General features: G+C 39.7%; 3 protein-coding genes across 7 annotated transcripts; 2 read left to right on the forward strand and 1 right to left on the reverse strand.

The window, feature by feature from the left end:
• The first annotated feature begins 20,294 nt into the window (after positions 1–20,294).
• Positions 20,295–66,682, forward strand: HEXB (hexosaminidase subunit beta). Of its 3 annotated transcripts, none has more exons than XM_082651617.1 (14): positions 20,295–20,614; positions 24,273–24,418; positions 29,274–29,339; positions 34,941–34,987; positions 35,263–35,373; positions 54,215–54,316; positions 56,494–56,623; positions 58,008–58,188; positions 58,876–58,962; positions 60,233–60,305; positions 61,093–61,267; positions 62,158–62,248; positions 62,401–62,505; positions 65,533–66,682. In XM_082651617.1, exons 1-14 carry the CDS (start codon positions 20,364–20,366, stop codon positions 65,555–65,557), a joined length of 1,590 nt encoding a protein of 529 aa, XP_082507743.1. In that variant the 5' UTR covers positions 20,295–20,363; the 3' UTR covers positions 65,558–66,682. The 3 variants fall into 3 exon arrangements, with proteins under 3 accessions (XP_082507743.1, XP_082507742.1, XP_082507744.1); XM_082651616.1 differs by lacking the exon at positions 65,533–66,682 and adding an exon at positions 62,807–62,975; XM_082651618.1 differs by lacking the exons at positions 54,215–54,316; positions 65,533–66,682 and adding an exon at positions 62,807–62,975.
• Positions 62,980–109,584, reverse strand: GFM2 (GTP dependent ribosome recycling factor mitochondrial 2). 3 transcript variants are annotated; one of them, XM_082651613.1, is made up of 21 exons: positions 109,454–109,584; positions 103,159–103,242; positions 101,853–101,937; positions 99,785–99,842; positions 99,233–99,330; positions 94,995–95,120; positions 94,129–94,217; positions 89,467–89,555; positions 87,881–87,941; positions 87,427–87,606; positions 85,776–85,856; positions 84,314–84,462; positions 82,729–82,869; positions 82,546–82,645; positions 81,646–81,835; positions 79,665–79,741; positions 77,071–77,209; positions 69,696–69,875; positions 68,171–68,286; positions 63,857–64,039; positions 62,980–63,423 (listed from the first exon to the last, which is right to left on the reverse strand). In XM_082651613.1, the coding sequence occupies exons 2-21, from the start codon at positions 103,216–103,218 to the stop codon at positions 63,295–63,297; spliced, it is 2,331 nt and encodes a 776-aa protein (XP_082507739.1). In that variant the 5' UTR covers positions 103,219–103,242; positions 109,454–109,584; the 3' UTR covers positions 62,980–63,294. The 3 variants fall into 3 exon arrangements, with proteins under 3 accessions (XP_082507739.1, XP_082507741.1, XP_082507740.1); XM_082651615.1 differs by lacking the exons at positions 99,233–99,330; positions 99,785–99,842; positions 101,853–101,937; positions 103,159–103,242; positions 109,454–109,584 and adding an exon at positions 99,092–99,216; XM_082651614.1 differs by lacking the exons at positions 99,233–99,330; positions 99,785–99,842; positions 101,853–101,937; positions 103,159–103,242; positions 109,454–109,584 and adding an exon at positions 97,285–97,319.
• A 140-nt stretch (positions 109,585–109,724) lies between these two features.
• Positions 109,725–117,479, forward strand: NSA2 (NSA2 ribosome biogenesis factor). Its single transcript, XM_082650943.1, has 6 exons — positions 109,725–109,874; positions 111,644–111,831; positions 111,922–112,072; positions 113,847–114,026; positions 115,843–116,035; positions 117,235–117,479. The coding sequence occupies exons 1-6, from the start codon at positions 109,872–109,874 to the stop codon at positions 117,300–117,302; spliced, it is 783 nt and encodes a 260-aa protein (XP_082507069.1). The 5' UTR covers positions 109,725–109,871; the 3' UTR covers positions 117,303–117,479.
• Positions 117,480–120,798: the final 3,319 nt, after the last annotated feature.

Genomic DNA, 120,798 nt, shown 5'->3' on the forward strand with positions numbered 1-120,798 from the left:
CCGCCTGGGCGGCTCCAGGGTGTAGGCGGCGAGCCCGCCCAGCTCTCTCCTGGTGAAGCGGCCTTTGCTCCCTGTGCCCCACTCAGACACGTGCCTCTGGAGCCAGGTGTGGCCAGCCATGCTAGTGCCCGGTGTGAAGAGCCAACACATCTTTGGAATCTGGCCAACTTGAAACATCCGCGCCCAGGAATTAGCAGGTATCGTGCACCTTCTATTTAATCCTCACACCAGCGCTTCTCAAACTTTAATGTGTGTACAAATCACTCATGGATCTTGTTCAACGGCAGATTCTGATTCAGAAGGTCTGGGGTAGGTGCAGAGATTCTGCTTTTCTAACAAGCTCCCAGGTGATGCCCATGATGCTGGGCTGCAGGCCACACCTGAGTAGCGAGGTCTCACATGATACAGAATCATGGAAGCCATCTGTAACCACAGAATCACGCAAAGACATTCCCGTGAGTTTTACAGACAGCTCTTCAATCCCCTGGGACTATGACTCCTTGGAGATGAGGTTAGCCTTCATTCCTTAGTTAAGGGGATCCGACACATAAATAAATACATTACATAGAATGTAAGGAGAATGACGGACTCTCTGGGGAGGTGAGGGAAGGCTTCTGGGAGGAGGTGATTTCTGAGCTGGGTGTGTAAAGATAGGAGCTCAGCGGGTGGAGAGGAGGGACAGCCATGGAGGGGTGAGTGCCTGCAAGGCACGCACAGCCACACTGAAAGGTTAAACTGGAAAGACTCCATGGATCATGTATTTCAGAGACAGCACACTGACTTCTGTGTAGGGAACCAGCTAGAGAGGAAGCAGACCAGGGAGATAGCTCTGCCCAATGCAAGAGACAGCACAAGTCTGGACTAAGTAGAGAGAGCAGGGAAGCAGGAAGCGGGATCTTCATAACCTGTGGATGGGTGCCTGGTGCCTTTTACTGGGACAGTTGTGGATGTGGAAGGTAGGGGCACAGCTGTGCAGGTGCTGAGGCTGGGTGGGGTAGAATGTCCAGGAGATGGACACCAGCTATCTGACCTTGATCCCATGAGCACAGGAGCAGTGGTGGAGTCAGGGCACTAGTCCTCCCAGGGAAGGCGCAGGTGTGGTGAGGCGCTGGGAAAGCTGCACAAAGTGGTTCTTTGGCTCAGGGTGACCTTTCCCATTTCAACAATACCGAGTATCTATTAACATGAGGATATAAAATATGTTTGCTTCTGCCGGGCACTAATAGGGGCTGTGATGGGAATATCAATGTTATTTTAAGAATGTTCTAACCAATATCCAGGTAAGCATGGTGATACTAACCCTTAAAGTGTTGAGCCTTTTTTAAAAAATTTTTGCATAGAATTTTAGACTACTGACTGTTGATCTCTCAGCATCTATAAGAATAATCATTCATTATCGTGTGGCAAAGCCAGTTAGTTAGAACCAGTCGGCAATCAGTCTCTATGCTAATTCACACAATTAGGTATTGCACTATTATTAAATGCAAATGACTTGCAGCAATGAAAAAAATCAGTTTATTTTTAAGGGAGTCAAATCCAATTTTCACAGCAAAGCCAGTCGTCTACCAATGATTATTCTTGCTACTTTATGTGTTATTTGTCAGAACTTCTACATAATAGGTTCGCCCCCCCCGCAATGGATATGCATATCTTACTGGTGTTTATTTTTTTAAGTTATACTTTCAATAATCTATTATGCAACTTGAGATATACAAGTTATAGTTTGGAAGAATTTATTTTGATTATTAGTAAAGAAAATTTATTCACAGGATTGCATACTCTGAAATATGAGAGAAGCAACGTTTTCTATGTCTTTCTTGACTTATGGAGGATAAAAAAGAGATTCCAGCAATTTGATAAAATTTACTGTACTCTGATACACACATTTTTCTCTCTTCTGACCAAATCAGTCTACTACTGACATTTATGCACAGCTAAGCTGACAGTGTACAGAATCATTCATTTTAATTATTTCTTAAATTTATTTCACATATATTTAGTGAGCACACAGTAGTATCCAAATTGGTAATTAAAGGAAAAGTGATCAGTTAAAATGATGACTGTCATTTGCATTATTTTTTACATGCACAGTAGCATTTAATTCTCAAGACTCTGGGTAGAAATTTTTAAAAATTATCTTCCTTTATGGATAAGACTACTGGCACTCAGAAAGATCAGTTGACTCATCTGAGATAACATGGCCTCCCCCAATAAAGCCTTGCCTGAAACAAAAACAAAAACGAAACAAAACAAAAAACATGGCCTCAATAGCAAATTTGAGACTCCAACTGAAGTTACTTGTTGCGTGATGACAATTGCATAAATATTCTAAAGTGACACAGAGTGTTTTTTTCAATTGTTCAAGGAAAAAGACAATATTTAGAGTTGACTAGAAAAGGCTGTTGAACAGCTAGGTCATTGATCTCGTCATGGACACTGTAAATAGAAATGAAACCTGAATAAAGCTGGGCCACTTTGGGGCTGGTCTTGGCACAGTGTCGTGTCCAAAAGAAACACCAATCCAGCTGCAAAAAGCCTTGCAACGTAATGTAAGGAGTCTCTTGGAGAAGCAGCATGACACTGGGGAGTTTCCCTCATCTCGGTAGCTGCTCCCCCTAAAATGGCTCTTCCCCAAAAGACCAACCTCCATACCCCCTCTCTGCCGCTGTGCTGCCCCTTTGCCGGCCACCCTTACCTCTCATGCCTTCCGGAGTTCATTTCTTTTCATGGTCATTCCACAGCCTTTCTAATATAAATCAGTGTAACACTTCAGCTCCCTCTAAGGCTCTTCTGCAGTTACCTCTGGTCAAGATGATGACCATGGGACCAGAAGACAACACAGAACTCAGGCTGAGGATGGAGACGCAGAGATGGCCGTGTGTGTGTGTGTGTGTGTGTGTGTGTTACGTGAACCTTTGTTGTCCCTGTCACACAAACTTACAGTTGACATCCTTCAGTGGTTCCCATCTCCTTTCTACAGCCACGAGGCCCAGTTTATCTGGCTTCATCTCCGCTCCAGCCACACTGCTGCTTCATGTTCACACTGCTACTTCATAGTTCATCACCAGCCACTCTCCAGCCTCAGGACCTTTGCACTTTACTGTCCTGCCGAGAACACTTTTCCACAGATACCCACATGACCAGGTACCTCCCTTTACTCAAATCTCTGCTCAGATCTCTCCTGATCAGTGGGGCTGTCCATAGGCTCCTGATCAAAGATAACAAGCTCTTGTCTCTCCATCTCTTCGCCCTGCTTATTTTTCTTCAGCACACTTATCACCACTTCAGGGTATATATTTATTTATTATTTGTATCTCCCACTAGAAAGCAAGCTCCGTGAGGGAAGGGACTTTGTTTTGTTCTCTGCCGAATCCTCAGCACCTAGAATGTTGCATGGAAATAGTAAATGCTCAATAAATATTTGTTAAATGACTATAGAATGTTGCATGGAAATAGTAAATGCTCAATAAACATTTGTTAAATGAATATAGAACGTTGCATGGAAATAGTAAATGCTCAATAAATATTTGTTAAATGAATAGATGGCAATTATTCATCAAGATCTTATGAGAAGGCTAATAAATCCTTCACTTAAGGAAGAATATATTTTCCTTCTGAAACTTGACACTAATTGTGTAGTCACAAGTTTCCTAACGAATCTCTGTGTTCTATTTGCCCCCTTTGGCTTCTTTAGTTCCTGACTCTGTGCCTCACGTGTTGTGTGGTGCCTTCCACCCCCAGCCTGCCCCTCCCACCTGTTGTATATAAGGTCCAAGTTTTCCTGTCCAGTTTCCAAGTCAAGCTGCTTGGTCTCGTTGAATCCCCGAAGACTTCGTGCCCCCAGATCTCCAGTTCAGGTGTTCACAGACTCTGAACTAGTTAGAGCTGGTCATTTGCCTCCAGAAGCGTCAACTATCTGTGAGTCCCCAGGGCACTGGTGTCTTGAAACACAGAAGACTCAGGAGCCCTGGCTTCTCAGCATCTCTGATGTCTGTGAGCTAGCCGCGGGGCGTGGTAGCTGGGGGCTCTGGTATGTGTGGCCCCCAGCGTCGTTAGGGCGTTTCTGGTGAGAAAGAAAATGGTTCAAAGCAACTGTGTGTGATCACCAGCACCGCTAACAAATTGCTGCTTCCAGGATGGCCCCATGCCTCTCTCACTTCACACTTTCCTGGAGACAGCACCATGATGTCAAGACCAGCAAGAAGCAAAGCATCCTGCTAGTAAAGAATTTGGCTTTGCCCAAAGAGAGGTCTGGCCCTTGCCCCCTGCTTCTGGAAGGCAGTCTGTGTCATTCCTGATAGAAGTGTCTTTGTTTAGGGCAGAGCCTGGACACAGCAGATCTTGTGGGGTGGGGGTGGGGCAGCCACACCCCATAGTTTTAGGGTGGGAGCTGGCCAGGCCGGAAAGACCAACCTTGTGACTTAGGATAGGAGCTTTAGGTCACACGGTATCAGTGGACCTGGAAGCTGGGATCAACTCATGGGCAGTTGGTCAGTCAACCATGCCTACAGAATAGGGCCTCCATAAAACCTCCAAACATCGAGGCTCAGGGGAGCTTCCCTGGTTGGTAATATTCCTTGTGTTTTGTTGCACATCGATGTCAGGGTGGTAAGGTGTCCTAAAGACAGAAACTTTGCTCTCAGCACCCTCTCAGACTCTGCTTTCTGTGTCTCTTCCTTCAGCTAATTTTAATCTGTATCCTTTTCCTGTGGTGTTCCGTAACTGTGAGTATAATAGCTTTCAGTGGAGTCTGTAAGTCCTTCCTTCTAGTGAATTACCAAAACTAAGGGTGGTTTGGGGAACCTCCTCCCACAAACTGCAGTTGGTGTCAGAAGTGAGGGCAGGGCTTCCCTGGTGGCGCAGTGGTTGAGAGTCCGCCTGCCGATGCAGGGGACGCGGGTTCGTGCCCCGGTCTGGGAAGATCCCACAGGCCGCGGAGCGGCTGGGCCCGTGAGCCATGGCCACTGAGCCTGCGCGTCCAGAGCCTGTGCTCCGCAGCGGGAGAGGCCACAGCAGTGAGAGGCCCGCATACCGCAAAAAAAAAAAAAAAAAAAAAAAAAAAAAAAAAAAAGTGAGGGCAGTCTTGAGGACTGTGCCTCCAAACCTTGCAATTAGGCTAACTCTGGGTCCGTCTCCGTGCCATAAGGAGACTGACGCTTCTGCTGCAAGGTGTTTCAATTCAATACAACATGCATCCTCTCTTTTTCCATTTAGCTGTAACTTTTATATTTCTTTATATCATGTTTCAAAGCTTTCATAGAGGAAAGGGACTTCTAAAACAGGAGAGAAACATGTCTGTTCTTTATGTAATATTCGCATCAGTAAGTCCCAAGATACTCTAAAAATATAAAATTTCAAAATGATTTCCCAGCACAGTATTACTTTTTCAGCATAATTCAATCACCCGCCTAAGGCCTCATAACACTCAGAGCAAAACTGAGAAAGGAACGTGAAATGCCTGATTTCCCTCTGCCCAGCAGACCATGGTCAAGACCAGGGACACACTAACCTTAGAACACACTGGAAAGGACACGAGCCCCAGTGCAGCGCAGGTGAAGGGGCCGAGCCAGCAAGAGAGGAGGGAAAAGTACAGAAATGCTGAAGTGGGAGCCACAGGCAGTTCTGAACTCAAAGAGATCACAAGGTGATACATGAAGTTCCCACCAGCAGGCGATAAGAAAGCAGAAGGAAAAAAGGAGGGGGTGAAGAAAGACCCAGAGACACTTAGTAGATGTGAACACAGAGAGAAAGTGGGGAGGAGATCACAGAGCTGAGGAATAAGCCCAGCTCATCCCTGTTCTAGGAAAAAGCAAGGATTGCGCTCAATGCTTTCTCCCTTTATCTTTTCAGTCAGCCAACATGTAACACTAGGGGCTTTTAGCAGAACCTAGCATTGCCTTATTGTCAGCTGAACATGAGTGTTCTTCCTCAACCCAGGAAATTGCATTTTGATGAGAATAAATGGAATTCAAACCTTAAAATCCTGACAAATAGCTGGAATTTAGCACCATACCTCAGAAGTCAAAGAAGGCGCTTGCCTTAGAAATCACGTGCTTTTCCACCCTGAGGGTGAAGGGCGAGAGGGGAATAACCCTCTCTACACCCTGTCTATAACTGATGGAGTGGAGAAGAAGGGGAAGAGCCCAAAGGCGGAGAGGCAGTCGCCACATTACCTGAACAAGAAGCAAAGGGAGAAGGAGGCTCTGACCTTCGTCGAGGAACAAAGGGTCATTTGGGAAAGAAGCAAGAGGATAGGGCATGTGTGGTACAGAGACCTCAGCCTGGCAGAGCCCACTATCAGGCCCGACTGCAACCCCAAACACGAATGTTATGCCACTCAGTGTGCCCAGCCGTAAGTAATGAATGCTGATTGGTCTAAGCCAATCATAGCAACCCTCTTCCTCTTACCAAGTGCTGGTTGCCCAGCCTCCCTCTTCAGCTAGGGTAGCTGTGTGACTTAGTTGGTGCCAATAAAATATAAAAGGAAGCCTGCTACGAAGTTTCTGGGAAATGTTTTGCTTTTTTGTTAGAACAAATCAATATGGCTGGTTGGATATGCAATATGGAAACTGCAGCGGCCAACATGCAGCCGCAACGGACGGGACAGGAGAGTCACAGAGACTCCAGCCCTGACGACATTAAGTCACTGAATTGAGCCAGCAGCTGCCCACCTGCGGACGTCATGGGAGGTAAGAAAAACCAGAACTTGTCTGCTTAAGCTACCCTCGCTTGTGTCTGCTCTTCCCAGCAGCCGCTGAGTGCAGCCTCAATACAAAAGTCTTATTCCAAGAAAACATCTTTCAATCTTGATAGCCTTTATAACTGGTAAAACCACAGTTTAGGGCTTCCCTGGTGGCGCAGTGGTTGAGAGTCCGCCTGCCGATGCAGGGGACACGGGTTCGTGCCCTGGTCCGGGAGGATCCCACATGCCGCGGAGCGGCTGGGCCCATGAGCCATGGCCGCTGAGCCTGCGCGTCCGGAGCCTGTGCTCCGCAACGGGAGAGGCCACAACAGTGAGAGGCCCGCGTACCGCAAAAAAAACACACCACAGTTTAGATGATCACAGGCGAAATCCTGCAAAAGAAAAAAAAGGAAAAAAGAAATTTGTCTTGGAGCTCATGGAATCCACCAAAGAGGCCTCTGATTCTCAGGGCTTCACACACTCCAGTTTGAGAACTGAACTAGGCCAGAGACGCCATTACAGCGAGGGTAAGAAAGACAGGGCATTGACTGGAAGAAAAGGGTCAGCTCAGGAAAGTGAGAACATGGGCACTGGAACATGGGCCGGCCCAGCATCTCTCCGGCAGAAGGAAAATGACCGTAAGAAATCCCTTTTGTCTCGGCCTCTACCCTTCAGGCCAAACAGCAGTGGACTGAACCGCCAGGAGCCAGGGAGCCTTGTCTGTTGGTGTTGACTGGAGGTCGAGGAGCAATCAGCCTGCCTCTGGCTCCCAGCACAACAAGCCCAGAGCTGGAGCAGAGGCCAATTGCGTTTGTACTGAGCATTCATTAGATCCCCAGAGCATTCTGGAAACTGAACATAAATTGAAGTTTACAGTCCTTGACCCCCAAGAGTTATCCTCTGAAGGAGCATGAGAATAAGGGAAAACCAACAGGGAGACAGAGGGGTGGAAAAGAAAAGCCAGAAAAGGAGCAGATGCTAGAAAAACCAGCTGAGGGCTCATGTCTTCCTCTAGTTTAAGAAGGCTTTTCTTTTTTTTTTTTTTTTTTTTTGTGGTACGCGGGCCTCTCACTGTTGTGGCCCCTCCCGTTGCGGAGCACAGGCTCTGGACGCGCAGGCTCAGTGGCCACGGCTCACGGGCCCAGCCGCTCCGCGGCATGTGGGATCTTCCCAGACCGGGGCACGAACCCGTGTCCCCTGCATCGGCAGGTGGGCTCGCAACCAGGGAAGCCCAAGGCGGCTTTTCTTTTTCAGTTCTGACTATATTTTGAAACTGACATATTTTAAAACTGAGTTCTACTTAAAGGAAATTCAATACATAAAAAAATGTTGAAACGAGATCATTCACATTGTGGATGGAGAGTTCATTTTACATACTGCAGAGGTTGTTCATAAAATGCACTCTCATAATACCTTTACTGCAAGATCTGAATTCAGCAGAATTCTTCAGTATCGTCTCCATGTACAATCATAACATCTTACCTGTGTGTAAAGCACTTCATACTTTACAGAACGTGTCCACAACTTGTTTGCCCTCATGACAATTCCATTTAAAACTTATGATAACCCTATGATTATGAAAGGAACATATTTTTCCTTTCATAATTATGTTTTAGTTCAAAGAGGACATATTCATTTTAAAAGTGGGTTTACTTTTAGCTGAGTATAAAACTTATATGTGTTCATTGCACGAAATTGGAAAATACAGAAAAGTAGAAGGGGAAAAATTTACCATACCCCAAAGAAAACCTCCATGATTTTAAACTTTTCTTTCTTTTTAAATAATTTTTTAATTAAAATATTATTGACAGATAACATCATATGAGTTTCAGGTGTACAACATAATGATTCAGTACTTGTATGTATTGCAAAATGATCGCCACACTAAGTCTAGTTAAACTCCATCGCCATACATTGTTACAATTTTTTTCCTTGTGATGCCAACTTTTAAGGTCTACTCTCTTAGCAACTTTCAAATATACAATACAGTATTGTAAACCACTGTCACCATGCTGCACATTATATCCCCATAAGTTTTTCTTTTAGTCTTTGTGCTGTGTGTGGTATTTTTCCATAGGCATAATAATATTGATTAGACCATTTTATTTTCCACTTTTCTTTCACCTAACATTATAACATGAACATTTTCTCAGGATATTGTTACTCTTACTAAATATCATTTTTTAATGATTGCACACTATAATTTACTTACGTATTTCTGATAGTGAAATACTTTACTAAAATAAATACTTGCTTTGTTTTGAATTACCCTATCAGTGTCATTTAAGCAAAAATCTAAATGAATTATGTCATTATAAGATCTTCCAAGCTAATCGTTCTCCCTACTATTGAGATTTTCCTGGTTTCACTCGCTCTCCGACGAACATCATTATGTGCAAATCTTTTTTTTTTTTTTTTTTTTTTTTTTTTGCGGTACGCAGGCCTCTCACTGTTGTGGCCTCTCCCGTTGCGGAGCACAGGCTCCGGACGCGCAGGCTCCGGACGCGCAGGCTCAGCGGCCATGGCTCACGGGCCTAGCCGCTCCGCGGCATGTGGGATCCTCCCGGACCAGGGCACGAACCCGTGTCCCCTGCATCGGCAGGCGGACTCTCAACCACTGCGCCTCCAGGGAAGCCCTGTGCAAATCTTTTTATATACTTAGATGAATTTCTTTTAGGCTAAATTACTAGAGATGGAACTACTGGTCCCAAAGGAAAAAAATGTCTTAAGGTGCTTGATTGTAAAAATTGCTTCCCAAAAGTACAATAGCCATCTATATGCCGAAGTTTCCATTTAACCACACCCTCACAGCACTAAGCAGGTGTTTAAAAAAAAATTTATCAGTAAAAAATCATATCTCATTATTATATTAATTTACCTCATCTTTGATTACCACCGAAGTTGGTACATCTTTCCAGAAATTTATTAACTAGCTCTATTTTCTCTTTTGTGAAGGATTTGGTCCTAGGTCAGAAACAGGGAAAGAATGCTAGCAGAAGTTAAACCATTCCCCCAAGACTACACAGTTATTAAAATGATTAAGTGAGGGATCCAGTTCAAGCATTTAGAGGCCTACTTAAGTAATTGCCCCTCCCACCACCACCAGGGTTTTTTTTTAATACCTCAAACCTAGTTGCAAATATTAGCAAGATAAGCACATTTTAAAGCACACACTTCGGGACTTCCCTGGTGGCGCAGTGGTTAAGAATCTGCCTGTCAGTGCAGGGGACACGGGTTCAAGCCCTGGTCCGGGAAGATCCCACATGCCGCGGAGCAACTACGCCCATGCGCCACAACTACTGAGCCTATGCTCTAGAGCCCACGAGCACAACTACTGAGCCCACGTGCCGCAACTACTGAAGCCCACGCGCCTAGAGCCCGTGCTCCACAACAAGAGAAGCCACTGCAATGAGAAGCCCATGCACCGCAACGAAGAGTAGCCCCTGCTGGCCACAACTAGAGAAAAGCCCACGCGCAGCAACGAAGACCTAACGCAGCCAAAAATAAATAAATATATTTTAAAAAATTAGTTCCTTTAAAGCACACACTTCAAGCTCGTAGCGTCTCTGCAGGTTTATCATTGAGTAAACCGAAGCCCACAGACTCACGTGGGCATCTGTTGCAGACCTAGAGTCGGCTCTTCAACTGGAAAGAGGACCTGTTTCTAGTTGTGTGCTGTGTGACTTCTCTTAGGCTTAAGGCTTTAGGTGCTTACACAACAGAGATGTATATATTATGGTGAAATGTAATGGGCAAGCTAGGAGCAAACTGAGAAGAATTCATTTCTAAACAAAACTCTTAGGAGTCAAGGATTTCAGAGTCAGGCAGAGAGTTGTGGTTTGCCATCAGTGAAAATAGGTAAATCCTATTTTCAGGCAGAACGATTGCCTAAGGGAAAAATTAAATATTGGTGAATTATCTGTGAGAGTAAATACATTTAAGAAAGACCCAGATAGAGAAATAACACAACTTCTGCTTTTAATTTTTTAAAAATAGATTGTTTTTAAATGGAATATTGAATCAGTGGTGCTGATACAATCCGTTAACCACTTAGAAAAGAATAAATTATTCCCTACTTCATGTAATATGCCCATTAGTTCTGGATAGATTGGTGTTACATATGAAAATGAAGCCATTAAAGAACTAGAAAAGCACAAATTTAAGAAAAGCCTAAATCTAGGTTCTGATTTCAAGGTGGGAAAGCTTAAAAGCCAAGGAAGCCTCCAGAAAGGAAGAGACAGAGGAAAGAAGTTTCAAACTTCTAAACAAGGGAGAGGAAGGGAAGAAGACTTGGCAAAACAAATAAAAATTTTCCAGCTCACCATCCAAGTTAAAAGGCAAATATCAAACTAGGGAAACAGTAGCAACTTAAACAGCAATCACAGGGTTAATGTCTTTACTATGGAACTGTTACTAATGGGAGGACCCAGAGAGCATGGAAAGTAGAACACCCTTATTCTCTTAGTGGGCGTGTATGACATACATCATTACACCCTTTCTGAAGAACACTTGGGACAGTATGTCTCAAATAAAGTCTTAAAAATAAAAGCTCATATCCTTTGATCCAGCAATTCTACTTCTAGGAAAGAATCAGAGATCTGTGAAAAGATTTTTATATAAAGATATTTATCATAGACTTTTTTTAAAATTGAAGTCGAGTTGATTTACAATGCCGTGGCAATCTCTGCTGTACAGAAAAGTGACTCAGTTACACACAGAGACTTTCTTTTTTCATATTCTTTTCCATGATGGCTTATCACAGGATACTGAATATAGTTCCCTGTGCTGTACATTAGGACCTTGTTTATCCATTTTACATGTAATAGTTTGCATCTACCAACCCCAGACTCCCAGTCCATCCCTCTCCCTCCCCCGCTCCTCCTTGGCAACCACAATATCATAGACTGTTTATAGTAGTGAACATTTCTAAAAATTCTAAATGTCCCCAAGTAAACTAGTTCAATAAGAATGGTCTGGGCTTCCCTGGTGGCACAGTGGTTGAGAGTCTGCCTGCCGATGCAGGGGACACAGGTTCGTGCCCCAGTCCGGGAGGATCCCACATGCCATGGAGCGGCTGGGCCCGTGAGCTATGGCCGCTGGGCCTGTGCGTCCGGAGCCTGTGCTCCGCAACGGGAGAGGCCACAGTGGTGAGAGGCCCGCGTACCACAAAAAAAAAAAAAAAAAAAGAATGGTCTTTCCATCAAGATTCATATTTTAAAAGAACATTTAATACAAGGAAAAATGTTTGTGGTATTTGAAGTGACAAAACTATATAGAGCATCATTGTAATTTTATAAAATGAAAAATACTACCTATACACACTGTGGTGATAACTGGATACGGTTACAGACGATTTTTTAGTTTTCTTCTTGTACTTTTTAAAAATTTTAATTTTTTTAAATTGAGGTGTAGTTTATTTACAATGTTGTGTTAGTTTCAGGTGTGCAGCAAAATGTCTTCTCGTACTTTTCTGTGTTTTCCAAACTGTCTAAAATAAGTCTGTGTGTGTGTTTCTGTCTGTGTGTGTCTTTGGTGGTGTGGTGTACAGTAGATCTTTGGAATAGTAGCCCGGTGGACAGTGCTCTAAATATCTTCGTTTCCCTCCCCCCATACACACACACATGTTAAAAACATCTTGTTGGAACCCCACAAAGGCCTATAAAATGGAGACTACACAGGTGGGTTACCAGATAAGCTTTCTTAATGAGAAACTGGAAAGAAGTGAACAGCAGGTTTGATGAAATCATTTTTTTCATAAAGCTGTAAATATTCCAGAATACAGATAAGAACATAAACGACGGCAAGATCAAAGACCCTCTGGAACAGATCCACTAGGAGAGAAGGTAAACTTTATAGACTGAATTCTTCTTCTTAAGCCAGTTCCCCGTGAGTGTCCAGTTTAATGACGGTTTAAATGATATCTGCAATTTTCTTAGCGATTGGCTTACTTTTCAAGTTTGTAAACCAACACATCAACAATTCCCAATCAATGGGATAGCATTTCTCCAGGGAGCTATGAAAATATGCCTTGCATTTAAAGGTAATAAAAAGCATGACTAAACATGCCTCTGTTCTTCATAACACAAAAGTACCACATCTGGTCATTAAAAAAAAAAAACCATGCATTATACAGAGTTGCAAGGATGCCAGATACTTATTACAGAGAACTGTTTTATCCATTTAGCCCAATTTTCCAGATGTTTTATTACTTGGACACAGGACAATTGTTGAAACTGGTTATTGAAGCCCATTTATTTCAAGGGGTTCATCTGCAAGCCGTAGGAAGTGTTTGAGGGACAAGTAATTTATGACAGGCCACAAGGCAATGCTTGAGGAGGGCTGCTGTCTCACTGGGTCACAAATAATCACAACAAAGGACAAACTACCCTATTTTGTTAACAACCAGCTTCATTTGCAAAATTTGCCTCTTAGGCCAGCACTTAGTTGTCATTTCACATGTAAACGTGATGCACATAATTGGAGCAATTGCCATAATAGTAGGTCAAGTTGACTGTGACAGTTTAGCTGTGATTGGAGGCCTGGTTCTCATTGTCTACCAGCAACAAAATACTCACTTGGACCAGTTGGAAGTCTTGTCCTCATAAAGACAACAGGATCAGGTTCCACCGGAGCAGGTGTGGCTTCCCCCAGCCCTTCAGCAGCCGGGTGTCCCTACTCCCGCCTCCCCCATCCCTTCCCAACACCCCACACAATCAGAACCTGCAGAGTACTAGCCTTGGGACATCCGTGGAGCTGGTCCTGGCAGCCACAGTCATTGCAGCTAATTAGAAGGCATCTCACTGTGGTCAATTCTCTCCACATGTCCATCAGCGTAGGGATTTGAGCAGGGAGCAAAATCTTTTTTAGCTTTGCATCTCTGAAATCACAGCCAGACACAGTCACTCTGTGTCTTTGCTTCACATACAGATGTAGGAGATCTCAGGGCATCTTGTAGGTATGTTTTCAGGCTAAAAGGGCCGTGTTGCAAATTACCTTAAGCCAAAGCATTCACGAGCAAGTAAGTACTGGGCAATTTATTTGTTGTTGTTTTTGGTATTCTTGTAAATGCTGGTCACCTCTGGCATTTGAGAGAGTGGAGACTACGTCTTCTTGACAATTTTGCTGCCAGGTTGTTTATTGCAATGAAATGGAATCTGAGACCAAATTCTGCTAAGTATGTCAGTGTTTATTAACAAGCAGGTATAAAAATGATCATATAGTGCTCTCTTGTGAGTGGGGGAAATGTCCCCTCTCTCTTCAGGCATTCCAACTAGCTCTTTGCTTGAGAAGATTCAGTCCAAGGAGGAACAATATTTTTTAGAGCAGGATTAGCCAACTTACTGGTTGGGTCAGGGGATGTGGTCACAGGGATGAGGAAAAGCGCAGAGTCAAGCAAACGTCTGAGGGTCAAGTACTGCTCCAAAGGCTTGGGCTGGGCTGGCCAGATCCTCATGTTACCCAGTCCAAGCTCACTCTGCTTGCCGCATGACAGGCCAATAAATTGGGAGACAAGGTGTTGAGGCAAAAAATACGACTTTATTTGGCTTTAAGCCAGCAGACTGAGAAGATGGCATACTAATGTCTCCAAAAGAACATCTTATGGGGTCTGGATGCCAGTTTCTTTTCTAGAACAGAGAGGGGGAGGAGGTGAGGAAGTAAAGTGAAAAGGCCATTTATCTTGGAAAACATCTCACAGGGCCTGCATCAGGGAGGGGATGTGTTAATTTCTTCTTTTCTGCAGCCATTCACAGGTGGGCAGGGTCCCTGAGGCAGGCCATTATGTATGATTATAATAACAAAAGCAACAAAAGCAAAGGTTAAAGTCAAAGAAACAGATCCAGTGTGGAGTCAAATTGGCTCTTCCCTGTTACACTCATACTTGCTCAGGTGAGCGCAGTAGGGCCCAGGACAGTTTTTCTAGCCAGCCACAGATTTCAACTCTGCGTTTCAATGGGGAATCATTCCAGTCATTACTTCCACTAGTTAACCAACCCTCTACTGTTAGATTTCAAAAGCAATATTCAAATCCATAATTCTGCAGTGTATCTTCTTGATTAGGGTGCTTTAGATGCTCACTAATCATCCCCGAAGTGTGGATTCCTGATTAGGGGGCTTCAAATGCTAACTGGCCCCTCATGCATCACACTGTTTACAGGGGATAATATTAAACTAAATGATCTCAGGTTATATGACATCCACAATCCATAAGGAGTGGGTTGGGAAGGGACGAAGTCTCCCAGAGAATGGACAACTTGTTCTGTTGCTCCACAAAGGGACGGAGCCTGGCTCTTTGATATTCAGCCATAAAATGCCTTGATTGTGATCTATTAGGAGGCTGGACCCAGCCCAGGCAGGGTTACCTGATGGAGATAGGGAACAGGTGCAGGGGTGGGGGAAGGGAAATCCCAAGAGCTGTAGCAGTGTGCCTCATCCAGCAGCTTTTCTTTTTGGTTTGTTTGTTTTTTGTTGTTGTTTTTGTTTTGTTTTTACTTTTTACGTGGTGTATCTTTTTTTTTTTAAATTGGGGTATTGCTGTTTTACAATGTTGTGTTAGTTTCTACTGTACAGCTAAGTGGAGTTCCCTGTGCTATACAGCAGGTTCTCATTAGTTATCTATTTGATACATATTAGTGTATATACGTTAATCCCAATCTCCCAGTTCATCCCACTCCCCCTTCCTCCCTTGGTGTCCATACATTTGTTCTCTACATCTGTGTCTCTATTTCTGCATTGCAAACCGGTTCAGCTCTACCATTTTTCTAGATTCCACAAATATGTGTTAATATACGATATTTGGTTTTCTGTTTCTGACTCATTTCACTCTGTATAACAGTCTCTAGGTCCATCCACGTCTCTACAAATGACCCAATTTCATTCCTTTTTATGGCTGAGTAATATTCCATTGTATATATGTATCACATCTTCTTTATCCATTCATCTGCTGATGGACATTTAGGTTGCTTCCACACCCTGGCTATTGTAAATAGTGCTGCAATGAACATTGGGGTGCATGTGTCTTTTTGAATTATGGCTTTCTCTGGGTATATGCACAGTAGTGGGATTGCTGGGTCATAGGGTAGTTCTATTTTTAGTTTTTTAAGGAACCTCCATACTGTTCTCCATAGTGGCTGTATCAGTTTACATTCCCACCAACAGTGCAAGAGGATTCCCTTTTCTCCACACCCTCTCCAGCATTTATTGTTTGTAGATTTTCTGATGATGCCCATTCTAACCAGTGTGAGGGATACCTCATTGTAGTTTTGATTTGCATTTCTCTAATAATTAGTGATGTCGAGCATTTTTTTCATGTGCCTCTTGGCCATCTGTATGTCTTCTTTGGAGAAATGTCTATTTAGGTCTTATGCCCATTTTTGGATTGGGTTGTTTGTTTTTTTGATATTGAGCTGCATGGGCTGTTTGTATATTTTGGAGATTAATCCTTTGTCCATTGATTCGTTTGCAAATATTTTCTCCCATTCTGAGGTTTGTCTTGTTTATGGTTTCCTTTGCTGTGCAAAAGCTTTTAAGCTTCATTAGGTCCCATTTGTTTATTTTTGGTTTTATTTCCATTACTCTAGGAGGTGGGTCAGAAAGGATCTTGCTGTGATTTATGTCCAAGAGTGTTCTTCCTATGTTTTCCTCTAAGAGTTTTATAGTGTCCAGTCTTACATTTAGGTCTTTAATCCATTTTTGTTTTTTTTAAACATCCATGCCCATGAGCTTTTTTTTTTTTTAATTAATTAATTTATGTTTATTTTTGGCTGCATTAAGTCTTCATTGCTGCGTGCAGGCTTTTCTCTGGTTGTGTCGAGCAGGGGCTACTCTTCGTTGTGGTGCACGGGCTTCTCATTGTGGTGGCTTCTATTGTCACAGAGCACAGGCTCTAGGCGCGTGTGCTTCAGTAATTGTTGCTTGCGGGCTCTAGAGTACAGGCTCAGTAGTTGTGGCACATGGGCTTAGTTGCTCCGCAGCATGTGGGATCTTCCTGGACCAGGGCTTGAACCTGTGTCCCCTGCATTGGCAGGTGGATTCTTAACCATTGTGCCACCAGGGAAGCCCAAGAAGGGCTTTTAAAATGATAGCTTCTCTGAGCCCCCAGGAGCCTCCTGCTGTGAGAAATACTGAAATGAAGCAGGACCCTATAAGGCCTTCCCGGGACAGACACTTCCCCCTCATATCCTCTGCTTTAGCTCCTCTCTGAATTACTTAGATAATAGTATCTGATGTACATTTCCTGAGTTGTTTTACAGATACAAAACCTCCCACCAAATGGAAGATGTTAACTATTTAATGACCGTGAGCACATAGCCCCTAGACCTACTGGAGCCTGAGGATTCATAATATTAACCCCTGTGACATTGCTCTGTTACCTCACCATCATCCAATCAAAGAACTGTGCAAGAGCTGATAACATACCCTGCGACCCTCCCTCAGCTTGCCTTTAAAAATGCTTTGCTGAGGGCTTCCCTGGTGGCGCAGTGGTTGAGAGTCCGCCTGCTGATGCAGGGAACACGGGTTCGGGCCCTGGTCCGGGAAGATCCCACATGCCGCGGAGCGGCTAGGCCCGTGAGCCATGGCTGCTGAGTCTGTGCGTCCGGAGCCTGTGCTCTGCAATGGGAGAGGCCACAACAGTGAGAGGCCCGCGTACCACATAAAATAAATAAAATAATAAAATAAAAATGCTTTGCTGAAACCCTTTGGGGAGCTCAGGTTTTTTGAGCACTAGCTGTCCTGGACTCTTTGCTTGGTGCCCTGCAATAAATGCTGCACTTTCCTTCACCACAGTCGTGTCAGTAGATTGGCTTTACTGTGTGAGGGCGAGTGAACCCACATTTGGTTTGGTAACAATACTATAACATGTATGAATCTTAAAAAATTATGCTGAGTAAAAAAACAGCACCAAAGAAGAGAACATACTGTATGGTTCTATTTCTTTAAAATTTTAGAGAACACAAACTAATTTTTGTTTACAAAAGCAGATCAGCAGTTGTGTGGACAGGAGGTGAGGTGGGAGTGGGGTGAGGGTAGAGAGGGCAGGGGCAGGGGGCAGGGACTGCGGAAGGCAGGAAGAAAGTTTCGGGGGTGATGGATATGTCCATTATCTTGATTGGGGCGGCGGCTCCACTGTGACATACCTAAAACTTAACCAAACTGTACACTTTGAATATATGCAGTCTATTGGATGTCAGTTATACACAAGAAAGTTGTAGAAGAAAAAAAAAGAAAAAGAATCGCCCTCATCTTCTACCTGCTGATTCTTAATGAATAGATCTGGGCCTGAACTCCAGCATCAGTGTTTTTCCTAAGCTCCTAGGTGAGCCTGAGGCAGAGTGAGGTTCAGGACCGCTGGATATCTGAGCCGCTTCCTGGTTCTCAGATTCTGTCTCTTTGGAAAGGGAGAACTCCTTGGTGGATACTAGGAAAGTATTTTCTTGCCCGTGTGGAGTCTGGCACCTTGGTAAAACCAGGAAGGAACCCCTCCTTTGCTGTTGGTTACTCCTGCCTCTCTTCTCATGCTGGGACTCGGGGCTGATGAGGTCTATGTGGTTTGTTCTCCTGGAGGTCCCTGTCTGAGTTTCTTCTGCTGTCCTAACGTACGTGATGCTTATTCTCAGGCCGTATACTCTACCCCAACCCACTCTGGTCCCATGACACGATGAAGTGTCAAAAGGGGTCACCATGTGTCCCCTCATCCCCATGTCTGTGCAGGCCATTTCAGGTACATGCCCCCTTGCTCAGATGGGGCAGTTCTCCAGGGGAGCCCATGGTTCCTTCTTCTAACCAGCACATTTTCAACAAAAGGAAGCAGTTCCTGTTTAGCGCTCTTCTGAAGGCTTCTAGCTGAATTTTCTGGTCTTCCACACACCACACCACACTTCCCAGAGCATTTCCATGAGCGCCAGCTGCCTGCAAGTCCTAGTGAGAAGTGAAGCCTCACTCAGTGTCAGCTTCACATCTCGTGTGTGGTTCTCTTGCAATCTCTCAGCCTCCGGAGCTGCAGACCAGACTGGATGACTCTGGCAGGGAACAAACCAAATGCTAGTCCGTAACTCCCAAGAACTTGGCTCTTCCCTAGAAAACAAACTCCTCACCTCTCTCTAGACCTCTTCCTGTGGCGAGCAGGGCAGGTTAACATTCAGGTCTGGCGGCAGTGCCCTCCTAGTAAACCCTGCCCTGGGTAGCTAGTGCCATCTCTTCTCATGTAAGAGATGTTCTCTGACAGGCCCTGGTTCATCTCCATACATCAAATCAAGTCCTTCGATCATTACATTTCTCATTTCCCCCCAGTTCAGATTCCTCCATCATAACATCTCACATTCCATGACAAATTGGGGATGGTGGGAGGAGGGTAAGAAGGAGGGGTAGGTGGGCTTCCCTGGTGGCGCGGTGGTTGAGAGTCCACCTGCCGATGCAGGGGACACGGGTTTGCGCCCCTGTCCGGGAAGATCCCAGATGCCGCGGAGCAGCTGGGCCCGTGAGCCATGGCCGCTGAGCCTGCGCGTCCGGAGCCTGTGCTCCGCAACGGGAGAGGCCACAACAGTGAGAGTCCCGCGTACCGCAAAAAAAAAAAAAAAAAGTAGGGGTAGGAGATTAATTTTATTCTAGGGACAATGGGAAACAAGCCATTGACATGTATTGAGTAAAGAAGTGACATGACTTAGTTTACCTTTTACAAGGAAGACTTTGGCCGCTAGCTGTGTTTCCACACTGGTTGAGGTAGGGGTGAGGTCAGTGGTATATGCAGCAGGTGGAAAGATCTTTCCAGGCCAATATCTAAAGGTCTGCCTCATTCTTTTTTAATTTCTGGGGGCAAACTAGGGGTCAGGAGGGATTATATTAACACCAGCAACAAAGGAGTGAAAGGTCTAGGAACATGCCTAACGAGAAATAAGAAAGCCCAGGTAAAGTAGACTATGGGACTTTGGCGACAAGCATAAAACAATTTTATAAATTCAGAGATTATGTCTAAGTGGAAAGATTCAATATTGCACATTCTCTCACGGAATATCTTCGGCCTAACTTTTTTTTTTTTTTTAAATATTTATTTATTTGGCTGCACCAGGTCTTAAGTTGCGGCGTGCGCGATCTTAGCTGCCCGGTGTGCGATCTAGTTCCCCTACCAGAGATATAACCGGGCCCCCTGCATTGGGAGCAGGGAGTCTTAACCACTGGACCACCAGGGAAGTCCCTATCTTCGGCCTAACTTTTAACCTCCCATCTGTTCAAAACTCTGTCCTGAGGGGTTCTGATGGGAGGCTTTAATAATTAAAGCTTTATTGCAGTTATAGAAAAGTCCAGACTGAGGGGCAAATAAGCACCCGGTTATCTGGTGTTAGGGGTGGGGGAAGTTAGGTGTTCGTGGCGTGCGTTGTGCAGTTTCTCTAAGTCCAGAGGCCGGGAGGAGACCGCGAGCGCTGCAGGCACGAAGCCAGCGTCCCGCTCAGCGCCTGGAAGAGTCCGGGGTTGGGCTGGGCGGGGAGGGCAGCTGGGGCGGGGCGGGGCGGGGCGGGGCGGTGGTTGCTCTGGAGGCGGAGCCGGGGCGGAACACACAGTCAGCTGACTCTGACTCACGCGGCCGCGCGCCGCGCTCCCTGCTTCCCCGCCGGGGAAGAGAAGTCCGGTACCGGGGCAGCAGCTCGGGCATACCTGGCCGAACGCGGAAGAGAGCAGCTGAGCAGCCATGGAACATCGCGGGCTGGGGTGGCTGAGGCTCCCCAGGCTGCTGGAGCTGCTGGCGGCGCTGGCGGTGCAGGCAGTGCGCGCCTCCGCCGTCGCCGCTGCCTCGCCGGACCTGAGTCTTTGGCCCATGCCTCTCTCCGTGCAGACCACCCCGCGCGTGCTGCACCTCTCTCCCGACAACTTCTTCTTCGGCCACAGCTCCACTTCCAAGGCCGGCCCCTCCTGCTCACTGCTGCAGGAAGCGTTTCGGCGGTGAGTGCTCCCGACGGGCGGCCGGGCGGGAAGGGGACCCGGAGACCCCGGTACGGGGAGAGACAGACTACCCTGGGACGCAGTGCAGGCGCGGGGTAGGGGGGGCGAGAGGAGGAACACCTGAGCGCTTCTTACCACCTGCACAGCCATCCAGCCGCGCTGGCGCTCTAATCTCCATTCGACAGGGGAGGAAACAGTCTCCGAGTCGGCCAGTGACCCCACCAGTCACAGGTCTAGAAGATGGCAGAGCCGGCTCGAACCAACACGAACTGAAACCCAAGCTCTTCCCCTTCCCCTCCTGTCTCCTGAGGAGCTTCCTGGGTGCTCTGGAACCCTGCTTTGAGTGCGGGATACTGAGTGGACGGAGTACGTTGCTCAGGGTCAGTGGCCGTGTTCGCCTCGGAGAGGAGAATGGGGTAGACGAAGAGGAGGGAGGGAAGCGGCAGTTTATTTGAAGGGAGTTCTGAGAGGAAGATGAGTGCTTAAAGCTTGGGGACCAGGGGTTCCCCAAAGTTGCTTGTCATTTATAGGCCATCTCTCCCCCTCCCCAAATCTGGCTACAATTCAGATGGCAGAAAGTCCGTAGGTTGGAGCACCGCCCAAACCTCCCCTTCCCTTCCCAAATCTCTATTCCATGCAAAATGCTGGATATTTTCACCTAACTACTTTGATACGGTCGCTGCGCTGCAGTATCTGCTTCTCCTTTTGTTTCCCAGAAACACTTATGTGCTTAACTCTCCCAGCATCTTGTTTAGCTCTTTATCATCTCACATTTCCACAGCCCTCATGTCTGTAAACCCGTTGGCCACAGGGTGAATTGTGTAGTGAGGAGGGAGCCCACGGTGCTAGCTTTTGGGTTTTTTTTGCCTTTTTAAATTGATGTAAAGTTGATTTACAGTGTAGTGTCACAACGCTAGCTTTGCTAACTACACCATGTACAAGACAGATTGCACTTGGGGAGATGTTTCAGTAAGGCTCACTCTGCGACCGGTGTGGGCAGGACTGTCCTGAAGGTGTTCAGTGCCCCGAAGGATTGTAATTTGGTGCTGCCAGTACTACCCCTTTTCTCCCTCAGATTTTGGCCGCCTCTGTTCCTAGAGGTCATTATAGTTTAATTGTGCCTGCAGGACACCAAGCAGCTGGTGGAAAGATGCAAAACTAGTTTAATAACACCTGCTGGCCCCAGGTAGGCCTGGAGCTTAGGCGGAAGAGGCTCAAGAAGTTGATGGCAGAGATGTTTTCTTCTCCTTCGGTTGTGTACAATTAAAGGGAGATTGTTACCCTCAGTTTAGATGCATACTCCAATGAGCCTTTGATGTTGAATCTGCTAACAGGTCAGAATGGCTAGAGCCTGGATGAAGAAGTAAAATCAGGGTGGTTGGTTGCCTTGGGGTATTGAGAAGGAAAAAGTACCCGCAGGCCATCTAATGGAAGATCATGACTAGGAAATCTTTCAAGAACAAACACACCATATTTGCTTCGGGACTCAGTTCATAAAATTGGATTTTCCTTCTGTGCCATCGTGCTAGTAAAGTAAGGACTCGGTAATAAGCTGAAGTGATGGCCGCTGAGCCTGCGCGTCCGGAGCCTGTCCGGAGCAAGAAAGCGTGGAAGACTTAAGTTAACCACAGTTAGATAACCAGAACTTGAATCAGCTGTGAGACGGTTTAAAAACAAATCTTGGCATCTCAAGGCAGTGCAGGTACTTATCTGAGGATTGCCTAACTAATTCATGCCATGTGTGTGAAGCAGCTATTAATTATACCCTGCATTGTTAGGAAGCAGGTTATAAAACATGAGGCCTGTATGGGGATATATGTATACATGTAGCTGATTCACTTTGTTATAAAGCAGAAACTAACACACCATTGTAAAGCAATTATACGCCAATAAAGATCTTAAAAAAAATAAAACATTAGCCCTAATGGCTAAGACTTGGAAGCATTCAGGTGAGCATTCTAGGAACTCAGGAGGGGCAGTCTCTACTTCAGGGTAAAAGCATGATGGGGTTGTTCCAGAAGCTCTAGGCCGTGGGGAACACACAAGTTTGTTCAGATTCTCTGGCTCCTGAAGAGCCCAGTTTCTATCTCAAACCCTGCTTTGAAACACTGTGCATTTTGCAGGCAGAGTTCTGTCTGTTTGGTGCGTGGCTGCTTCCTCAGCTTCTAGAACAAGATCTGTCACGTGCTAGTTACTCTTTTTTTTTTTTTTTAAATTTTATTTATTTATGGCTGTGTTGGGTCTTCCTTGCTGCGCGCGGGCTTTCTCCAGTCGCGGCGAGCTGGGGCTAACTCTTTGTTGCCACAGCATGTGGGATCTTCCCGGACCAGGGCTCGAACCCGCGTCCCCTGCACCGGCAGGTGGATTCCTAACCACCGCACCACCAGGGAAGTCCCTAGTTGCTCATTTTTTTAAATGAACAAATAGCTTTGCTCCCTCAGTTCCTGAAAAGCTAAATTAACCCACAGACCTTGCACACCACTGCACCAGAACCCTTTGAGTTTTCTGTTAGAGTTTTAATATGCAGAGCCAAGATTTTCCTTATGTGGGACAAGCCAGCACCTAACTCAAATCTCAAAGCCGCTGGCAGCTGTAATTTCCCTTAAAAATTGTGGTAAAATATACATAAGATCACTGTCTTAACCGTTTCTAAGTATACAGTTTAGTGATCTTAATTTCCTTTTCAATCTGTCAAGGTTTTCTTACGACAAAGGTCCTCAGCACCTTCATCTGTTCCACTGTCTCACTGGTTAACTTCCATACACTGACTTCCAAGTTCATCAGAACTCTCCCAGCTCTCCTTACGTCCCTGGAAAAACACAAGATGGTCTTACATATAAGTAGCATATACAACCTTCTGGCTTATCAAAATCTATTAAATATCATAGGCTTTGAGGCCTGTGTGATCTTGTATCTTCTAGCACCTTCAAATGTTTATTTAATATCCTCCTCCTCTGCTATTCGGGTTCCAGCAGAAGGTAAATTTTCAAGGCCCTAGTGAGAATTCTGTGGTTTTTGTGTATTAGCTAGGATACTTTTGTTGGAAGGTAACAGGAACCCTGACTCATTCTGGCTTGAGCAAAAAGAAAACCTATTATCTCTTGAATTATGGAAATATAAAAGCAGGCAGGATTTCAGGGCTGGTTGGCTAAGTGGCTCAACAGTATGATTAGGAAATCCATATTCCTTCCACCTCTGCTCTGCCATCTTTGGTGTGGCTGCAGCTGGTCTAGGTATCACGTACAGAGAAAGTTTTCTTGTGGCTCACTTAGGAGAGGACGCATCCTCCCCGCGTCCTCCCACCCCTGCCCCATCACTGGTCAGAATTGACTTGTACACCCAGAATTATTAGTTTGGTTATTGGTCCTTAATGGGGACTTCATAGGAGTCACTTGGGATTGTGGCAGGGGGACTTTTAAAATCTTTGTGCCTGGATCATGCTCTCGGAGATTCTGATTCTGAAGGTCTGGACATCAGTACTTGTTTGCAAAAAGCCCTCCATGTGATTCTAATGTGCAGTTTGGGGTGAGAGCCTCTAGTTGGACTGATATGGGGTAGCAGGGGTTTGCGGAGTCAACGACAGTGTCTGCTACCACATATGTATTTAAAACTTGGCTACAGTGCTTTAAAATTTTGTTTGAATTTCTCTCTCACACAGATATTATGACTATATTTTTGGTTTCTACAAGCGGCATCATGGCTCTGCTGATCTTCGTGTTGGAGTGGAGTTGCAGCAACTTCAAGTCTCGGTTGTCCTGGACCCAGAGTGTGACACTTTCCCCAAGATCTCTTCGGATGAGTCCTGTGAGTACCTATGTCATGTGAATGTATTGTAAACAAAGCTGCTTGTCACAGGCTCGAGTGCCAGAAGCTGGCTGCATGCCGTGAACTATTGTGAGCTCCTGACCAGTGAGTTTATAATTCCTATTTTAAAAATTACCATTAGGGGACTTCCCTGGCGGTCCAGTGGTTAAGACTCTGTGCCTCCACTGCAGGGGGCACAGGTTCGATCCCTGGTCGGCGAACTAAGATCCCACATGCCGTGAGGTGTGGCGCAAAAAAAAAGAAAATTACCATTAAAGTCTGATGGCAAAACGAATACATAATTGTTGTAGGAAATCTTTAAGTACAGTAAGTGAAGAGGAGGAAATAAATTACTCATAACCCCAGCACTCAGAGTTAACCACTGTTATTTCAGATTTTTTTTTGCAGTGATACATTGAAATATTTTACATAGATATAAATAGAAGCATATGATAAACAATGGCATGAAAAGGGGGGTAGTTCTGTACCTGTGGTTTTTCTGTTTTGCGTAACAATCCGTTACAAACATGTATTTCACTAAATATTTTTCTATGACAGCATTTTTAGCCTCTGAATAATGTTCTACCAACTGTACGGATGTGTCAAAACTTACCTGGCTTATCCCTGATTTTTTGGCATCTAGGTGGTTTACTTTGAAGACAAGTCTGTGCTGATCGGCATGCTCTTTTTTTTTTTTTTTGGCTGTGCTGCACGGCATGCGGGATCTTAGTTCCCCGACCAGGAGCCGAACCTCTGCCCCCTGTAGTGGAAGCACGGGGTCTTAACCACTGGACTGCCAGGGGAGTCCTGGCATGATCTCTATTTATAATTTAACTTGACACAAAGATAATGCAGAACTGGGAGGGGTGAAGCGTTGCATTTTCTTTTATATTTATGTTGTATTATATATGTTTCATCTTCATTTATATTGATTGACAATGTAATCAACATTTAGCTACATGATTCTTTTTGTTTGCCTAAAACGTTATTCTCTAAGGCTTTTCCTAAATTGTTCTAGAAGGAATAAACAAATGGGCAGCCCTTTTCCATAGTGTGTACTGACTGGGAATAATGTGGAATTGTATCAAGGAATCAAAGAGCAATCAATGGGTGATATAAGATTAGTGCAGAAAGAGCAGACTGGTGAGTCAGGTGTAAAAATAGAAAGGAAAATGCATATCTTAGAGAAAAGAGTGACTCCTTTGTTCTCAGACTGCCTCACAGACAGTTAAGTACATCTCTTCATCCTTTCAACAGAGATGAGATTTCTTAATACATCTCTGAAAAATAACTTAATTTCTCTTCAATTCTGTAGCTGTTCTTAGAAGAGAAACAGGATGATTTGCCAACATCAGCCATGGGATTTTACTTGACAGTCAGCACTCAGACACTTTATTAATTAGGTTTTGCAATCTGAATTGAGAAATGGTCATTAAATTACCAAGGAATCTTTGCTGACAGGCAATACAATGACATATTGTAAATTCCAAAAAATGGAACATACCGAGGCTGGGGAGTTATAGCCTATCTTCCATTCAGCTTTTCAAACCCTGTTTTTTCTGAAAGGGAAGCTTCTGGAGACAAGCTTCCTGTGAAATTTTCTGGTTAAAGGATAAACTAGTTTCAAACTAGTTGATGATGATGATGATAAAAGTAACACACAAATGGAAATAACAAGATATCAGCCGTTGTCCAAGAGTATGAGGAAATCTTGGAGAAAGTGACAAGTGTTACCGCATCATCAATTAAAATAAAAATATGCATACCCTCAGAACCAGAAATAGACTAATTTCTACCGTAGAGAAATAATTACATACATCAAGAATGTTCCATGCAGTTTGCCTGCAATGATGAAGATCTATAAGCAAAACTAAATGTTCATCACTAGAAGAATGGCTAAATATATCTTGTCAGTTGACACTAGAGAATACTATACAACAATTAAGAATAAAGAAGTGGAGTTATAAAGAACAGATGTGGAGAACTTGCGAAGATAAATTGCTGAGTTGGACAAAGAAATTTACATAATGTGTACAGGAGGATACCATTTATATACCAACATACAAAAGAAGGCACACATAAAGCAGTACTGTATTTTCTTGTTACACGTATGTGTATGAAAATGCCTAAGAAAAGGCCTGATATTTCCTCTGAGGAAAATAGGGGGAGTTGAGTGGGCATCTCAAAGGGGATTTTAGCCTTATCTGTAACATTTTATTATTATTTTTTGCGGTACGTGGGCCTCTCACTGTTGTGGCCTCTCCCGTTGCAGAGCACAGGCTCCGGACGCGCAGGCTCAGCGGCCATGGCTCACGGGCCCAGCCGCTCCACGGCACGTGGGATCTTCCCGGACCGGGGCACGAACCCGTGTCCCCTGCATCGGCAGGTGGACTCTCAACCACTGCGCCACCAGGGAAGCCCACATTTTATTATTTTAAAAAGAGGAGCCCATTACTGTTATTTGTATGTACACCGTTCAAAACCACAGTGTGGTGCAAAAAGTACAGAAAGGGATAACTGAAAAAAAAAAGATGTTTCCTATCCCCTGTCAGGGAGGTAATCACTGTTAACACTAAGAATTTGGCTTTGAAATAAAATTTGAAATTCTATAGCTTATTTGTCCATATATTTAGAAACCAAAGTCTCCTTCTAACTGCTCTATATCTGCGGTTTTTGCGTTGAGTTGAATCAGAATCCTTTTAAATATCAGCCCGTCCTCAGCTATTGGAAAATAATTGGCATGAGGTACATGCCACATGTTAATGTTTTTAGATAACTCTTTAGGCTGACTAATTCCAGGCTATCTCAAAACTGTAATGCGGCAAAAACTGGCTTTTAAACAGTGACCGGTGGAACGGTAAGCTCTATCTAGGTAGCTAACTAAGAATTGGGTATAGAGGGGGAGATGGTTAGATTGTGGTCATAATAGCTATAGCATTCTTAGCCTGGCCTTTAGCTAACTCATGACTCTGTTCTTCTGATGGCAAAGGCTACCTTGTCAGAAGACTGTTACCTGATTACTGGCTGTTGATAGAACGGTTTTCCCTACCTGTAGCCAATTATCGTGGGGCAGCCTGGGGTGGTCAGGGTGGTGGAGGAGGAGGATGCAGCCCAAATGCGCTATTAAATCATTAACCTGCAGCCCTTGAGTGTCTCTACCGTGGCAAAGTCTGCATCTATCACACCCCTTTAGCTTTCGATCTCTCTGTGCTTTCTGGTGCTTTCCTTTATCTGTGGATGATTCCATCCCAAACCTCTCCAAAGACTAAGATGACTATTGGGGTAACCTCAGGCAGAGTATGATTTCAAGGATTGAGAGATTAGTGCCCCCTTTGCCCAGAAGCAGCCAACTGGAGCCCGGTTTTAGATGGATGTGAACTTTTTATTGAGTGGGACAAAGCTGAATTAAGCTATAGTGAGTTAAGAAGTGAGTCTTGGGGCTTCCCTGGTGGCGCAGTGGTTAAGAATCCGCCTGCCAATGCAGGGGATGCGGGTTTGAGCCCTGGTCCAGGAAGATACCACATGCCTCAGAGCAACTAAGCCTGTGCGTCACAACTACTGAGCCTGCGCTCTCGAGCCCGTGAGCCACAACTACTGAGCCCGCATGCCACAACTACTGAAGCCCGTGCGCCTAGAGCCCGTGCTCCACAACAAGAGAAGCCACCACAATGAGAAGCCCGTGCACCACAGCGGAAGAGTAGCAGCCCCCCACTCCCCGCAACTAGAGAAAGCCTGCACGCAGCAACGAAGACCCAAAGCAGCCAAAAATAAATAAATAAAAAAAATAAATATTTGAAAAAAAAAGAATTGAGTCTTAAGGAAGATTTAGGATAATGTTGGGGGAAGGTAGGTACAGGGCAAGTAGGGGAGCACAGGGAGGGAAGGGACAGAGTAAAGACTCTCTGGCCTTAGAGGGAATGGAAGATTGAGTGATACTGGAGGCTTCACCAAGGAATTATGGGCACTGAGGAGTTTGCACTTTTGACTTAAATTCTTAGCTTAAGTAGGACCCTACTCTGTAGTGGGGTAGTTGGAGAGAATAACTCTCCTGCAGGGGAAAATGAGGAATCATGGAGGTGACACCCAAGTTCCTGACTTGAGCAAATCAGCTGGTCGGAGTGTGGTGCGCGATGAGCCCAGAGCCCGACAGGTGAAAGAGGGAAGAGTGCAGAGTGGGGCATGTGGAGTTAAAGGAACCTATAGGACTTCTAAGTGAGGATGTACAGGAGGCAGTTGGAGAAACAGGTCTGGAGCTCAGGAGAAAAGAATGATCCAGAAATACCAATTATATGTTTAGGGAAATGTGTGTTATTGAGGGATTAAAAACAAACATTTTTTTCTTCCAGTTTTGAGATATAATCGACAGCACTGTTTCAGGTACACAGCGTCATGATTTGACTTATATCATGAAATGATTATCACAGTAAATTTAGTGAGCATCCGTCACCTCATATAGATACAAAGTTAAGGAAAAAAAATTGTTTTCCTTGTGATGAGAACTGTTAGGATTTACTTTCTTAACAGCTGTCATATACTGCATCCAGCCCTGTTTACTGTATTCATTGTGTTGTGCATTACAGCCCTAGTACTTATTTATCTTATAACGGAGTTTGTACTTTTGACCGCCTTCTTCCAATTCCCTCTCCCACGACCACCCGCCTCTGGTAACCACAAACCTGATCTCTTTTTCTGAGTTTGTTTGCTTTTGAAGTATAATTGACTTACAACACCATGTTAGCTCCTGTTACACAACATGGTGATTCGATATTTCTACACATTTCGAAATGATCACCATGATAAGTCTAGTTACCATCTGTCACCATACAAGAAAACTTTTTTTTTTTTCCCAATACAGATACTTTACTTGTGAAAGGACCAGTGGCCTCGCTCACTGCCAACAGAGTTTGGGGAGTATTACGAGGTAAGTTCTATGTCATTGTTATTTTCTAGTAAGGAAATGTTTTCAGTTGCCACTTTGGGAAATGAAGCACAGCAAAACTTTGCTTCCTTGGGCCCTTTATAGAATGATTTGTTGGGTATTTCCAAAACAATTTCCATTAAATATATACCACTTAAAGCATGGGAGAAAGATCATTTGACTTTTTAAAAATGCTTGAAGGTTATTACATTCATAATGCTGTAATTCATTGATGTTCTTGGGACTATAATTTTTTTTTTTTTTTGCGGTACACGGGCCTCTCACCGCTGTGGCCTCTCCCGTTGAGGAGCACAGGCTCCAGACGCGCAGGCTCAGTGGCCATGGCTCATGGGCCCAGCCGCTCCGCGGCATGTGGGATCTTCCCGCACTGGGGCACAAACCTGCGTCCCCTGCATCGGCAGGCGGACTCTCAACCACTGCGCCACCAGGGAAGCCCTATAATTTTTTTTTTAATTTATTTATTTTATTCATTTATTTTTGGCTGTGTTGGGTCTTTGTTGCTGCGCGTGGGCTTTCTCTAGTTGTGGTGAGTGGGGACTATTCATTGCGGTACGTGGGCTTCTCATTGTGGTGGCTTCTCTTGTTGCGGAGCACGGGCTCTAGGTGTGCGGGCTTCAGTGGTTGTGGCACACAGGCTCAGTAGTTGTGGCTCGTGGGCTCTAGAGTGCAGGCTCTGTAGTTGTGGTGCATGGGCTTAGTTGCTCCATGGCATGTGGGATCTTCCCGGACCAGGGCTGGTAGGCGGATTCTTAACCACTGTGCCACCAGGGAAGCCCCAGGACTATAATGTTTATAGAGTTATAAACGGCTCTGACCTGCTCTGATTAAGGAATTTTGTTTTATCATTTCTTGCTGCCTTCAGTAGCAAGCATTTCCCTTCTGCATTTGTTTATACATTCAAACAAAAATATACTCACGTATTTTTTTCTGAACCAACCTATTAGTGCAGAAGCATGAAAACAAAGAGAATAATCATTTTCCCAGTAAAACATGTCCAACTGTCCATGTGGTGGTGATGTTTTCAGCTTGATACGGTAAGATGCTAGTGATATAGATGCAGCATAAATGCATGTGCCATCGCATGTGAGAGTCCTTCAGCTCGACTCGGTTCTTCTCCACTGTCTCCTCATGGGAGTTGTACTTGATCTCATCACCAGCTTTCATCTGAATGCACTGGGGAATGGGATGATTCTGCTTCTGTTTCTGGGCCAGGAATCATTTGATCCTAGGAGTGTTGTGAGAAGACAAGGTCAGGAACAGAGTCAACCATACACACCATGATGGCTGAGAAAAGAAGAGAACCCTTCCCCCATTTTAAATTCCTGTGGATTTAGAAATATAACAAAGTTTGCAGGAATAGCATGAAAAGATAAAAATATACTCTAGACTGATTGGAGGTAGTGGGCAGAGAGGAACCTTAAAAGCTTTTCCAGTGACTTTCAGTCTGAACTTCGAAGTTCGGGCATGGGACGTTTATTTTTGCTGTTCAAAAGCTGCTATTACCTCTTCTTTCAAGTAGATGAGATTTTGTTGTACTGGCTTCCAAATTAGTATAGTTTTGAGAAAGGAGAGTAATTTTCTTAAATGTGAGCAAGCCAACCAAAGTTATTAAAAATAAAGAAGGCTTTGGATTTGACTCAGGTGAGTGTTATCTAGAATAAAATGATCAATGTTACTGCTATATGTTTTGTAGTCATAATAATAATGGTATGATTATAATCATTGTTACTGCTATATGTATTATAGTCATAATAATCGTATGATTATGATCTTATTTCAAAATATGACATGAAAATAGCTATAGATGTTTACCGCAAATGTAACTGCAAACACTATCATGTAGATCATCTATATATAATGTTATGTGATTTTAAGCTTCTGTCGGTCTGATGTGCCCGTCTTGTCTGGGGCCTGTTAGGGAAAACGGCTTTATTGATGTTTGCCCTGATCCACATCAAAATAATAGAACTTTTGAGAGCATTTTGTGAATCTAGTCCAGGAAGGCCTTATTTTCTGCTTACTGTCAGACTTCGAAAGTAACAAACGTGCTCTAAATGATAATTGAATGTATTGCCACTTAACAGAAAATTCCAAAGTTATTCCTCCTGGTTTGGGCCTGTATTGGGGGTGGGAGGGAGGCGTAGCAAAAATGACGTTGAACTTTTTATTCTTTCCTATTTTTTTTGAGGTATAATTGACATAACATTATATTAACTTCAGGTATACAGCACAATGACTTGATATTTGTATATAATGCAAAATTATCACCACAGTAAGTTCACATCGTCACCACACATAGTTAGAAAATTACTGTTTTTCTTACGATGAGAACGTCTAAGGTTTTACTCTTTTTAGCAACTTGCAAATAGGCAACACAGTATTTATTAACTATAGTCACCATGCTGTACCTTACATCCCTAGGATTTATTTATAAACGAAAATTGTACCTTTTGACCCCCATCACCCATTTTGCCTACCCCCTACCCCCGTCTCTAGTAACCACAAAGCTATTCTTTATATTTATGAGCTTGGTTTTTGTGTGTGTTTGTTTAAGATTCCACATCTAAGTGAGATCATTCAGTGTTTGTCTTTCTCTGACTTATTTCATTTAGCATAATGCCCTCAAGTTCCATCCATGTTGCCCCAAATAGCAGGATTTCCTTCTTTCTATGGCTGAATAATATTCCGTTGTGTGTATATATATATATATATATATATACACACATATATACACACCACATCTTTATCCATACATCCATTGATGGACAGGTTGTTTCCATATCTCGGCTATGGTAATGCGGCAATGAACATAGAGGTGCATATATTTGGGGGGTTAGAGTTTTGTCTTCTTTGGATAAATACCCAGAAGTAGAATTGCTGGATCATGTGGTAGTTCTAGTTTTAGTTTTTTGAGGAACCTCCATACTGTTTTCTGTAGTGGCTGCACCAATTTACATTCCCGTGAACAGTGCATGAGGGATCCTTTTACTCCACGTCCTCAGCAACCCTTGTTATTTCTTGTGTTTTTGAGAACAGTCATTCTAGCAGGTGTGAGGTGATATGTTACTGTGGTTTTTTGTTTTGTTTTGTTTTTTTGCGGTACGCGGCCCTCTCACTGTTGTGGCCTCTCCCGTTGCGGAGCACAGGCTCTGGACGCGCAGGCTCAGCGGCCATGGCTCACAGGCCCAGCCGCTCCGTGGCATGTGGGATCTTCCCGGACCGGGGCATGAACCCGTGTCCCCTGCATCGGCAGGCGGACTCTGAACCACTGCGCCACCAGGGAAGCCCTACTGTGGCTTTGATTTGCATTTCCCTGATGGTTAGTGATGTGGAACACTTTTTCATATATCTGTTGGCTATTTGTAGGTCTTCCTTGAAAAAATATCTGTTCACATCTTCTACCCATTTTTTAATTGGATTGTTTGTTTTTTTGCTGTTGAGTTGTATGAGTTCTTTATATATGAACCCCTTAATAGATACATGATTTGCAAGTATCTTCATCCTTTGGTAGATTGCCTTTTCATTTTTCTTGGAGGGGGGAGATAAAGGGCTGTCATTCATTCATTCATTCATTCATTCATTCTGCACTGGGTCTTAGTTGCAGCACGTGGGATCCTCTTTTTGGCATGCGGGATCCTTAGTTGCAGCATGCAAACTCTTAGTTGCAGCATGCATGTGGGATCTAGTGCCCCGACCAGGGATTGAACCTGGGCCCCCTGCATTGGGAGCGTGGAGTGTTACCCACTGACTGGACTACCAGGGAAGTCCCAGATTGCCTTTTCATTTTGTTGATGATTTCCTTTGCTGTGCAGAAGCTTTTTACTTTGGTGTAGTCCCACTTGTTTATTTTTGCTTTTGTTTCCTTTGCTTTTGGTGTCACATCCAAAAAATTAAATTTTTTTTTTTTCTTTGCTTTGCGGTCTGCGGGCCTCTCATTGTTGTGGCCTCTCCCGTTGCGGAGCACAGGCTCTGGACGCGCAGGCTCAGCGGCCATGGCTCACGGGCCCAGCCGCTCTGTGGCATGTGGGATCCTCCCAGACCGGGGCACAAACCCGTGTCCCCTGCATCGGCAGGCGGACTCTTAACCACTGCACCACCAGGGAAGCCCAAATCTTTCTTAAATGTTTGGTAGAATTCACCAGTGAAGCCTTCTGGTCCTAGACTTTTGTTTGTTGGGAGATTTTTGATTACTGATACAATCTCCTAGTAATCAGTTTGCTCAGATTTTCTATTTCTTCATAATTCAGTCTTGGTAAGTTTTCTCTCTCTCAGAATATATTCATTTCTTCTAAGTTGTCAGATTCGTTGGCATATAGTTTGTCATAGTAGTTTCCTGTGATCTTTCGTATTTCTATGGTATGTTGTCACATCTTCTCTTTAATTTGACTTTGAACTACAGGCAAACCTTGGAGATATTGTGGGTTTGGTTCCAGACCACTGCAGTAAAGTGTCTATCTCAATAAAGGGAGTCACACAAATTTTTTGGTTTCCCAGTGGATATCAAGGTTATGTTTACACTGTACTGTAGTCTTTTAAGTGTGCAATAGTATTATGTCTAAAAAAAACAAGGTACATACCTTAATTTAAAAATACTTTATTGCTAAAAAATATTGATCATCATCTGACAATGCAGAGTTGCCACAAACCTTTGATTTGTAAAAAAATGCAGTATCTGTGAAGTGCAATAAAATGAGGTATGCCTGTATTCTTTTTTTTTTTAATTTATGTACATATTTTTAAATTTATGGCTGCATCGGATCTTAGTTGTGGCACACGGGATCTTCGTTGCGGCATGCGGGGTCTTTCGTTGCGGCGCATGGGTTTCTCTCTAGTTGTGGCGTGTAGGTTTTCTCTCTCTAGTTGAGGCACGTGGGCTCAGTAGTTGTGGCACACGGGCTTAGTTGCCCCGCAGCATGTGGGATCTTAGTTCCATGACCAGGCATTGAACCCGCATCCCCTGCATTGGTCCAGTGGGTTCTTTACCACTGGACTACCGGGCAAGTCCCTATGCCTGTATTCTTAGGTTAAAATTTTCCTTGGCAATATAGTTGTCAGCTAGAATGATGAATTTTGGTAAAGTCAAGGCCAGATAGAGGAGTTGGCCTGTAATATAGAGAACAATCCACTTGAATAAAAAATGGTCAGGAGATAGTCTTTGCAGGTATAAATAAAACACTGTAAGTTGGGCCTTTATCTATAGTTTCATGGTGTTTTCTGAGCCTCTTTGCCCTCTGTTAAGTTTAGGTACTTCTAAAGTGCCTATACTATTTTATGATAAAAGTTCTTTCTTACAGTGCTATAAATGTATTAAGGAACTGGCATTTTGTTTTATTAAGTCACTATTTTGTGTTTATCATTTAGACAAAACCAAGGGTATGGGTACAATGAAGTAAAGCATTTTTATTAGATGGCACAGGGATTTTTTTAAATTGAGCTTTGATTTTAGAAAATATGTTACAGGGTATATGTATAACATTTAATTTTATTTGCCTTTTCTCCTTATGGTTCTGTGTATGGATAATACATTTTTTATCTTCTCTTTTATAAATTAATGCAATAAATTATAAATTTTACTTTCCCTAGGTTTAGAGACCTTTAGCCAGTTAATTTATCAAGATTTTTATGGAACTGTAAGTATGATTATTTTATGTTCCTAACATTATTGGGTAGATATAATACTATAGGAAAAATATAAACTTTTTAGCTATTTATTACTTCTTGAATGTTTTTTCTCCCCTAGTGTGTATCTTATCTGGTAAATGTATATTTCACACTTTTTGTTGGTTTTAAATTAATCTTTTATCCAATACTTGCATAGATAGGTATAATTTATTTATTACATAAATAAAATGAGTACACATTTTATCTAAGACAAAATAAATAAAAATTTTCTTTTGTCTTTTAGTTCACTGTCAATGAATCCAACATTGTAGATTCTCCAAGGTTTCCTCATAGAGGAATTTTAATTGATACATCCAGACACTTTCTGTCCATTAAGAGTATTTTTAAAACTCTGGTAGGTAATTATTTTATTTTAATCCACTGTCTGTTCTGAAGATGTGTCCTTTAATGTTGTTACTTTACGTTGGTTACATATGCTGTTGTGCAGGTTGGAACAGGGGATTCATTTTCCATATACTAAGTATAAGCACTGGGCTTTCTTCCCTCCCTCCCCTGGGAAGTATATTTCCTCTACTGAGAAGTGGAGGCTCCCTTAGGGAATCACTCTCTTGTTTTCATTGGGGTGGGAGAAGGGCTTAACCAGTATTCAGTCAGCATTGTTAAGAGAAAGACTCAGTTTTAATAGTGCCCACTGGCCCTCTGTGAATCATTTGTCAAATCATGGGTCTAGACTTCTGGTTAGGAATATATGGTCATTGTACCTCTAGTTGTTTTTAATTTTGTGATCTCCACTTACTTTTTTTAAAGTGGCCTAGAAAGGAATCTGAGAGCAGCTTCATACCTAAGGAAGTGTTGCAAAGGAATATGGAACTTCAGGTGGTGGGAGCTTGGGGGCAAGGTAGACATGAACTATTTTCTCTTTTCATTGGTTCATCCCCACCATCACTGCCAGTTTGTAGGGATCGGGAGGTTTTCTGGCCATGTTTTTCTGCACCTTCACCTGATCATTTATGAACACACTATGTTATAAAAAAAATTATTTTTATGTTTACATTAAAACCCTGAATTTCTTTCTCCAAAAGACATTATTGTAATTTTTATCAAAGAAATATATGCTTAGTGTAAAGAGTTTGAACATAGATATGCATAAAATAAGTAGCGATCCCATAATTTCATTTACCAAAGATTGACATAAATTTTTATGTCCCATTTATCTCATTTTAAACTTAAAAAATGAATACCTTAACGTATAATATGACTTATTTTTTTTACGGAAATATAGTTGACATACAACATTATGTTAGTTTCAGGTGTACTAAATCATGATTTGACATTAGCATACATTATGAAACGATCATCATAAGTCTAGTATCCATCTCTCCCCATACAGAGTTATTACAATATTATTACATCCCCTTGACTTATTTATTGTATAGCTGGAGGTTTGTTCCTCTTAATCCCCTTCACCTATTTTCCCCCACCCCCTTACCCTCCTCCCTCTTGCCAACCACTCTGTATTTATGAATCTACTTTTGTTTCATTTTGTTTTGTTTTTTAGATTTCACATATAAGTGAGATCATTGATATTTGTCTTTCTCTGTCTGATGTATTTCACTTAACATAATATCCTCTAGATTTATCCATGTTGTCACAAAGGCAAGATTTCATTTTTTTATGGCTGAGTCGTCTCTGTGTGTTTTGATTGGAGAATTTAGTCCAATTACATTTTTTTTAAAGAGCCAATCATCTTTTAAATTTTTTTAAAATATTTATTTGTTTGGTTGCACTGGTCTTAGTTGCAGCAGGTGGGCTCCTTTAGTTGCATCTCGCAGGCTCCTTAGTTGCGGCGCTGGACTTCTTAGTTGTGGCATGAGAACTCTTATTTGTGGCATGCATGTGGGAATCTAGTTCCCTGACCAGGTATTGAACCCGGGCCCCCTGCATTGGGAGCTCAGAGTCTTAACCACTGTGCCACCAGGGAAGCCGCAGTCCAATTACATTTAAAGTAATTATTGATGGATATGTACTTACTGCCATTTTGTTAATTGTTTTGGGATTGTTTTCATAGTTCTTGTTTGTTCCTTTCATCATCTTTTGCTGTGTTCCCTTGCCATGTGATGACTGTCTTTAGTGTTACGTTCGGATTCCTTGCTTTGTGTGTGTACCTATTAATAGGTTTTTGGTTTGTAGTTAACTGTGTGTGTGTGTGTATCTATATATATAGAGAGATACACATATACATACATATATATGTATAGTTTTATATACATGATTAGGTTATATATACATGATTATTGTAAGTTGACGATCTCTTAAGTTCAAACATTCTAACAGCCCTACGTCTTTACTCCACCTCTCACATTTAATGTTTTTGACATCATATTTTACATCTTTTTGTTTTCTGTATCCCTATGCTACTTATTGTGGATATAGATGATTTTTATTACTTTTGTTTTTTAACCTTCCTACTAGCTTTTTAGATGATTGACCTACTACTACCTTTACTGTGTGTTTGCCTTCAGCAATGATATTTTTCCTTCTGTAATTTTCATATTTCTAGTGGTGGTCTTTTTTTTTTTTAACATCTTTATTGGGGTATAATTGCTTTACAGTGATGTGTTAATTTCTGCTTTATAACAAAGTGAATCAGTTATACATATACATATGTTCCCATATCTCTTCCCTCTTGCGTCTCCCTCCCTCCCACCCTCCCTATCCCACCCCTCTGGGTGGTCACAAAGCACCGAGCTGATCTCCCTGTGCCATCCGGCTGCTTCCCACTAGCTATCTACCTTACATTTGTTAGTGTGTATATGTCCATGACTCTCTCTCGCCCTGTCACAGCTCACCCTTCCCCCTCCCCATATCCTCAAGTCCGTTCTCCAGTAGGTCTGTGTCTTTATTCCTGTCTCACCCCTGGGTTCTTCATGACATTTTTTTTCTTAAATTCCATATATATGTGTTAGCATACTGTATTTGTCTTTCTCTTTCTGACTTACTTCACTCTGTATGACAGACTCTAGGTCTATCCACCTCATTACAAATAGCTCAATTTCGTTTCTTTTTATGGCTGAGTAATATTCCATTGTATATATGTGCCACATCGTCTTTATACATTCATGCAATGATGGGCACTTAGGTTGTTTCCATCTCCAGGCTATTGTAAATAGTGCTGCAATGAACATTTTGGTACATGACTCTTTTTGAATTTTGGTTTTTCTCAGGGTATATGCCCAGTAGTGGGATTGCTGGGTCATATGGTAGTTCTATTTGTAGTTTTTTAAGGAAACTCAATACTGTTCTCCATAGTGGCTGTACCAATTCACATTCCCACCAGCAGTGCAGGAGGGTTCCCTTTTCTCCACACCCTCTCCAGCATTTATTGTTTCTAGATTTTTTGGTGATGGCCATTCTGACTGGTGTGAGATAATATCTCATTGTAGTTTTGATTTGCATTTCTCTAATGATTAATGATGTTGAGCATTCTTTCATGTGTTTGTTGGCAGTCTGTATATCTTCTTTGGAGAAATGTCTATTTAGGTCTTCTGCCCATTTTTGGATTGGGTTGTTTGTTTTTTTGTTACTGAGCTGCATGAGCTGCTTGTAAATTTTGGAGATTAATCCTTTGTCAGTTGCTTCATTTGCAAATATTTTCTCCCATTCTGAGGGTTGTCTTTTGGTCTTGTTTATGGTTTCCTGTGCTGTGCGAAAGTTTTGAAGTTTCATTAGGTCCCATTTGTTTATTTTTGTTTTTAGTTCCATTACTCTAGGAGGTGGGTCAGAAAGGATCTTGCTGTGATTTATGTCATAGAGTGTTCTGCCTATGTTTTCCTCTAAGAGTTTGAAAGTGTCTGGCCTTACATTTAGGTCTTTAATCCATTTTGAGCTTATTTTTGTGTATGGTGTTAGGGAGTGATCTAATCTCATACTTTTACATGTATCTGTCCGGTTTTCCCAGGACCACTTATTGAAGAGGCTGTCCTTTCTCCACTATACATTCCTGCCTCCTTTATCGAAGATAAGATGTCCATATGTGCGTGGGTTTATCTCTGGGCTTTCTATCCTGTTCCATTGATCTATCTATCTGTTTTTGTGCCAGTACCATACTGTCTTGATTACTGTAACTTTGTAGTATAGTCTGAGGTCAGGGAGCCTGATTCCTCCAGCTCTGTTTTTCGTTCTCAAGATTGCTTTGGCTATTCGGGGTCTTTTGTGTTTCCATACAAATTGCGAAATTTTTTGTTCTAGTTCTGTGAAAAATGCCAGTGGTAGTTTGATAGGGATTACATTGAATCTATAGATTGCTTTGGGAAATAGAGTCATTTTCACAATGTTGATTCTTGCAATCCAAGAACATGATATATCTCTCCATCTATTTGTATCATCTTTAATTTCTTTCATCAGTGTCTTATAATTTTCTGCATACAGGTCTTTTGTCTCCTTAGGTAGGTTTATTCCTAGATATTTTATTCTTTTTGTTGCAATGGTAAATGGGAGTGTTTTCTTGATTTCACTTTCAGATTTTTCATCATTAGTATATAGGAATGCCACAGATTTCTGTGCATTAATTTTGTATCCTGCTACTTTACCAAATTCATTGATTAGCTCTGGTAGTTTTCTGGTAGCATCTTTAGGATTCTCTATGTATAGTATCATGTCATCTGCAAACAGTGACAGCTTTACTTCATCTTTTCCGATTTGGATTCCTTTTATTTCCTTTTCTTCTCTGATTGCTGTGGCTAAGACTTCCAAACCTATATTGAATAAGAGTGGTGAGAGTGGGCAACCTTGTCTTGTTCCTAATCTTAGTGGAAATGCTTTCAGTTTTTCACCATTGAGGATGATGTTTGCTGTGGGCTTGTCATATATGGCCTTTATTACGTTGAGGAAAGTTCCCTCTATGCCTACTTTCTGCAGGGTTTTTATCATAAATGGGTGTTGAATTTTGTCAAAAGCTTTCTCTGCATCTATTGAGATGATCATATGGTTTTTCTCCTTCAATTTGTTAATATGGTTTATCACATTGATAGATTTGCGTATATTGAAGAATCCTTGCATTCCTGGAATAAACCACACTTGATCATGGTGTATGATCCTTTTAATGTGCTGTTGGATTCTGTTTGCTAGTATTTTGTTGAGGATTTTTGCATCTATGTTCATCAGTGATATTGGCCTGTAGTTTTCTTTCTTTGTGACATCCTTGTCTGATTTTGGTATCAAGGTGATGGTGGCCTCGTAGAAGGAATTTGGGAGTGTTCCTCCCTCTGCTATATTTTGGAAGAGTTTGAGAAGGATAGGTGTTAGCTCTTCTCTAAATGTTTGATAGAATTCGCCTGTGAAGCCATCTGGTCCTGGGCTTTTGCTTGTTGGAAGATTTTTAATCACAGTTTCAATTTCAGTGCTTGTGATTGGTCTGTTCATATTTTCTATTTCTTCCTGATTCAGCCTTGGCAGGTTGTGCATTTCTAAGAATTTGTCCATTTCTTCCAGATTGTCCATTTTATTGGCATAGAGTTGCTTGTAGTAATCTCTCATGATCTTTTTTATTTCTGCAGTGTTGTTACTTCTCCTTTTTCATTTCTAATTCTATTGATTTGATTCTTCTCCCTTTTTTTCCTGATGAGTCTGGCTAGTGGTTTATCTATTTTGTATATCTTCTCAAAGAACCAGCTTTTAGTTTTATTGATCTGTGCTATTGTTTCCTTCATTTCTTTTTCATTTATTTCTCATCTGATTTTTATGATTTCTTTCCTTCTGCTAGCTTTAGGGTTTTTTTGTTCTTCTTTCTCTAATTGCTTGAGGTGCAAGGTTAGGTTGTTTATTCGAGATGTTTCCTGCTTCTTAAGGTGGGCTTGTATTGCTATAAACTTCCCCATTAGAACTGCTTTTGCTGCATCCGATAGGTTTTGGGTCGTTGTGTCTCCATTGTCATTTGTTTCTAGGTATTTTTTATTTTCTCTTTGATTTCTTCAGTGATCACTTCATTATTAAGTAGTGTATTGTTTAGCCTCAATGTGTTTATATTTTTTACAGATCTTTTCCTGTAATTGATATCTAGTCTCATGGTGTTGTGGTCGGAAAAGATACTTGATACAATTTCAATTTTCTTAAATTTACCAAGGCTTGATTTGTGACCCAAGATATGATCTATCCTGGAGAATGTTCCATGAGCACTTGAGAAAAATGTGTATTCTGTTGTTTTTGGAACGAGTGTCCTATAAATACCAATTAAGTCCATCTTGTTTAACGTATCATTTAAAGCTTGTGTTTCCTTATTTATTTTCATTTTTGATGATCTGTCCATGGGTGAAAGTGGGGTGTTAAAGTCCCCTACTATGAATGTGTTACTGTTGATTTCCCCTTTTATGGCTGTTAGCATTTGCCTTATGTATTGAGGTGGTCCTATGTTGGGTGCATAAATATTTATAATTGTTATATCTTCTTCTTGGATTGATCCCTTGATCATTATGTAGTGTCCTTCTTTGTCTCTTCTAATAGTCCTTATTTTAAAGTCTATTTTGTCTGATATGAGAATTGCTACTCCAGCTTTCTTTTGGTTTCCATTTGCGTGGAATATCTTTTTCCATCCCCTTACTTTCAGTCTGTATGTGTCTCTAGGTCTGAAGTGGTTCTCTTGTAGACAGCATATATAAGGGTCTTGTTTTTGTATCCATTCAGCCAGTCTATGTCTTTTGGTTGGAGCTTTTAATCCATTTACATTTAAGGTAATTATCGATATGTACGTTCCTATTCCCATTTTCTAAATTGTTTTGGGTTCGTTATTATAGGTCTTTTCCTTCTCTTGTGTTTCTTGTCTAGAGAAGTTCCTTTAGCATTTGTTGTAAAGCTGGTTTGGTTGTACTGAACTCTCTCAGCTTTTGCTTGTCTGTAAAGGTTTTAATTTCTCCATCAAATCTGAATGAGATCCTTGCTGGGTAGAGTAGTCTTGGCTGCAGGTTTTTCTCCTTCATCACTTTCAGTATGTCCTGCCACTCCCTTCTGGCTTGTAGGGTTTCTGCTGAGAGATCAGCTGTTAACCTTATGGGGATTCCCTTGTGTTATTTGTTGTTTTTCCCTTGCTGCTTTTAATATGCTTTCTTTGTATTTAATTTTTGACAGTTTGATTAATATGTGTCTTGGCGTATTTCTCCTTGTATTTATTCTGTATGGGACTCTCTGTGCTTCCTGGACTTGATTAACTGTTTCCTTTCCCATATTAGGGAAATTTTCAACTATAATCTCTTCAAATATTTTCTCAGTCCCTTTCTTTTTCTCTTCTTCTTCTGGAACCCCTATAATTCGAATGTTGGTGTGTTTAATGTTGTCCCAGAGGTCTCTGAGACTGTCCTCAGTTCTTTTCATTCTTTTTTCTTTATTCTGCTCTGCAGTAGTTATTTCCACTATTTTATCTTCCAGGTCACTTATCTGTTCTTCTGCCTCAGTTATTCTGCTATTGATCCCATCTAGAGTATTTTTCATCTCATTTATTGTGTTGTTCATCGTTGCTTGTTTCATCTTTAGTTCTTCTAGGTCCTTGTTAACTGATTCTTGCATTTTGTCTATTCTATTTCCAAGATTTTGGATCATCTTTACTATCATTATTCTGAATTCTTTCTGAGGTAGACTGCCTATTTCCTCTTCATTTGTTAGGTCTGGTGCATTTTTATCTTGCTCCTTTATCTGCTGTGTGTTTTTCTGTCTTCTCATTTTGCTTATCTTACTGTGTTTGGGGTCTCCTTTTTGCAGGCTGCAGGTTCGTAGTTCCCGTTGTTTTTGGTGTCTGTCCCCAGTGGCTAAGGTTGGTTCAGTGAGTTGTGTAGGCTTCCTGGTGGAGAGGACTAGTGCCTGTGTTGTGGTGGATGAGGCTGGATCTTGTCTCTCTAGTGGACAGGTTCACGTCTGGTGGTGTGTTTTGGGGTGTCTGTGGCCTTATTATGATTTTAGGCAGCCTCTCTGCTAATGGGTGGGGTTGTGTTCCTGTTTTGCTATTTGTTTGGCATAGGTTGTCCAGCACTGTAGCTTGCTGGTCGTTGAGTGAAGCTGGGTGCTGGTGTTAAGATGGAGGTCTCTGGGAGATTTTCGCCATTTGATATTATGTGGAGCTGGGAGGTCTCTTGTGGACCAGTGTCCTGAAGTTGGCTCTCCTACCTCAGAGGCAGAGCCTTGACTCCTGGCTGGAGCACCAAGAGCCTTTCATCCACACGGCTCAGAATAAAAGGGAGAAAAAGTAGAGAGAATTAGTAGAAGTATGAAGAAAGAAAGAAAGAAAGGAGGGAAGGAAGGAAGGCAGGAGGGAAGGAAGGAAGGAAGAAAGAAAGAAAAGAAAGAAAGAAGCAAAGAAGGAAAGAAGGCAAGAAGGAAAGAAAGGAGGGAGGGAGGGAGGAAGGAAGGAGGGAAGGAAGGAAAATAGAAAGAAGATACAGTAAAATAAAATAAAGTATAATTAAGTTATTGAATTAAAAAATAATTATTTAGAAAAAAAGGGACGGATAGAACCTTAGGACAAATGTTGGAAGCAAAGCTATACAGACAAAATCTTACACAGAAGCATACACATACACCCTCACAAAAAGAGGTAAAGGGGAAAAAATCATAAATCTTGCACTCAGAGACCACCTCCTCAATTTGGGATGATTCGTTGTCTAAAGGAGGGAAGGAAGGAAGGAAGGTAGGAAAGAAAGAAAGAAAGAAAGAAAAGAAGGTAAAGTATAATAAAGTTATTAAAATTATAATTAATTATTAAGAAAAAAATTTTAAAAAAAAACTATGGACGGATAGAACCCTAGGACAAATGGTGCAAGCAAAACTATACAGAGATCTCACACAGAGGCATACACATACACATTCACAAAAAGAGGAAAAGGGGAAAATATCTTAGATCTTGCTCTCGAAGCCCACCTCCTCAATTTGGGATGATTCGTTGTATATTCATGTATTCCACAGATGCAGGGTACATCAAGTTGATTGTGGAGCTGTAATCTGCTGTTTCTGAGGCTGCTGGGAGAGATTTCCCTTTCTCTTCCTTGTTCTGTTTGGCCCCGCCTCTGCGTGTAGGTCGCTGGAGGGCGTCTGTTTTTTGCTCAGACAGGACGGGGTTAAAGGAGCCGCTGATTCAGAGGCTCTGGCTCACTGCGGCGGGGGGGTGGGGTGGGGGGGTGGTGGCACTGCGTGCTGGGCGGGCCTGCGGCGGCAGAGGCCAGCGTGACGTTGCACCAGCCTGAGGCCCGCTGTGCGTTCTCCCAGTGAAGTTGTCCCTGGATCCTGGGAACCTGGCAGTGGAGGGCTGCACAGGCTCCGCGGAAGAGGGGTGTGGGTAGTGACCTGTGCTCGCACACAGGCCCCTTGGTGGCAGCAGCAGCAGCCTTAGCATCTCCTGCCCGTCCCTGGGGTCCATGCTTTTAGCCGCGGCTCGCTAGTTGTGGTCTTTTCTGCTTAGAAAAGTCTTTTTAACATTTCTTGTAAAGTTGGTTTCGTGGTGCTGAACTCTTTTAGTTTTCACTTGTCTGTAGAACTCTGTCTCTCCTTCAACTTTGAATGATAGTCTTGCTGGGTAGAATATTCTTGGTTGTAAGTTTTTTACCTTTCATCACTGAATATGTCATGCCACTCCTTCTGGCCTGCACAGCTTCTCCTGAAAAGTCAGCTGACAGTCTTATGGGAGTTCCCTGGGAAGTAACTAGCTGCTTTTCTCTGGCTGCTTTTCAGATTCTCTGTCCTTAATTTTTGCCATTTTAATTGCAGTGTATTTCAGTGTGGTTGTCTTTGGGTGACCCTGTTTGAGATTCTCTGTCTTCCTGGACTGTATGTCTGGTGTTTTTTTCCAGATTAGGGAAGTTTTCAGCTATTATTTCTGAAATACATTCTCTGCCCCTGTCTCTCTTCTCCTTCTGGGACCCCTATAGTGTGTATGTTGTTATCCTTGATGTTGTCCCAGAGGTCTCTTACACTATCCTCATTTAAAAATTTTTTCTGTTCAACTTGGCCGATTTCCACTACTCTGTCTTCTAGTTTGCTGATCTGTTCCTCTCTATCTACAAATCTATTCTTGATTCCATGTAGTGTATTTTAAATTTCATTTACTGTGTTCTGTAGCTTTTTGGTTCATCTTTATTTTTCCAACTGTCTATTAAAATTCTGTGTTCATTCATTCTTAGGTGCAGCGAGCATCTTTATGATCATTACCTTGAACTCTTTTTTGGGTAGATTGCTTCTCTCTACTTCGTTTAGTTCCTTTTCTGGAGTTTTGTCTTGTTCCTTTGTTTAGAACATATTCCTCTGTATCCACATTTTGCCTAATTCTCTGTTTATTTCTGTGTATTAGGTAGGTCAGCTACATTTCTCAATATTGCAGAAGTGGCCTTATGTAGGAGATGTCCTATGGGGCCCAGCAGTGCACTCCTCTGTGGTCACCAGAGCCACCTCTAGGGGTGTCCCCTATGTGGGCTGCGTGGGCCCTTCTGTTGTGGTACAGCTGACTACTATGAGTACACTGGTAGGTAGGGCTGGCCCCTGGACCAGTTGGCTGTCAGGCCCTGCCTCCTATGGTGGCTGCTGCCCTGTGGGTGGGCAGAGCTGGGTCTTGGGGCAGCTGGCTATGGGGACCACGGTTCCTGGGACTGGTGCTGGCCTGTTGGTGGGCAAGTAAGCCCCTGGCTGATAGTCTAGAGGGAGGACTCCAAGATAGCACTTGACAGCACCACTGTCCTCGTGGTACAAGCAGCTCCCTGAAGTGGTTCTCTCCAGTGTCTTTGTTCCCAGGGGGGAGTCCCAGTTGTCTCCTGCCTCTCTGAGAGGCTAGATCAGCAAGTGGGTCTGACCCAGGCTCCTTACAAATTACTGCCTCTGACTTGGGACTCAGAGCCTGTAAGGTTTTAAATGTGTTTTGTTTTGTTTTTTAATTGGAGGATAAATGTTTTACAATGTTGTGTTAGCTTCTGCTGTGCAAGGAAGCAAATCAGCCACATGTATACCCATATCCCCTCCCTCTTGGATCTCCCTCCTGCCCTCCCCATCCCACCCATCTAGGACATCACAGAGCACCGAGCTGAGCCCTCTATGCTGTACAGCAGGTTCCCACTAGCTATGTTTTACACATGGTAGTGTATTTATGTCAAACCTAATCTCCCAATTTGTCACACCGTCCCTTTCCCCTCCCTATGTCCACATGTCTGTTCTCTATGTCTACGACTCTATTCCTGCCCTACAAATAGGTTCATTTGTACCATTTTTTCTAGATTCCATATATATGTGTTAATATATGATATTTGGTTTTCTCTTTCTGGCTTACTTCACTCTGTATCACAGACTCTAGGTCCATTCACGTCTCTACAAATGACCCAATTTCGTTACTTTTTATGGCTGAGTAATATTCCATTGTATATATGTACCACATCTTCTTTATCCATTCATCTGTTGTTGGACATTTAGGTTGTTTACATGTCCTGGGTATTGTAAATAGTGCTGCAGTGAACATTGGGGTACATGTGTCCTTTTGAATTATGGTTTTCTCAGGGTATATGCCCAGTAGTGGGATTGCTGGGTGGTATGGTAGTTCTATTTTTAGTTTTTTAAGGAACCTCCATACTGTTCTCTATAGTGGCTATATCAATTTACATTCCCACCGGTGTGCAAAAGGGTTCCCTTTTCTCCACACCCTCTCCAGCATTTGATGGTGGCCATTCTGACTGGTGTGAGGTGATACCTCATTGTAGTTTTGATTTGCATTTCTCTAATAATTAGTGATGTTGAGCATCTTTTCACGTGCCTCTTGGCCATCTGTATGTCTTCTTTGGAGAAATGTCTATTTAGGTCTTCCGCCCATTTTTTATTTTATTTTTTATTTTTTGCGGTATGCGGGCCTCTTACTGTTGTGGCCTCTCCTGTTGTGGAGCACAGGCTTCGGATGCGCAGGCTCAGCAGCCATGGCTCACGGGCCTAGCCGCTCTGTGGCATGTGGGATCTTCCCGGACCGGGGCACGAACCCGTGTCCCCTGCATCTGCAGGCGGACTCTCAATCATTGTGCCACCTGGGAAGCCCCGCCCATTTTTAAATTGGGTTGTTTTTTTGCTGTTGAGCTCCATGAGCTGTTTGTATATTTTGGAGATTAATCCTTTGTCAGTTGCTTTATTTGCAAATATTTTCTCCCATTCTGAGGGTTGTCTTTTCGGTTGTTTATGGTTTCCTTTGCTGTGCAAAAGCTTTTAAGTTTCATTAGGTACCATTTGTTTATTTTTGTTTTTACTTTCATTACTTTAGGAGGTGGGTCAAAAAAGATCTTGCTATGATTTATGTCAAAGAGTGTTTTTCCTATGTTTTCCTCTAAGAGTTTTATAGTGTCTGGTCTTACATTTAGGTCTTTAATGCATTTTGAGTTTATTTTTGTGTATGGTGTTAGGTAGCGTTCTAATTTCATTCTTTTACATGTATCTATCCAGTTTTCCCAGCACCACTTATTCAAGAGGCTGTCTTTTCTCCATCATATGTTCTTGCCTCCTTTGTCATAAATAAGGTGGCCATATGTCTGTGGGTTTATCTCTGGGCTTTCTATCTTGTTCCATTGATCTATATGTCTCATTTTGTGCCAGTACCACACTGTCTTGATTACTGTAGCTTTGTAGTATACTTTGAAATCGGGGAGCCTGATTCCTCCAGCTCCACTTTTCTTTCTCAAGATTGCTCTGGCTGTTTGGTGTCTTTTGTGTTTCCATACAAATTGTAAAATTTTGTTCTAGTTCTTTGAAGAATGCCATTGGTAGTTTGATAGGGATTGAATTGAATCTGCAGATTTCTTTGGGTAGTATAGTCATTTTCACAATATTGATTCTTCCAGTCCAAGAACATGGTATGTTTCTCTGTTTATGTCATCTTTGATTTCTTTCATCAGTGTTTTATCATTTTCTGAGTATAAGTCTTTTGCCTCCTTAGGTAGGTTTATTCCTAGGTATTTTGTTCTTTTTGTCATGATAGTAAATGGGATTGTTTCCTTAATTTCTTTTTCTGATTTTTTTGTTGTTAGTGTATAGGAATGTAAGAGATTTCTGTGCATTAATTTTGTATCCTGCAACCTTACCAAAATCATTGATTAGTTCTAGTAGTTTTCTGGTGGCATCTTTAGGATTTTCTATGTGTAGTATCATGTCATCTGCAAACAGTGAGAGTTTTACTTCTTTTCCAATTTGTATCCCTTTTATTTCTTTTTCTTCTCTGATTGCCATGGCTAGGACCTCCAAAACTACATTGAATAAGAGTGGCGAGAGTGGACATCCTTGTCTTGTTCCTGATCGTAGTGGAAATGCTTTCAGTTTTTCACCATTAAGAAAGGTGTTTGCTGTGGGTTTTGTCAAATATGGCTTTTTTTTTTTTTTTTCAAATATGGCTTTTATTATGTTGAGGTAGGTTGCCTCTATGCCCATTTTATGGAGAGTTTTTAACATAAATGGGTGTTAAATTTTGTCAAAAGCTTTTTCTGCATTTATTAAGATGATCATGTGGTTTTTATTCTTTAATTTACTAATATGGTGTATCACATGGATTGGTTTGTGTATATTGAAGAATCCTTGCATTCCTGGGATAAATCCCACTTGATCATGGTGTATACTTTTTTTTTTTTTTTTTGCTGTACGCGGGCCTCTCCCGTTGCGGAGCACAGGCTCCAGACGCGCAGGCTCAGCGGCCATGGCTCACGGGCCCAGCCGCTCCGCGGCATGTGGGATCTTCCCAGACCGGGGCACGAACCCATGTCCCCTGCATCGGCAGGCGGACTCTCAACCACTGCGCCACCAGGGAAGCCCCATGGTGTATACTTTTAATGTGTTGTTGGATTCTGTTTGCTAGTATTTTGTTGAGGATTTTTGCATCTATGTTCATCAGTGATGTTGATTGGTAATTTTTTTTTTTATATCTTTGTCTGGTTTTGGTATCAGGGTGATGGTGGCCTCGTAGAATGAATTTGGGAGTGTTCTTCCCTCTGCAGTTTTTTGAAGAGTTTGAGAAGGATAGGTGTTAGCTCTTCTGTAAATGTTTGATAGAATTCACCTGTGAATCCATCTGGTCCTGGACTTTGTTGGAAGATTTTTAATTATAGTTTCAATTTCATTACTTGTGATTGGTCTGTTTATATTTTCTAATTCTTCCTGGTTTAGTCTTTGGAAAATTGTACCTTTCCAAGAATTTGTCCATTTCTTCGTGGTTGTCCATTTTATTAGCATATAGTTGTTTGTAGTAATCTCTTATAATCCTTTGTATTTCTCTGGTGTCAGTTGTGATTTCTCCTTTTTCATTTCTAGTTTTATTGATTTGCATCCTCTCCTTTTTTTTCTTGATGAGCCTGGCTAAAGGTTTATCAATTTTGTTTTTCTTCTCAAAGAACCAACTTTTAGTTTTATTTTTCTGTGCTATTGTTTTCTTTGTTTCTATTTCACTTATTTCTATTCTGATCTTTATGATTTCTTTCCTTCTACTGACTTTGGGTTTTCTTTGTTCTTTCTCTAGTTGCTTTAGGTGTAAGTTTAGATTGTTTATTTGGGATTGTTTCTTGAGGTGAGATTGAATTGCTATAAACTGCTTTTGCTGTGTCCCATAGGTTTTTGGGTTGTCGTGTTTTCATTGTCATTTGTTTCTATGTAATTTTTAATTTCTCCTTTGATTTCTTCAGTGATCTCTTGGTTATTTAGTAGTGCACTGTTTAGCCTCCATATGTTTGTGTTTTTTACAGTTTTTTTCCTGTAATTGATTTCCAGTTTCATAGCATTGTGGTCAGAAAAGATGCTTGATATGATTTCAGTTTTCTTAAATTTCCTGAGGCTTGATTTGTGACCCAAGGTGTGATCTATCCTGGAGAATGTTCCCTGTGCACTTGAGAAGAAAGTGTATTCTGCCACTTTCAGGTGGAATGTCCTATAAATATTAATTAAATCTGTCTGGTCTATTGTGTCATTTAAACCTTGTGCTTCCTTATATATTTTGTTTGGACGATTTGTCCATTGGTGTAAGTGGGGTGTTAAAATTCACTACTCTTATTGTGTTACTGTCTCTTTCCCCTTTTATGCTTGTTAGCATTTGCCTTATGTATTGAGGTGGTCCTATGTTGGGTGCATAAATATTTATAATTGTTATGTCTTCTTCTTGGATTGATCCCTTGATCATTATGTAGTATCCTTTCTTATCTCTTGTAACAGTCTTTATTTTAAAGTCTGTTTTATCTGATAAGATTATTACTACTCCAACTGTCTTGATTTCCATTTGCATGGAATATCTTTTTTCTATCCCTTCAGTTTCAACCTGTATGTGTCCCTAGGTCTGAAGTGGGTCTCTTGTAGACAGCATATATATGGGTCTTGTTTTTGTATCCATTCAGCCAGTCTGTGTCTTTTGGTTGGAGCATTTAATCCATTTATATTCAAGGTTATTATTGATATGTATGTTCCTATTACCATTTTCTTAATTGTTTTGGGTTTGTTTTCTGGGTCTTTTTCTTCTCTCGTGTTTTTTGCCTAGAGAAGTTCCTTTAGCAATTGTTGTAAAGCTGGTTTGGTGGTGCTGAATTCTCTTAGTTTTTGCTTGTTTGTAAAGCTTTTGATTTCTCTGTCAAATTTGAATGAGATCCTTGCTGGGTAGAGTAATCTTGGCTGTAGGTTTTTGTCTTTCATCACTTTAAGTATATCCTGCCACTCCCTTCTGGCCTGCAGAGTTTCTCCTGAAAAATCAGCTGGTAACTTTGTAGGGATTCCTTTGTATGTTATATTTTCCTTTTCCCTTGCTGCTTTTAATACTTCTTCTTTGAATTTAATTTTTGTTTGTTTGATTACGTGTGTCTTGGTGTGTTTTTCCTAGGGTTTATCCTGTATGGGACTCTCTGTGCTTCCTGGACTTGGGTGATTATTTCCTTTCCCATGTTGGGAAAGTTTTCCACTATAATCTCTTAGAATATTTTCTCAGACCCTTTCTTTTTCTCTTCTTTTTCTGGGACCCCTGTAAATCGAATGTTGGTGTGTTCAGTGTTGTCCCAGAGTTCTCTGAGATTGTCTTCAGTTCTTTTCATTCCTTTTTCTTTATTCTGCTCCTTGGCAGTTATTTCCACCATTCTGTCTTCTAGTTCACTTATTCGTTCTTTTGCCTCAGTTATTTTGTTATTGATGCCTTCTAGTGTATTTTTCATTTCAGTTATTGTGTTGTTCATCTCTGTTTATTTGTTTAGTTCTTCTAGATCTTTGTTAAACATTTCTTGTAGTTTCTCAATCCATGCCTCCATTCTGTTTCCGAGATTCTGGATCATCTTTATTGACATTACTCTGAATTCTTTTTCAGGTCGGTTGCCTATTTCCTCTTCATTTATTTGGTCTTGTAGGTTTCTACCTTGCTCCTTCATCTGTGACATATTTTTTTGTCATCTCTTTTTTTTTTTTCTGGGGTGGGATTGTGTTCCTATGTTACTGGTTGTTTAGCCTGAGGTTTCCAGCACTGGAGTTTGTAGGCTATTGGGTAGAGCTGAGTCCTGGTGCCAAGGTGAGGACCTCTGAGAGACCTCACTCCAGTGAGTTATTCTCTGGGGTCTGAGGTCCTCTGTTGGTCCAGTGGTTCAGACTTGGAGCTCCTACCACAGGAGCTCAGGCACGACCCCCAGCTTGTGAACCAAGATCCTGCAAGCCATGCACGGTGGCAAAAAAAAAAAAGGAGCTGAAGAATAACAGAGTAAAAAAGAAAATAAGATTAGAAAACTAAGAGATACGTTAGAAAAAAATAAACATATAAAAATATGGGTGAAACAACAACTGGAAAGTAAAAAAGCAAAAAAAGAGGAGGGAACAAAAAGCTGGAAAAGGCCTTGGCTGTGGGAGGCAGGGTTTAGTTGGTGGGCAGGGCCTATGCTTAGGACCCACTGGGCTGAAAAGGCCCTTCGGGGGTGAAGCTTAGGTTCTATGCAGCAGGAGGGGCCCAGGGGTGCCTCTGGCCTTGAGGGCGGTGGACCAGGTCTGGGACTCCAGCAGGCTCCCTGGGCCCGAGTGGGCAGGGGAAATGCCCGCTGGGCCTCCCCTGATCCTCTGGTCCTGGGGGTTCCCCCCGCCACCATCGGCCTCCTCTTCCCCGCTCCTCCCTCCCTCCCACACCCCTAGGACCTGCGAGGCCCAAGGAGGCCCTGGAGAACAGAGGACCAGGCCCAGGAGCCCAGCAGGCTTCCCAGGGCCTGAGTGGGTGGAGGAAACGCCTTCCGCATCTCCCCTGATCCTCTGATTCCAGAGGGCCCCTTCCCGCCTCTGTCCTACACCACTAGGAACCTCGCAGCCTGGAGGGGGCCTCAGAGAGTGTGGAGGCCCTGGCCCGGGAGCCCAGCAGGCTTACCCAGACCTGATTGGGCAGGGAAACACTAGGCACGCTCCCCACTGATCCTCCAAGCCCCTGAGGGTCCCTCCAGGTGTGGGAACCCCTGCCCTCTCCCATCCACCCCTCAGGGGTGCCTGTCCTGTCCGGCCTCCACTTCTCCTCCCCCCTCACTCCCCCACATGTCCTACCCGGTTGCTGGGGGGTTCCTCCCATCTCCTTGGGTATCGAGGTCCCCCACCAACATCTGCCAGGTGCCCTAGTTGTGGGGAGATGCGAACTCCTCGTCCTCCCACACTGGAGGAGGAATCTACATATGCTTTTTAAGAGCACAATCTGTTTCCTAAGCCTGCCAGCTCATCCATATGCAAGCCCTGCTGTCCTTCAAAGCCAGATGTTTTGGGGGGCTCGTTTTCCTGGTGTTGGACCCCAGGCTACAGAGCCTGATGTGGGCTCAGATTCCTCACTCCTTGGGGAGAACCTCTGCAACTGTGATATCCTCCCATTTGTGGGTCACGTAGTCTGGGGTGTGGGTCTCTCCTTGTGGTTTCTTCTTTATACTGTTAGTTGTGGAAAAATCTTTTCTGCTAGTTTTCAGGTGGTCATTCTCATCAATAATTGCTCTGTTAATAGTTGTAATTTTGGTGTGTCTGTGGCAGGAGGTGAGCAGGAGGGTCTTCCTGCTCTGCCATCTTGGCCACATCATAAGGAGAAGGGAGGCTATAAGTTTTGATTCTCTGATAGGGCAAATCTCTCCCCTTATCATTTTTCATCTTCTTCACATAGTCTTTTATATTTTATATGCATATTGTTTATTCCTCCAGAGTGTACATAAAATCAATGTCAATTTCCCCCCAAATTTGAGAATTTTAATTAGAACTGTACTGTGTTTGTACTGAATTTCTTTCATCTGTAAGGAAGGGTTGGCACTCACATCTCAGAATTGTGGGAATTATAAGTCCCATTTTTCCTCTGCTGCATTCCCAAACACAGTAGTAGTGGTAGCCAAGAGCTATTTTCCATTCTTGGCTAACCCCTAAATACTTACTGGAAATTTAGAAGCTTGATTCCTTCCCATAGGGCAAAGTTATTATAGCTTATTGTTTAGAATAAATAAGAATTCTGTATAGGCTTTTTGAAAAGCAACATGCCATGTAAAGAAGATAAGGAATTTATATTTCTTCACATCAACACATATTTCTTCACCCTTGTTGAAAAAATTTTAAAAGGAAACAGACACATTGGAAATAATCCTGGATGCAGATAAGTAAATTGGATTGTATAATATATCTGTGGTAATTTTTTTTTCCTTCTCTCCCCACTGGGTTTGTTCTCTTTATCTGTGAATCTGCTTCCATTTTTGTTATTCACTAGTTGTATTTTTTAGATTCCACATATAAGTGATATCATACATATCTTTCTGTCTGACTTACTTTATTTAGCATAATCCCCTCCAAGTCCATCCATCTTGTTGCAGACAGCAGACAGCAAAATTTTTTTTTATTGCTGAATAGTATTCCATTGTATATATATACACCACATCTTTGTCCATTCATCTGTTGATGGATACGAAGCTTGCTTCCACATCTTGGCAATTGTAAATAATGCTGCTACGAATGTTGGGGTGCATGTATCTTTTCAAATTAGTGTTTTTTTCAGGTATGTATACCCAGGAGTGAGTGGGGATTGCTGGGTCATATGGTAGCTTTATTTTTAGTTTTTTGAGAAATCTCCAAACTGTTTTCCACAGTGGCTACACCAATTTATATTCCCACTAACAGTGTACAAGGGTTCCCTTTTCTCCACACCCTCACCAACATCTGTTGTGTTCTTTTTGATGATAGCCATTCTGACAGCGTGAGCTGATAATCTCATTGTGGTTTTAAGGTATATACATTTTTAACATGTTTGCTTGCAGGATGCCATGGCTTTTAATAAGTTTAATGTTCTCCACTGGCACATAGTAGATGACCCGTCTTTCCCTTATCAGAGCATCACTTTTCCTGGATTAAGCCAAAAAGTGAGTTATTCATGTTATTGTTGTTGGTATACAAAAAAAAAATTTGGGTATAGTTTCATTAGAAGTTTGCAGCTTAAATGTTTCTTCTTATGGATAGAATTGAAGTATAAAAGTTAGATATTTGGGGGACTTCCCTGGCGGTCCAGTGGTTAAGACTCCATGCTTCCACTGCAGGGGGTGTGGGTTAGATCCCTGGTCAGTGAGGCCAAAAAAAAAAAAAAGAGAAGATATTTGTGGTTTTAAATGTTTTTAATAGGCTTCTGCTGAGCATTTTAGATCCACAAAACTGTTGTGGTTTTGTAATTGTTATGTTATCGTAAATGTAAACAATCTCTAGGGGCTATACAAATAAAAATTTAAAAACCTTAATGAATGTAGCAGACCTGAAGCATTCGTGATTAACATAAGGTTAAGTAATTATATTTACCAAGTAGTCCAACTGTATATTTGTTTCAAACAGAATTGTTTTGAATTCTATAAATGACAACTTCTTTTCTCTCTGAAAAACTATATGAAACAGGGAATCTTACAGATAACGGCTCCTTCTTGGAAAATAATGGTGGTCTTAGGAGTGTTCAGATTCACTGTATTACAGACCAGGGAAGCTGGGAGTGAGCCTCGATACCATCTAGTTGAATCCCCCTCTAGTACAAGGCCAGTCACTGACAGCCAAGAGAAGCTGTATGTCTCATCCAAAGTTGTAGTTAGGAAGAGGCAGAGCCAAGACCCTAAATTTTGTCCTCTGGCCACAATTCCAGAACTTTCTCCAAGGCTTTGATGTAGTTTAGGTTGAAATCCTAGCAGCACTCCTGTTGTTGTTTGCTTTTAATATGGAAAACTTCAAACATATACAGAAGTAGAATTTAATGAATTCCCATTTCCTTATCAGTTAGCCTCAGTAATCAAGTAATGGCCAGTCTTGTATCACCTATACCCCCTCCATTATTTTGAAGGTAATCCCAGACATCGTATCTTATTGGTTAAAAAGGCCTGTTTAAAAAGTTATAGTTCGTTATCACCGCTAAGAAAATAGCAATAATCCAGATAGCCAGTCATCATTCGTGTTTCCCCAAGTGCCTTTTTCAAGAAAAATTTATTTGCATTTGGATGCAAATAAGGTCCATACATTGTGGTCAGTTAATATGTCTGTTCTCTTTTTTTTTTGCGGTGCGCGGGCCTCTCACTGCCGTGGCCTCTCCCGTTGCGGAGCACAGGCTCCGGACGTGCAGGCTCAGCGTCCACGGCTCACGGGCTTAGCCGCTCTGTGGCATGTGGGATCCTCCCGGACCGGGGCACGAACCTGCGTCCCCTGCATCGGCAGGCGGACTCTCAACCACTGCGCCACCAGGGAAGCCCTGTCTGTTCTCTTTTATATATAGCTGCCCATCCCTGCCCATCTCTTTTTTTTTCTTATAATTTATTATTTTCATTGAGGAAACTAAGCTCAGTTTATCCTATAGTTTCCCACAGTCTGGGTTTTGCTGGTTGCATTCCCAGTGTCAATATCTTCTTCTGTCTCCTGTATTTACTGTAAACTGGTAGTTAGATCTAGTCTTGATTCAGTACAAATTTGATGTTGAGGGTGGGGGTAGGGCAAGACTACTTTTTAGAAGTTGAGCATTTATTTATATTTATATATTTATACCTTGAGAAATGTGCCATGGTAACACCTTTAATGGACCTTTATGTTTAGTTACCACCAATATTGAGTTCTAATTTTTCAAGGACCTATAGTAGGACCAAGGGTAATCTTTAAAAACAAAAAACAGGTCACTTATCAGAGCATCTCGGGGAATTTACTTTGAAAGACAACAGCTATGCTTTGTAATAATGTGTGAATTTTGATTCTAAAACTGACAAGGGCAGTGTATTCAGAATTTTCACTGCAAACATTTCTGTTTTGTCATACAGTTACATGAGGTTGAAACAGCCTGACGGTAGACATTGCTGAAACGAGGTGCTGGTAGAGAGAGACAGTCCTATCAGTAAATCTGGAATTAACCCAAAGTGTGCTGAGAGCTTATTAAGATACAGTAAACAAATAATTTAAATGAGTCATCCAACATCACATAAGACTATTTTATACTTTGTAATAATTGAATAATCTGCCAGCAGATACTGAAGTACAAACAGAGCTGTAAACAGTTCATACATTTTAAGAAATATGGCTTTTACAGGGAAGCTATTCTTCGTCTCATGTTTATACTCCAAACGATGTCCGTATGGTGATTGAATATGCCCGATTACGAGGGATTCGGATCTTGCCAGAATTTGATAGCCCTGGACATACGCAGTCTTGGGGAGAAGGTAAGGAGCGTGTTTTATGAGTTGCAGAAAATGAACATTTGAGGTCCTGCATCTCATGACTTGGTGTTTGCTCATTTTGTTCTTGTGATTTGCACAAAGGTTGTGTAAACTATTGATAGTTGTAATTCAGTAACTATTATGTGTCTGTTGTGAGCAAGTCACTATCTAGGCATTGCCTAAAGTGTAAACACAAGGGATAAAGGAAAACAAGAAATGATTATAACAAGTAGAATGCATAAGTGAATTAAACATTACATGAATGAAGTAACACTTAAAATGCTTTTGAGAGATCAAAGAATATATTCATGTTTCTGGTAGAGGGAATAACAGGAAAGGCAATTTAGCTGGAGTACAGTGCAGCAGAGAGTAGTTGTACTGTCGGGTGCTTAAGAACTGGCTCTGGAGCTAGATTGCCTGGATTTGAATCCTGCTTCTGGCGTTTATAAACTGAGTGACCTTGGGCAAGTCAGAACATCTCATCCTCAGTTTTCCCATCTCTAAAATGGGAGTATTAGCAGTAGCTATCATGTAATTTTTTTTTTTGAAGATTACAGAATGAATGTAAAGCACATAGCACCACACCTAGCATTTATAATTGTGCAATAAGTTTATTAGAATAGACATGGAGTACAGTGGGAAATGAGTCTGAAAAAGTAGTGTAGAGGGCTTGGGTGAGGAATGTGGGATTCATCAGGACACATGGAAGCCAGTGAAAGTTACAGAGTAGAAGAGTGACATGATGGGAGCCACACTAAAGGGAATCCTATGTGAAAGTGACAGATTTGGAAGGGGGAGGAGATTGAAGGTCCTAGACCAGAATGGTGATAGCAGGGATGGAAAATAATATACAGAACTGAGAGACATTCTGGAAATACAACCCATAGAACTTGGGTAACTGACTGACTCCAGGAGGAGAGGGACAAGAGACTTATTAGGAGGATGGTGACTCGCTTACCAGAATGTGAAAATCAGGAGAAGCTACAGAAGGAGCTTGGGGAAGACTATTTGGTTTTTGTTAGATTATATTTGAAGTGAAGCTAGGATATCTAATTGTGTCCAGCAGGGACTTTGAAATATGGTTTGAAGCTCGAGACAAAAGGATTGGGGCAAGGTTTAGATTTGGGAGTCGTTAATATTTGAGATAATATTTGAAATGGGTAAAATCTCAGAGGCTGATGGAAAGGGAAACAGAAGAGGTGTACAGGGATAGTATTCAGGAAACAGTTCTTATTTGGAAGAAATTATAATAACTCTTAGTAAACACATTTATCTTTTTCTGTATAAAATCTCTTTTGGCTTCAACAAAATAATATAATCATGTGCAAAGCCGTGTCTTTGTGACTGAAATACTTCTTTAGAAAAGATTCTCTGTGTTTCCTTCCAGGCCAGAAAGACCTCCTGACTCCATGTTATAATGGAAAAGATCCATCTGGGGCTTTTGGACCTATAAACCCTATTTGGAATACAACTTACAGCTTCCTGTCTAAATTTTTCAAAGAAATTAGTACCGTGTTTCCGGATGAATTCATTCATTTGGGAGGAGATGAAGTAGATTTTGATTGTTGGTATGAAAATTCATTAAAACCCACCTATTTCTAAAAACTTGTACCTGAAGTAGGTGTAGAGGTCTCCACATGAAAAGGGAAGATTTGGGGTAACATCTCTGTACGGTTTTAACTTGGCAACACAACTCGTGAGATGGTGGATTTCTGCAGAATGTCCATATGGGTGGTATGACAACGTAAAAGCTTTTAGGAAGGAGAATTAAGATGCAGAAGGAAATGGGAATTAAAAAAAAAGACTAAAGAGTGAACAAGAATAGCTTTAGTGAAAGAGGGTAATGATTAAGTGGGAGAGATTTTTCAAGTAAAAGTCCTCTTTGCAAATAGCCTCAGATGGAGGAGAGAGGCGGGAGGTTAGGGAAAACCATTTTTCTAGGAAATCGGCTTCTAGAAAAAAATTATTTGCACTGGAAAGCTAAGATAACTTATAATTTTTAGGTTTATTTTACTCTACAAAATTTAATAGTTTTACATGTGTATAAGATGTTAGGGATATATGCTGCTTTAAAAAGATTGGGCAGGGACTTCCCTGGCAGTCCAGGGGTTAAGACTCTGCGCTTCCAGTGAAAGGTGCGTGGGTTCAATCCCTGGTCGGGGAACTAAGATTCCATGTGCCATGCAGCCAAAAAAAAAAGAAAAAGATTGGGCATATTGAACTTTTAATGAAATTTTGATCACTTTTTGTTTAAGGGCATCCAATCCAGAAATCCAGGATTTCATGAGGGACAAAGGCTTTGGCAGAAATTTTAAGAAACTAGAATCTTTCTATATGCAAGCGTAAGTTACTTTAAAGCCTACTTCTGTTTTTATTTCATCAATGCCTTTTGTAAAAGCTTAAGCTGTTATTTAGTACTACTTTATTTTTCATTTTCTCTCCACTCCTTGCCAAAGTATAGACGTTATATTCTTTGTTACACAAAATATAGATGAAAAATCATAAAGGAGGGAGCAATAGCAACTATTTTCTTTAAATCAATAACATGGTGACTCTGATCCTTTTGCAGTAACTGTTGAAACACAGGAGAACAGTCATCTGTTCTAAGAACTCAGCTCAGAGCCCTGGCTGCCCTGCAAAGTCTTCGTCACCATCCATCCCCTGGAATTCAGTCCCTTTTGTCAACGCCGGAGCATTTCTTTTACTTTATATCTGTGCTGTCTCGTGTGGTAGCCACAGCCACATGTGGCTGTTTGTATTTAAATTAGAATTGAAGAAAATTAAAAATTCAGTTCCTCAGTCACATTAGCCACATTTCAGGTGTTCAACAGCTAGATGAGGCTAGTGGCTACCATGCTGGAAAGTGCCTGTATAGAACATTTCCATCACTGCATCAAGCTTTAGCAGACAGTGCTGCTCTATGCTAGGGAGCAGTAAACTTGTTCTCTGAAGGGCCAGACAGTAAATATGAGAGATTTCGTCGGGCACATGTGGTTGCATACTTTTTTTTTTTGTGCATACTCTTATTTTTTTAAACAATGCTTTACAAGTGTAAAAACCATTCTCAGCTCAAGAGCCATACAAAAATAGGCTGCAGGTTATAGCTTGCCAACTCCTGCACTGAGCAAGCCCAGATTCTAGCCTTTTTCTGTTCAGCTTTTTGTGTGATACAGGCTAATTTTTTTATCCTGCAGAGCACCTGCCATTGTCTGAACATCAGGAAATATTTGTGAGTTGATTGTCAACACTGTTGGAAGTTATTTAGGTGATGTCACAGGCTAGTTTCTTTTATTCTAAGATACCCATGAAATTACAAAGGTTGCTGTTTATACACTTCCCTAGGAGTTGTCCCATCTTCCTTTCTTTGGGGTGTGCTTAGCTCATTCATTCTGCAATTGACTGTTGAACCCCTCTGCTGTGTCAGGTTCTGAGCCACGTGCTAGAAAGAAGGAACCACATGGGTCGCCACCCAGCTTTAGCTAGTTCTGCTGTAAAGCTGTGCTATACTGAGAGGTACCTCTCAGTGTTGGGAGTTCTTGGGATAAAAATGTGCATTCTTTACACATATTGGTAAGCTTGTGATCTGAAATAACTAATTTTTTTCAATGGTAGGGTTTTGGATATGATTTCAGCCATAAACAAGAGCTCCATAGTCTGGCAAGAAGTTTTTGATGATGCAAGCAAGGTGAGAAGTATTAAGACTGCATTTGGTTTTGATAATATGAGAGACTTAATACTTCCTTGGATAGAAGGAACCCTAATGAAGCTTCCCTGTAATGCTGGGGAAACGAGTTTACCTTTCCATTTGAGCTGTAACACTGAGACCAATGATAATGGTATTGATCTGATTTCTTCCATTTACTTCATTCTTCAGCGCCGCCAACTCCTCGTCTCCCCCATCTCCCCTCCTCCCCCGCCATCTCATTTTTAATCACAAATTGAAGTACTCTGAAGACCGTCCCTCTATTCAGAAGGGCAGAACAAACAGATAAATAAGTCTTTACTGCTGTTAAGAGAGTTTTAAGTAAAACTGTCAATGTACACTTTTTATTTTAAATGGCATTTCTCTCTGACATACTCAGAATTCTTTATTTTCCTTTGGGGGCAACTGAGAATTTGCAAGTCCAGATACTAGTATTATCTTTCCAGAAGGGTTGGTGGCATCCTCAGAGTTCCAAAGTAAGTACAATAGTGTGGTAGAAATGGGATGAAAACCTTTAATTCATTGCACCTATATGGTATCACATGTAGACAAAGGTTAAATATCCAACCTTAAGGTTGATGAAACTTCTAAGTCCCTACAACAAATAGCATTTGCTATTAATTCTAAGGAGAAAGGGGAAAAAAGAAAATGCTACTTTTTTCAAGGATCTTAAAAGTTATTTTCTTCGCTACAATGCCTTGGACTTTTAATTTCATCTACTGTAGTTGCGAGACCTAATAATATATATTGTGATTTGTGACTTTAATAGCTCACGCCAGGCACAGTAATTCAAGTGTGGAAAGTGGAGGACTATACTCAGGAACAAAGTAAAGTTACAGAAGCTGGCTTCCCTGTGATCCTTTCTGCTCCTTGGTACTTAGACTGGATCAGTTATGGACAAGACTGGAAAAAATACTATGCCGTGGACCCTCTTAGTTTTGAGGGTAAGTGAAGCAACCATCGTTACTTGATTTGTTAGGTTTTTTTCCCTACCCTCCCTCCAGGGAATCCTTACCTAGGTAGCATCTACCAACTATCCTCCCTTTTATGTTTGACCCTTGATTTTGTTTGTGTGTACTTAAACAGATCAACTATAATATGAAAGAAACCACATTCTTCCCTAAATAAAAGAACTTCAAAGTAGATTCCCTTAGATTTTGCTCTCCATTTTCACTGATAAGACTTGTTATCACTATGCATTTAAAGATGCCTGACTGCATTAACCTTGTATCTCCTACTCTGAGCTGCCTCTCCAATGCGAGACACCTAAGCAGGGATCCCGTCCTGTTCAGTGGCTTCCAGGTTCTGAGGAGGAGGCATCCTTGGGGGTGGGCATGTCTGAGTGGTGGGGCTTCAGACTCTCAAACCCCCTTCATTAAAAACAGTTCTACTTTGTCCATTTTTGTACACCAGACTTTAATATAAAATTTCCTTTGAGGAATAGTATTTTGCTGTTTAAAAGAGTTTCAAAACTCTAGGTCTATTAGGAATTGACATAACTGTTTCTCTAAAAATCTCTAAAAAGCATTTTCTGAGAATCAAAAAGTCATAATTACTATAGATAGTCTCTTTAATAATAAAATGGTATCTTTACTACCAGACTGCCTAACTACTACATTAGTTAACATATGCTAACAAATACTGTGTGAACCATGGGGTCAGCCGTGGCAATAAAGTTGGCCACCCTTTTTTGTGCCACAGCCATGAACATCTCCCAAGGTCCTGATTAACAGGAGAGAAATGCTGCCCTAAGATAACAATAGAAATCAGCATTGCCTCTGTATATAGGCCTCAAGTTGCAACTACCTAACTTACATCAATGATTTTAATCTAGGGTCTCAGGAACAGAAAAAACTTGTCATTGGTGGAGAAGCTTGTCTATGGGGAGAGTATGTGGATGCAACTAACCTTACTCCAAGATTATGGTATGGAATTTAAGTGATAACATTTGAATTAAGGTGCCTGAGTTTTCCTTCTGTATCCAAGTTGGAAACCACTAGGAACTTCCCCAAGCATGTGGTTTGCTTATTTAAGAAAATAGAAAAGTACATTGGGGCACATGTGGTTTAAATTTTAGGCCTCGAGCAAGTGCTGTTGGCGAGAGACTCTGGAGTCACAAAGACGTCAGAGGCCTAGAGGATGCCTACAGGAGACTAACAGTTCACCGCTGCAGAATGCTCAGGTAAGACAGGTTTATTTTTCAAAAATGTATGTCACCTAAGAGGCTGTGATTTAATTAGGAGGAATTGGGAACTATTTCCAGTACCTATAAGGAGAAGATATGCTTGGACTTTAAACTGTTTTATAGATATATTAAATTTTGCTGTAACTTAGAACTCCATTATGAATCTCTTTTTTCAATAATTAGTGGTATGGTTTAGTGATTCTGATTTGAGCTGTTAAGTTCCTTGAAAGTTCCTTAAGATGGAGATGAGTTATATCAATCTAAAACATCTTTTGTTTGTACTTTACCTGTCGTACAGACGAGGAATAGCTGCAGAACCTGTCTTTACTGGATATTGTGACGAGGACAGAATGTAAAAATGAACTGAAACAAAAGAAAAATAGGGGAAAATGCCCACAGTCATCTGTACCACGATCAGCTTGATTTTAAAAATCATGTTTTTGAATAAAATCTTTTTATTGATTGAACCTCCATCTTATTTATACGTTATACATAGAAGACTGACATCTTTCCTGTGAGCGCAGCTTAAAATCAGCCAACCAAAAACCTCATGATATCTATCACTCAGTATATTCCAAAAGACTGAATCTTGACTACCGACAGTAATAACTTCCTAGATACACAATACAATTCAGGTGCATTAACCTTCAACATCAAAGCACGTTTCTCATTCTATAAAATAGAATGGGCAGCACCAAGTGCCACTGTCTGTTTCAAGTTCTACCTTTTCAGTTGTTCTTACAGAAAATGAAGTAGGTAGGTACTCCTGAGTTTGTCTCCAAGGACTTAGGACGAGCCACTTCTCTGGCTGAGCAGTGTACTTTGGTCTTGAGGATTCATGGCTTGATAATTAGACAGCTCTAAGGCAAAGGTAGCTGAGCCTGATGTTAACGTTCGAAGCACAGTTGAATAACCCTAATTAAAATAATTTTAAGTCAGTTATCTCTGCAAAGTTAAGCCTCAAGTCTCTTCCTGCAGAACCTTTGACCATTATCAGGAAAAATTTGGTAAGTATCGTGGATGACAGAAAACCAGTAGTGTGGGTATGCTTCAGAAGTATTCCTTGGTCCCAAATGGTAAAAAAGGCTCTGCTGGCACTCAGGTGCCTGTCCTAGCAGGAGAGGCTGGTGGGGAGGAGAATGAAACTTGCCTCAAAGCCGGCAACAGAAGTAAGATAAGTGCTTGGGATGGAAAAATGGTCATTTAGGCTGGTGACACATTTTGGTACAGCACACCTCAACCTCTGTAGAGGAGTGGAAAGGGATACCCCCCCCCCATGCTGCCATAATCCCCTGGATTTCTCCAGCAATTTACGTAAAGTATGTACATTTAGTCACAAAGTACCTACCATAATTTCTGCTAAGGGAACAAATCCAATAACAACTTTGTTGTCCTGACGAGTCTGGATTTCCTGAATGTTCCCTCTTCTTCGTGCTAGATCTGCTAGGACAGGACTGAGGTAATCTCTAGTCACTGTAACCTCAAGATTCATCAGGGGCTCCAAAATTTGCTTATCAGCTTTCTTCAGAGCCTAAAGAAATGAAAGAATATTAACTCCTCTTCCTTAAACTGCAGAGCAAATTTCTGTTATGAAGGGAAGACTCATAAAAATTTAAATACTGTTCATAATCTTAGCCTAGAGCCTCTAGCAAAGAGACATAAGCCTGCTTTAACACTCTATAAGAAGTCCAAAATTTCAATATTTGCTTGTACATGCATGACAGTAGCATGTCCGAGACCTCTTGTATGGTGTGTTGCAAGGGAATGCTTGGCAAAATCTCATTATGTAGAGTACCTGTGAACATGTGCCCAGAGACAGAGGGAAACAAAATGGTTTTCCCCCTTCAAAGACATTTCTTCATATTTAAACCTCTTCTTTTATTTTTGATACCTATAGTTATAGTCCATGCTACAAGTCAGGGCAAGCAGGAGGGAAATAAAGGAGAGAGCTAAAAACACAGTAAGTTAGTAGAAACACATTCTCTTCTATTTGAAACAGACTGAAATCTAAAATTCTGAACAGATAACAAAGGCCAAGAAGAATAAGCACATGGAAAGGAAAGAGCACGGAAACTATAAAAAGCTAAAACAGCATAGGGCAAATAGGAAGTGGACGAAAGCGGAGGTATAAAGAAAGACTTACTGGGGTCCTAGTCAGACGCTGTCTTTAGAGCATCATTCCATCAGGCCAATTGCTAAACGGATTTTGGAGGGCGTTTGCGAGCACCATAACTACTGATGGGTTTGATTTTAAAAGCTAACTCACTTACTTCTCCAGCCTGCCAGAGTTAAAAAATAACAATTTCCTATAAATTCTAAGCCTTTGTTTGGTTGTCAGGTGGGATGAGCAGTGTACTTTGGTCTTTATTACAACTTCCTCAGTTGTAATAAACTTAAGACTTAGCAGCGGAAACCAGATAGAAGAGCCAGGGCTCTGGAATGTACCCCTCACCTTTATTTGGCTATGGCTGATCATCTCTCTGCTCACCTGCCACCACTCACTTACGACCAGGCAGTATCTTCGCCTATATTGTTAAGTAATGCTCTTCTGTCCCCGATACCTCACCACCTCCTCCCTCCCCCCCACCCCTGCCTCCTACTTTCACGATCATGAAAAATGGCCAGCAGTATATTCTCTTTATCACAGAAATTTCAAAAAACATAGCACACATATAGAGTAAAAACATAATCTCAGTTCTTCACAGCAGATTAAGCCTTTAAAATCACTATCAACCGAAACAACTCAACTATAGAAAAAGTAATAGTCCTTGAATGAAAACATTACTAAAAAATAATGACAGTCAACAGCAAACAACTAAATATATCCTCTGTATTTTTGCAATTCTTACCAAAAGCTTTGTGCCACTTCACGCAACGTCTTTTAGAACAACATAATGGAGTGGGAAAAGGTTAAAAATTAAAGAGAAAAAAATGCTACAACTAAGGAAAGGACTGAGTTCTATGTAACTGAACAGGAAGTACTGTGCTTGTGGGTCTGTCCTTAGTCCTCTTTTCTTTTCACAGCCTTTTCCTTGGCAACACTGCCTAGTTACAGAGCATCAAGAACAGCTTCTACATAGCTTCCTCAAAAATTCTAAACTTTATCCAAGCCATGGTCTGAGTGCTCCAGCCTTGTACTCCACTGGTCTGCTCTGGGATAGTGTCTAAATATCTTATAGCAACCCAATATGCCCCAAACGGAACTCATCATTTTCTTTTCCAAACACTCCTGTCTGCTTTTTCCTCTTTCTGTTGATGGCATCACTACTCTTCAGTTCACCAGGACATGCATCTTTGATTTCCCTTTTTCTACAAGTAAGATTTCCACTCCTGTTGCTGGTATCCTGGTTCAGACCTAGTCCATTCCCTGTCCTAGACTCTTTTCCCTACTCCAGTCCCTTCTGTATTCTAATGATTATACTGCTCTCTTCAAAAACTTCAAATTATTCACCACTGTTCTCAAAACAAATCTCAAACTTCTAGATGTAGTTTTTAAAGGTTTCTCTAAAGCCTGGCCCTGCCGCCTTTAATCTCCCCTTGCCTGGAATGCTGCCCACTGTGCCCAAATCTTCCAAAACATCACAGCTCACCAATTAATGAAACCATGTACAAGCCCCTGTTGTGTTTTGAAATAAAAGGCTGACTCAAGAGTTAATGATTGGGAAATGTGAAGATGCAGAAACAGAGAACAGCTGTTGGGCTGGGGAACTGGGAACAATTTAGACTGTAATGCTGCCGCATGGCAGAATCACCGAACTCCCAGTTCCCTGAAAGATACAAAGGCCTGACACACATTCCTAAGTTGTTTGTACAGGAAGCAGACCCCTGCCAGAGGAAAACTGCTGACCACAAGCACATAGACCCTAGACTGGTTGAAACCAGAAGGCTGATTGATGATGCTTGAAACTTCACCTTGATGCCAACCAATCCCAGAATTGTCCACGAGCTGATCACACCCCTGCTCCTTGAACACTGTAAAACTCCTCATAACCCCTCCAGGGTGGATCACACAGTCTTGAGGGCGTTAGCCCTCTGTGGCCCCCTTTGCCTGGCAAAGCAATAAAAGCTACTCTCTTCTACTTCACCCAAAACCCTGTCTCCGCGTTTCTGTTCGGCACCGGTGAAGAGGCTGAGTTTCGGCAACATAAACTTCTTTCCAAGAACCCTGCCCCAATTCCCCACGTCTCAGCTTTCATGGATCTCAGTCCATTCTAATATTCTGGCTATTTGGCTATTTATTTCCCTTCTAAATCATAAGCTCCTTTAGGTCAAGAAAAATGTATGCATCCTATTTGTGCCCCTCTCAGTGCCTGGTGCACTATAAGCACACCACCAGTGGCTCAATAAATATATGAAGCGTCATTAACTTCTCATAGCAGAGAGAAGGAGCTTCCCCACTAGATGAAGTTTAACAAGGGCCACAGTATTTCCATTAGTAGTATTTAAAGTAATGAATTAAAACAAAAGGTTAAGTGTAAGCCCCATAAAGTTAATTCTTGTTCTCTACTATGATCTTAATAAAAAGGCTAACCAAGGCATATTAGATTTTGAAGGACTGGCCCATATACTGGGGCTTGGGGTTAATTTAGAAACGTATCATCTTTCAGGTTACCATTATTTCAAAACTAAAACCAATGTCAGGAAAAACTAAGAATTACTGGAAGGTAAATGTTCTCAACAATTTAATCATGACCACTTTACAGGTAATATTTCTAACTATATGCTTAGGCAAACAATATTTAAACAATTTTATTTTTGAAAGTGTAGTGTTTTTTCTTTTTAATCAAAAACTTTTTGTTTTCAAAAACTTTTTAAGAAGTATGAATTTGAACTTATCTGAAGGAGCCATTAAAGTTTAGCCTTCCTAAGTCAGGGGCTTAGGGTATTTAACTTTATAATTATGGATTCAAATAAGACTATAGAAAATCAGGTCTCAACCACAGTCCAAAACATTAGAAAATGATAATAAAGGCAAGCGTTTTAATGCAAAATCAGTCACCAACAGAACTATAGTATTCCCATACTGAGAAGAATGCATGGAATCAGCATTCAGCACACTAAGGCCCTTGGGGGTTCATCCAGCTCTGGTAGATTACTGGGGCAAGGCACTCAAGGACATATCCCCAGGTAAACACAGAAGACCAGACTGCTTTATGCTCTGAGAAGGAAAAATGCTTATTTGATCTGTTATTCAACAGGACTTATCTGATTTCAATGATCCTTGATTAATCTTACTAGAACAAACATGAACTCCAACACTGGAACCAATATTAGACCTTCAATGTCCTTTAGATTATAATCCATTTCGGGCCAAGCTGACCCCAGATATGTCTTTTACTCAAATCTACCAAGCTTGCCTCTTATGGCTGTGTATCTGGGATGGGGAAAGCAGAGACACCACTTAAAAAAACTTGCCTCTTTGCCAAAATCAGAGGATATTTAATAACTATCTGTGTCAAACAGTAATTTCTTAGATCCTCTTTTGAATAAAACCCTGATGATTAAGAAATCAAAGATTCTCCATGGTAAAAACTCTTGACTATAAGGCTCAGGATACAAAGACACAAGGTCAGGCACTGCGAGCACAGCTGTCTGTGGACTAGTGGTTTACTACTGTCCAGAGAGTCACCTTAAAGCAAAAAGGATTAGGACACTTCTATACCTTTTGTAGGCATCTTGAGACACAGGCAGAAATCATAGCTGTGGAGGTACCGGGATGAATTGCCAATGAATGTAAAGTAATTGCTACATCTTGAACTGGGGATCCAAGCAATGGTCCTAGGTAAGGGGGAAAAGATTTTATTAGGACTCAGTATTACAGTGAGGGGTAAATGAAATGAATAAAGAGATAGGCAGAGAACTTCTAGTTTCCAGTTCTGCATGTAAAGGAGCTTTGAAGTCATCACTTTGTTGTAAATAATGAGTAAAAAGCAACAATTCTTATTGAATTGGTAAGAGATGGGAGGACAAAGGGCAAACCACTGTCCCCAAGACGAGAGACAGGTGAGTGCGGGCAGTCACACCTGATCTGTAATTGATGAACTGCTTGAGGCTCGGTGTGGCCAAGTCAGAGTTAAAAACTCCAGGGGGGCCCAGTCTTGGGGATGGAGAGGGGCATAATTTTGTGAGCTCAAGCAGGTTCTCACAGTAAATATCAGAGATTCAGGGGGAGGGGAAAAGAATCCATTCTGAAATACTCCAAGGCACTCTATTCTTAACAAGGCCTGCCCTCACGGGAAACTAGTTAATTAGAGCAAAACCTGCAGGGATATTATCAGAGACTAACTGACTTGAGGGAAGTACCCAATTCCAGTCTACTCTAGCCATCCTGTCCCACCTAAGGGGGGTGAAAAAAACTGAGAAACACTTGTGCAGCTCCGAGTCCAAAGGTACAGGCTGCCTAGAAGACAGACCTAACCTTGGGACTACAGATGCTTCCCCTCCCCTTTACCTCACCAGCACATTACTAAAGGCCGGTTTATAGCAGTCCCTTACCCAGTACCTCACTTCTGGCTATCAAGAAAAAATTATGGGATGAATTGGGAGATTGGGATTGACATATATGGACTAATATGTATAAAACAGATAACTAATAAGAACCTGCTATATAAAAAATAAATAAAAGAAAAAAAGAAAAACTTATAAGGCATATTGAAAGGCAAAAAGCACAATTTGAATTTGAATACAGAGAGCAAGCATCAGAACCAGATGTGGCAGGGACACTGAACGATCAGACTAAGAATATAAACAACTATGACTAATATGCTAAGGGCTTAAATAGGTAAAGTAAAGGGCATGCAAGAACAGATGGGCATGACAGCAGAGAGACAGAAGTCCTAAGAAAGAACCAAAAAGAAATGCTTCAGATGAAAAACACTGTAACAGAAAGGAAGAAGCCCACTGATGGTCTTAGATGGGACACAGCTGAGGAAACAGTCTGAGTTAGAAAATATATCAGTAGAAACCTCCAAAACTGAAAAGCAAAGTGAACAAAAGACTGAAAAAAAAAAAAAAACCAATATCCAAGGCTGTGGGACAACTATAAAGGTATGACATATGTGTGATGGGAAGCGATAGGGAGAAAACACCATCAAAGTTAGAAGAGAAGAATGAAACAATTTCTAATATCAGGAGGGATTAAATCGTTGAGTGTGATACTAATGCGTACTCTGATTGGAGTACCTTACCTTGGAGGCACGCACTGTGAAGGCCATTTTCAATGGCCTCTCGTGAGGCCTGAGAAAGGTCTTGGGCAACACTTGCTGCATACTCGATGACTGGCAGAAGAGATGATGTTTCCAGTGATTTTGCTTCCAGTTCTACAGTCACAAGATGCCGTCTGTCTCCTAAAGTTCTATCTAAGGTATCTGTAAACAAATCGAATATAGTACCTCAGAGATTTGTTCCAGAAAGATGTCCCACAACTGGCAAAATTACAGTCAGCAAGTTCAAGGTCTCATGGAAGGTAAAGCAGAAGAAAATATCAACAATGACACTAAATACAGTATAAAAATGTCAGAGTAAACAGTTCTACCAAGAAAGCATCTGCTGGGACTTTCCTGGTTGTCCAGTGGTTAAGAATCCACCTTCCAATGCAGGGGATGCGTGTTCGATCCTTGGTCGGGGAACTAAGATCCCACATGTGTTGGGGCAACTAAACCCAAGCCCATGTGCTGCAACTACAGAGCCCACACACTCTGGAGCCCGCATGCCACAACAAAATATCCCGGCGTGCCGCAACTAAGACCAGATGCAGCAAAAAATAAATTAAAAAGAAAAAAGGAAGCATCTGCTTCTGTGTTTACCAACATTAAAAACCTGCTCTGGGGCTTCCCTGGTGGCACAGTGGTTGAGAGTCTGCCTGCCGATGCAGGAGACACGGGTTTGTGTCCCGGTCCGGGAGGATCCCACATGCCACGGAGCGGCTGGGCCCGTGAGCCATGGCCACTGAGCCTGCGCGTCTGGAGCCTGTGCTCCACAACGGGAGAGGCCACAACAGTGAGAGGCCCGTGTACCGCCAAAAAAAAAAAAAAAAAAAAACCTGCTCTGAATCACATATTAATATTGCTTTAGGACTTCCCTGGTGGTGCAGTGGTTAAAAATCTGCCTGCCCACATATATACAATGGAATATTACTCAGCCATAAAAAGAAATGCAATTGAGTTATTTGTAGTGAGGTGGATGGACCTAGAGACTGTCATACAGAGTGAAGTAAGTCAGAAAGAGAAAAACAAATACCGTATGCTAACACATATATATGGAATCTAAAAAAAATAAAATGGTTCTGAAGAACCTAGGGGCAGGAGAGGAATAAAGACGCAGACATAGAGAATGGACTTGAGGACACGGGGAGCGGGAAGGGTAAGGTGGGACGAAGGGAGACGGTAGCACTGACATATATGCACTACCAAATGTAAAACAGATAGCTAGTGGGAAGCAGCGCATAGCACAGGGAGATTAGCTCAGTGCTTTGTGACTACCTAGAGGGTTGGGAGAGTGGGAGGGAGATGCAAGAGGGAGGAGATATGGGGATATATGTATATGTATAGCTGATTCACTTTGTTTTAAAGTAGAAACTAACATGCCATTGTAAAGCAATTATACTCCAATAAAGATGTTAAAAAAAAAAAAAGAATCCACCTGCCAACATGGGACATGGGTTCGATCCATAGTCTGGGAAGATCCTACATGCCGTGGAGCACTAAGCCTGTGTGCCACAACTACTAAGCCTGTGCTCTAGAGCCCGTGAGCCATAACTACTGAGCCCATGCTCCACAACTACTGAAGCCCTTGCATTCTAGGGCCCACGTGCCTCAACTACTGAGCCCACGTGCTGCAACTACTGAAGCCTGCATGCCTAGAGCCCGTGTTCTGCAACAAGAGAAGCCACTGCAATGAGAAGCCTGTGCACCACAACGAAGAGTAGCCCCTGCTCGCCACAACTAGAGAAAGCCCGCATGCAGCAATGAAGACCTAGCACAGCCAAAAAATTAAAAAAAAAAACAAAAATTACTTCAGTGTTAGGGTGTGTTGAGGCAGGTGATCGCACAAATTTTGTTATGCAGATTACACTTTTAAACATTTCTTATGTGACTGATATTCTTCTAAATAAAAAATTTTTATTTAAAAGTAAAACAGTACAAACGGTTATCTAATGAAAATTAAAAGGCTTCACCCTGCCAATCAACAAACTTAAATTTCATACACTCTTCCAGCAATATTTTATGTATTGGGTTTGGCCAAAAAGTTCGTTTGGGTTTTTCCATAAGCTGCTATGGAAAAACCCAATGAACTTTTTTTTTTTTTTAATATTTATTTGGTTACACTGGGTCTTAGTTGTGGCAGGCAGGCTCCTTAGCTGCGGCTCACCGGTTCCTTAGTTGTGGCATGCAAACTCTTAGTTGTGGCATGCACGTGGGATCTAGCTCCCTGACCAGGGATCAAACCTGGGTCCCCTGCATTGGGAGTACAGAGTCTTATCCACTTGCACCACCAGGGAAGTTCCCCGAATGAACTTTTTGGCCAGCCCAACATTTAATGTTTATGATTCTTCCCCCAAAACTAGTTATCTATTTGTAAAAATGAAAATAGACTCCCTCATTAGCTAACAACCAATAGCTGTCAGTGAAACCGAGTGGGGCCCTGTGGGGCTCCGAGGCATGGAGGCCCTTTTGTCCCCCATTTCTTGAAGGCAAGACTCCAGCCTCCATGACTTTCCTTAGTTCCAAAGGGCAGATTCGAACAGTTGCTACTCAAGGGAGGAAGCAGCCAAGAAACCACCTGAGGCAAGATTAAAGGGACCAGAGAAGCTCCTCAAGATTAGGAGACCACCTGAGATGAGATGAAGGGAGTGAAAGCCCTGTGTACACCCTGATGTTGTCAGAGACCCCACCTTTGAACCACTGTTACAAAACCCTCATCAAATCCTCCCAGGTTGGGACACAGTTTTTCGAGGCAGGAGCCTGCTGTGTCCCTCTTTGCCTGGGAAAGTAATAAGGCTATCCTTTTCTACTTCACCCAAAACTGTGTCTCTGAGATTTAATTTGGCACCAGTATACAGAGAAGTTGAGCTTTCGGCAACATCACCAATCTCCAAGATTTTACTAAGACAAAACTATGCTGTATTTATGTGAGTGACCATGGAGCACAGTGACTCATGGACCAAGTTCAAAACTAAGAACTAATTATGCTCTATAATTCCTCTTCATAATTCCTTTTATATTATGAAATATAAAACTTTTATATTATGAAATATTTTATACTTAAAAATACATGCATAACCTAAAACCAAAATGAACATTCATAACCTAAAAACAAAATGAACATTCATGAAACCTAATACTACTAAAGAAACAGAACATTACCAGTAACCTAGAAGCCTTCTGAAGAAACAACCACTATCATGATGTTGTATTTAAACATTCATATGATTTTCTTTAGAGTTGTATCACAGATGCAGGTATCCCTAAACAATATAGTTTACTTCTGCTTTGTTTTGAATATGTTATTATACTGCATGTATTCAGCAACTTGCTTTTTTCTGCTTCACATTTGTGCGTCATCTGGGCTGACACCTGGTGATGTAGTACATTCTTTTTCACTGTTATATAGTATTCTGTTATATGAACAGAGTACAATTTATCCACTATGTCCACAAATATTTGGATTTTTTTCACCTGAAGTTTTGTTTTATTACAATGCTATTATGAAGGTTCTTGTATCTGTCTCTCGATGTACATGTGTAAGATTTTCTCTAGGGCATATACCTACTAGTGGAACTGCTGAGTAGTAAGGTCTGCACATTGTCAACTTCATAAGAAAGTTGCCAAACTGTTTTCATAGTGTTTATATAATTTACACTCCCACCAGAAGTTTTTGTAAAACTTTCCATTGCAACTTTCCATTGCAACTTTCCATAAAACATCTCACCAACACTTGGCATTGTCAGATTTGCATTCTTGCCAATTTTGTTGGTATAAAATGCCATCTTGTCCTTTTAACTTGCATGATCCTAATCATTACTGAGATTGAGAATCTTTTATGTTCACAGGCCTTTGGGGTATCCTCAATCCTCAATCTTTTTTGCTCACTTTTCTACTTGGTTGGTTGTCATGTTTTTAATGATCTTTTGAAGTTCTTTATATATATTCTGGATACTAATCTGTCAGTTTTATATGAGGCAAATATCTTCTCTCAGCTTTTGGCTTGTCTTTTTCCTTTCTTTATAGTATATTTGAATAAATTCTTAATTTCAATAATATCAACTTTAGTAATCTTTTAGTTCATAGTTTCAACCTTATCTGGTTAGTAAAACAATTCTATATTGTCTTCCAAAAATTCGAAGGTTTCCCTTTCATAAAGTTTTGGGGTTTTCTTTCTTTTTTTTCTTTTTTGCATATATTAGCATTTATTCTCTTTATTCTTTTGTGCTCAAAGAGAGATTTCCAACTCTTCTTTCATATTTAGGCTTTTAAATTCACCTGGAATTGACTTTTGTATACAGTATGAGGTAGGAATCTAAATCTTTTTCCATATGAATAATTATCCCAGGCCCCTTTATTGAATATCAGTCCACCCTTTCTCACTGAGCTGCAATATCACTGACGTAAATCCAATTTCCACATAGATATGAGTCTGTTTCTAGGCTTTCTGGTTTGTTCCACTGGTATATTTGTCTATTCTTAGCTTGATTTGTGTCATAATGACTATGGCTTTATAATAAGTATTAATGTCTGATACAGTTCTTTGGGTAGAACTGGTATGTTCATGATATTTAGTCTTCTTATCTATGAATAGTATGGTTTTCCATTTAACTTAGGTCTTCTTTAATGTCTGTACATTTTGATAATTTTCTAGATGTACACAAATGTAATCTGCTCCTCCTCAGTGACGTGATCATTAGTGATCTGACTGTCCAGTCAGGGTGTGGTCTGATTGCTGCAGCATCTGGTTACTAATTTTCACCTTGTAACTAATAAGCAATCTAGAGCGAGACACTTGAAGACCATGCAAATATGCTGCTCAACAATGTACTCAATATTAAGCATTCACCATATTACAAGATGACGATTTCTTATTCCAGCCCTCCTCCTCAACATCTAACAGTCAGCATTTGGCACTTCAGTGTAAGGAAGAAGAGTCTCTTCTTGTTGATCTATCATCAGTATGGACTCACGAGTTCCAACTTTTTCTCAGTGATCTATGATTATTGTTCGTAATTATTTTGGAGTTCAAATTAACCCAGATTTAGCCAGTGGAGCCTCTTCGGGTTGGTTCCTGTGTCCTTATGACACATCCCCATTATTTTTTTGAGCATTTCCTTTCTTTCTCAGATAACATGATGTTCTGTTGCTTGCTTATTTTTGATAGTCTCCTATTTCTTACTAATACTTTCTATCCCCTTTCTTATTTCTTCAAAAATAATACTTATTTTATACTCAGCATATGATAACTCTAGTATCAGAAGCCTTTGCTGGTCTGCCTATGATGTTTATTGTTTCTGCTGCCTTTTTTGCTCCTTGTGCCTTTGCTCAAGGTTTTATGATTAAAAATAAATAAATATATATATATATATATATTTTTTTGCGCGGGGGCTTCCCAGGTGGCAGTGGGGGTAAGAATCCGCTTGCCAATGCAGGGGACATGGGTTCAAGCCCTGGTCAGGGAAGATCCCACATGCTGTGGAGCAACTAAGCCCGTGTGCCACAACTACTGAGCCCTCGAGCCACAACTACTGAGCCCACGTGCCACAACTACTGAAGCTCATGCACCTAGAGCCCATGCTCCGCAACAAAGAGAAGCCACAGCAATGAGAAGCCCGTGCACTGCAACGAAGAGTAGCCCCCACTCGCTGCAACTAGAGAAAGCCCGCGCGCAGCAACGAAGACCCAACAGAGCTAAAAATAAATAAATAGGTAAATTTATTTAAAAAATTTTTTTTTAATTGTGAGTTCATATTCCTTTGTGGGATTTTCTTTGAGGCCTGGATTGAGGATACATTTATCTAAAGAGGCCCTACATTTGTTTTCTCCAGGTTCCTTGGTATATTACCAATCCATAAGCACTTTACACTAAATTCTTCTCTGTTTGGAGTTTTTCAGGTCACACTGGTTCTATGAATTTAGGCTGAAAATGCTATCAGAAGCCTACAGTTACAAATTCTCAGAAATTTTGCCCCTTTGCCCCACAGTCAGTCAGACAAGTTTCCTTGTCCTCTTCTTTTATGGACAAGATTTTCCTCATTACTTCCATGAGGATGTGGCCCTCAAGTTCTAGGTTAGACATTACCACAGATTTCTCCAAGATAGCTAGTGGCCTAGGTGCTGGCTTATTTTCCAAGATTCCTGCTCCAGTTTCCTTTTTGGCCTCTAGAAATTTCCATTACATTCTAACCATCTCAGACATTAATTTAAAAGATGTTATTTATATTTTCCCAGAATTTTTGGTTTTTCCAGATATGAAGTCCAGAAAGAGAAATCATCGTGTCATTTGCCCCTATATCCTGCTTGTTTAATTTTTCAAGTTTCAATGAAAAATAACCACCTGGCCTTTTTACAAATCGCTGAGTTCCTTAAAAGTTCCTAGTTATCCTAAACATATCTTTTCTATATTTTTTCACAAACCTGCCCATGTTTTCTCCTTGGTGGGGGGCGGGTAGGAATGATTGTCAGGTTCTTTTGTTTAAGGGAACCAAATTGAAATTATCATATGTAGAAAAATCATGAATTCTTACATTTTGGGACAGAAATATAAAAAGTACACTTTCTTAAGAATACCATCAGCACAGGATTACCATACTTATTAAATAGTGGAAATTATTTTCCACTCTATTTTTGGTTTTTTTCTTTTTAAATTTTAAAATTTTATGTCTTATTTTATTGAGATATAATTGACATACAGCACTGCCGGAGTTTAAGGTATACAACATGATTTAAGTTATACAGATCATGAAACGATTACCACAGAAAGTTTAGTGAACATCCATCATCTCATCTAGACACAACATTAAAGAAATAGAAAAAAAATTTTTTCTTTGTGATAAGAACTCTTAGGATTTACTCTCTTAACTTCCATTTATAACGTACAGCAGTATTAATCATCTTTATCATATCATATATCATATCACTAGTACTTATTTATCTTATAACTGGAAGTTTGACTACCTTCACCTAATTCTACCTTCCCCACCCAACATTTCCACTCACTTTATGGAGTAAAACTGACACACCAACTTCAAATTGTTATACTCCTTCTGGTAGTGAGGACTGGGATGAGCTGTCTACTTCAATGGCTGATCCCACTGCATACCTGCTTGATGAGTGGCTCAGCCAATATATGTAATAAATGAGTTGTAATGAAATAGAGCTGTGTCTAAAACAAACAAATGCTAAAAAACAAGAAAACACACACATAAAACCTGTCCCCACTGATGGAAGACACTAGTGACTATGAACCCTGCCTTATGCAACTAAACTAAGAGATTCAGAAAACAGGTCCTGGAGAAAAAGAGAGCAATAGAACCAGCGAATTCTAAATGCTGTGAATTCGAAATGTATTTTTTACCTGTGGCACGAACTGAATTTAGGATGGTCTCTCGGTATGCCACCTGGAGGGGCCCTAGATAGGTTTCCAGTCCATATTCCCTCTTGATTCGGTCATGAATTATCTCAATATGTAACTCCCCCATGCCACAAAGGATAGTCTGGTTAAAAGAGGAAGAAAACAAAGATCAAGGAAAAAATTAAGTTTATCACAAAATACTAATAAAGGTATATCAATATATTTTATTTTTCATTACTTACAAAATGAATTTCTTCCGTAATTTTTTTTGGCTCCTACATCAAAACACTGCTTTTAACTTTTCTGATTGAAATAATAAATCAATTAAAAGTGAATCACTAGGCCAATCTCTTATTCTTTGATAGCTGAATTATCAGCTGGGTAAGTGGTATCTAACTAGAACCACACTTCCCAACCACAAAGGTAAGTTCTGGCCAGTGAAATATAAGCATAAATGATGTTGGTAACTTCTGGGTTATGTCTTTAAGGGTAAATAAAGCCCTTCTCTTAATGAAGATATAGACAACCGTCTTGAAATGTGAATGAGGGCAACATCTTGTGAATGGGGGGAATAATCCCTCCCCCAAACACTGCCAACCACATGGCTATTTCCAACCATCCTGGGCACCTTACAGTTTTGTGGGCAGTTGAAACTTCCAAAGTAGCTTGGAACTTTACGTGACAGAGAAACTGACTTTTATCTTCTTTGAACCAATGTTATTTTGGGTCCTTGTTAGAACAAATTTGCATCAAAACCAATCAAAACATGTTTTTGTTTTCAGAAAGCAACAATGGTTATTCCTGAAGAAGGTCTTTGTGTATGAGAGAATATAGTGCAAGGAATCCACATTTGCCCTATTTTATTCATATACCATCTGTGTAGTAAGGCATTAACTTTACCCTAAAGAGAGATCTGGCCCTTGCCTTCAGCTACTGGGAAGTTATCTCTAGGCCAAGATGCTGCCTGATAGAAATGTCTTTGCTTGTCTGGGGCCTTTGTCCACCAGATAGTCTAACAATGTGATTTATGATGTGGCTTTGGAATAGCTGTACCCATTTACAACCTAGAGAGTAAAGGTAGTAGCCCAAACCTACAGGAGGCACTAGAGATTAAATGTCAACCACATAGACAGTATGTGATTATGCCCTAATAAAAACTCTGGGCATGGAAGGCCTGGGTGAGCTTCCCTGACTGACAATACTCTATGCCAGGAGGATGAAGAAAAGCCTTGCATTTAGAACCTCTCAGACTTTGCCCTAGGTGTCTCTTCCTTTGGCTGGTTCTGATTTGTTTCCTCTCACTATAATAAAACTATAATTGTAAGGAACAACAACAAAAAACTATTTGGTGTATGAGGGCTATACTTTAATATAAAGTTAAAGAAGTAATTATTTGGAAAAAAGCCAGTTGTAGAATAATACAAATAGAATGACTTCTTATATATCTGTACATATATATTTGGAAACATAAATACTGTGTTTTATAACATTGCACAGCAGAAAAATGGATGTTTGGAAAAGTGTGAAAGGCTATTCACCAAGTTTTCACAGTGATTACCTATGTAGAAAAGGATAGAGAGACTGAAAGGGAGACTTTAATTCTTTACTTTGTACACTTGAATGTTATTTGCTATTTAAAAAAAAATATGTACTGGCATTTTTTAAATAAAAAGTTTCTGTTTTAATTGCTGTTGTAGCCTTCAGAATCAATTAAACTAAATTGCTACCTCATTTAGCTGGCATTTGGGAAAATAAAGTACTCCATATTTTTCAGATTAACTAAATCAGTTTATCCTTTTTAAAGGCAAATTTATAATTTTTTAAGGAAATTTTTCTAGAATTTTATATAAACTCTACCCTGCCCCCCTAAAAAGAAGATGCAGAATGAATATGTGTTCTTCTACTGTATTATATAATATACAGCACAGTCCTGTACCTACTTTAGGTCTCTATTTCCTCCCACATTGTTAGGCTGTAATCTATCACTTCTCACCCATTTTAGGTGTGTTATCATCATTAAAAGTATACCTAGGGCTTCCCTGGTGGCGCAGTGGTTGGGAGTCTGCCTGCCGATGCGGGGGATGCGGGTTCGTGCCCCGGTTCGGGAGGATCCAGCGTGCCGCGGAGCGGCTGGGCCCGTGAGCCATGGCCGCTGGGCCTGTGCGTCTGGAGCCTGTGCTCCGCAGCGGGAGAGGCCACAGCGGTGAGAGGCCCGCGTACCGCAAAAAAAAAAAAAAAGTATACCTATGCATCCTCCCTTTAGAAAGCTGCTTCTATAAGTTTTAGCATAAGAGCCTTAAGGTTTTGTCTTGGGGTTGAACTTTATTTCAAAATTTCACAAAAGGCTGTCTTCTGGAAGGTAGAAATGTTGGGAAGTAGTTTATGTAAGTAAGGTATAATCATACTGAGGAATTAGGAGAATTTAGCTTGACAGTCAAAATATAATCAGAAATTTATATTATGAGAACCAAAAAAGGCTTTCTCTTTCAGGGGCATAGACCAATCAATGTTTTGGATGTATGCACTTAAACACTCTCTCTCACACACACAAATGTTTTTATTGAAAGATTCTGGGGATTAAATAATAATATGCATACTTGTCCAGAGTCAGGATCTAGCTTCACTTTCAAACTGGGATCTTCACGCTGAAGGCATTTCAATGCATGATCCAAATCTAGAGGATAAACAATAACTGTTATCTTTATGTTTCATTTTTTTGATAAGGTACTATACATTCTAGTGGGAAAATAGATGAACAAGCAAATTTTGAAAAAGAAAATTTCAAACAGCCAGAAATGTTCTGTAGAGAATAAAACAAGGTGATGAGATAGTGATGGGAGGTTACTTGAGATTGAGTGACCTGGGAAGACCTGTCCAGGATGATTTAGATAAAGACACAAACCAAAAAGAATGACATCGCAAGTAAAATCCTGAAGAAAAAGAATTCCAGATAGAGGAAATGGCTGTGCAAGGAATGGCTTCTACTGGAGAAACAAGAAGGCTAGTGTAGCTGGATATTGGTGGACAAAAGGAAGAGTAGCATCAGATGAGGCAGGAGATGTGTGACAGGGAGCACACCATGTAAGGTATTGAAGGCCATGGTGAAGAGTTTGGATGTGCACTGGGAAGCCACTGAAGGGTTTAAATGGGACAGTAACATCATCTGATTATGTTCTGCAAAGGTTAAGGAACTGACAAAAAAAGCAAAAAAGACTTTAGAAACACATACAATAATAAGAAACTGGCAAAAGGAAGCTAAATTACATCATGAATAAAGAGATACTAATGTGATCACTCTATGATGAATTATCACACCAAGGAGGAAGTAAGAATACAGCTGACCCTTGCACAACATGGGTCTGATGTGGGTCTGCTTATATGTGGATGCAGAATCGGAGGACCTAAGTATAGGGAGGGCTGACTGTAAGTTATACTGGGATTTTCAACTGTGTGGAGGGCTGGGGCCCCAACCCTCCTCTTGTTCAAGGGTCAACTGTATGTTATTTGCATTAAATATGCCATCTAAAGTAAAGAGATACTTTGATACAATCAATTAACTGATATGCACATGCTCCCTCTTTAGACCTGCACTGTCCAAATGGTAGCCACAACCCATCTGTACAAAATATTACTAGTCTGAATTAATGTTAGCTGTAAGTGTAAAATTCATACCAGGTTTCAAAGACTTCACGTGGAAAAGAAAAAAGAAAGTAAAGTATCTCAATAATTTTTATATTATGTTGAAATGGTAATATTTTGATATACTGAGTTAAGTAAAATACATTACTAAATTAATTTTGCCATTTTAACTTTCTTTAAATGTAGCTATAAGGAAATTTTAAGAAGCGGGATGGAAAGACTGGAGCTTGGGTGCCTGATGATGTGTGGAGTTATCCTTGAACCCCTGGGATACCAATTCAAGGCATATTTTACAAGAGAAAGAAGTGAACTTTGGTCATTAAAGCAACTGCTATTTGGGGGTTTTATGCTCTATGTAAGCAAATCTAACAAGAAATGTTATAGCTGGAATCATGAGCTTTACTATATACTATACTAAGGAGTTTGGGTTTCTGCTATAAGTAATGAGAAGCCACTGAAGTATTCTGAGCCAATATGCTAAAGAACAAACTACTTATCACTCAAAAAGGTCAAATGACATTAAACATACTATATAAATATCTTCACTGAGTTCTAAAAGTTAAGCCAGAAAACAAGGAAAAGTTGATTTTTATAAATGGTGATGGGAAACTGAATCGGTTATGAATTGGTTACCATCTAATCTAATACACTGGAAGGGCAGTCCTGAGGTCAATTACTTAGAATCCCATAGATAGCACCACAAGAACAGAATAAGGAAAAATATGGTAAGAGAAAAATGGCAAAGCTGAAAGAAAAAAAATGAAGAGTTTGTAAAAATCAAAACAAATTAAAAAACTAGACCAATCGTAAGAAATACTTACCAATAAATGCTCATAAAGTTGAACTCAGTGACGTAAGAAACCTTTTGAGGTTAAAATGTAACTATTTCATCTAAATTATCAGAGCACTAATTAATTGATGCACCAAGATTATTTGTACCTGGCTGCTTAGCCACTGATGGAGGTTCTATGGTACAGAAGAAAACAGGTTCTGGAATCTCCACCCCAGCCAACAAAAGCCTCTCTGCTTCATCGTTTTGTCTATGCTTCTTTTCTCCCTCCCTTTCCGCTCGACGACATGCAGCTAAAGCACTGGACTTGGATGAGACAATGGTGTCACCAGTGGCGGTCTGCAAGCAAAGAAGATGCCTTGGGACAAAATAGGCTATTGGCAAGCACTCAGCTTCCACCAAGGACCACGAAAACCAAAGAAAAATTTTAAGGTAGCACTTCCTCTTCATCAGAACTTAAAAGAGACACAAATTCATTAAGCTCATTATAACTCTGCATTGGTAAAGCCAATTTAAGCTGTAGAAGAATTCTGTCCAAAATATTGCTGTAATAAGTTCTAACAATAAAACATTCATACACACAAAAATACATTTAAAACTCATCTGGTAAAACAAATTCATCTTTGAACAAGAGACAAAAGAACGAAAGAGACAAAAATCCTTGCCCTTACAGAGCCTTCATTGGCAAAATATCTTCACTTTTTAACCTGATCAGTTATAAAGTTAGATTTAATTGTCTGCAATAATCAAGACAGGAAAAAAACAATGAAAATAACATTATTTTACATAAACTTAAAACATAAGTATATATCCATAGTGTGTGTATTTTACTTGGATTTGAACTTTGTATGAATACAATCCATTCTGTAATTTACTTTTCTTTCTATTAAATGTTTGAGATTCAACCACGTTGATGAATATACTACAATATTCATTATTCCACTACTGATAGCTTTTGGATTGTCTATGGGCTTCTGCTATTACAAAATACCTACTTTTAATTAAACATTTAATCTGTTATTTCCTAGAGAAAAGATTTGGTCACTTACGTGTTTAAGCCCAACAGTCAAAGCAATGTTACCAGCAGTCAGTGAAGGGATTTCCACATGCTGGTCAGCAAATGGCAAAAGCAGACGACTTATTCTCTCCCTGTAAAACCATGATTTATATTAGTAAAAGTATATTTAAAGAAATGAGTGAAGTTTTAGAAAATAACCTAGGCTTCTACTTACGTGCAGTTTCCATTAATATTATGGATGGCCAATTGGCGTTTTATCATGCCTGAGTAAATGCGCAAAAATACCAGTGGGCCTCGTTGCTTGTCATGGAGAACTTTAAATGCCAGGGCACATAAGTCACCCTTATACCACTGCCTATAAAATTAAGGAGAAGTTCCAGAAAAGCCACTTTAAAATACACTTCCTATATATCTATACAGATCAGATCAGAATCACTGCATAAACCTAACCTTGATGTCCTCAAAAGATTCCTCATATATTCTGGTTTAGCTACCAAGGCCAATTAAATAATGTATTATGTACCTCTCTTCCTCCACCGGACTAAATTATTCATTGGAGATCTTACCATTAATTCCTCAAAACCAAAAACAATGGATTCTCTTCCAAATATTACCTCTATTAGCAAATAATTCTTGCCTAGATTTCCCTCCTCAAAAAATATACCTAGGAACATCACACCACTTCTTAAAACCCCATACAGGGTAAACAAATAGGTACTTTCCAATTATTGCTTTCACTCTCTCCTCCCACTTTTCTTCAGCTGCATAGCCATATAAATCTACACTATAAACTTGAACTTGTTTACACAGCGAACACTTACAGAATGATGTCCTTAAATTGGAGTTCATTACTAGGTTTCAGAAAGTGTGAATCCCTCTCAAATTGCCAAACTTTGCACACAGGTTCATTTTTCTGAGGAAATATGGAAATATTTCTCCATATTTTCATTAGTTTCAAAGGAGTTCATGATTCAAAGTAGGTTAGACACTTCTATTATTGAATTTCTCTAATCTTATTCCTGTTCCCTCCAAATTTTAATTTTATTTAACAAATCCTTATATAGAGAGTTGATCATATACTAGGCACTGTTTTATGTGCTTTATAAATATTAGCTCATTTGATTCTTGTAACAATCCTATGAGATAAGTCCTATTCTCTGCATCTTATAGATGAGAGGTTAAAGCAACTTGGAAGACCTGAGATTTAAATCCAGGCAGTACACAGTCTATGGTCATCTCACATCACCATAATGCCTCTCCAGTTGAGAGATATGGAAAGTGACTCAGGTCCTAGTTAATAGGATCAAAGTTCACCTCTGTTTGCCATTTGGCACAAAACTCACTGAGATTTTAGAGGATTTATTACGAAGGACAAAGCTGTTAGTGACAAGAGGAAAAAAACAATGGACCTTTCCTTACAGTTACAAAATATTATGAAAAATCTTGAAATCCAGAATAAATATAAATGTATCTATAGAATATTTATCAAACATCCCCAGTATACTACTTTTTTTTTTTTTAACTAAGATGGCAGGGTCAACACTTATACTTTTACACAGCAAAAAAGCCATAAATTCTTATTTAGCTCCATCTGTAAACACAGCAGGTTACAAGAGATGATGACAAATATCCCTTTCAAGTAAAAATTACTATGGCTCTATATTATATTGTTTAGAATAATATTCTTCACCAATGTTATTCAAAAACTGTGATTCAACTACTCTCTGTGAAACATGACCTATCTGTCTACCTGTCTTTTCAAGGCTATACGATTTTAATCTATGCACTTGCATACTTACAGAAATTCATAGTTGCGTTCTTCAGGTGAAGGCAAGTACATAGTAATAGCATCTAACAAGGGCTGGACCCCTTTGTTTTTCAGGGCACTTCCACAAAGCACAGGCACTGCTGTCTGAGCCAGTGTTACTCTGTGTACTGCAGTTTGTAGCTGTAAAGCAGAGATATAAATGTTTTATGTGTAGTATTCTGGTCTCGACCAAAATATCCCAGAATTAGATGCCTTCCCTAACCAACCACGTAAAATATCACTCCTCAGCACACTTCCATCATTCTTTATGGCCTCATTCTTCTTTATTTTTCATTGTAAATAACATTAATCACTACCTGGTATATTAGATATATATTTATTATTTTATTATCTGTGTCCCCAGTCACTAGAATGTAAAATCTATATAAGCATTATAGTAAGTCCCATAAAGATACTGTAAATCACAAGAAACTGGAAAAGTGCTTAAAATAAAGTAGATGCATAAAAATATTTCTTGAATAAGTGAATTAATATACTTGTGATTTAACCTCGATAGTCTACTAGAGGAACTGGTTAGAAATTAGAAATATAAATGAGTTACAATTTCTTCAAATAAATTAAATCCACATTAAATAAAATCCAAAGGAAAATGAGGTATCAAAGTAGAAACAATTTTTAAAAGACCTCAAAAACCAAGAAAAGCTTAGGTGTGCTTGCAAGCTATTGATAAGAGAAACGGTGGGTTAATTTTAGATTGTAAGCTCTTTGAAAACAGAAATCATGTTATGTGACTATAGGGCACAATAAACATCATATTTAAGCATTCAAATACTAAACAAGAAAAAAATTCAAACTTACAGCTTTTCATTCAAAAGAAAAGAAATAATTTTTTCCACCTCTAACTTCAAATGGCTCAAAATTAATCTACAGATCTTGTGTTTTTCTTTACTTCTTTTCATGAAAAATAACCAAGTGAATTTGCTGGGCTCATCCTGGAGCCCACTTAAAACACTACCACTTAAAAAACTTTTCATGGGGGAAGGTTCCTGGCAGAAAAAATAAAAAACGCCTTGAATAAATCTGTCATAATTCAAATACTACCAGTATTTTACTGGCCTATTCTCTGGTTTAATATATTTCAAAAGAAAACCAAAAAAAGGGAAGACCTGGAATAAGTTTCCACTAACAATTAAAACAGATTAAGAAAAAATGTTCTGAGAAAAATGACCATTATAGTATCCAAAAGACCAGTAGATCAAAAAAAAACTTCTATCTGTGATTTCCCTAATACTACTTAGTGAAATGATCACAATGAAGGGAAAAGGCTGCAGTAAATGAACAATGTCTTCTAATTTTTAACAGTGTTCTCCTAATTTTTAAGTCTGCATTTTCTAATGATATGCAAAGTTGAAAAAAACCCCACCTACAATAGAGTAATCAAACCACATCCAATTAGTAAAACTTGGTCAAAGTAAATGAATAATAAAATTTACCTTTTCAGCCGGTAGCAAATCAAAATTCTCACTAAATTCTCCTAAAACCAAGTCAGCAAATTCATCATCCAAATCTGCAACCTATAAAGAAAGGCTTTAGTTCTGTAACTTGCATTCATCATCACAACTATCAACTTAAGTCTATACACCATAAATATTCATTACCCAAATATTTCAAGACAGCTACATGATCTAACTTATCCAGACCAAGGAACTCTTCACATCTTCTAAAGAGATAAAGAGTTTTTCTTTCAAAGGAAAGGAGATTGAAAATTGAAGATACGCTCTCATGAGTTTCCTAAACTCATGGGAAGCCAGAGCCAGACAGAGCACCTCAATGAAGTGTGCTACCTACTCAGTGCTCAAAAGAAATAAAAAGTCCACAGCTGATAGCCAATGATAATATATACAATGAATTGCTGTTTTTAAATAGATTTGGGGGGGGGGGTCTTAGTTCATAAAAAAAAGTTTCATTTGGTAATCCTCTAATATTTTGAATGTTCACCAGATCTCCAAGACATTCAAAGTAAAATGACTGAACTTGTTTATAATCCTTCACTGAGGGAATAAATTTAAGTTGAGGAGGTAGTGGTATAATTTCAATAATAAAAATCTAATTATCTAATTCATGTTCATTTCATAATCAAATGTGCTTATATGACAGGAGAATTCAACTGACAATAAAATTAACAAAAGAGTTTCAAAAGTTTATAATAGTAAAAGGGAGCAAAACATTCAACCTTGGTGAGAAAAACACATTTTTAACAGCTAACTATAGTAGAAATGTACCCAACCATCTTTCCAAAAAGCAGCAAATATGATGATTAAGTATAGCTTCTGGAATCAAACTGTCTGGAAATGGCTCCACTACTTACAAACTTGTTCAAAAAAACTTTGGTCAAGTTACATCACCTCTCTTTGTCTTGGTTACTCATGGAGATAATACTAGTACTTATCCTATGGTGATACTGGGAAGTTTAAATAACCAATTCCAATTATGCTTCCAGAATATATAGTAAGTATATAATAAGCATTGTTTTCATCGCTGTTCACCTTTAGAACACAGGAAGGTGATTCTAGTCCACACTAATCTTATTCTCTAATTCAAAAAAAATTTTTTAACTTTGATAAAATATAACAAACATAAAAGTACCACCTTAACCATTTCTAAGTGAATAATTAGGAAGTAGTAAGTATATTCCACACCGTTGTAAAACTAATCTCTAGAACTTTTTCATGTCACAAAGCTAAAACTCTATACCCATGAAACAACTCTTCCTCATTCTCCCCTCCCCACAGCTCCTGGTAACTACCATTCTACTTCCTGTCTCTATAAAGTTGAGGACTCTAAATACTTCATGTATCTGTAAACTATGAAGTAAAGCAAATGAAAGATAAACACTGCAATCAAGATAGTGGTGATGGTGGGATAGATGATTAGTGGAATGGAGAGAGAAGAGCAGGGAGTAGCACAGGGAGATTCAAGAGTATTGCTAATATTCTATTTCTTAAGCTGGGTGGTGATTACACTGGTGTGCACTGTATTATACTTTACATATTCCATATGTAATTTTAGATGAAATTTCACAATAAATATTTTTTAAAGTTTCTAAATATTTACGCAATTTTAAGCTCAAAGTATTTATTTTACTTGTTCAATTAAGGCATTCCTTGCTTCCGTTATCTCCTTCAGCAATTCAGGATCACTCATTTCCAAGAGGGGTTTTCTCTCAAAGTCTTTTCCATCATCTGAATTGGGATTCCAAAGAAGTTTTTCTTTACTTACTACATCCACCACTCCTTTGAAAGTTTTGCCTTCACCAATTGGTAACTATAAGTCAGAGTGAGATTAACATTTTATTAAATGATCATTAGAACTCAATTAGAATTGCACTGGTGATAGAATTTATCTTTCCTCACTCCCCCCCAAATGTCTCTTATCATTATTGCCATAATCTATACCTACTTTTATTTATATCCTAACTTCTTCCAAAAGGATTTGCGAAAGCTTCAAAAATGTATATAATATGCCACAATAAAATACGTTGATGAGGAAACTGAGAAGGATCTGTTCATATTAATAAACCAAATATTAATCAACCAACCTGTAAAAGCAAAGGCTTTGCCTTCAACTTCTCTCTGATGCTTTCAACTGCATAGTTAAAACTGTAGAAAGTAAAATCATTTAAAATGTTAAGATACTTAAAACAGGATTTAAGAATGTACTCTAAAATTATAACCCTCAATTGTTCCTAACGTTTACCATTTAACAGTTTTCCACAGGACAACATCTTGTCTAATCTTTTAACATTAATTTCAGATAATAGTGACTGAGTATCTACCATAATTCTGCCACACAGGTATTTAGGGTATTATTATTGTGAGCTTCATTTAACTAAAGTTTGAGGTTAAGTGACTTGATCAAGGTCACACATAATAAACTGGAGTTAAGATTCAAATGCAAGATTTGTGATTACAAGTCAAAGATTCTTTCTTCTAACAACTATATTTGTTATCACACGACTACCCACTTTCTTCCAAGAGCCAGCCTAATTTTTCTACACTTTTATCTTAGGCATTGTTCGTATCATATGCTATGCTGTTCACTTCTGTGCTAACACTAGGGATGGCTACCTATGGAACACATGACACATCTTTGGCACGTGGGCTGATTCATACACACATGCAGATCATTCTGGTCCCAATGTCTTTAAGAAGCAGCCTAGTATCCAGTCATCTCCCTCCCCATCATCACAGGTGCTGTCAGTCAGTATAGGCAGTATTTCCCTCAACCTCAAGGAACTCCAAACAGAACAGGGTCAGAACCTAAGCCTAGCACATTTTGAAGGTTGCTGTGCTTTTACTAATCAAGACAAAAGTCCTCTAAACCAGCAGCTTTAGAATTACTGTAGAGAGTTACAGAAATACAAAGCATACTGTGTGATATCAGGAGAGACACGGTTTATGTTTTTTTATTGCCGCTCTCATACCACAGATCAGGATCTCTCCCTTTCACATTTCCCCAGTATCCGTTGATTCTTAATTCTTGCCCTTTCACATTTTCTCCAAATCCTTCATCATTCTTGATTGTCTGGATTCTGTTCTCAGAACAACGTATCCATTTTGGATTACCACTCTGTAAGTCTGCAGTATTACCACTACATCTCAGCATTAACTCTTTTGCCCTATATGCAGGTCTCAAAACATCTACATTCTCCTCTCCTAGTTTCCTTTCATTGAGAGCATTTTACCCATTAGCTAAAGAAAATCGGGGACAAGGAAGAACATCATTCTCTGAAGCAACTACAAGAAACAATTCTCTTCCCTCCCCCATTAGCAATGACAGGGAGCACCGTAACATTCAGCAATACACGGACTCGACCATACAGCTCTAAACAGAAGCAATGGATTCAGCAAGACATCACTCTGTCAGGAGCCTAGAAATCAGGATAAAGCCTCTCTACATGAGAATCAGAATGATTCATCATCTATCAGCTCTCTATTAATCCCACATTGTTACTTTACCTATGAATCAACTGCTCTGAAATTTTTTTTAAATGGGATTGAATTGGGATTCCATGGAATATTTATACCTTATAGGGAACAGCTGTTTATAAATTTAAGTTATAGTGCATTAAAAGCTCAAATCATATTCTTACTTTGATAAGCCAAAGAAACACACGTTAAATACCTTGCTCCAATTTTGTCCATCTTGTTTAAAAAACAGATTCGAGGTATCTTGTGTTTATCAGCTTGCCTCCATACTGTAAGAGTTTGTGCCTAGAGCAAAGATAAGGAAAAAAACCCATATTTGACAAAAATAACTATGTTACTACACATGGAATAAGCATACCTAAGACTATTATAACATAGAATAAGGCCCTATTCTAGCATAGAATTAGCGCCATTGCACACATACCTCTGGACCCACTCTTATGCTATCAGATTAAAACAGTTAAGAAAATGATCAAGCATGACTGAAGATTATGCTTCAAACTGAGAATACTTTGGGTGAACTAGGTTGTAACACAAAGGGAATTAACAACTGGGAAGTACTGGGAGTCACAGAAAGAGGACTTAACCAAGAATTACAAGACCTACTTTTTGTTTGGCTTCACCTTACTTAGTAACGTCACACAATACTGAACTCATCAGTTTTCTGATCTGTGAAATATGGACTTTTGCCTTAATTAATTCAGACAGTTGTGATGTAAAAAGAATAGGAATGTACTATAAAATGCTAGTATGATAAAAATCGTGTATTTTTACTGTGAATGTTTGAATGTTCATATAAACTGAAAAGGATTTAAGGGGGGAAAAGGAAGCCAATACCTGTATTTCTAAGTTACAATTCTCATATGCTTTTCTATTTGGCTTTCTGGTTGTTGTTAAACAAGTAATTTTTAATATTTGGCTTCTTTTAATTCCACTTTCTGTACATGTTAAATATAAACAGTTTGCCTAGTACAGTCTAATAGCCCTGAAGCAGAGCATTAAAAGCCTAATGTGCTGACACTGTTAAAACAGAAGCCAGTTTGTCATTTGTTTTATTAGGTAAAATTGATATACAATAAAATACAGTTGACCCTTGAACAATATAGGGATTAGGGGCGCCAACCTCTGCAAAGTCAAAAACCACTTATAACTTTACAGTTCGCCCTCCCTATGTGCTATTCCGCAACTGTGGATTCAACTAACCACGGATTATATAGTTCTGAAGCCTGTATTTAGAGGAAAAAATCCACATATAAGTGAACCCATGAAGTTTAAACCCATGTTGTTCGAGGGTCAATACAGATTTTCAGTTTATAGTTCAATGAATTTTAATAAATGCATATACTTGTATAACTATTACCCCAATAAAGAGAAAGAACATATAGAACATTAGAGATTTTTATGTCCCTCTCCCCATAGCAACCTGTTCTGATTTCTGCCACCATAGATTCATTCTGCCTATTATTGAACCTCATATAAATAGCATAGCTTCTTTCACCCAACATAATGTTTCTGACATTCATTCATGTTGTTGGGCATACTGGTTCAGTTTTACTGCTAAATTCCTTTGTATAAATGTACCAGTTTTTCTATCCACATGTGGATGTGCACTTGTGTTGTTTCTAATTTGGGACTATTATGAATTTAGCTGCTATAAACATTCTGAACAAATCTTTGGTGAACAAATGTTTTCATTCCCTTGGATAAAGATGGAGGAGTAGAACTGCTGGGTTATAGGACAAGTGTATATTTACCTTTATAAGAAACTGCCAAATAGTCTTCCAAAATGGTTATAATATTTTACAGTCCACCAACAATGTATAAGAGTTCCAGTTACTCCACATCCTCAACCACGATTTGCTATCATTCTTTTTAATTGTAGCCATTCTTGTGGGTATGAAATGGTCTCTTCGTAATTTTAATTTGCATTTCCCTAATGACCAATGAGACTGAGCATCTTTTCATGTGCTCACTGGTCATTCACATGTCTTCTTTGGTAAAGTACCCATTCAAGTCCTTTGTCTTTTTTTTTAATTGGGTTGTTAGTTTTTATTATTGATATGCAGTTCTTCATATATTCTGGATACAAGTCTTTGGTCATACACATGTACTGTGAAAATTTCAGCACATACTCCCTACGACAATAATATTCTCTACATAATCGACTATTATTGCACTCTGGAAGTTTAACATTCATATAATATTTTATCTAACATTATAAATTTTCTCACAGTCTAAGGTTTGCCTTTTTTTTTAAGTTTCATGCACATAATTTTGAAGAGGTCCAATTAATCAACTTGTTTTTGTTTTATGCTTCTTGTGTCTTCTCCAAGAAATTGTTACCTACCACTCCCTCCACCCATGCCAAAGTTGTTAAGATAATACTTTATTTTCCCTCTAGAAGGTATATGGATTTAGCTTAACACTATGATCCACTCCAAACTAATTTTTTTGTGGGGGTGGGGGGATATATACTATAAATTTCCCAAGAACTAAACATATTAAAAAATAAAACAACAATTCCCATCACCCCACCTGCCAGCTAAAAGTCCATCTACTGTTTTAGCAAACAGTAGCCTCCTGTATCACAAATTCAGAAACTTCCTATTACAGCATATTTCAATCTTGTAAATAATGCAATCTGAATGATTAAGTGTCGAATTTATGTAAAGAAGTTATAATGACAGGAAGGATGCAACCATTAGGAAATGAAATGACTCTAAGAAATAGAAATAATAGGTGTATAATCAACCTCAGACATCAGTGTCAGGCTTTATATCAAGCAAATATCACTGTCTGTCAGGGGTCCGCAATAACTGTATTATTTCCCCTCGAACTAGTACAATAAGTATCCACTTAGTCTTCACCTAGATTCACCAAATATTAACATGTTACACTTGCCTTTTTTCTCTCTCTATAAAACATTATGTGTCTGGTGGCTGGGAAAATGTGCCACTTGGAACTACTATAAAGAGCATGATTAACTGATGGTTCCAACTGTTACCCTTCTAGATCTACCACCATGTATTCTCAAGGCGCACCTTCTTGGGGGCTGTTTCCAGCTAATGACTGAGCTCAGCAGGACAAATGGAGGCCCATTCCCACAAGACATGGGTTCCTCTAACAGGTAACATTAGCTTGAGGACTCCCCATGAGCGAAGCCAAACGCTTTTGGAACTGTACTATGGCCTGAGACTCTTCCTGCCTAATCCCCCATCCTTCCCCCTCTCCTTCAAAGGTGTCAGCCTGCCCTGTGGTCTGAACGCCCTCTCCCACTTCCCTCTTTTCTCCCTTATTCTTCGCAGGTACTTCCCCCCCGATGAATCTCCTATACATCTAATCCCATCTTGGCATCTACTGATCAAAGTACCCAAACTAACACCATGTATGTATGTGTGGGTGGATGGGAGCTGAACCATGAGAGCAAGTTGTAGACACCATGAGACTTTAATCCTAAATACTTCAGCATGCATTTCCTAAGAATAAGGACATTTTCCTACATAATCAATTTCAAAGACCACATTCAGGAAAATTTAAGTTGACACAATACTTTAATATATATATATTACATATTCAAATTTCTGATTTTCCCAGTGATGTGCTTTGTAACTTTTTCTTTTTGATCCAGGATTCAGCCAAAAAGGATATATTACGTTTAGCTTTCTTGTCTCTTTAGAATCCTTTAATCTAGAACAATTCCACAGCTTCCCCCCAACCCCAATTGTTCATTTTCCTTATGTTAAAACATTTTTTTTTTGAATTTCTGAAAAGTCTTGGCCAGTTGTTTTGCAGAATGTCTTTCAATTTAGATTTGTTTGTTTTCTCATGATTTGGGCCAAACATTTTTGCCAGGAATACAACATAGGTAATGTTGTATCCTTCTTAGTGCATCATATCAGGAGGCCCATGGTGTCAATTTGTCCCATTTTGGGGGATATTGATTTTGATCCCTTAATTAAGGTATCGCTTTTAGTAATTTTAAGATTAGAAGAACTAATGTGGGTTCTATATTCAAGATAAAGCCAATCTTGAGATTATAAAACAAATGGAGTACCAGCTAAAGAGAGCATAACTGACCCCAGTAGCAACAATTTTATTATAAACCCACTTTCAGGATTTATTCACGGAGTTATATATTAAGTTTTGGGAAAAAATCCTTCATGGGTCGCTCACATTTCTGCATGTTTTGTCAGGAGAGGCACTGACTGACTGCCTTTATTCTGGACTATCTTTTCAAAAATGTTTGTATAGCGAACAGTTTAGAAAGATATTGTATTTCCCTTCAGAGCAAAAGGTAGGTTGGCTTACAACCCTGGAAGATAATGTATTCCTTCAGAGCAAAGAGCAGGCACTTTTACTGCCCATTATAAAATACTTGCATTCTCTAAGCACAGGGTTCCACTGCAGCTGTCACCTGACTTCCCTTTGTCACCCTATGGGAATTAGGGCTTGAGGAACCAACACAAGGAAATGCTGATACTCTGGATATTGCCATTTTGGAGATTAATAAAGTCCTTCATCCCTGACTCAGAAATCTTGTGTCTTCTGCCAGAATCCATAAAACTATGGCAGACGAACTTGTTAGCTTTAAAGTAAGAATCTCAGGCTCTTCACAGTTCTCAAAACGTTCATATTTCCTACAGAAAAGCAAACTTTACTTTCCCTTTTACTATGAAGTATATTATATGAGATCATATATAGATCATATCTCAATATTCAATTCCAAATTCCTCTAACCATAATTGGATTTATATGAGCTTACCAAATAAAGGGTTATAGTTAAATCAATCTGATGCATTCTACTTTTTTAAAAAATCATGCTGTTCTATTTTCACTTTACTTTGACAATATTTTTTACCTCTACACCAGCAGAGGCATCAAACACAGCCACTGCACCATCTAACACTCTTAGGCAGCGCTCAACTTCCAAGGTAAAGTCCACATGACCTAAGAAAAGGATGAGAAATGTAACACCTAAAATGTTTAAACCATCACCACCACCACCACCACGTGATCCAGCAATCCCAGTTTGGGTACATACCCAGAATAATTGAAAGGATAATCTCAAAGAGATATTTACGCCCCCATGTTCAGAACAGCACTATTCACAATAGCCAAGAGGCAGAAGCAACCCAAATACCCATCAATGGATGAATGGTGTGTGTGTGTGTGTGTGTGTGTGTGTGTGTGTGTGTGTGTGTGTGTGTGTGTGTGTGTGTGTGTGTGTGTGTATAAAATTTTGTATATATACAAAATGTGTTACTTATGGGCAATGGAATACTATGCAACCTTAAAAAGGAAGGAAATCCTGTCACAGGCTACAACATGGATGAATCCTGAAAAATTTTGCTAAGTGAAATAAGGCAGTCACAAAAGGACAAATAGAGTACGATTCTACTTATAAGAGGTATCTAAAGAAGTCAATCTCATAGATCTACAAAGTAGAATGGTGGTTACCAGGATTCAGGGGAGAGGACAAAGAAGAAAAGTCATTTTATGGGTATAGAGTTTCAGTTCAACAAAATGAAAAAGTTCTGGAGATCTATTTCACAATAATGCGAACATACTTAACACTACTGAACTGTACACTTAAAAATGGTTAAGACAGTAAATTTTATGATATATATATATATTTTTACCACAATTAAAAAAAACCCACACATACACAAACAGAAAAGCCTCAAAATAATGCAGCACCTCTGCATTGCTGAAACAGCACTATACCTGGTGTATCAATTAGATTGATTCTATACCCCTTCCAATCGAATGTAACAGCAGCTGACTGAATAGTTATGCCTCGTTCTCGCTCTTGAGCCATGAAATCTGTCACCGTGTCTCCATCATCAACATCTAACCAGGAAAAAAATGACATAGTTAGGCTTAAAAGTATATTTTATAGGTCTTTGATATCTACCTGACATAGTTTCAGAAAAACTGTTCATAAATATTTGGTTTAATATTTAGAGCCCTTAATCATTCTCTAAATAAATCGTCATTCTAGAAAAAGATTTTTCAGCAGATGAGTAATTTTTCCATAAAAATAATCTTTCTGTAATAACTAAGATTAAAATCTTCTAATATTTTAATTTTACTGAACCATATACTTCTTCCATTTTTTTTCTAGTTTAACTTTCATTATCCCGTCCTTATCTGACGTTCCTCACACCTGATCCCTTGACAGGAGGCAGAGTAATGCCCTAAGAGCAGACAGACCAAATTTAAATCCCAACTTTATCACTTCTCTACAATCTTGAGCAAGTTACTTAACCTAGTTTTTAAAATATGGCTAATAAAGCCAACCTTGCTGGACTGTTATAAGAATGAAATGAGACTATATATATAAAGTACCTAGCTCAGTAAATGGTAGCTACATGGAATAAGGTAGAGACAAAATTCCTCCAAAGTTAAATCATCTCTTACAAACCTTTCTCATTACTTAATTCTCCTTTTAGGATTTATTTATACAAACATAAAGTCTTCTGTAGTATAAAGTCATGGATAAAATTTATCCTGACTACCAAAAAGGTCACTCAAATTACTCTGCAGGGCTTCCCGGGTGGCGCAGTGGTTGAGAGTCCGCCTGCCGATGCAGGGGACGCGGGTTCATGCCCCGGTCTGGGAAGATCCCACATGCCACGGAGCGGCTGGGCCCGTGAGCCATGGCCGCTGAGCCTGTGTTTCCGGAGCCTGTGCTCCGCAACGGGAGAGGCCACACAGTGAGAGGTCCGTGTACCGCAAAAAGAAAAAAAAATTACTCTGCAGTAAAATTCTTGGATTATGCATTTTACTCTTACTCTTATTCAGTAAAAGAAATGACAAAGAGCTGATCTTTACCAATCAAAATTCAAGTTATCATGGCCTTATACTACCACTGCTTATGTCAGCATTAAACCTCTAAAATGCTAGCTAGTTACTCCATATCATTTTTGTGTGTGTATACGTGTGTATAAATATACATACACACACAAATGCACCAACAGAGGGGAAAACAGCAAGAAAAATGTATCTGTTAGCAACTCCAAATATCAGTGTTAAAGAATTGTAGCAGTATTGCCAGTTATTCACAATATAACTAACCGAGAAAACAAACATCATTAAGAAGACAAAGACCGGGGCTTCACTGGTGGCGCAGTGGTTGAGGGTCCGCCTGCCGATGCAGGGGACACGGGTTCGTGCCCCGGTCCGGGAAGACCCCACATGCCGCGGAGCGGCTGGGCCTGTGAGCCATGGCCGCTGAGCCTGCGCATCCAGAGCCTGTGCTCCGCAACGGGAGAGGCCACAACAGTGAGAGGCCCGTGTACCACCAAAAAAAAAAAAAAAAAAGAAGACAAAGACCAAATAACTAACCAGAGGTTCTAAATAAGGCAGTAAGTTTCTAAGACACTCAAAAAATAAAAATTTGCACAAAGATAAAGATCTTTATTTCCTATTATTTTTTAAAAATATAAATTATTTATTTATTTATTGGCTGTGTTGGGTCTTCGTAGCTGCGCGTGGGCTTTCTCTAGTTGCGGTGAGCGGGGGCTACTCTTTGTTGTGGTGCACAGACTTCTAATAGAAGTCCTCCTATTATTTCTTTATGATGACACATATGGCTAACAAAATCAACCTTGGATCAACAAATTCTGCCACAATTTGGATAGTTTCTAGGCCTCTGGCCTGAACCAGAAAAGAATTTCAAAACATATCTAGTTTATGTGTGTGTGTGTGTGTGTGTGTACATGTGCGTATATATATGTATCTAATATATATATATATATATATTCCTAGAGTAGTCAGATTCATAGAAAAAGAAAGTATAAGGGTGGTTTCCAGGGGCTGGGCAGAGGGGGCAATGGGGAGTTGTTGTTTGATGGGCATATAGTTTGGGCTTTGCAAGATGAAAAAGTTCTGTAGAATAGTTGCAAACAATGTGAATATACTCAACACTATTGAACTGTACACTTAGAAATGGTTAAGATGGTAAATTTTATGTTATGTGTTTTTTTACCACAATTAAAAAATAACTGTTTACTTGAAAATTGCCTGCGTCCACCTCATCTGGACCCTCGACTCAAGGATACACTCGGGGGGCTTCCCTGGTGGTGCAGTGGTTGACAGTCCGCCTGCCGATGCAGGGGACGCGGGTTCGTGCCCCAGTCCGGGAAGATCCCACATGCCGCGGAGGGGCTGGGCCCGTGAGCCATGGCCGCTGGGCCTGCGCGTCCGGAGCCTGTGCTCTGCAGCGGGAGAGGCCACAACAGTGAGAGGCCCGCGTACCTCAAAAAATAAAAATAAAAAAAAATAAAAATAAAATAAAAAAATAAAAAGGATACACTCAGGGAATATGAGGGAAGGATTCTAATCAGACTCGTGATACAAAAGAGGAAGCCTAACAATGTTCAGTGTTTTGCTGTCTGTTATTTCCCCATTTACACAGCAATAAATTCTATGAGAAATTCATGTGCTTATACATTTAGGAACCTATCATCATGAAGATTCTAATCGTGAGTGGTTTTCTCCTCTATAAACATTAAGTCTCAGCCAATTCCAAGGGTCTAGAGAAATAGGTCTCAATAGAGCACATTTCAAAATCACTGTGGAGCGTTTGAAAAAGACATTAATTTCCACTTCTGGTATTCTGGACCTGATGACCTCCATGTCACATTTCAAAACAAACTGTTTCACCAGAGATAAAGAAAGGCACTTCATAATGATAAAAGGGTTGATTCATCAGAGAAATATAACAATCATTAAGTGTGTGTGAATCAAATACAAGTTTCAAAATACGTGATGCAAAAATACAGACATCCAGGCCATACCCAGACATGTTGAATCTTAATTTTCAGAGTGGAGCTAGGGCACTGTTATTTAAAAACAAAACAAAACAAAACAAAATCTTTAAAAGATACATGGGCATTAAATGTGCATGCCTGGTCAAGAACCACAGTTTTGGGACTTCCCTGGTGGTGCAGTGGTTAAGACTCCATGCTCCCAATGCAGGGGGCCCGGGTTCAAACCCTGGTCAGGGAACTAGATCCCACATGCATGCTGCAACTAAGAGTTTCCATGCCACAACTAAAGGAGCCGGTGAGCCGCAACTAAGGAGCCCTCAAGCTTCAACTAAGGAGCTCGTCTACCGCAACTAAGACCCAGCACAACCAAATAAATAATAAATAAAATTTTTAAAAAAAAGAACCACACTTTTTGACATACTATAATAAAAAAGTAAATTCAAAACTTAGGTAAATTATACTACTACTGGGGGTTAAGGATTAACGAAATCTTTTCTTGTTCTGCATGGGAATTTGACCTCTGGTTAACTTTCTGGCTCTCTTCTCCTAGAGCCCAGAAAACAAGTATGCCAACTGCATTGCTAGGCAACACACTTATGGAAAAAATAATTTCCAATTGGTAAACTACATCTGACCTGGGAAGAATAAATAATGAATTATAAATACCTGCTGAAGATACATAGCTTTAGGCTTCCCTGAGTGGGGTATGGCATGCCCCTTGTGGGAAACCAGGAAGATGACCCACGGAGCTGTAACAAGAGATGCTCGTTCCTACGGGGCATGAGTCTTCTAAGCTAGGGTGGCTCCTGTGAATCTTGTTACCTTGCAACTAAGCTATCGCTTTTGGGTGGCCAAAGAAGACAGTTCCCACACAGCTATGTGGACTGCTATAAGAACTTCTATAGAAACAAACATCTATTGCTGGCAAGCTATGTTTCCTGTCTCACAGCCTTCTGAGTAGACCAGTGCCAACTATAGCCCAAGATAGTCTTGTGAGTCTGATTGTTTAATTGAACCTAAAAAGACCCTTTGGAATACTGTAACTACCTTAACTTTATGCTGTGGTTTAGACAGCAGTGCCTCCATGCCATACTCAAGGTCTCTAGGTTGACTTCTTAATCAAAATATTTTCCATTGATGTTTTTTTCTAATGGGGGGGGCAGGGTGAGAGGAGGAATCCATTCTAACCTCCCAGTGATCTTGTGTATCCAGAATAATACAATATTCTTTCTGTGGTGGTAGTTTTTCCTGCATCGATATGAGCCATAATTCCAATATTACGGATTCTGTTTAAAAGGGGAAAAATTAAAAAAAGACATGTATTATAAGGTGGACATTACTAAAATTGTAAAACCAAAATATGCTGCACAAATTTCAAAGCTGGTTGGTATTTCAACAATTTATATAATGGTGTAAAAACTAGAAAAATGGAAAACATATCACTATCACATTACTCTGACAAAACAGCTAAGTAACAAAAGAGCTAACTACAATTTTGTGACTACCTTATATTAATTTCTATGAAAAGTGTGCTGTTGCTACATTAAAAATTTTTAGCATCGAAGTGAGACAAGAAAATAGCTTTTAAGATACATACCAATATCTATTTATAGTTAATTAGCTAGGGCAGGAAGTTACAGAAATTAGAGCATTCACTAAATGCTGAATTAAGCCTATGTGAAAAACCTGTAACTCTTCCTGGCAGCCTATGGAAAAGACAACATCAATGACAGTACTTACTTAGCAATAGGAGGATTGATGATGGAATGAAGGGACTTGATATCATTTCCTATTAAACCTAATGGAAAGAGTGTTAAAACTCAACTGTTAAATTTAAAGAAAATTTCCTTTAATTTATAAATGAAAGAAATTAAAAGAATTTTAAGCAAATAGTAAAATTACTATTAAAGTAAATCCAATTAAAATAAAATTCAAGCTAAATATAACACTCATTTACCTAAAATTTATTTTCTTGCAATCTCTAAAAAAACCTGTGGATGACAATAAAACAAGATAAAGTTTTTAAACATCAATTTCTAGATTATATCCTTAGAAAAATATAGATTTACCCCAATCTCTGCCACCTGCTACAATTCTATAATAGAATTCTATAATAAATAGAATTTCAAAAGTAGAATGTTCATAACAATAATCTTCAGACACTAGTAGATCTTGAACCAAAAAAAAAAAAATAAGCACAGTCCTGTAAACCTACATTGTCAAGGCTTGAAGAGCAAAGAGTGATACTCATATCAGCTAATAATGAGTTTTTGTACAGCTTGAAACCTACCTTCCCTCAGCAATTCCAAGGACATGATATCTATAAAGATAGCCTGGGAGGTAACACTGAATAGAAGCTATAATAATCTAAAACTTGTAAAGGGCCAACTTGTAAAAACTAACAGTATTTCTGAAAAAAAAAAAGTCCATAATGACTTACTCCATGCTTACCATTTATTCAATTAATACTAAAGAAACAATGAAGTTACATTTATAAATTTAATTTATACCTTCCTGCTATTTAAACCAGTTCTCCCAAACTTCTATAATAAATTATGATGACTTCTATTACATTTTGAAAACCTGATAGCAGTTTGAAGACTGAAAGATAATCTGTACTGCTATAGATAAATTTGTACGGGCAAAATATAGAAACCCAGATATACACCAATAATGCAGAACAGTAAATTCACATGCCTTTAACAAGTCACACAGCCAACTGGTATTTTTACTCCATTATTCTCACATGACAAAGATGGTAATGAGAACAGCTACAGAATGAAGCTACAGGTGACCCCTGAACAACACAGGTTTGAAGTGTGTGGGCCCACTTATCCAAGGATCTTTTTCAATACATGCATGCTACAGCACACGATTTGCAGCTGGTTGAATCTGCACACGGAACTGCAGATGCGGTGGGCTGACTACAGTTATATGTGATTTTCAACTGTTTGAGGGGTCAGCACCTGTAACCCCCTCATTGTTCAAGGGTCAACTGTAGTTTCACTAAGTCTCCCACATGCTTGCTTACTTCGAACACAAGAAGCACATTCAGAATTACAGTACAAATGACCTTTGAACAACCTGAAGGTTAGAAGGGCCAACCGCTGTGCAGTCAAAAATCCAAGTATAACTTCACAGCCTGCCCTGTGCACACATTGTTCCTCTGTATCCTCAGTTCCGCATGGGCAGATTCAACCAACCGTGGATCATGTAGTACTGCAGTACCCATTTAGTGAAAAAATTCTGCATATAAGTGGACTCTTACATGGTTGAACTTATATCGAAGCTCAAATCTGTGTTCAAGGGGCAACTGCAGCCAGTTCCTCAGCCTTCAGGCTTTTAATAGCCATATTACCTAACCTAATCTATCCCAGATAAATATTAAACCAAACTACTCTTAAGAACCCTCAAAATAAATTATCCTGTTAAACCTCTATTAACAGAAAATACTTCTGTATAAAAACCAGAAATGAACTAGGAAAATCAACATTTTACAGCAAGAGCACTCTACAAGTAGACTCACTGCTAAACCTCTGAGCCGACCCTTCCCTTTGCTCAGCTCATGAGGATGGACAGCAGATGAGGAACATAAGTCTACTGGTACTACCTCCTAGCATCTATCAGAATACTCCAACTCCTAATAATCTCAAGGAAAGAGCCAAGAAGTAAAAGGGAGTCACTGTTTTCAAAATGGTTGGAGACCCCTAATAAGGGAGAAGATTGCAAATGAGAGAGAGAGACAGAGAGAAAAGGGAGAAAGCAAGCAAGCAGTTTAAGTAAAATGAGAAGAACCTAACATTTGTACCTGGTAGGGAACTGTAATTTCTTCCAAGAAGCACATGTAGCCTTAATCTTTTTAGACTTGCCCTTATTTTTGAGGAACACATATTCTAGTGAGGAGAAAAAGAAAAGACGTTAATTTTATTTTAGCATAACTCACTACTGTAGTTTTAACATCATAATTATGCTTTGAATCTCCATATAGTAGTCTCAGTTTATTAACTCCAATTCTTTTAAAAAGTGACAACACAAAATTACATTACAATAAAAAATAAGGATAAAATTAATACTGCTTGCTCTTTTGAGCTGACCTTCGATGATGGCTCTCCTAGACATGCAGCATTAGCATCACAGGGATCTTATTTGAAGACAAATTCTCAGGACCCACTCCAGAGAAGAGAATCAGAAACTCTAGGGATAGCGTCCAACAATGTGTTTTAACAAGCCCTCCAGGTGATTCTGACAGCTGCCGTTTGAGAACGACCCTAAAGTTTCCAGAGAGCCAGAAAGGTTAAATAAGGTTGCTAACCCTGGATACCCCTTGGTTCTCCTTTAAGCCTATTAAGAGCTGGTGCGAGTCATGAACTCTGAAACCATTAGGTGTTTTCACCTAGATTTATAACAGCGGCTACATATTAGAATCACCTGGAGAGCTTTTAAAAAGGAAGGGAAGTTGGAGGAACTATAGCATTTTTAAAAGCTCCCCAGGTATCTTCTCCTAATATTCCCACATAGAGGTTGAATGTTCTCCATCGATTTATCCCTGGACCACTAAATACACATTTAATGGCTGTCAATATATTTGGAGTTGTAGTTAGTGTATGTAGTGATTTTGAGCTGCCACAATCTGCCTTTCATGATGTCACAGAATGCATACCTGTGCCTTCTGTATTATTTCTACGTTAGTTACCAAGTTTCTGGCAATAAAACACTATTATTCTAAGCAAGTATATTAAGAGTAGAGAAGAGACTCAAACTATTTAAATTTCTACTTCATAATGGCCAGGGTAAGACAGCATCACCTATCACAGGGTGTACAGTCTGAAAGCATCAGAAATGAAAACACTGAAGAAAAACCGTGCAACATCTTGGGCTGCTAACAACCTCAAAAATGGAATACAGATAGTCTCAAAATGCTGCACAGGTGATTTTAAAGTAGCAAAATGAATTTATAGACTAATGATAAGGCATACTTCTTGTTGATTACAGGTTCCCCCATACCCCCTGTTAAGAAACTGTTGATATACTAGTATATGAGATACACTAGACCTTTGGGGAAGTCAAGTAACTGAAGCTGTTGAAGTACATTTAATTTTACAAGAAAAACTTACGTTAATGTGCAAGCTGGGTATTTTCTTATGATTCACTGCAAATATCCTCAGATTGGACATCTTGGACCTCTAAGCTGTTATTCTCTGAAAAAGAAATATACAAAATTACAAAACTAAATTTATGTATTACATGTAAGACATATGTAAGTAAGGCCAATGTAATATATTAGGTAAAAATGTATTACTTTTAAAAAGTAGGAATAATATTTGTAGCTATCAAAAAGAAAATGTGCAATTCAGAAAATGAAAGCTCAAACTAAACATGAGAATATGGTCCCTTATGTTTTCAACATCCTTTAACTCTTCAAGAAAGATATGAAGAGGGACCTCCCTGGCGGTCCAGTGGTTAAGACTTCGCCTTCCAATGCAGGTGGTGCAGGTTTGAACCCTGGTTGGGGAGCTAAGGTCCCACATGCCTCGAGGCCAAAAAACCAAAACATAAAACAGAAGCAACATCTTAACAAATTCAATAAAGACTTTAAAAATGGTCCACATCAGGGCTTCCCTGGTGGCGCAGTGGTTGAGAGTCCACCTGCCGATGCAGGGGACACGGGTTCGTGTCCCGGTCCGGGAAGATTCCACACGCCGCGGAGCTGCTAGGCCCGCGAGCCATGGCCGCTGAGCCTGTGCTCCGCAACGGGAAAGGCCACAACAGTGAGAGGCCCACGTACCTCCCCGCCCCAAAAAAAAGGCCCACGTCAAAAAAACTCTAAAAAAAAAAAAAGAAAGATATGAAGATACTGTAGGAAAAGATATACTGAAATTACAAAAATATATCATACCAACCAAAAAGCACTTTTATGTAAAAATAAAAAACAGAATTAAGTATAGAAAGGTAAGCATCTACATGTTAACTTGGTAATTTCTCACTGATAGTATAAGTTTTTGGTTTATTTGTATATTGATTTTCCTAATATATTGATTTACCATATCTGTATATTGATTTACCATAAATATGTAAATATGTATTTCTACCATGTAAAAAATATACAGAAGTAAATCCTCTTCTTCTATGATCACGGAAGCTAAGCATCTTTAGTTTAAAAACGTTTACTAAATATTCACGATGCATCAAGTACACTGTCAAAGCTATGAGAAATGCATGGAAGTATATGAGACTGAGGAAGGTGGGCAACAACAGAAAAGGTTAAACCACTGTGCACCATGTTATGTAAGAAGGCTTGTCAAAACTTATTATTATTCCTCCTAAATCTGCTCCTTTCTGTATCTTAATACAGAAACATTCACTACCCTTATTTAGGAAGTCACCAAGTCCTTTTATTTCCTAAATATATCTTGAATCTATTCCCCCTTCTTCATTTCCAATGCCAAAGTTCAGAATGTTTGCAAAATCATGCATGTTAGATCCATTCTAAAACAGAACAATGGATTCTACCATAACAGAATACAAAAAGCTCACTAATATGGTTTGATCCCACATTGCACCTAACCTTTAAGAAACCATCACTTGTCAAAACCTGGTATAACATTTAAGACAGTCCACAATTTTCTGAAAAGACTATTAAAATACTCCTCCTTTTCCCAACCACATATATGTATGCTGCTAGATTTTCTTCAGACACTTCAACCAAACATTTTACAAATATATATACAGTAATATAATAAATACAGAAGCAGATGTAAACTGTTTTCTGTTAAGCCAGGCATTAAAAAGACTTGCAAAATTGTAAAGCAATATAAAACACTCTTCAAACAAAATCATTTTTGTTTTTGAAAATATATTTTTCATAAAAGTATATTAATTACATTAATATTTAATGGTTTATTATTTTTAATGAATTATTAAAACATTTTAAAGATTTGTTTTCATTTCTGGTATTTGAATATCAATTACAACCCACACAAACAAAACTGTTCATTCGGACTCATTTTTAAGTGTGAAGGGTTCCTATAGACCAAAAATTTTTTAAACTTATTCCAGCACTGTGTTTCTTGAAGTGACTGCCCATGATTATTTTACGTTATAAGTAAAAAAACAAACAAAAAAACTGAACAAATGTTAGAAACAACAGCCAACAAAATCTGTGATCTTGTAGTGTTGCTTGTGATGAAATTATTTACATAAAAGTGTGAATTTAAGGAAAAATATTAAGTAATTAATAGCACAGGTAATTCAGTTGTCAGTCTTAAAAAAGTAGTACTCAGATCACTTAAGTGGGAAACACTTCTTGAAGCCATTCTTGACACATACCTTTGAAGTAAACAACCTCATCTTGTCAATTCCCTACTTAAAAACCTGTAAAAGTTCTTAATACAACAAATTCTGTCCCTAACTACCTTCACAGCCTTGTACTTGCCTACTCCCTACTCTATTCCAGGAGCTCTAGCCAAAATTCCTCTAAAACACTGCGCTCTAACACCTTTGCATGTAACCGTGCCACTGTCTGAAAGCAGTCCTCAAATTCCCAAAGTCACACACCTGGCAAATTTCTATTCAGTATTCAAGTCCCAATTTGGAAGCCTTTCTTAATCTCCTACAAAGTTTTAATACTACCTTGTCTGTGTTTTCATAACACTTGGAACTTATATTTACTCATGACAAATATGGTATTTCCACGTTATCTCCACCACTGGGAGCTGCCCAAAAGGTGGGATTTTCTACCAGCAGCCTAGCACAATTCCTCAAACATTTTTTTGACCTATAAAGTCATTTAGGGCCCGCCACTGATTTTCTTCTTCCCCATGGCTCAATGATTTTCAACAAAAATGGTTTCCTACTGGTACTATCAAGTGAGTTATTCTACAAGGCCCAGACCTCCTTAGGCCTTGGACAACACATAAGTGTAACAAAGCAGGGCCCTATGGGCCCTTCCCAGAACAGACTCCTCTCCCAAGTCCTCTGTCTGCCCCTTGTCTGTAGAAAAACTTTAGCCTCCTAGGGCTTCCCCAAGTTCCAAAGAATAAATTTAATAAGAGAAGTGAGAAAGTGCAGAAATAAAACAGTCAAACAAGACAAAATAATAATAGTTTAGCCATTAAACAAAGTCAAGGACCTTTAGTTCCTCCTAAAGGGCTACAGATAATATTCTGAGCCATGTCCTTTGAGTTATTTTGCAGATACTGAAACCCCCACCAGGTGGAAGAAGTTAACTATATGCTGCCCACAAGCATGTAGACCCCAGAACTGTTGGAACCAAAAGGTTGATGATGTTGGCTCCCGACTATCTCACCACCAACCAGTCAGAAGAGTGTCCATGAGATGATCACACACCCCACAATCCCCCTCCCTCTCCCTATCTTTAAAACCTTTCCCTGAAAGCCTCTGGGGAGTTTGGGTCTTTTAAGCACTAGCTACCTAGACTCCTTGCTTAGTGCCCTGCAATAAGTGCTGCAGTTTCCTTCACCACAACCCGGTGTCAGTAGACTGGCTTTATTGCGCTCAGGCAAGTGGACTCAAGCCTGGTTTGGTAACATAAGTACTCACTAAAAACTGTGACACCTGATGGTATAAAAACGGCAAGTAATGAGAAAAAACAGGTAAATACCCATTCTACATTATCAACAAGTTCACAACCAATAAACAAAAGAATCCATGGACTATTTTTTTTTTAAAAAAATCAGTAGACTATCACGCCTGTAAGGCTTAATACACAAAAACAGGAATCACGGGACACTAAAGTACAATCACAACATACATTAGCATAAAAGCACAAATGAAGATGATGTTGCTGATGATAAAGTAATGTAGGAAAAGAGATTCTAAAGCATCAAGTTAAAATAGTGTTTTCATATGGTATTTGTTACTGTACTTAGTAATTTTTCCTAAATTAGAAACTTCAATTTAGATTTGTGTCATATTCACTGTTTCTTAAAAAAGTATCAAATATGAATTAGGCCAATATGTTCATTATTGATTAACGTCAATCCCTAATGTCATCTTTGCTCTTTTTCTCTTTATATTGAATAGATCATCTCAAGCTATCTATCTCAACATTCATTTTCACTACAGAATTTATGTCACAAGTTCTAAAACAAGCTACTTATCTAAATTTTAAAAATTAGTTCTAGCCTTTAACTTCATTCAAGAAAAAAGCTTGGCAAATCAACTTTTACTCCCTAAAAAAAATGCTCAGTAAAGATACTCTTAAATTTAAGTCACCTGGACTGAAAAAGCCCCTTACAATTCCCTGTTCATCCAACATTCATTGGAGCAACACAAGGAGTTGATTATTGGAAACATGAAAATGAGTAACACATGATCCCTATCCTCAAGAAAAATATTAGGTTTAACAATCCTACATATCACAATAACAAACATTTCATTCATAATACTTTCTGCATGGCTCTTACTACTGTACCTGTTCTTCCTCTTTAACACAAATAAGCTTCATTTTTTAACACTATGCAATTTATAAAGCAGCGCTACATCTCCTGGCTTATTCTTCTAAACTATACCAATAAATACTGTCAAAGTTTCACACAGATCGAAGGAATACATTTTTATGCTTCTGACTGCCAAAATGCAAAGACTGGGTATCTAGTATATACTTGTAGATGTACCAAAGTAGTGATGATACCCAACTTGGCTACTGCCAGTTACGCAGGAAGAAATTTTTTAAGAGACCTTTTTGCTGACATTGATCAGTTTAGGCCATTTTTGTCCCACCATCACAGCTGAAAGAACAAATGATAACCCACATAGCGATAACTTTGCCTTGTCTATTTCACACAAATCAAAATGTGACTATTGCTTAACCTCTAAAACATTTATTTTCTATTCCTGATTCAGAAGAGAAAAGGGCATTATGGCTTTGAGAGTTGTAAATGAAAAAACATGAGTTCACAATTTAAACAAACCTATTAAAAATTTCTATAAACTGACAGGAAAGAGGGTAAATCTCACAATGTTAAGCAAAAGAAACCAACACAAAAAAGTTCATACTATATGATTCCAATTACGTCAAGTTTAAAACAGGCAAAACGAATCCATTCTGTTAGAAGTCAGGATAGTGTGTACCCTTGGGAATGACAGTTACTAGAAAAAGGCACGAGGAGGGCTTCTCAGGTGCAGGTAATTTCTTGATTTGGGTGCTGCTTATACAGGTATATTCAGGTTTTAAAGAATCCACTAGGAACGTTCATCTACAATATGCATTTGTCTGCCTGTCATAATTATAACACATCAATAAAGTCTTTTAAAAACTCTCCATAAACTTTTAATTACACCAGAAATGTCAAGTGGGCCCTTTACTTGTGGTGGAAAACGCCAGACTAGGCTTTACAGTCAGAGGACTTGCTGGAGCCCCAAGTCTTCTGTGATCTCTGACAAGTCACTTCAAATCTGAGCCTGTCTTTTCATCTATCACATCACAGGATCCACATGAGAAGTAAATTCAATTATCAACAAGAATATATTTATTGGGTGTCTACCACTGCCTTCTAAGTAATAGGGTTAAAAGTCGTGAAGAAAAAACAATCCAACAATCCCTTCCCTCATCCTGTCCCTATCCTAATCAGTGGATACAAACAACAAAATAAATAAAATACATAGCATCTCCTATGGTAACAGGTGCTACAGAGAAGAATTAAGCAGGACAGGGGAACTGGGGCAGTAGTAACTATAAAAAAGGAGCTCGTGGAAGGTCTCAATAAAACAGTGACCTGAATCAGGTGAGGAAGGCAATACCAGGGGGAAGTGTATCCCAGGAAGAGAGATTACATAATTTACTGTACTTGAAAATATACAAACGCTAGTTAGAATTAGTTCGGGTTTTAAAGGAAATAAGTCCCATTAGAAGATGAAGCCTTAAAAAAAAAACTGCCTCAAATCCAAGCTCTAAGACTTAGGGAGACGAATAACAATGACGTTCCAGACCGTGAGGGTAATTAAGGGAACTTCAACGACCGTACATTAAAATGTAAAAACCGACAGCTTTCCTCGCTACCACTAGAGGACCACTAGATGCAAATCCACTCGGCACCGTCCTGGGCACCAAAGGCCTCAGGAATTTCAGAAATTAGTACGGAAAAACAGGACGTTGTCTTTCTTTTCTGACAGCTGTTAAGGCCCAGTAATTTACTTTCCTCTACAGTTAGTTTTCATTCCCCGGCATCCTTCTCAATTGTGCACACATTACACACGGTGACAGGAACCAAGACCATTCGCTCTCGCCAAAGGCGAGAGAGAAAAGCCCACACGTGGGCGGACACCGAGGTGATGGGGCGGGAGACCCTGCAGTCCTCGTGCTTGCCTGGCTGTAGCATCCTGTAAGGTCGCCAGTGGCCATCGTGGGCCTAGGCACGCAGGAGTCACACGGCGCGGCCCCGTACCCACCTGGCACTTGGTCGCATTCCGGAGGCCGGCTTTTCCCCGCCGGGCTGGTGAGAGCCGAGGTGCGGGCTGCACCCAACAGTGCAAAGGCCTCACGTCGCGACGCCCTACCTGGGAGAACGCCCTACCCGTGAGCGGAACTTACGTATTCTTCCCTCTGCCTCCGGCGACGCCGCTTTTCACCACTTCCGGCGGTGCCTCACTCAAAAGCCGCCAGCCAGCAACTTCCGTCCTTCTAGCTGAAAGTGGAGAACGGAGGCTCGGAACGGCTGTGTAGCGCTTTCTCTGGAGTCGGTCGAGTTACAAGCGTCCCTTTCCTGCCGCGGGCGGCTTGGAGTCGGCTCGTGGGTCTCTAAGACTAGAAAATTGAGAGCTTCTTCGCGCCCCGGCGGCTGCACCCGGTGGCTCGGCGGCCGTCACCATGGTGAGAAGGTCGCCTCAGGAGCTCGCCACTTAGGGCGTCAGAGGTGGCGGGGCCTGGGGGCCCAGGGGCGCTGGGGTTAGCGGTGAGGGGTGGTAGGCGGAAGTGAAGTGCAGTTGAGGGAATGAGAGTGGGGTGCGCTCCGAGGAGTGAAAACAACTTCAGTCTCGGGCCATAGAGTGGGGTATTTGCCCGAGCACAGGCTTTTAGAGCCAGACAGGTTTCACTCTGTTAAATTCCTGGCTTCGCCCAAAGTTGTGTGACCATCAGTGCCAGAGCCTAGTGATAACTCTATACCGTATAGAGGAAACCGAAAGTATGCCCTGCCACCGGCCAAGCAGCTAATGAGTTGCAGAGCCGGGCGTATAGCCCAGATCTGACTGCCAGACCCTTTGTCTTTCTACTACATGTCTAATCTCTTTCTCTGCAAAGTGGCATTCCACATACCTTTTTCATGGTTGCTGCCAGGTGTATGTGATAGCAGTTGAAAACACCACACAAGATACCTAGTACCTTGTTGATTGTTACATAGCATTATTCTCCGTGCTGGAGTTGGCTTTACACCTTTATTTTTGTAGTCTTAAAGTACAAATAGACTGGGGCCGCGTGTTGAAATAAAACAATATTGGTGTATAAGATAAAACAGGCACTTAAAAAGCAAAAGGGGATCCCATACATTGCTCATGAAACGCAAAATAGTACAGCCACCTTGAAAACAGTTGGGCATATGTCCACACAAAGACTTATATGCAAATGTTTATTCACTAAGAACTGGAAACAACCCAAATATCCATCAACTGGTAAACAAATAAACAAATGGTGCTATATCCATAAAATGACTACTTGTCAAAAGAAGTATGGATACGTGCAACAACATAGGAGAATCTCAAAAGCCTTATGCTAAGTGAAAGAAGCTAAATGCAAAAGGCTACATACTGTAGATTCCATTTACATTTCATTCTGGGAAAGGCAAAACTAGGACAATAGATATCAGATTGGAGATGGAAAAAGAGGATTGACTTCAAAGGGGAACTTTCTGGGGTGTTGGAAATATTCTCAATTTTGATTGTGGTGGTTACAGAGCTGTGTAGCTTGTCAAAACTTACAACTCTATATCTATACCTAAGAAGGGCACACTTCACTGTATGTATGTAAATTATACTTCAATAAAACTGAGTAAAATGTTATTAAATTTTTAAAAAGTATGATGATGATATTGAAAGACCAGATTATCAATGTTCAGAAGAGAGAGATCCTAGAATCAGATCATCCCTTTTGTGGTCCAGTGGATTTTGGACAGTTCTCTTCAATGAACAGTAACTTTCACTGAGTTTATTACAGATGTAAATTCTGATGCCTCATATCATTCAGGATCAAAATTTATTTAACTTACATCATGTGATTAGGCTTAACAGTGCAAGAGTTATTTAATCAAGTGATCAGTGGATGACCTAGGACCTTCTATACTTTATATGCTACTCAAAAGAAAGTATTTTAGGGCTTCCCTGGTGGCGCGGTGGTTGAGAGTCCGCCTGCCGATGCAGGGGACACGGGTTCGTGCCCCGGTCTGGGAAGATCCCACGTGCCACCGAGCGGCTGGGCCGGTGAGCCATGGCCGTTGGGCCTGCGCATCTGGAGCCTGTGCTCCGCAACGGGAGAGGCCACAACAGTGAGAGGCCCGCGTACCGCAAAAAAAAAAAAAAAAGTATTTTAGAATAATTCTGTCAGTGATTTTTTTTAAAATTAAAGTAACACTTCTTGCATCGTTATAGCCACAAAATGAATATATCGAGTTACACCGTAAGCGCTATGGATATCGTTTGGATTACCATGAGAAAAAGAGAAAGAAGGAAGGTCGAGAGGCTCATGAACGTTCAAAGAAGGCAAAAAAAATGATTGGTCTGAAAGCTAAGCTCTACCATAAACAGCGCCATGCTGAGAAAATACAAATGAAAAAGACGTAAGTGATCATTTATTTGTTGTACCAAGTTAGTCTTTTGAGTAATAATTATTAAAACCAATAATCCTGAATCTTTTTCATTCTTGGTAGTATTAAGATGCATGAAAAAAGAAACACCAAACAGAAGAATGATGAAAAGACTCCACAAGGAGCAGTTCCTGCATATCTACTGGACAGAGAGGGACAGTCTCGAGCTAAAGTACTTTCCAATATGATCAAACAAAAACGAAAAGAGAAAGCGGTAAGCAGTAAAAATTGAAGTCTTTATTTTTGTTGCCGTTGTTCATGAGAATTATTTAAATACATATTTGAGGTTCTTAGTTGTTTCTTCAGTTAAATGGAAAAATGAAGTCCAACTATTCCCATTATTTAGATGTTGAAGTCTTTGTAAGTTTCATTTTATATAAAATGTTTAAGGAATAAAAAATGTGCTTTCTCACCATGAGAACATTCAACAGGATTTAAAATTTTTTTAGAATGCCATGCGTCTTTAGTTTTAAAAAATTATTTAAAACAGGTTCTTATACTTGACAACTCCTAATGTTGTGCTCTTGTGGAGAAGGATACAACTGCTTCTTGTTTTTGCTGCCCTGCAGTGCCAAAACTGGTTAAAAAGTAGAATAGTGGAAAGCATCCTATGTGATTTGACTTAGATAAAAATAGAGCAATTAAAAAAAATAAATACTTCTGGGTTGCACTTGGTGTCAAATTAAGTTAAATTCTGCTAAAAGTAGAGAAAAAGACATAGATACTATTTTTAAACACCTGTGGATAGACTGACAGAAATCTAGGTATCAGCAGAATATGCAGTATCTGCATTTAAAGAACTTAGTCTCCAGATTGGATTTTTAAAATCTTATTGCTTATTTTTTGATATGTAAATATCAAAATTAGAATGGTAGAACTTTAGCACCAAAAGAAACTTCAGAGATTATCTACTTAACCCCTCTTCATTTTACAGATGAAGAGACTGGAATCTAGGAGGTTGTAAATCACTCTTCACAGGCGCTTATCTGTGAAATGGTAGAGTTGCTTCTAGAACCTATGCCCTTAGTGATAGGTCCAGAATTCTTTCTACTGCCTTGCACTGCTTCCATTTTTTCATGGAATCTGCATTCTAGGGAGGTACAAAATATGGGGTGATGATTTCGTCTTACTAGTAAGTGTAATCTAAAAATCCATTCAAGGTAGAAATATAAAGATATGTTAAGAGGTGGAGACAGTTTACAATAATCAGGACATGGAAGCAACCTAAGTGTCCATCAACCGATGAATGGATAAAGAAGATGTGGAATACAATGGAATATTACTCAGCCATAAAAAGAAATGAAATTGAGTTATTTGTAGTGAGGTGGATGGGCATAGAGACTGTCATACAGAGTGAAGTAAGTCAGAAAAACAAGTACCGTATGCTAACACATATATATGCAATCTAAAAAAAAATTGGTTCTGAGGAACCTAGGGGCAGGACAGGAATAAAGATGCAGACGTGGAGAGTGGACTTGAGGACACAGGATGGGGGAGTGGTGGGCTGGGACGAGGTGAGAGAGTGGCACGGACATATATACGCTACCAAATGTATAATGGCTGGCTGGTGGGAAGCAGCTACATAGCACTGGGAGATCAGCTCGGTGCTTTGTGACCACCTAGAGGGGTGGGGTAGGGAGGGAGACACAAGAGGGAGGGGATATGGGGATATGTGTATACGTATGGCTGATTCACTTTGTTATACAGCAGAAGCTAATGCACCATTGTAGAGCAATTATACTCCAATAAAAATGTTAAAAACAAAAGGTGGAGACAGTCTTCCAGTTTTACCCTATTAACTATTTAGTAGTAAACTAGTTCCAATTAATTTCAGGAGACAGTGCAGATCTCTAGAAAAAAATTGAGCCAAAATGTTGTTGGTTACACAAAAAAGTGAATCTACTACTTTGTACAACTAAAAAATATTTGACTTTTTATTCTCATTGTCTTTTACTAACAATATAAATTTTAACTGTGGCCTGTTTTAGGGAAAATGGGAAGTCCCTCTGCCCAAAGTTCGTGCCCAGGGAGAAACAGAAGTATTAAAAGTTATTCGAACGGGAAAGAGAAAGAAGAAAGCCTGGAAGAGGATGGTTACTAAAGTTTGCTTTGTTGGAGATGGCTTTACTCGAAAACCACCTAAATATGAAAGATTCATTAGGCCAATGGTAACACCCTGCTAGAGTGCAATGGCTTAAATATCATTTTCTATGTTAAAACTGGATAAAGTACTTGACAGTTTCCTGAAATTCCTAAAACTGATAGAAAAGAACAGGTTGATAGATGTTTTTAGGCTATTTTTGTTATTTTAAGTTATTGATGGAATTGGTTAGCACTCTTCCACTACTGTCAAGAATCTTGTCTTCAGCTTCATAGGATATTTGAGATGAAAAAGAATTTTCATTACAGAGATTGTCAGTGAATCTTGACTTTTAAATATGACATATTAGAATCTTCATTTTCCACAGTCATTTTACTTATTGAACAAGTGATCTACTATGTGCCTGACACTTGTCTTTGAGAACAGTTAGAGAATGAGTACAATTGTTTTTTTCAAGAGTTAATTCCAGTTTAGTAAGGGAAGTATCTTAATGCTTTTGAAAATACTTAGTATGCAGTCATTGACAAAAGAGAATATTAAAATGGGACTTTAATTTCTGTTGACAGCAGTGATGGTCAAAACCAATCTCCTCTCCACCTCCCCAAATAAAATTGAAGATATATTTCTGCAGAATGTCTTTAAACAGAATGAATTAATCTGCCCACTGGATACCAGCCTGCTTACAAAAACAAAGAGGGGAAAGTTGGCAGTGTTACTCTAGCTCTCAACCTGAATAATTTTCAATGAATTAAAATGTTGTCAAACAGCCTGCTTCTATAAAAAAAAAAGTTCTATTGGAACACAGCCGTGCCTGTTCATTTACATATTGTCTATGGCTATTTTTTTCTACAGAGTTTGAGCACAGTATTTGTAACAGAGACCATGTGGCCTGCAAAGCCTAAAATAAGAGCTTCACTATATGGTTATTTACAGAAAATGTTCACCCATCCCTGGATTCCATCATGGACTCCCCTTATTTTGATTGTATATTCATAATCTTCTAAATACATTTTGGTAATCTTAACAAGTTCTACAGGGAGAGAATATACTAGTCAAGGTGTTCTAGGCTTTCTGTAGTTTGGCAGATACATTTCTTGTTGTGAATTAATCATATGGCATTCTGAATGTTATGTAAGCTTGACTAATGAGTCTGTTACTAAGAATTTGATTTACTGTCATTTGCCCCCTTCCCCCCCCCCATACAGGGAAAAATCAAATTTAAGAGATTGCAAAGTGTTGTGGCTTCTAAAGTGCCTTCACCCCAGAAGACCGTATCTAGGTGACTGGGTGAATCTGGTCTCTGTAACAGAGATCTCTCTGGGCTCTCTCCAGTTTTTGACCAGTATTAACCATCAACGTAAAGAAAGCTGACAATCTTTCATCATGGAAGGTGGCTGAAGTATACAGACTTGGAATCAAGATACTTAAGTTTGATTCCACCCTCACACTATTTAGCCTGGGTACAAGTTATTTAACCTGCTGATCCTTGTTTTTACCGTTTAAAAAAAAAATAGGGAGAGTTGTAAGGCTGTCATGTTTAAATGGTGCTGTTTGTGAGCTCTAGCATAGTGCCTGGCATGTAGCAAGTCCTCAGGAAGTATAGGTGACTGGACAGGAGAAAATCTGAATATGATGCTAGGTAGCTGTTCCATGGTGAAAACTTTTCAGAAGTATGTGTTTGGGTTTTTCCCCCACATACTTTTCCTGTTAACTATGAGGTTTTTAGTCTGTAGAATTAATTCTAAGTATTTTCTTCGATGCCTTAAGATTAGACACTCAATCCTTTTGGGGCAGGGTGGGGAGATGATTGGAAAAGATAAGCAAAAAGGATCAATATTCATCATTAACATTTTCGACTCAAAACATTGTGTTTGACTTACTAGGGATTACGTTTTAAGAAGGCCCATGTAACACATCCTGAACTGAAAGCCACCTTCTGCCTGCCAATACTTGGTGTGAAGAAGAATCCCTCATCCCCACTATATACAGCTTTGGGTGTTATTACCAAAGGTACTGTTATCGAGGTGAACGTGAGCGAGTTGGGCCTAGTGACACAAGGAGGCAAGGTCATTTGGGGTAAGTACAATTTTGAATATGGGGCTGCTAATGTTATAATCCTAAGATGTAAGTTTTTAAGTTGACATAAAGTATAGAGCAAATTTTAATGCAGTTAAACTTGATGTGAATCAGATTTAAATCTTTAGGAAGAACACTGTAGAGAGTTATGAATGCAGTTCTTTAGTTTACTGGTTTCAGTTACGTAAGGTTTACTACATTGCTAGATATTTTTTTGATGCTTTTTATTTAAAAAGATATGAGAAAAGCAGATGGGAAATTGTAACTGAAAAATATTGGAAGAAAATAAATTGCCCACAAATGGGGGAAGGGAGGCAGACAGCGAACACTGTAGCCACACTATTTCAGTAATAATTAAAGCCTGAAATATGTCATGCAACAATTTAAAATTTTTTCTTCATTTTCTTAGTTTTCTGCTTTCAGTACCGAGATATTTCTAAACTTTAATGTTCTTTGAAACATTAATGTTCTTTTAAACGGTATAGCTTCTTGATTGAATCTTCAGTATGAGTCACTGGCACATACTTCATGTTAGTTGACCTCGGTTGTTTGTTTTAAATAAATTTATTTTTGGGCTGCATTGGGTCTTTGTTGCTGCGGGCGGGCTTTCTCTAGTTGTGGTTAGCCGGGGCTACTCACTGCGGTGGCTTCTGTTGTGGAGCACGGGCTCCAGGCGCGCGGGCTTCGGTAGTTAGGGCACGTGGGATCAGCAGTTGTGGCGCACAGGCTTAGTTGCTCTGCGGCACGTGGGATCTTCCTGGACCAGGGCTCGAACCCGTGTCCCCTGCATTGGTAGGCGAATCTCAACCACTGCGCCACCAGGTAAGTCCCTTGACCTCGGTTTTAAAATAGGTTAAATTGATTTGAAACTTAGTTAATACTTGATGCTTTTTCCAGCAAGAATCGTGTGGAAAAGGAGCATTGCTCAGGTCAATCCATAAAGGCTTGTTAATATAACATAGTAACAGAATGAAGCTAGCCACCATTTATAAAAACAATACTTATATAAAAATTGTATGGAGAACTCAAGCTTGGTCTTGAGTGATTTCATTTTATAAAATCTCATTTATATATTATGGTCGTCCATTTTTTCTTTCTTAAAAGTGGTAATTGTAAATAATTTGGGCAAAGATTATATGTATTCTTTAAAGGTAATTTTTATTAGCTAACATCCCTCCTTTTTGTTTTGTTTTCCTTAGGAAAATATGCCCAGGTTACCAACAATCCTGAAAATGACGGATGCATAAATGCAGTCTTACTGGTTTGACAGCAGATACATACAAATAACTCCTTATAATTATTGAAGACTACACACCAATCAGGAAACCATTACTCTGATATTTCTGAATACTGCCAATCAGCCTTACATGTCTGCAGTCACCAAGAAAACTATTTATTCTATTGTTTAAAAAAAAAAAAGATTAAAATGGCCTAGTTTTACAAATTGGTCTTTTGCGTCTGTTTAGCATTTAGATGTTCATCAAATTGCATGATTAAAAAATCAATTATAGAAATATCCTACTTCATCAGTATCTGTATTAATAAGTGGTACTAAGCAGTGTAGATCTGTCATTATTGGAAAAGCCAGTGCAGTCGAAAACACATTTTATCAAAGGTTTGTGCACACTTAACTGTGAGGAATAAGCCAAGAAACTTTTTGTCACATCTAAGACCTTACCTGAGGTCTCCTCCTCCTCACTGTAGATTATTAATCCTAAGAAATGTAGCATTAACACAGCATTTTAATGAAAATATAAAGTATATGAGAAGGCATACTACACTATAAAGTTCAAAAGAACTTAGATAAAACTTTTTACTTCTAATTATTCCTATAGTAAGTCAGGGAATTAGTATTTTAAACATTTTCCCCCTCTCATTCATCATATGTAATGCCATATACTTGGAACTGTATTTTCTACTCAAGATAGATACATGAAAAACATACCAACCAAAATATTTATACTTTTAGCATTTCCTGTATTCTAAACTTAGGGTAGTGTAGTTATATTTTTAAAGTGGTAAAAATTTAAGTACTTCCAGGTAAAATAGTTTTAAAAAGAAAAAGGCTGCACTGATGTCCTTAAAGAGAAATTTATTTGCAGTTACTTAGATAATATTAAAAAGGTCATGTTTTAGTCAAAAGCACATTTGTGATTTGAGTTATGTTTGTGACTTTGAGCTTTAGGGTGTCTATAATATTAATTTATAATCACATTAATTGTTTTCAATTCTGTTTATTTTTTTTTTTAAGTCTGTCTTGAAAGTACAACCAATGTGATTGTGCCTTAAACGAAATCAGTGTCTAAACAAATTCAATATCTAAACACATCTTCACCAATGAACTTAGGGGAAAGGGAAGGAATTTCAAAACACAGACCAGGAAACAATCACAAAATATAGGTTTAATTACTACTGTTAAAAAAAAAAAAAATTAGAAAAAAAGAAACTACCAAGAAAACAAACGTAAGTACTTGAGTAAGTCTTGCTATTCTGAATAATGTAACATCTTTTCTAAATTGTATAAACACAGTAGAAGTTTTAGAACACACAGACACTAAGGAAAAGAAAGGCTAGTTCCTTGGGAATTACTATCCAGTATGATACAATTACTTCAGGATAACAGAAGCAGAACCTTCCTTACAATTAGATTTTAACAAATGATTTTGCCGCTAATAGAAATGGGGAATGTGTGAATGACAAATTTTGGAGGGTGAAAGAAAAAAAATCTACTGAAGGTAAGCACTGGATACAGAACTGAGGTTTGCTTATTTTTCACAACCAAAAATAAGTTAAACTATCTGTACAAATAAAGCTTGATACTAAGTATGCAAACAGAAGCATAAACATTTGTAACTAATCACACCCATGAAAGACTGGGTTAACACTTCAAACACGGTATTGCAACTAGTGGACATACAAGGCAGAAATTTCTAAAATACTGTTACACAGATGAGTAATGTTAGTATAAATTCTTTATTTACATTAAAATCTGTTTCAGTTTGCTGGTGTGACCAAACCTTAGAAGGTATAATCCCTAAGGGTAAATCAGAATGTAAGAGCAGATATTTAGATACCAGGTAAAGGCTCAATTCGAGGCAATCATAAACCTTCAAGATATTTTTCTAAAGTCACTGAAACCATTTTAGGTGGTGTTCTGGTGGTCAGCTAAAAGTGAACCATTAATCATTAGTAGTTTTTATCCTTGCCATGATAATTTTCTGCACTGAATGGAAACACCATGAATAGAGACACATTTTAAGTAGTAGAAGATTGACATTCTGTCATGCTATTTGATTTTATAAAAAATCATAATAGACCCTCTCACTGTTAAAAGTTGTAGAGGAACTTTATAATAAATTCTTAAATATATTTCTGTGATGTCTAGCAATTGAATAAACCTGAAAGAACAAAAATTTTGCTAATAACTGCTTTATATTACACAAGGAAATATATATGTATTTACACAAACTGAACTGAACTCCCTTCTCCACAAATAAGACTTCTAAACAGAAAAATTTCACAAAGGACTATAGAATGTAACTGGACACTTAACAACTAGACTACCTGGTTGAAATCAGATTTCAGTCCTCTGTCATTCTCAGAGTTTTTCTAATGCCTTTTGCAAAAAGTACAAGTAATGTGATTAAGTTTTATTTAGATTCCTTATTGAGGATAAATTGTTATAAATTCTACACTCACTCACTGAGCATAGAACTCATTGTTACTGAACATGAAAGTTAGGTTTTTTTCATGTGACCTAACTTTCCTCTACCAACTATAAACTCCAAAATAACATTTTCTGTCAGAGATAATATGGACAAAAATTGTGTGCTGAACAGAAAGTTTTGAAACTGCTTAAAATGCACCTACTGTTTAAACCAAACAAGTTTAACAAGTTTAAATTTATACTGCAAGTCCTTAGTGGTCATATAAATAAACGTTTCTTTTTTGTAAACCTCAGTAACTATATTCACACATCGAGTTGTCATCGAGTTAAACTACACCTTTTTAAAGAAAATATTTTAAAGAGAACAATGAAGAATCCAAGTAAAAAAGTAGGTGTTAGGTTTTTAAATCTATTTTAAGAAATTAAAAATGGAAAGGTTAAGAATTTACTAAATCCTTATTTCCCTAATTGTGGTATTAACAAAAATTTCTCACAAAATGTATAAAACAGCATAAACATTCAACAGATAACACTAATATTAGTCATACTTATTCTTTCACTTGATTAGCATTTGTTGGGAAAACAAATGGCCAAAGTGCTTAATTTTCATTTAGAATGGAATAATCTGGCCTAACTGACCAATAATTAAAGAAAATAGTAGAGGATACAAGTATTCAAAGTTTTACACGAATAAGGAGGGTTTGCTATTTTGTCTGCTAAAGATTTTTACCTCAACTTTAAATCTTCCTAAAATGCCAACATCCCAAAATAAAATTTAGTATCATTTGACTGTAGACTGAATAAACCTTCAACATCAATCCTTAGCACCTCAAATAATGACACAAAGTCATAACACATTTTTTTTTCATGTAAGGACCAAGCAGTTTTAAAAACAATCTAAATGGCCTCAAAGCATTCTCAAACTTACATGAAAATTTGAGTACACATAATACTTCCAAAGAGTAGGACTGTTTTAAGATTCTCTTTGGATTCTAAGGATAACCATTTTGTTCATTTTTAAATAAATTATTATACAAAAATAAACAATTGAGGATGTTCTTTGTTTTTAGTTTACCCAGGCAAAGGCAACCACAAT

The sequence above is a fragment of the Grampus griseus genome, assembly GCF_964374135.1.
Source record: "Grampus griseus genome assembly, chromosome: 3".
Taxonomy (NCBI): Eukaryota; Metazoa; Chordata; class Mammalia; order Artiodactyla; family Delphinidae; genus Grampus; species Grampus griseus.

Excerpts from the sequence above, each read along its gene's own strand:
- HEXB (XM_082651616.1), top strand. The coding sequence starts at position 20,364 with ATGGAACATCGCGGGCTGGGGTGGCTGAGGCTCCCCAGGCTGCTGGAG. Across the intron at positions 20,615-24,272 it reads CTGCAGGAAGCGTTTCGGCG|ATATTATGACTATATTTTTG; the intron begins GTGAGTGCTCCC and ends TCTCTCACACAG. Across the intron at positions 56,624-58,007 it reads TACGCAGTCTTGGGGAGAAG|GCCAGAAAGACCTCCTGACT; the intron begins GTAAGGAGCGTG and ends GTTTCCTTCCAG.
- GFM2 (XM_082651613.1), bottom strand. The coding sequence starts at position 103,218 with ATGTCCAATCTGAGGATATTTGCAGTGAATCATAAGAAAATACCCAGC. Across the intron at positions 87,607-87,880 it reads CAAAGCCTTTGCTTTTACAG|TTACCAATTGGTGAAGGCAA; the intron begins GTTGGTTGATTA and ends TCTGACTTATAG. Across the intron at positions 81,836-82,545 it reads TGACTGTTGGGCTTAAACAC|ACCGCCACTGGTGACACCAT; the intron begins GTAAGTGACCAA and ends CTTTGCTTGCAG.
- NSA2 (XM_082650943.1), top strand. Across the intron at positions 112,073-113,846 it reads AAAAACGAAAAGAGAAAGCG|GGAAAATGGGAAGTCCCTCT; the intron begins GTAAGCAGTAAA and ends GGCCTGTTTTAG. Across the intron at positions 116,036-117,234 it reads AGGAGGCAAGGTCATTTGGG|GAAAATATGCCCAGGTTACC; the intron begins GTAAGTACAATT and ends TGTTTTCCTTAG.